This window comes from Nicotiana tabacum, chromosome 21, assembly GCF_000715075.1.
Source record: "Nicotiana tabacum cultivar K326 chromosome 21, ASM71507v2, whole genome shotgun sequence".
NCBI lineage: Eukaryota > Viridiplantae > Streptophyta > Magnoliopsida > Solanales > Solanaceae > Nicotiana > Nicotiana tabacum.
The window spans coordinates 99,273,928-99,418,106 of record NC_134100.1 but is presented as its reverse complement, the minus strand read 5'-3'; the positions used below and the strand labels follow the sequence as shown (position 1 = coordinate 99,418,106).

The 144,179-nt window shown below is 38.0% G+C and overlaps 3 protein-coding genes, 2 long non-coding RNA genes, 1 other non-coding gene and 2 pseudogenes across 8 annotated transcripts; 6 read left to right on the top strand and 2 right to left on the bottom strand.

Annotated features, from left to right (window-relative positions):
• Window positions 1–5,144: 5,144 nt before the first annotated feature.
• Window positions 5,145–6,797, bottom strand: LOC107809336 (uncharacterized). The gene has a single exon (XM_016633942.2). It carries the CDS (start codon window positions 6,795–6,797, stop codon window positions 5,145–5,147), a length of 1,653 nt encoding a protein of 550 aa, XP_016489428.2.
• Window positions 6,798–33,927: 27,130 nt separating this feature from the next.
• Window positions 33,928–48,283, top strand: LOC107809337 (uncharacterized). The gene is made up of 2 exons (XR_001653386.2): window positions 33,928–47,040; window positions 47,725–48,283. It is a non-coding gene; the product is annotated as an uncharacterized LOC107809337 (long non-coding RNA).
• Window positions 48,284–50,676: 2,393 nt separating this feature from the next.
• On the top strand, window positions 50,677–70,094 carry LOC142175540 (uncharacterized). Of its 3 annotated transcripts, none has more exons than XR_012704663.1 (2): window positions 50,677–69,410; window positions 69,654–70,094. It is a non-coding gene; the product is annotated as an uncharacterized LOC142175540 (long non-coding RNA). The 3 variants fall into 3 exon arrangements; XR_012704662.1 differs by having other exon boundaries at window positions 69,647–70,094; XR_012704661.1 differs by having other exon boundaries at window positions 69,619–70,094.
• Window positions 70,095–72,637: 2,543 nt separating this feature from the next.
• Window positions 72,638–75,646, top strand: LOC107809341 (temperature-induced lipocalin-1). The gene is made up of 2 exons (XM_016633944.2): window positions 72,638–73,170; window positions 75,283–75,646. Exons 1-2 carry the CDS (start codon window positions 72,799–72,801, stop codon window positions 75,466–75,468), a joined length of 558 nt encoding a protein of 185 aa, XP_016489430.1. The 5' UTR covers window positions 72,638–72,798; the 3' UTR covers window positions 75,469–75,646.
• Window positions 75,647–91,002: 15,356 nt separating this feature from the next.
• Window positions 91,003–91,198, top strand: LOC142175560 (U2 spliceosomal RNA). Its single transcript, XR_012704670.1, has one exon. It is a non-coding gene; the product is annotated as a U2 spliceosomal RNA (small nuclear RNA).
• Window positions 91,199–91,635: 437 nt separating this feature from the next.
• On the top strand, window positions 91,636–91,772 carry LOC142175622 (U2 spliceosomal RNA; annotated as a pseudogene).
• Window positions 91,773–92,639: 867 nt separating this feature from the next.
• On the top strand, window positions 92,640–92,823 carry LOC142175582 (U2 spliceosomal RNA; annotated as a pseudogene).
• A 583-nt stretch (window positions 92,824–93,406) lies between these two features.
• On the bottom strand, window positions 93,407–98,616 carry LOC107809339 (two-component response regulator ORR24). The gene is made up of 6 exons (XM_016633943.2): window positions 97,870–98,616; window positions 96,950–97,102; window positions 96,228–96,620; window positions 96,055–96,131; window positions 94,462–95,724; window positions 93,407–93,743 (listed from the first exon to the last, which is right to left on the bottom strand). Exons 1-6 carry the CDS (start codon window positions 97,991–97,993, stop codon window positions 93,669–93,671), a joined length of 2,085 nt encoding a protein of 694 aa, XP_016489429.1. The 5' UTR covers window positions 97,994–98,616; the 3' UTR covers window positions 93,407–93,668.
• Between the last annotated feature and the right edge of the window lie 45,563 nt (window positions 98,617–144,179).

Genomic DNA, 144,179 nt, shown 5'->3' with positions numbered 1-144,179 from the left:
TTCACCAATTGACCTCTCTCATTTGCCTTTCTCTCAACTCACAATTGCCTTATAGTGCCCGTGAAGGTTTTCACTAATAAGACTCTCTCATTTATTTTTTCTCTCTTCAATGGCTGAAGCATTACCCGTAGTATACTGACTTAGCATTTTCGAAAGTTGATCAGAAGGTCTTAGTAGGGAAAGGTAAAAAGAATTATTTAACTGAATTACAACTTTTGGAACTATTTTGATGGAACAACCATTGAAAATAAAATAAAATCATGCCCCAGTTTCTTTGAATACTGAAAAAATATGGATTTTTATTTTGGTGTGACCGAACCCCAGAGTGAGGCTGCCTACGTATCCTTTCGGAATCAGGTCGAACGTAGTTCAATTAACATGAACTTGTTTTAATGATTTTTTATTTTTATTTTTATTTTTATTTATTAAAAAAAAGTACATTAGTTCCAAAAGAGGAAAAAACAAAGAAATATAAACAAGGCTTCAAAGGGATAACTAGGGTTGACCAGTGTTTGGGTAGTGAGAATGATAGCCTTTCGTCATCCCAACTTAAAAATGCTAAATATAAGAATGCCCCAACATAGCCATGTCATACATAGTATCTCTTGACCGCATCTGCGTTAACGGATATATCAATCACGTTTCCTTCTATATCTGCCAAGTGTAGAGCTCCTTTTGACAATACTTTCTTGACGAGGTAAGGACCTTGCCAATTTGGGGCGAACTTTCCTTTTGCTTCTTCCTGGTGCGGAAAGATATGTTTCAAAACAAGTTGTCCTACCTCAAATTGTCTTGGGCGCACTTTCTTATTGTAAGCGCATGCCATTCTTTGTTGGTATAACTGACCAAAACAAACTGCCGCCAAACGCTTTTCATCAATCAAATTCAACTGTTCCAAACAGGACTTCACCTATTCAGTGTCCTCAATCCCTACTTCAACAATGATTCAGAGAGAGGGAATCTCAATTTCAGCAGGTATGACCGCTTCAGTTCCATAATCCAATAAGTAGGGCGTTGCGCCAACTGATGTACGGACAGTTGTCCGGTATCCCAAAAGAGCAAAAGGCAGTTTCTCGTGCCATTGTCTAGACCTTTGGATCGTCTTCCTAAGAATCTTCTTGATGTTCTTATTCGCAGCTTCAACAGCTCCATTAGCTTTGGGACGGTAAGGAGTAGAATTGCGATGCTCAATTTTAAATTGTTCACATACCTCCTTCATCAGATGACTATTCAAATTAGCAGCATTATCTGTAATAATGGTTTTTGGAATACCGAAACGACAGATAATGTTGGAGTGAACAAAGTCTACTACTGCTTTCTTAGTAACTGCTTTCAATGTAATAGCTTCCACCTATTTGGTGAAATAATCAATTGCAACCAAGATGAATTTGTGCCCATTTGAAGCTTTTGGCTCGATTGGGCCAATGACGTCCATTCCCCAAGCAACAAAAGGCCAAAGAGCCGACATAGGATACAACTCTGAAGGTGGTGAATGAATCAAATCACTGTGAATCTGACACTGGTGGCACTTGCGAACAAAACGAAAGCAATCTCGTTCCATAGTAAGCCAATAATATCCTGCCCGAAGGATTTTCTTTGCTAGAACATATCCATTCATGTGCAGACCACAAACTCCCGAATGCACCTCATTCATAATCATTTTAGCTTCTTTGGCATCCACACATCTCAACAAATTCAAATCCAGAGTTCTTTTGTATAGGATTTCCCCACTCAAAAAGAAACCATTAGATAGTCGCCTAATAGTTCTCTTTTGATCCCTATTAGCATGTTCCGGATATTCTCTTGTTTTCAGAAACTGTTTAATATCACGATACCATGGTTCACCATCTGGTTCTGCTTCAATTGTATTGCAATAACCATGTTGATACCGAATTTGAATTTTTAATGGGTCAATGTGAGCATTACCCGGATATGGAAGCATTGAGGCTAGGGTGGCCAAGGCATCAGCTAATTCATTGTGAAACTTGGGAATGTACCTCAATTCGATGGACTTGAACCTTTTTCTAAGATCCTCCACACATTGTCTATATGGAATGAGCTTGATGTCTCGAGTCTCCCAATCACCTTGAGTCTGCCGAATAAGCAAATCTGAATCTCCCATCACCAACAGTTCATGCATATTTAGATTTATTGCCATGTTCAGTCCCATGATGCAAGCTTCATATTCTGCTGTGTTGTTTGTACAGAAAAAATAAAGTCGCGCCGTATCAGGGTAGTGTTGCCCAGTAGGTGATACCAGAATTGTCCCAATCCCTATGCCTTTGATGTTGACAGCCCCATCAAAGTATAGTTTCCAAATTTGACCGTCATCTTGGACTACTTCTTCAACTAAATTAACCTCTTCATCTAGGAAATATGTGTTCAAAGATTCATATTCATCATCAACCGGGTTTTCTGCCAGATGATCAGCCAAAGCTTGTGCCTTCATGACAGTGCAAGTGACATAAACAATATCAAACTCTGTGAGCAAGATTTGCCACTTTGTCAATTTGCCTGTTGGCATTGGCTTCTGAAAGATGTACTTCAGGGGATCCATTCGGGATATGAGGTAAGTTGTATAGGCCAAAAGATAATGCCTAAGCTTCTGGGCGACCCAGGTTAAGGCGCAATATGTCCTTTCCAAAATAGTGTATTTGGCCTCATAAATGGTGAACTTTTTGCTCAAATAATATATTGCTTGTTCCCTTTTGCCTGTGGCATCATGTTGACCCAGAACACAACCAAAGGAATATCCATTACTGACAGATATAAAAATAGAGGCCTATCAGGATCCGGCGGGACCAAAACAGGGGGATTTGATAAATACTCCTTGATCTTATCAAAAGCTTCTTGGCACTCATCTGTCCACTTGATAGCGACGTTCTTTTTCAACAACTTAAAAATAGGCTCACATGTGGTTGTAAGCTGCGAGATGAACCTGCTAATATAATTCAACCTCCCGAGTAGACTCATGACTTCTGTTTTGTTCTTCGGGGGAGACAGCTCTCGAATGGTCTTTATCTTGGAGGGATCTAACTCAATGCCTCTTCGACTAACTATAAAACCCAAAAGCTTCCCAGAAGGAACTCCAAATGCACATTTGGCTGGATTGAGTTTGAGATTGTACCTTCGTAGCCTTTCAAAGAACTTTTTCAAGTCTTGCACATGGTAAGCTTGTGTTCTCGACTTAATGATCACATCATCAACGTACACTTCAATTTCTTTATGCATCATGTCATGGAATATGGTAGTCATGGCTCTCATGTAAGTTGCCCCTGCATTCTTCAAACCGAATGGCATGACCCTATAACAATAAGTTCCCCATGGAGTTGTGAAGGCGATCTTTTCTGCATCTTCTTTATCCATCAGAATTTGGTAATATCCGGCATAACAATCCACAAAAGATTGGATTTCATGTTTAGCACAATTATCAACAAGGATATGAATGTTGGGTAAGGGAAAGTTGTCCTTTGGACTTGCTTTGTTTAAATCCCTATAGTCAACACAAACTCTGATTTTTCCATCCTTCTTTGGCACTGGCATGACATTTGCTAACCATGTAGTGTATCGGACTACCCTGATCACATTTGCACTTAGTTGCTTCGTGATTTCTTCTTTAATCTTATCACTCATGTCTGTCTTAAACTTCCTTTATTTTTGCTGGATTGGTGGAAAATTAGGATGTGTGGGAAGCTTATGGACCACTAGATCGGCACTCAAACCCGACATGTCATCATACGACCAAGCAAATACATCTCTGTACTCGAACAAAACTTGAATTATGGCATCTCTCGTCTTTTGTTCAGTATGAATGCTTATTTTTGTTTCTCTGGTTTCTTCAGGACTTCCCAGGTTAATTGCCTTAGTTTCATTTAAGTTAGGCTTAGGCTTATTCTCAAATTTATCCAATTCCCTTTTTATTTCTCTAAAAGCCTCATCTTCGTCATACTCAACTTCTTGATTCATTATTTCGAGATTAGACATCTTTTTAAGATCTGGGCATGAATTTCGCGTGCATGTCATGTTTTTAAAGCCAGCATTATCGAAACTGAAAATGATAAGAAATTAACAAAAATTAGGGAAATAAAAAGATAGAATTTTACTACGAAAATGGAACTTCATTTCATTGAATTTGAAAGGGTAGAAGGGTTAACATCACAGCAAAGCAATTAAACTAAAATATCTGGATTACAACCCTTAAAATAATCCAAATACAGAAAAAACAACAAAACATGCTACCAAGACTCCTTCCTGATGGGAAGAGGAGTTGCTTCCCAGTTGCTGAGCGAGGTATCTGGACCAATCAGTTGAACACTTGCACGGCTAGGGCCCTCCCCAACTTGAACCATATTGATCTCATAGAACATCTCTTTGAGACCCTGGCAAACTCCGTCAATGTCATCCTGAGTAGAAGGATTTTGGACTTCTTCAAATTGTGGCTTGACAAAAGAGTAGGCAATGTGAGGGATTGGTTTGGACAGATTCCAACCATTCTTTTTACGGGCCTTGGCTCTGTCTATGTCAACTGATGTTGGTTTAAAGCCCAAGCCAAAGGTATTTTTCTTCGAAAATTGAGCAATGGGGTTCACAATTCCTTGCAGAGAGGATCCCAATCCTTTTCCTGGTTCATAGCCGTTCCTCAACATCAGCGAAGCTACCATCATAGATGTGGCTGAAAGACGGGGATGCAGAATTGGTTTTCCTTCTTCCACTTGGTCCACCTCAATCACCTCAAATGCTTGATATATGATGGATTCACATCCTTTATTGGCCTCGATATATGGAATGGACGGGTCTTTATAGATGGATGAGTCGTCCTCCCCATGAACAATAATTTCTTGCCCGTCACACTCGAATTTGACCATTTGATGCAGGGTGGATGGTACAGCTCTGGCCATATGGATCCACGGCCTTCCCAAAAGAAAATTATAGGAAGTTTCCATATCTAACACTTGAAAGTCAATGTTAAAATCAACCGGGCCGATTGTCATGGTGAGTTCGATTTCCCCAATAGTGTCTCTTTTTGAACCATCAAAAGCTCTGATGCTGACATTACTGGTTCGAATTCTGTTAGTGTCGATGTTCAGCTGTTGTAGAGTAGAAAAAGGACACACATCTACACTTGAGCCTCCGTCAATCATGACTCATTTTACGTAATGCCCTTCACATTTGACCGTAAGATGCAAAGCTCTAGTGTGGCCAGCCCCTTCCTCAGGCAAATCATCATCGCTGAAAGTAATTTTGTTTACTTCAAAGAATCTTTCAGCCATTTTTTTTAGTTGATTCACCGTTGTCTTTTCTGAGACATATGCCTCGTTCAAAGTTTTGATCAACACACGACGATGCTCTTCTGAATGCAAAAGCAGAGATAACAAAGATATCTGAGCAGGAGTTTTCCTTAGTTGGTCAATGATTGAGTAGTCTTGCAATTTCATCTTCTTAAGGAATTCCTCCGCTTCTTTTTCTGTAACGGGTTCTTTCACTGGCAAGTGACTTTCCCTGGCTTGCTTAGCTTTTCTCAATTCCTCTGGTGAATAACACCTTCCAGAGCGGGTCAAGCCCCCCATTTCACATGGTTCTTCAACTATCTCTTTTCCTTTGTATGTCATGACAGTCTTGTTATAATTCCAGGGAATAGCTTTTGTGTTTGTCACTAGGAGTTGGGCAACAGGTCGGATCACGACTGGCTCTGTTATATTCCTCAAACTATTATTCGGAATGATCTTTTGAATGCCCCCGGGGATGTAAAGTTTTGTCCCACCCAATTGGACCTCAACCTTTTTTGTGCTTCTAGGAACATAGAGAATCGTCTTTTCAGAACCTGCCAAGTTCAAACTAGAACTCGCACCTTTCACAATCAACGGTGCTAATTGCGGCGGGCTCACTATCACTTTTGGTTCTGGCCCTATGGTTTTAACAACCATCTCTGTCTTGCCAGGCTTCTTATAATCCTGATCATCACAAATCATCCCAATAAAATGTGTATTATCATGAGTTGGGAGCGGATTGTTTGTGATATCAGGAGTATCCTCATTGTTTGTTACCACAATTGCCTTTGCTTCAATCAAATTTTCAATGGCTTTCTTTAATGTCCAACAATTTTCAGTACTATGCCCTTGGGTGTTAGAGTGATACTCACATCTTGCATTTAAGTCAAAACCTTTTGAATTTGGATTCACATAACGCGGCATAATAGGTTCAATCAACTTCAACTGCATCAACTTTCGAAATAGGCTTGTATACGATTTTCCAATTGGGGTGAACTCTTTCTTTGTCTCTTGTTCTCTCACATATTCTTGTCGTGGATGAGGATTATATGGTGCCTGAAAATTCGGCCGGAGTTGACGGGAGCCTTGTGGAATCAGTGACCTCCATTGTTGGTGATTGGGAGGCCTAGCGTAAGCCTGAGCATTAAACACTTTGTATCGTTGCAGGGGAATTGAGTATTGGGGACCTTGAGGCAGATAATAATGTTGAGGAGAATTGGATTTTCCTTGTTGGAATTGCACGTAAGAAGGAGCTATTCCTCTTTGAACTCCCCCGAACCCAGATGCCATCATGGATCCTTCCTCCTTCTTTTTTCGATTTCCAAAACTGCCTGACCCGCTTTGAATTGCTTGTGTGGTCGCCTTAAGGGCTGCCTGACTCACAATTTTGCCTGACTTTATGCCATTCTCAACTATTTCACTAATCTTAATCGCCTCAGCGAAAGGTTTACCAATGGCGGCCAACATGTAATAGAGGTAATCAGGATCCTGAGCTTGGAGAAAATACTCAATCATTTGTGCCTCTTTCATTGGTGGTTTGACCCTAGCAGCCTGCTCTCTCTCCACTTGATTGCATATTCTCTGAAGCTTTCTGTTGGTTTCTTCTTTATGTTGACGAGAGAGGAGCGGTCTGGCACTATATCAATATTTTACTGAAACTGTTGGACGAAATCTTGAGCCATGTCATTCCAAACGTGCCAGTGAGAGATGTCTTGATCTATGAACCACTCTGAAGCAATTCTTGTCAAACTTTCCCCAAAATAATCCATGAGCAATTCTTCTTTGCCTCCCGCTCCCCTTAATTGGTTACAATACCTCTTCAAATGGGCCACGGGATCACCATGCCCATCATACTTATCAAACTTGGGGGTCTTGAAGCCGGGTGGCAAATGAACATGGGGAAACATGCATAGATCGTTAAACGAAACACTCTTGTGGCCCCCCAACCCCTATATGTTTCTCATTGTTTGTTCCAAGCTCTTCATTTTTTTGGTCATTTCCTCTTGTTCCATATTCTTTTCGGGCTTTTCGATCTCAATTGGGAACATGTTATGAGGAGTATGCTTGTATGAATCTGGAACCTTGAAAGTCAATTCTGGAGAGTAATGTTGGGCATCATGAGCATCCAGTTGTGGATCATTATTGGACTTTTGAGCAAGATCCAGTTGAGGGACAGTGAAAGTATAAACAATGGGTATAATAGGTGGGTCATTTCTGAGGGGTGCGATTGGAGGACGTGGAATGGAGGTACTGGGGATAGTGGAAAGGTTAATGCTCGGACTGAATCCAAGTTGGTACAATGGGTTACTTGTTATGGAGATAGGCACTTGAGTGGCAACTGACACATTACAAAGATTATCCGAAGGCCCTATGGGTAGTAAGGGCGGTGCTTGTCCATTCACCCAGGCTTGGTACATCTTTGCCAATTGTTGCTTCAACACTCTTACTTCTTCAACCAGTCCTGAACCTTATTCAACCAATTGTCCATGGACATCATCATTATCTGACTCATTCTCACTGTTGTTTGCCATTCTACTTTTTCCTTTTGATCTCGTGTTGTAAGGGTGAGTCGCCAGTTTAAACCACAAACCAACCACCTCTGTTTTACTTTATCTTTTAAAATGACAAACAACAAACGTGTTAGAGTTAGGCATTTTGCAGATATTAATCACACATTATATGTCATGCACCTAATGCCATTTTCATTTCTAAAATGATCTTGGAAGGCTTTATGCTTCATCCCGACTTATTGATTTATTGGTTTATTTTCATCTTGAATTTAACGCCTTTTTTCATCATTTTTTTAGATTAATTATGGTTATGATCGCATCCGATGAGGATTGCCTACGTATCATGACGCCGCATGAATCAGACCATTACGTAATTCAGGGGAAAACAATATTTTTTTTTACAAAACGAAATAATATAATAACAGAAAGGACATTACATTGAAAATGACTTACCAGACTCTGACAAGACTAAAAGACAACAATTTTAAAGATTCAACAATGACTCAAACTAAAACATAACTACTACATGAAAAGTTCTAACAACTACGACTATAATTCAACTCCACAATCTTCTGGATTTCAAACACTGGAACATCTGCTCATGGTGGGGCTTGCCCTGGTTGACCCCCTAATGTACGGTACATCCTTTCCAACTCTGCTGCAAGATGACGGGCAAAAGTAGGTGCATGCTCCAAAAATTTCTCATAATTCATCCCTTGGCAGTTCACATAACTTTGAGTGGTATAAACAGCCAAATTATGGACTTGCTCTTTGAAGTACTGAAAATTCTGGTCTCGATCTTGTAACTGCTGCTGGCGAGTGGTGGCTATCTCCCTTATGTGGCCCTCACGATCTAAGGCCGACTCCAACTGAGCCCTAAGTCTAGCCTGCTCGAGTCTCGCCTGAGCCATCTCCCTATCAAAATCTGCATGTTGGTATTCTCTATTGTACCTTCTCATTTCTTCCAACTGTGCATGGAGCTGAGTTTCTGAACGTACCCAATGGGCCTTCTCTCTCTCGAATTGAGCCCTCTCTTCTTCAAATTTTGTTACTTGGCGATCCTTACTTGATTCGGCCTTCTCATTTAGCTGTATGATCTTTTCATTGGCTTTGTCCAACGACTTTTCAGTCTTTGCCAAGAGGGAATCATAATCTTGCACTTTTTCCATCAGATTGGCAATGGTTCTCTGGTCTTTCCAACTTCTCACTGGCACTTCAAAGGCTTTCTTCATCTGTTGAAGTTGAGCACGAAGGGCTTCATTTTTGCGGATCAGACTCTTTTTTTCCCCTTCGGCTTCTTGTTCTTGCAAGTCTTTCTCAAAATTGAGGTTTCTCAGCCTTTCTTCTAAGGCATGAATAGTTGTTTTGTATCCCTTTTCCCGTTCACCCCAGGCCAACCGTTCTTGGATTTTATCATCAAAGGCTTGAACATGCGGCCTTTTTGTGGGCCTTTTGGGCTCTGACACATCATCCATGCGAGACCTCTTCCCAAACCATATAGCATAACCCGGATCTACCTCACATCTCGCAGGATCTGGCACCTGAGTATCATCTTTCAAGTAGCAACAACTATTCCAAATTTGCTGGATTAAAGCTTCGGGGAGTGGGGCTTTGGGGTGTGGGGCTTACCCTGGCTATGCGGGTAGACCCTGGCTATGCGGGTATCAATTGTCCGCTCCTCGTTTGGGAAGACCATAATTCCCAGAAATGCCATTATGAAGGCGAAGCGACGATGAATCTGCCATGTGTCTTTGTTCTGCTTGTTGTTAAGGCCCTTTTCATGCATTTCAAACCCATTTGGCTGCCCGAACCTAGAGTACAGGAAGTAGAAAGAACAACACCCTTCGACTACGTTGGCCTTTCTAATTTGCTTACTGATGTTCAGAAGATCGAAGAATCGGTGTAGAGAAAGAGCCCTCGGGAATATGAGCTCCTGGTTTCTCAAATCCCTGCCAAACCCGAAATATCCAGCTATCTCTTCTAAAGTGGGAGTTAGCTCAAAATCGGAGAAGCGAAAAACATTGTGAACAAGGTCCCAAAAAGTCACTAGTGCCTCAATCAAATCGTCTCGTGGTTTAATTTTCATAATATCTGTGAGGGCTCCCAGGTGCTTGGTGACCCATTTCTGACCATCTTCTCCTAAATCATACCACCACATCTGAAGCTGAAGTGGAGCCTCGTCTACAACTGTGAACGGTGTGTTCTGGACAGTGCTCATTTTATACCTGTGGGTGGTTAAGGTTAGGGTTAACACTAGTCTCAAGAGACAGAACCAATGCACTCATTTTGCAAAATCTTTTGTAAATAACTCAATTTTAAGAAAAATCAACGAAAAGGGGGGCTATTTTTGCAATTGTGACCGAAAAGGGTGGCTATTTTTGCAACTATGGCCCCTTCTTACTTTCAAGGATAGCTTTAGGGCCGGGGGAAGGGCATTATAGTAAAAGTGATTCCCAATTGACAGACACATCCGTTCTTGCGAGAACAGCCCTTCAACAATCTTGAAGATGTTCTAAGGCTATTCCGACAGGAACGATTTGGGATTAACCGAAGTTGAGTCTGCTTATTTATTTTTTTTATTAAAATAAAATAAAATAGACACATTTCTTTTTTTTATAGTTATTTTATAAAAATGGGGCTGAACCCTATGAAGGTTGCCTACGTATCTCACATCCGGTGAGAATCAGACCCGCGTAGTTCGTAAATATTTCAGGAATAGGATGACACTTTTTTTGAAAAATTCAGGCTTATATTTTTTTGGGGTAAATACTGAGATTTTCGAAAATCGGGTAAATTTTCTCCCTCATATTTTCTTCTTTCTGGTTTTCCCTCAATATTTTTATATATTTTTTTTAGAAACCGGTCAACATGCACAAACCAAATCAAACATAATACACAAGTAGCACATAAGATGCATCAAGATGGTCTTGTAATTTCGGGTACACCTGTCCTAGACGGACCCAACCCCTGTGTTGAGTCCCCAAAGTCAAATGCACGTGATGCAAACAAACGTACCTACTAGGGATCCGGCATGAGGCTATGTTATTCTAGGTTTAAACCTGGGGGTGTGTTCTAGACATGGCTTACCCAAGCGGACAATTCGAGCCGAGGTGGGAGCAATGTACCGGGAGCATGAAAGTCTACCCGGCCTAGTTACTGACCTAGCCTCGTTCTAATTGGTATGACTTCCAACAGAAAAGTGAGCCACGCATACGTGTGCACCATAAATTCAGAAGACTCGGAAGGGAGGCGTGAGAAGACAATTTAATACAGTTCAAATAATATCAAAGCGGTAATTAGCACATTAGGCCCAAAAACACAATAATAACATCAAACCAATAAAGCCAAGTATATATCACATTACAAGCTCGAATTCTGAACACTGAACCAGAGATTATGGGTTCTGTTCCCCAGCAGAGTCGCCAGAGCTGTCACACCTCCCCTTTTTCCCTAGGGGATAGGAAGTTTTTCCAATTTAAGTGACATTAATCGAAATGAGATTTATTATATTTTAAAGAGTCGCCACTTGGGATAAAATTTGGTGTCCCAAGTCACCGGTTTATTTTAAACCCCAAATCGAGGAAATTTGACTCTGTTTTACGGTCCGCAAACACAGAAGACCGGGTAAGGAATTCTGTTAACCCGAGAGAAGGTGTGAGGCACTCTCGAATTTCGTGATTTTAGCACGGTCGCTTTAATCATACATGGCTTAATTATATTATTTAATTATTCATTTTAGAATCTATGTACATTTACCTTTTTTACCATTTTAATTGCTTGATTATTCGTAATTATGAAATTATATTGAAACGAATCACGCGTACGTGTATTCGTTTTTTTTTTTGGTGTGTCAAGAATCATGTCACGCGTACGTATACATAATTAATAACACTTTATTATTATTAAGATTGCTCGGTCAAAGTCGCGCGAACGCGTACCTTGGTTTTAATTTTGGAAATCGTAATTATGTCACGCGAACGTATACATAACTATGATTATTTGATCAATTAAGAACATGCCTAAAGCATCATAGTGCATTTATGAATTAGAATATTAATCACAGATGGATTCGTTTGACTCATATCTTACTATCATTAAACTCAAATCACTATCACGTCTTATTAGTATAACAAGCTATAATTTTTAAGGCAACTTCTATATCACAGTATGGTTTTAATAAATTAATTTATTCTCTTATATTAACAAACTATAGTCTCCAAACATGTATCCTTCTATTACTACTCATTATCTTTACATTTCATCTAACAAACAAAAGTAAAGCAAAATATACTAAGCTGGAAATTAATTACACCTATTCAAGATAAACCCATTCACGTTAAGAACAAAATGTATTTGAATATAAAATCTAATTCAATGACCAACCAGGAAAATTCGAATAGGCCATTTAAGTACTTAACGTCAATAATACCAATAACACCATAATAGAGGTAAACAAATCAATTCACATGTAAAAACAAAAGGGTGGAAAAATATTGGCAAAGAAGCAATGAATCAGTCAAAAGTATTCATCAAACTGGCAACTTTGTCGAAACCGAATGAAATCTAAAACAAGAAATGGAACCTTTAAGAGATTGTTTAGCCGGAGTCTGCTCCAATACTTGATTCAATACAAAACCTCCAAAGTGAACTGTGCAATAACAGAGAATAGGGTCGATATTGAACCAATGACGGGAAACGAACAAATGCTCGAACCCGACCTCGACTTTTAACCAACAAAAAACTTGACTTCAACCAAAATTTTAGCTATTGGGCTGTTTTGTGGTGGTTTGGTGCTGATTTTGTGGCTGCCCAATGGTGGTTTGGTGCTGATTTTGTGGTTGCCCAGTGTTGGTTTTGGGTGAGATTTTAATTTGCTTTCTTTATCCCTTCCGTTCTCACTTTTCACGTTATTTCTTCTTATTCAAAGATCTCCTCCTAAAAATATTGGAACCCCCTTCCCCATGAAAGGAGATTATGCATTTATATATATGGATATTGGTGAGATCGTGTGCATGTGATGCTGTGCGTGGGGTAAGAGATGTGAAAGTTAGGGAGTGTGAGGGTAAGGGACGTGAGGCTGGTGGGATGTTTGGGAGGTTAGAGATGTGGGATTAGTGATTAAATTAGGATCTTTTATTCTCCATTTCTTTTCTTTTTTTGTTAAGAGAAATAATAGAAAATATAAAGATAAGAATATAATTATCTATTTTAGACCAATACAAATATATACTTGGACTATGATTTAAATGACACTAAAAATAAATTAAAAGTTACTAGTCTACTTATTAAGTTTTTAATTAAAAAAAATGTTTTTCTACTATTGAAATATAGGAACAAAATATATACTCTAAGAATATGCAAAACAATTTTTGTAGCTTTTTAATTTTTCTCCAATAAAACCCATGAAAAATGAGATAAAAAATTAAAATATCAAGATTAGACCTAAAAGAAATATTTACACTAAAATAAAATAGAATTTGGGGTGTGGTCAAAATTTAGGTGTTCACAACATGCCCCTTTTTGCTTGGAAACATGAAGAGTTTTCAGGCAAAGAAAATGATCAAGGTCACTGATTTTTTACCTCACTATTATTTAAAATAAAAAATAAGATAAAAGAAAGGTATGTGACCGAGCCTTGATTTTAGGCAGCCTACATATCCCGGGTTATAAGGGAATCAGGTCACGTGTAGTTCAAGTGGAAGAAGTGTGATGGAGTATGCTTAGAGGGGGAGTCGAGTGAAGTTCCGTCGAGGTTCCGATCCGCGGTTCCTACTATTACATCAAAATGAAAAGAAAATTACATATTCTTGAAATCTAAAAGTTACAAAATTCCTATCTAAATGCCATCTGGAATCTTGTCTTGATTCTTGACTTGCTTCCCCATTGACTTTAGACTGAAACTTGAAGCTCTCGGTGTAACAGACTATGAAATATTCTCATAGGCTTGTTTCTTGATCAACTGATGAGAAGATAGATCTTGAGACCCTATGTCTCTGCATGCATTACGCCAAAGCTGGTTGTGGCTGGTTTTGAGATCAAATGCTCCACTTTCTCTGGCAAGAGATGGAATCTTATTTTTGCACATCCAATCTGTGCTTTGCAGAAAAACTTACAAGTCATCACAAAAAAACTTTTCTGCCCCAGTTTGCACTGTAAAATTTTTGTGAGTTATTGAAAATATATAAAACTATCTTTGCTATTGTACAATAAAGGATTGAAAAAGACACGAGTTTCTTCCTTTTTTTTTAAGAATATGGGATGTCATACCCTATGTTAACACGAAGGAAGGCAACCAGGGGATGTAGTACCCTATGTTGACAATAAGAAGAGGCTCGTGGCGCTCTGAGATGCTACTAGGGAATGTCGTACCCTATGTTGGCAGAAAGTAAGGCAGCCAGGGGATGTAGTACCCTGTATTGGCAATAAGGTGAGGCTCTTGGCACTCTGGGATGCTACTACGGAATGTCGTACCCTATGTTGGCAGAAAGTAATGCAGATAGGGGATGTATTACCCTGTGTTGGAAATAAGATGAGGCTCGTGGCGTTCTGAGATGCTATTAGGTAATGTCGTACCCTGTGTTGGCAATAAAAATGAGGCTCGTGGCACTCTGGGATGCTACTAGGGAATGTCGTACCCTATGTTGGCAGAAAGTAAGGCAGTCAGGGGATGTAGTACCCTGTATTGGCAATAAGGTGAGGCTCTTGGCACTCTGGGATGCTACTAGGGAATATCGTACCCTATGTTGGCAGAAAGTTGAGGCTCATGGCATTCTAAGATTCTACTAGGGAATGTCGTACCCTATGTTGGCAATAAAAATGAGGCTCGTGGCATTTTGAGATGCTACTAGGGAATGTCGTACCCTATGATAGCAATAAAAAATGCAACCAGGAGATGTAGTGCCCTGAGGTGAAGATAGGGTATTGATTCCCTATAATGAAACTAAAAATAACATGATTACATGTATATTGGAAGGAAATCAAGTATTTGAGAACTTCACTTGGTGGTGTTTGTCTTTTCACGAACTGTTTCCTAAAATTGTTATGTTCCTGTTTTGAACAAAGAAAGATTCGTTAGTTTTAAAATGGTGGTCAATTTGTGGCCTTGATTTCTTGGGTGACTTGACCTCGAGTCCATTACACTTGTTAGAAAAGTTGACTCTGTCGATGGTTGTACAAATCGCCGGGAGATTCTGTCTTTACTTTCTGGAGATCTTCTTTCTCAACATCAAAACCAGACTATTTTGCGCCTATCACCACTTGTGTTTATGATGCAAACAACCTTGCTCCCAAAACAACTTTTAACTGAGTAATTTTTGTTGAACCTTGAAGCATTGTTCAGTCCTTCAAGCCTTTTGTTCGTCAGAAAAAATCACAGATGGCTTTATGCCTTTGCCCATACGGTTTATGCCCAGTAATCTTTGCTTTATATAATGGGGAAACTGTAACCAGTTTTGCGGCCTTTTCTTTGCTTTGCTTTGACAAAATTAGACTGAAAGAGACTCAAAAAAGTAATGCGAAAGAAAATAAGAAGGTGAACTAATAGGTATTACAAATTAATCAAGAAGTGTCCCTTTCAGAGGAAAGAATAATAAAGGACTTATCTGGAGGAAATATGCTGACTTCAATGAACATGACATGCACTTTGGATTGGATGCCCGATCCGTTTGAACCGTCTAATTCTCGAAATCTGTTGTAAACTTCACTTTGAAACTGAGTTCTTTGTCTTAACCATGCTTGTGTCAACTAGCTAATGAATACCACTACCTAACAACCACCTCAACCCATAAGAGAACTAAATTGCCTATGTACGTCAAATGGAACCCTCCACCATATGGAATTTTTAGGTTAAACACAAATAGGGCAGTCAACAAAACAAAACCATACGCTAGCTTTGGTGGCGTATTCAGAGATAACAAACAAAATTGGGTAATGAGATATGCAGGACACACCTAATAACCAATATTATCGATATCAAACTTTTGGCATTGTTACGTGGATTGCAAATTGCAGTCACGCACAACCTAACTCCACTGAAAATCTACATGGATGCACAAGAGGTAATAAAAATTCTTCGCAACCCTCTCATAATATACTCACCCTTATTAACTAATTTCAGATTTCTGATCCAGAGACTGAGTAATCCACCAGTACTGCACACATACATGGAGCAAAATATGGTAGTGGATCAATTAGCACATTTTGGAATGGAACTGACGAGAAACACCATCACCTTTTTGGCAAATCCTCCACATTTCATTTGGTAGCAACTCATGGAAGACAAGCAGGGCCATACGACACTTAGGATGGCTAGTATAAACAATCCTACAATGCATGGATCACCACAAACTTTTTGTACACTGTTGGACGTGCCTTCCACAAGCACAGGCCCCATCACAATCCTAGTTAATGAGCCCGTCAGAAATATTAGCTATAGTACTTATCATCGTCTACCAAGGCACACTAGTGTCGATAGTAGATTTATTAGGACCTTTTGTACCAGGCGCAAACGCTCCCAGTAATGCATGTTTAGTTAATATAAAGTATCTCTTTAAACCCAAAAAACAGTTTCAATAAAAGAAAATGTCCATAGTGTTATAAAACAATAAAAGAAGAAGAAGAATATTGCAGAGAAAAATAAGGAGAGAGAATTCTTATTGATTTGGGATGATTTATAATGGAATAAAACTCCTCTATTTATAGGGAAAAAGTGACTTAGCCACTAATTAACAAACCCTAAAATCTCTATAAAATATAGACATTCACCTTAAATACAATTCTATTTATAACACCCCCCCTTGAATTTCAACAGATAATGTGTCTCGTTAAAATCTTAACTAAAATAAAACCTAGTGGGAAAAACTTCTAGTGAAGGAAAAAAAGTACACATATCTAACAATACGCCTTTTGGTTGTCTCGTTAAAAACCTTGCAAGGAAAATCCAGTGGGACAAAACCCTATAAGGAAAAAAGAGTACAACACGTATTAATTCCTCCCTGATGAGATCAATTCACATTCTTGAGCCTTCGCATTCCAAACTTGTGCACTAGCTTCTTGAAGGTTGGCGTCGGCAGAGATTTGATGAATAAATCAACCATATTAACTCTAATGAATATGTTGCACCTTGAAAATCATCGCTATCACATTATCATGCTTATAGTTATAGCAAAATACATATGTGCACAAATTGCACTTAGGATTGTATATGCTTTAAGCGATTTGAATCCTTCAGGGATTGTCATATAAGTTAAGTCATATAAGTCATTTAAATAGACTTTAGATGCATATCAAGTTTTCATGTCATGCTAGACATCTAAGATAGATAAAAGTGATTGCACACACCATTGACTTTATACTTTCAAGTCTTTGAACTACACGTCCAAAACTATATGTCTTTCATATGAAACAAATTCTATTCGAATTTTGTCTCTTTCATTTGGCCAATATTTTTGTGTCCATATTCAACAGACTTAAGATCCCCATCTATACTTAGCGCTATCATAGATGTCATCGACGAACATTTTATATCGGTTTCAACATTTTTTCATAAAGACATAACATAGAGACCTCTTTATTCATATTTTTAGGTACCTGAACCTCTCTTAAAATTTTATAAAATGTTATGTCATGTGATATTCTAGATCACTTGCCTCCTTATTATGATCATTTGCTCATCTTCTTTATCAAAAATGTTATTTGAAACCGATTTGTCTATACGCTTAAAGCGTACCATAGACTTTATCATTTTAGAACTTATTCTAATGGTAGCATTTGTAGTGAGAATATAGTTACTTTCTTTGGGTCAGCAAATGCGTCTGCCATACTTTGCAACATATTGCATATGAATCATCTTTTTATGAACTTCAAATTTATATTATCTTATTCGAGGATCTAGATGTACAAACGATAATTCATTCCGTAATTTTTTATCAATTGTTTATCATGTCTTCCCTCATGTTAGAAAAAACTAACTTGCTTCATCAATTTTTTGCGTTATGGTATTAACCAAAATATACACCGCACATCAATAACTATAAGATGGAATTATTTGGTTCATGACCTTGAACCATTTGTGAGGGGAGAATATAATATACTTTCGTATATAATGTTTATCAAACTCATACAGATAACTTTGTACTCATGAGTAGTAGTTTAGCTATTAAGTGGAGGCACTCAATAAATTATTTTGCTAAATTAACTGTGATATAAACCAACTTATCAAGATGAACTGTCTTGAATAGAAAATCTGAAAATTATGTTCTAAATTAAATTATTGAGCAAGTTAACTCGCACATGTGGGTTAATAATAAGAGCACATGTAACCATCTCATAGATGCATCTTATGTGATATACATGGCAGGTGAATAGGCCCATATTCACCTTTGATATTTCCAGCATTCATGGGATTCAATCCCAATTTTAGTTGGTCTATTAATTAATGAGAACAAACAACATAAGAGAATTCGTAAAGAACTTTTTAATTCTTTAATATTTACCCATGTGAATTCTCTTTTATTTTTGCACATCATACTTAAATTAACATGGCTAAATTAATTATGCCAACTGGATAAATTATCAATTGATAAACTTCAGGTTTACACCATGACGTGTGCAATTATCAATAAACTTCAAGTTTATTATGATATGGGTTTTTATATAAATAAACTTCCACTTTATTGTGGCATTCTTTTATGTGTGTAGTATAAATTGAAGAATAAAATGGGTAACTTTTTACCTAAATTTTACCCCGCTACAAATTGCAGTAATAGAACATATTAAATCTTTCTTTTATTTATAGTCTCAATATGACCAACCGCTTTCGCAAATATTTTAGAAACTCAATAAATTTATTTGAGACTAAGTACGACATAATGCCTTATTGATAATCAATTTTATTCCTCCAAAATATTAATAATTAGCTCTTCCAGAGTGATGTCACCCAAATTCACACCACTAATTGGGATTGTGAAGCGATCGATGCAATTATAATTACCTACCGTGAGTCGGGGTCGATTCCACAAAGAGCTTATATTGGATTAGGTATATATCTAGACTATGTGTATGACGTGCCCAAATTGCACTTCTACATAATTGGTTGTTTCTTCCTACTTCTAAAAAGTATACTATTGTTTGTAAATGAAAAGCTAAGGAATGATATTTTTGGTATTGTTGTTTTTCAAGTTGATAAAAGATTTAGGGTCGTGACTTCCACCTAGGTGGTTATCTAACGGATTGTGGGCTTCGGTGCAGGTTTGATGATCGGGGTGTAATATAGCAATCACACGTAATTACCCACTCTATACCTCTCGGTAGTTTGAGTGATTTTGTCCAATTTGACTTTCTCAAGTCCAAATGGGTAATTCACAAAACTAATGATAGATGCTCAAGTCGGGTCTTACTATCTCTAGATTTGACCCTTTAATCATTATTCAGGCACTCTTTTACCATGGTATGGTACCTCTCCCAAATCTCGTGCAAAGGCTCATTGGGTTCTTGCTTGAATGCTAGAATCTTATCCCGAAGAGTAGCCATATGCCCGGGAGAAAAGAACTTGGCATTGAATTTTTCCGCCAATTCATCCCATGTATGGATGAAATGGTTTGGCAATCTTTCTAACAAATCCAAGGCCTTTCCACGTAGAGAAAAGGGAAATAGCCTCAACCTTAAAGCATCATTGGAGACGTTGGTCTGTTTACTCCCCCAACAAGTATCCACAAACTCTTTTAGGTGCTTGTATGCATTTTGACTCGGAGCCCCGGTGAAGAATCCCCGTTGCTCTAGCAATGTAAGCATGACATTGGTGATTTGGAAGTTGCCCGCCCTAATGCGGGGTGGGACTATTGCACTTGTATATCTTTCGTTCGGCAACACCCGGTATGGAGCCGCTCTTGGTGGAGGTGGGGGAGGGACAAAAATATTATCATGAGGCGATCGTTCTTGTCTATTTGTTTGAGGTTCAAGAGTAACCACATCACCTTGGTCATCGTTCACTTCCTCCCCCAAAGGCAAATTTCCTAGATGATCATTGTTGAGAGCCATTTTTGTACCTATAATCAATTCACAAAAAAGTTAGTAACCCGAAAGGAAAAGAAGACAAGTCACACACAAAACCAAATATATAGCTAAATCCGTTTTTAGCTCCCCGGCGACGACGCCAAAAATTGATGTCGCCCAAATTCACACCACTAATTGGGGTTGTGAAGCGGTCGATGCAATTATAATTACCCACGTGAGTCGGGTCGTTTCCACAGATAGCTTATATTGGATTAGGTATATATCTAGACTAGGTGTATGACGTGCCCAAATTGCACTTCCAACTAATTGGTTGTTTCTTCCTACTTTTAAAAAGTATACTATTGTTTGTAAATGAAAAGCTAAGGAATGATATTTTTGGTATTATTGTTTTTCAAGTTGATAAAAGATCTAGGGTCGTGACTTCCACCTAAGTGGTTACCTAACGGATTGTGGGCTTTATGGCAGGTTTGATTGATCGGGGTGTAATATAGCAATCACACGCGATTACCTACTCTATACCTCTCGGTAGTTTAAGTGGTTTTGCCCAATTTGTATTTCTCAAGTCCAAATGGATAATTCACAAAACTAATGATAGATGCTCAAGTCAGGTCTTACTATCTCTAGATTTGACCCTTTAATTGGGGCTTTTTTGAGTTCACCTCAATTCCTTGTTAGCCAAGTTTTCATAGACTTAGTCTCTCTTTCTCAAGTATAAACTAGGTCAATTAGACCTGAATCAATGCTTGCAACCATTAATTCTTAAATTCAAGTAAGAGATATGCTAAATATCATACACCCAATCACAAACAAGTTCCAAATTTAACACTCATTAGGCACCCACACTAGGGTTGGGTCACAATCCTAGCTAAGAATTTAGCTACTCATAGGCAAAATTGAAGAAACTAAAGAAGAAACTAAGATTAAGCTCATAATAGATGGTTAAAGGAAGAAAATCTAATGTTAAAATGATAAACTATTACAAAGTTATCCAAAACAGTAAGGAAAAAACGGCTATCTACTTTCAGGTGTTCAAACTTGACCTAAATTTGACAAAAAGATCTATTTATACCCAACTGAAATTATCGGACAAAATTGCCCAATGCGGAGGTTGTGCGGCCGCACAAATTTGTGTGCGGTCCGCACTTTGAAGCTGGCTTGACAGGATGGACTTTTGCGTCCGTACTTCTTCAGATTTTGCGGACCACACATTTATGAGTGTGGCCGCACTCTTGGACTTGAGCTGGACATCAGAGATTTCTGCGGACCGCACATTTATGAGTGCGGCCGCATTTTTGCATTCTGCGGCCGCACAATAATAGTGCGGTCCGCACTTCTTCATGGACCCAAAACACTATCTCTCTGAACCTCGTCTTTTGCGGCCGCACAATAATTGTGCGGTCCGCACTTTGCGAAGGGAATTTGTTAGTGGTTCTTCATAGTCTGCGGCCGCACATAGTATTGTGCGGTCCGCACTTTGATCTTTTTTGCTTTGTTTTGGTCCTTGTCCAATTTTACTCCTTCTTGAGTTGATTTTCATCTCTTTGGCTCATTTACCAATATCCCTGCAATAAAGCACATTTCATTAGTTCTCGGGAATACCTTTAAGCATTTTTGAGCTAAAACGAAAGTAAAAGAGTGCAAATAAATGGTAAAAATCCCTACTTATCACAGAGCTCTCAATTACTTTTGTACTACCACATATTCATCAATATTCATATGGTGAATATCTCTTTCAAGGAGATAGTTATATCATTATGGTCATGGTCAAAATTATTATAGGCAAGATATGTTGCTTCCATTACTTATGTCCTGTAATAATCACATTGCCATAATAGGTACGTGATCTAGGATAATCACAATAGGTACGTGATCAATGACCATTAATGCCATAATAATGAAATTATTTTCTTATTTCATCTCAAACTTCCTTCTAGAGGTGAGTGTGAGTATATTCACTACCACTAGCACGTTCATATTCTTCCAAAAATGAATATGTATTCACAAATCACATGTTGTCACATTCACATAATGAATGGACCATAATCATCTATATATGTGCTTTACAAAATCTCATGTCAAATCAATGACAAATATTACTTTCACTGAGTGAAGGATTATTTTGAGAACCCTTATTGTTCTCATTACCACAATGATAACGATTATAATTTCGTCTATTGCCACGTCCACACATTGATACCTTTATGGAAATAATTTTATATTTTTCATACTTATCACGTACTGCTACCACATTCTTTTAAGGGAATGGGAATGAAGCAAAAAATTCAAAGGGACGGATTTTCACTTCTTGTACCCACAATTATACATGAATTTGATCATGGTAAGACATATAAATTTTACCACTTCGGATGATTATAATTTCTTCCAAACTCTACTAGAGTTATAAGCAAAATTTATTGTCTTTGCTTGTATTTAAAATCAAGAATTTAAAAGAGAAAAATAAGGCAAAATACTTACCTTAAGTCCAGAATTAATTCCTGAAGGAAGTTCATGAAACAATTGACAATCATTATGCTAAATATTATGTACATGTTGAGCACCATGCATGTATTCCAAAGTTTGATGACCGAAGCATATTTATAGTATAAGAATATCAATGTATTCACCCAAGAGTCTCACGCAAATTCCTATATCTTCTCTCCACGGGGGTTTAATTTCTCAAACGCTAGACAACTAATTAATAGTACATCTACAAATTAAACAACCCCTCTACTCAATTGGTTTGAGTCTCGTACTGATTACGTGTTATAAAATAATAAAAGAAGAAGAAATTTGAGTCTCGTACTGATTACGTGTTATAAAATAATAAAAGAAGAAGAAGAACATTGCAGAGAAAAGTAGGGAGAGATAATTCTTATTGATTTATGATGATTTACAATGGAATATAACCCCTCTATATATAGAAAAAAAGTGACTTAGCTATCAGGTAACAAACCCTAAAATCTCTCTAAAATATAGACATTCATCTTAAATACAATTCTATTTATAACACATAAAAAATATTACTATACTATTATGTACATAGCTTATGTGTTATTTTCCACCTATTTCTATAGAAAAGACCGTACTCCTTCCGATCCACTTCAATTGATTTTATGACCTTTTTTTTATGGTTCACAATATTTAATTTTCAGATATTTTTTCAAAGTTGTTATTGGAGTAAAGACTCTCGGAATATTTATTATATTTTCAATGAATAAATTAAAGAGATCATGAAAGTCAGTATGGTCAATTTTTATTGTTAATTATTGCCAAGGATATGTTCTTTAATATGTGTGAAAACAACTAAAAATTATATTAAAGTGGATCGAAGATATTGTATAACTAAAAGGCAAAATAGCCTTAGGGCCACTTAACGTTGCACCCATTATTCAACCCGGTAAATGAGCTTACGCGTTTCCTATTTAAACACCTAAAGATGATAAAAGTACAAAAAATAAGTACCTCAAATTGAGTGTATGCCTCAATCGCTTTGACATAATTGACACATCACATTGTTCACCTATTATTGTTTGACACGTATAATTTGTGGGTCTCAATCTTTATTTAACCATTTTATCAAAAAAATTATGTTTCTTCTTCATCGGGTGGCCACCAATACCTTCCACCATGAACACATGCTTCCTCCACTCTACCCCCTCCCAAATCAATTAAAAATATTAGTGAAAATTCATTAACAAGATTGACTGAAGGCCTTGCATGAGTATTCCCATCAACTCCCACCATTCTTCTTCAGTTTTATCATCGTCGATGTCACTATTCCGGTTAGTATCTCGTCAAAAATTTCTACAAAGTGTTGTCAACTCTTTGGTTCCTTCTCATTTAGCAAAAACTTATTTTTTTGTTGTTATATTCCCTTTAGAGATTAATCCCAAATCCCTTGAAATTGTATTAGCCTATGTATAATGTTTTGTCGGCACCAACAAGCTCGCCAGAGTAGTTTGTGGGCTTGAGCAAATTTTAAACCATCTCTACCCATCAAAAAAGAAAAGAAAAAATCCCTAGGATGGCTATTCCGACCAACCCCTTATATTTCTTTCTTCAATTTCGAATTTGCTAGCATCCTTATTCCGCTCATCTGTTCCGACGATCTATTTGTATCTTATAGCAAAAGTGTGCTCTAGATGCTAATGGTTGAAAATGAAGCTGGGACTCCCAATGATAAAAGTGGTGATGATGATGAATTTGAAGGTGGTTTTCTAGGAAGAGGAAGGGGGGAGAGGAACAATTCGGAGAAGAGAAATTGGAGAAGATGAAGAAATGGGGGTGGGGATGGCGGCGGAAGAAAGAGAGCCCGGGAGAGAAAGGGATGAGGGAGGGCCCCAAAGTATCTGGAAAGGAGTTTTTTCCTTCTTTTGTTATTTTTATTTTTTGCTTTTTCTTTATTTATTTATTATTTATAATCTTAGTAATTTTTTCTTTCATATGCATTGTATACACATGCTTCAGTGGCGTGATTAGCACCCATTTTTGCCACGTTATTTATATTGTTGCCACATAAGCATAATCAATTGTCAAAAATATTTAAAATTATGTAAATGTATAAGTCAAGATGTTCAAATAAAAATGAGTAACTTTATTTATCGGATTGAAAAACGGGGCAAATTTAAGTGGCCCAACGCTATTTTGCCCAACTAAAATAACACTCGAAATGAATTACACAATACGAGATAAAAAAGATTCCACTGAACCAAACTTAGGATTTGATTATCTCATGTTCTCCTACTTATTTAGACCAAAATGCCCTTCCATTTCGACATGTACGAGGCTAAACTTATCCCAATAGCAAGCAGTAAATAAGCACTCAACAGAGGGCAAAAGTAAAAACGTTGCTGCTTTACAAGACTGATTTCGAGACAAACAATAAGCAGACACAAAAGCTCTGAGCTCGAGTGTGTTGTTCTGAGGCTGTAACCTGTGAGTGATGATATTTCTTCTCTTATTTTTGTGAGAATCAATTTGCATTTTCTTGTCTTATTTTCAGATCTGAGACTCAATTTTACTCTTAATTGCTTGTATTTTATTGTTATTGTTAAAAGGGTGTCTTTGGTATATGATGAAAAATATTTTGCATGATGAAATCAGTAATTGGTTACTAATTTATCCTCTAAGAAGAAGAAAGCTGGGAACTTTTTAGGTGAAAACCAAGGATTTTGCAGAAAAAACTGTTTGTGCTACTGATTTTCTGTAGCTACTAAACCAACAGCCCTTGTTCATGAAATACTCATAAACAGAAGCTATGAACTATAGACTCACTGTGTGTGTGTGTGTGGAGACTTTTTAGCTGAAAGGCCTGTGTAAGTCTTGATTTAAGAAACTAGTGTGTGTGTGTGGAGACTTTTTAGCTTGTGTAAGTCTTGATTTAAGAAACTAGTGCATGTGTGGAGTTTTTTTTTAGCTGAAAGGCTTGTGTAAGTCTTGATTAAGAAATGTGTGTGTGTGGAGATTTTTTAGCTGAATGGCTTGTGTAAGTCTTGATTTATGAAACTAGTGTGTGTGTGTGTGTGTGTAGATTTTTTAGCCGAAATGCCTGAGTAAGTCTTGATTTATGAAACTACTGTGTGTGTTTATTTTTTCCTGATTTTGAGTAATTTTGCAAAAGAGGCAGTGATGATAATGGGGCTTTCATGATGATTTTTAGAGAAAATGGAATTGGGTATTATAGTTACAGACTTGTATGTTGGGAAACCTAAATATGTCTAAAAAATGGCATAAAAAATGTGGTATCTGCATTAAAAATTGGATCTTTATATATACCCACATTGTTTTTGTTGCTATGGTATCTTCTGTTTCTCTTCTTGCTGCTGATGTGCTGTTTTATGAACCTAACAGCAAGAAATTACTGTAAAAAATGGCATAGAAATGTGGTATATGTGTTGAAAATTGGGTATTTTTAATTTACCCATGTTGTATTTGCTGCTGCCGCATCTTCTGCTTCTTTTTTTTTTGCTGCTGTTGTGCTGTTTTATGAACCAAACAGCAAGAAATCATTGTCAAAAATGTGGTATATGCGCTAAAAAATGAATTTTTTTAATATACCCTTGTTGTTTTTGTTGCTATTGTATCTTCTGTTTCTCCTCTTGCTGCTGTTGTGCTGTTTTATTAACCAAACATCAAGAAATCTTTATAAAAATGGCATAAAAATGCAGTATATGCGTTAAAAAATGGATCTTATTTTTGTATGAAACAGGGTGAATTATGGTGGCTGTGAAGGTAAAGATTTTCTAGAGCAATTTGAGTTAGGCATTGAGATGATAAGAGCTGTATCTTGGCGGGGTAACCCGAAGAGGTTGCAGCCATGGCAGTTTCTGATAAAACCCAATGCCCAATTAAATTGAAATCTGAGCCTCCTTATGTACATGATGCGACATGGGGAAACTACACAAATTACCCCCAAACTTGTCCCGAAAAGTCATTTACTTAACTTCGTGAGAAAAATCTCAAAATTGTCCCTTATCGAGACGGTGATGATCTTTCGATCTATCATCCTTAGCTAGTCATTGAGCATAGAGAGTACCCGACCCGAATCTTGGCGGGGCAATGCCACGGATGCTTGTAATTTTACTGCATGCAACTCGAGGTATTTGCAGCCATGGCGGGGCTGGACTTTCTTTGCCTAAGCATAAATACAGATCTAAGCCTCAATTCTCTCCCATAATCTTACTTTTGGTTTACCTGACGTGGAGGAAACTGTTTCAGTCAATCTAAGGCTGCTGGATTCAGAGAGTTTTGGGAGTTCTTTGAGTGGTTTCCCCTCTGGCATTCTGAGCAGCCAATGATCACTCAAAATTTTCCCTTTCTTGAACGACTCTTTAGCAAATAAGTTCAAATGAGGCAGTGAAGATTTCATTCTTTACTCATCAGATGGTTGAGCTTTGCTGTGTCTTGGCATGGCAGCTTAAGGCTTCTTAAGCTTGCAGCCATGGCAGGACTTGGCTTATGTTTGAGAAAAGACTAATCTGAGCCTCCAGTGACTTCTCATATGAAAATAAAGAGACTCAAACAGCCCTTTAAATGTTGGTATCTTTACACAAATAGCCGGCCATATTCAATATTTACTTTTTTCAAGCAGTAATTATATTGACTTCTCTGTAACAACCATCCTCTATAACAACACTTCACTATAACGGCCGAGTTTTCTTTGGAACCAATTTTTCATGTGTTATAATATATGTTCTCTATAACAGCATTTCGCTATAGCAGCCAAAAAATGTCCGGAACAGGCGAGGCTGTTAAAAAATCTCAGAGAAAAGAGAGGAGGAATTTTTCAAAGGGTGGTTTCCCTCTCTGCAACTCCAGTGACTTTTCAACCCCCCAAAAAGAAGCAAAGAACAAAACAGCCCTTTAAATCTCAGGGGAAAATTATTCATTCACACCCTGTTGAAGGTTTTTGCCTCAAGTGGTCCTTTATGTTAAGGAGTTGAGCTGTTAAGCAGAAGTTAGAGAATTCTGAGGCTGTGATGATAATGTCTTCTCTTCTTTCTTTGAGCAAATCAATGGGGCAAGAAAATTAAAAGTGACCTGTATCTTGGTGGGGCAACCCGGATGGCAAGTGATCTTTCTGTCATGCAACCGGTGTTTGCAGCCATGGCAATGTCTTCATTCTCTTGTCTTATCAACAGATCTGAGCCTCTAACCTTACTCTTATAGTTTGTTTGGATGGTTGTTATCCATTGTATTGTTATTTTAAAAGGCCGTCTTTGGTATGATGGGAAACATATTTTTCATGTTGAGATCAGTCTTTGGTTACTAATTATAACTCTGAGAACAAGAAAGTTGCAACTTTTCAGGTGAGAGCCAAGAATTTTCCTAAAAAGAGTGCCCAGAAAGAGAAATGAGGCCAACAGAGGGAAGGGATTTTCTGTTGAGGGTGGTTGCCCCTCTCTGTTGTGCCAGTGATTTTCTGTAGCTACTAAACCAACAACCTCGTTCATGAAATGCTGAGAAACAACATATGCTTCTTCAGTCTACCGCTTTAGCGACGAACCTCTGTGTATCTCTGTGTGCGTGTGTTTCCTTTTCCTCCTTTGGAATAATTTTACAAAAAGAGGCAGTGATGATAATAATGTTTCACTTTCTGGGCTAACAAAATTGGGCATTGTGGACAAGCCGACCCGTATCTTGGCCTGGCAAATCCCTTGTTGTGCATGCAACTGGTGATTTTGCAGCCACGGCGTAGTTGCCTTCACTTTATCCAAGCAAAATGCAGTATCTGAGCCTCAAATTTCTGAAATCAAACTCAGGATATCTGGTGCTCTGAAAAATGTGGTATGCGTGTAAAAATGATCTTTTCTATGTACCTATGTTGTTTTTTGTTGCTGTTGCATCTTATGTTTCTCTTCTTGCTACTGTCGTGCTACTTTATGAACCACCACCACCACCACCAACAACAAAAGATCCAGTATAATCCCACAAGTGGGGTATGTACGTAGACCTTAACCCTCCCTTGAAGGTAGAGAGGTTGTTTCCGATAGACTCTCATTTGCTTTATGAACCAAATTACCAAACAACAAAAAATAAGAACAGGGAGAATCATGTTGGCCGTGAAGACAAAGCTTTTCTTGAGCAATTTGAGTTGGGCATTGAAATTATAAGAACTGTATCTTGGCGGTGTAACCTGGAGAAGTTGCAGCCATTGCAGTTTCTGATAAAACCTGGAGAAGTTGCAGCCATTGCAGTATCTGATAAAACCCGATGCCTTACTAAATTGAAATCTGAACCTGTTATGTCCATTGATGCGACATAGGAAAAATACAAAATTATCCCCAAACTTGTCCCGAAAAGTCATTTACATACTACTTTATTACAAAAAGTGCAAAATAGTTCCTTATCAAGGCGGTGATGATCTTTCAATCTATCATCCTGAGCTAGTCATTGAGCATAAAGAGTACCCAACCCATATCTTGGCGGGGCAATGACCTGGATGCTTGTGATTTTGTTGCGTGCAACTGGCGGTATTGCCGCCGTGACGTCGCTGTACTTTCTTTGCCCAAGTATAAATACAGATCTGAGCCTCAATTCTCTCTCATAATCTTACCTGATATGGAGGAAACTGTAGTCTGCTGAATTCAGAGAGTTTTCGGGAGTTCTTTGAGTGGTTGCTCCTCTCTGGCATTCTCAGTAGCCAATGAGCACTCAAAATTTCCCTTTTTTCAAACCATTCTTTAGCGAATGAGTTCAAATGAGGCAGTGAAGATATTCATTCTTTACTCATCAGATGGTTGAGCTTTGCTGTATCGTGGCGTGGCAGCTTAAGGCTTCTTAAGTTTGCAGCCATGGCGGGGTTTAGCTTATGTTTGAGAAAGGCTAATCTGAGCCTCCAGTGACTTCACATAGGAAAAAAAAGAAGAATCAAACAGCCTTTTAAATGTTTTGCTGCTTTAAAAGACTAACTTTTAGATGAGCAATAAGCAGACACAAAACCTCAGGGAGAAGAGAGGAGGCTTGCAGAGAGGAGGGATTTTACAAGTTGCCCCTCTCTGCAACTCCAGTGACCTCCTAGAAAAATGAATCAAACAGCCCCATGAATTTCAAACAACCTTTGCTTCCAACTGCAAAGTAAAGAGAAACTCTAGCATTCAAATTGAAGCAAAGGTTCAATTTTTTGACTCAAATGGTCCTTTATGTTAAAACTCATGTCTACAACTCCTCACAAAGAAGAGAGAGAGAGAGAGAGAGAGAGAGAGAGAGAGAGAGAGAGAGAGAGAGAGAGAGAGAGAGATGATACTTTCTTCTCTTCTTTCTCTGAGCAAATCAATGGGGCAAGAGAAATAAAGGGACCCGTATCTTGGCGGGGCAACCCGGATGGCTACTGGTGTTTGCAGCCATGCCGATGTCTTCATTCTCTTGTCTTATCAACAAATATGAGCCTCGATTTTACTCTTATAGCTTGTTTGGATGGTTGTTACCTATTGTATTGTATTGTTGTTTAAAAGGGTGTCTTTGGTATGATGGAAACTATTTTTCATGATGAAATCAGTGTTTGGTTACTAATGTATTCATATGAGAAAAGATAAATTGGGAAATTTTCCAATAAGTCTTCCCAGAAAGAGAAATGAGGTTAATAGAGGGAAGGGATTCTCTTCTAACAGTGGTTGCCCCTCTCTTTTGTGCCAATGATTTTCTTTAGCTGCTAAACCAAATCCCTTGTTCATGAAATACACAGAAACAGCAGCTATAATCATTGAAGCATATGCATGGATTTTCTTCAATCTACTGCTTCAATCATAGATCTCAGTCTGTGTTTTCGGGGGAATTTGCACAAACAGCCTTTCGTGAGGCAGTGATGATAATATGCACTGTGTGGGCTAACAAAATCGGGCATCGAGGACAATCCGACCCGCATCTTGGCCTGGCAAATCCATGGATGGCCTGCAATTGAGGCTCTCTCTTTTGCATGCAACCGGTGATTTTGCAGCCATGGCGTGGCGGCCTTATCTTTGTCCAAGCAAAATGCAATATCTGAGCCTCAGATTTCTGGGTATCGAACTTGGGACCTCTTGAGCTTTGAAATCTGTAAGGTTTGCTCCAAATTCTAACTCTAGCTAAAGATCAAACAAATGAGTTATCACATAAAGATGGGTACGTTTTCTTCTCAGAGATTACAGTCCAAAAGCACTTTGCTATGTCAGTGAAGGTGGTTGAAAGATATAGATATATAAATAGAAAGTTGCTGCTTTTTCTGCAAACCCAAATCTAAAGGAAAGTGAAAGACATAAAGATGTTGGACTTGAATTTAGTGGCTTAAGCCTGTTTTAAGTTCACATTGGCTTCTCGTTTAACCTCTCCATTGCTAGAAGGAAATAAAGGTTGCTCTAACTGGTTTTCTTGATTAGAAATTTGTGTGTTCTTTACATTGTCATTAGCATGAAAGGCCCAGAAAGGTATGCTTGAGAAATTAGCTGGACCTCCCAATGGTAAGATGTAAAATGGAGGTCAAATTGGGGTGTATATCATTGTTGCCGTCTTCTAATGCTTCTTAGTTGCTAACTCCACTACCACCTGTCAACATAGCGGGCTGACGAAAAATATCTTAAGTCAGGCTTGGGATCTAATGAAACTGTATCTTGGCTGGGCAATCTAGATGTTACTGGATTTGCAGCCACGACAGTGATTTCCTTCTTTCTCCAAATGAATCAAAAAAGAAAACAATGGACATATATCTTGGCGGGGCAACCCGAATGGCAAGTGATTTTTGTGTCATGCAACCGGTGTTTGCAGCCATGACAATGTCCTCATTCTATTATCTTATCTTCCTCAACAGATCTGAGCCTCAAATTTTCTCTTAGGGTGTCTTTGGCATACAACAACAACAACAACTGAGCCTCAATCCCAAGCAAATCGGGGTTGGATATTTTAATCCTCAATGTCCATGCCACTTCATCTAAGCTCATGTCAGTCTAATATAAAATGTTTGGGGCCCTAATGGATCGGGAATTTGAACCCAACATGAATCGAACACGCAACCTTCTGATCTGGAGTCAGACGCGCTATATTACACCATGACAAGTCAGCCTAGAGAGAGAATTGAGGCTAACAGAGGGAAGGGATTTTCTCCTAAGGGTGGGTGCCCCTCTCTGTTTGTGCCAATGATTTTCTTTAGCAGCTAAACCAACAGCCTTTGTTCATGAAATACTCAGAAAGACTCTGATCATGTAAGAACACGCGTTAATCTCCATATGTTGTCAATCCGCAGCTTCAGCCATAAACTTGTGTCTCTGTGTGTGTGTGTGTGTTTTGGCACATTTCTTTTTCCCCATTTTGAGTAATAGAGGCAATGATGATGTTCAATTGCTGGGCTGACAAAATCGGGCATTGAGGCAATCCAACCAGTATCTTGGCTTGGCAAATGGATGGGTTTTGCAACCATGGCGTGGTTGCCTTCTCTTTGCCTGATCAAAATGCAGATCTGAGCCTCAAATTTCTGGGAATCGAACCCGGGTCCTCTTGTTCTTTGAAATATATTAATGTTTCGTCCAAATTTTAGCTCAAGGTTCAGACCAAATGAATGAGGTGCCAGAGAAGATGGATACTTTTCTTCTCTGGTAAGCCCATGATTTCAAAAACCAAAAGCACTTCTCTTTCTCATTGACTGTGGTTGACAAATAGATATGTGGATTAGAAAATTTTTCTGGTTCCATGTAGACCCAAATCAATCTATCAACTATGCTCAATCCCTGGACATAAATGATTGGAAATGCCATAGGAAGGTATTGAACCTTAGACCTTGTGGATAATAGCCACGCGCTTTAACCAACTGAGCTACACCATGTGAACCCAAGTTGTGAAAATGATAAATAAATAAATAATCGATGGGGCTATGATGACATTCTTCTTAGAAAATGCAATGAAGCATTCAGATAATTTGCGCCGTAGCTTGGCAGGGCAACCTGGCTAATTTTAACATGCTAAAGGTTTGCAGCCATCACGGTGTTGAAAGACTGAATGAGACTTGAACAAGATCTGAGCCTAAAATGTGTGGAATATTTGGTATTTCTGCTTGCACTTAACCCTTTCTATTTCAAATCGTTTCCGTGAAATGGCGATAGTGACTTGTTGTCTTGCTTAAAAGATCTCATTTTTGGTATTTTTTGCTAGATTTTTTCTGCAGTTGACTTGCTGACTAGCTTTGATAATTGAGGATAGAGTGGAATAGCCATCTAATTTGGCAGTAAGGTAAATTGATATATTGATTAGATTTTCGTCCTTTCTAAATGAAGAATGTATCCCAGACAGGTTGACATGTTTGCCAAAACCAAAAGCAAGATATTTTAATTCCACTGATGGTACGTGAAAGAGACCCAATATATGATTTCTACCTTCCTTTTCATTTTCTAACTTCTCTGTAAGTTGTTCTCCATCAGCAAACTGGCTCTCTTTCTCACCTTCAATCAATATTTTGCATTTATATTGGTCTTTACATTTAAACGTCTGATCATTTTATGATCTGCTCCTCGCCCTTAGCATATGGTGTACTTAATGCATGCCATCATCGAACTTTGGTTTTTGGCTTCTCAAATGATGTAGCTTTATAGTTCCTCATTTCTTTTGCCTTATTCATCGTGTTGCTAGCGGAAATATTGGATGACAAGTTGCATAAGCAGACCTTTACTAAACTGTGAATTTGCATTGAAGAAGCCTGTATCTTGGCTGGGTGAGCCATATGTTACTGGAATTGCAGCCATGGCAGCTTCCTGAATCTCCTTTTGCCTGTTCCTATATTTATTTGAGCCGCGCTCGTCTTGTTAAATTCTTTGTCTGTTTACCAGCGCTCTTGAATTGAAAGGTTGTTGTTTTTGTAATCCAACTCTGGCTTGAAGTGATAACTATTCTATGCTTACGCTATTCCATTTCTTCTTTTCCTTCTCCTACTTACACTACTGCTGTATAAATCAAAGTTGTTGATGAATCTATTGCTACAGTTGCAGGATTGCACCCTAGCCGTTTCATTTTCTCTGTAATCTGAGAAACACAGATGACAATCATATGAAGTCTAATGCTATGATGAAAATAGATACTGTGCTTGATCTGAATGGAGAAATATATTTGAATTGAATCTAGATAATGAGGTAACAGGAAGCTTGATTTTATCAAAGGGCCCTGCTTCTTATGGTAAATATCTCTTTGCCTTCTGATTGAACAATATATTGCATTTCACAGTGAAGCTCACAGAATTATGCTTAAGGTTATTATAGTTGTCTCAAAGTCAAGAGGTTTTTGTTTCTGCGTATGCATCAAATTTTCCGTTTGAAGTTGCAGCATTCAAAATGCTTACTATGTGTGTGTTTATTTATTTGTGTAGTACCAGAGCAAGGACGCAATCCAACTTCTATCTTGACTAAGTATATCCCACCAATGTTGCAGCCAAATGGTGTCACATTGCCACTCTGCTCCAAAGCAGAGATCTAAGCCATAGTTCTTACAATGTTTGTGCGTTTTCTGTCATTCAAAATGCTTACTATGTGTGTGTTTATTTATTTGTGTAGTACGAGAGCATGGACGCAATCCAACTTCTATCTTGACCAAGTATATCCCACCAATGTTGCAGCCAAATGGTGTCACATTGCCACTCTGCTCCAAAGCAGAGATCTAAGCCATAGTTCTTACAATGTTTGTGCGTTTTCTGTCATTCTATTCATGTTCTTTCTTCTGCTTTTGCTTATATACCAATTTCAAAAGAAAATCTTTACGTAATGGAATGGATTTTGAGGATTCATATACTGTCTTTAACAAGTTTGGTATAGCGGCAAGTTGTTGCTGTATTTATCTATACAATTTTCAAACTTTCATGCTTTTTTTCAATCTTGAGAGTTCCAAATTTCATAGGCAGTGAAGATTCTTCATAAAGAAAATGAAAAGTGAAAAAGATTTAGAGTTGATTTATTACCTGGCTTGACATTCCAGTCGGAAGGTCTGTGAAGGAGGATGATAAAGAAAATGGTATTCTTATCATTTCTTAGAAGGCAACCGGCATTGCAGCAATGGCAGTGTAAACTCTGCTCTTTCATTTGATTAAATAGGCGAAAATCTGAGCCTCATCTTTAACTTGTTTTTTTTTTTACATTTTTTTGACAAGCCTTTCTGGAGATTGATTTAGGCTAGAGATATTTGAAATAGGCTGAACACGTGTAATTAGAATGATTTGGAGCTTGATATTAACAGAGAATTGGAGTAATTGCTTCCCCTCAATTGCATTCAATTCCATGCCATACAAACAGTCCCAAACTATGCAATTACACCCAATTACAAGGTGGCTTTCCAAACGGGCTCTACGTATGAACATAGAGGGTTTAGCAGATCCTAATAGTTTAGCCCAGAAAGGAAGAATGAGACATCAGAGAGATGGGATTTTCGGTAAGGAGTGGTGCCACTCTCTGCTATGTTTATGATTTTTCCATTCATAAAACCAACAGCCCTTTGAGTAGAAAAGGAAACCAGGAAATAGCCAGTTTCTCTGCTTCTGCTGATTTGCACAAATAGCGGCTTTTTATGTCCTTGTATTTACAAGGTAGAGTAGAAATGGCACAAGATAGCCACTTTCAATGGTGCTGAGGCCGTACTGATGTTGATGGATCCTCGCAGATCACCTGAAATGGGCTGTGATGATGATTGCTTCTTACTGGGCTATCTAGTCTACTGATTTGAGTAAATCCGACCCGTATCTTGGCGGGGCGACCCGATATGCCATCATTCCACAAAATTGCATAAATATGACACTTTTTGGAGTGATCTTTAACTTTTGACCCCCGCTTGCCCCATGGGCAGAACTTCCATTTCAAAAGTTAAAAGCCTTGCCCATGGGGCAAGTGAGAGGCGACACTTATTAAACTTGAAGTTGTGCCCATGGGGCAAGCGGGGGCAAAAATTCAAGACAGTCCACTTTGAGGGCTATTTTTGTACTTCACCCTTTGCAAACCGGTGTCTGCAGCCATGGCGTTGTTGCTTTCTCTTTGCAGGTTCATATACTGCAAAATCTGAGCCCTAAAAGTCTATGGCAACCATATCTTGAATGGATGGCCGTTCTTGGGGACCGAAACCCAATTGGGTTCTTCAGCTTTTCTTGAACACCCATTTGCAGTTGTCTGTCTATTAAATTTTTAGCTCAAAGAATGAGGCAATCAGAGAAAAATGGAGACCTGTCAGGGTAGTTGGCCATCTCCAGCATGCCAATGATTTATATTTTGCTCCAAACAAACAGCCCTTCCTGTGTATGTATGCTTTTTTTTTGTGTGTGTATATATATTGTGTCTGTTTCTGTCCGTCTATCAATTTTACATGGTCTTTCTGTTAAATTCTCTCTTATAAATCAGTGTTTCACTACACAAAATGGAGGTTCAGCCTAGTATCAAGAATGAGGCCAACACAGAGAATAGGGAATTTGTGGAGGGTGGTTGCCCCTCTGTTTGGCCTATGATTTCTTCATCAACAAAACCAACAACCCTCTTCTTTTTTTTCAATTTTTCACATTGGTGACTGGTATATTTGTGAAAATCACCAAAAAAGAAGGCAAATATCTATTGCCATTGATGTGATGCTGATAGCATTAGTACTCCCTCTGTTCCAATTATGTGTCTTGGAACTGTCCAAATTTCTAGGGAAGAGTTCCCATTTTCCGCGAGGCAGTGATGATATTGATTAATCTGGGTTGTTATACGGTGCATGGAGAAGACCCGACTCGTATCTTGGCGGGGCAAACCTAGATCATTCAATTGGTTCATTTTGCAGCCATGGCGTTGTCGTCTTCTCTTTGCCCCATTTTATACAGATCTGAGCCTTAACTTCCAGTGAGTCAGTGTGGACTTTCCGACCCAGAGCTTCAGATGAAAATCCAGTTCATTTTAGCTCAAAGAATGAGGGAATCGGAGAAAAATGGGGATTGTTTTAGGGCGGTTGACCATCTACGGCATGCCTCTGATTTCTTCTGCTGCCACAACAGCTGATCTGCACAAATAGCTGATTTTATGACCCCTTGTATTTAGAACAAGGTAGAAATGACACACAAGGTAGCCACTTTAAGTTCTGCTAATAGTGGGCTATGATGATTTGCTTCTTTCTTTTTGGTCTATCCTTCACTAGCTTTGAGGAAATCTGTCCCGTATCTTGGCGGGGCGACCCGGTATGGCATCATCTGCAAACCGCTTTTGCAGCCACGGCGTGGTCGGGGTCTCTTTGCATTTTCATAAAAAAGCAAAATCTGAGCCCTAAAAGTTTTACGACAACCATTTGATGGTCTTGAATGATGGTCGATCTCTGGAACTGGAAATCCAATTGGGTTCTTCAGTTTTTTCTTGAACACCAATTATCAGCTGCAGTTCTCCATCAAAATTTTAGCTAGAAAATGAGGAAATCGGAGAAAAAATGGGGATTTCAGGGTGGTTGACCATCTCCGGCATGCCAAGGATTTCTATGTTGCTCCAAACGAATAGCCCTTTCTGAGTATGCATGCATCTATGTCTCTATTTGTTAATACCTGTTAATACTGTGCTCCTGCGTGGCTGCGTTTTCAGGCAAAGCAGCAACAAAAGCATAGAAAATGAGGGTTATTTCTTGAGTAGTGCAGACTTACGGGGTCTCTTCCGTTAAATACTCTCTTATAAAGTAGAGTGTTTTACTACACAAAAATGGAGGTTCACCCCAGTAAGAAGAATGATGCCAACAGAGAGAAAAGGGAATTCTTGGAGGGTGGTTGCCCCCTGTTTGGCCTATGATCTCTTCATCAATAAAACCAATAACTCTTCAGAAATATTTGTACATTTTTCTGACCTCTCTGAGCTTAAGCCAGACATCCTGTAATATTGGTGTTTGTTTGTCAAAAATTGCTTGAAATTGTTGAAACGCCTACAATTGAAAAGTTCCCGTCTTTCCAGAGAGGCAGTGATGATATTGCTAATCTTGGCTGATAAATCGGGGCATGAAGACAATCCGATCCGTATCTTGGCAGGGCAAATCCGGGTGGTTTGTGATTGGGGCCTTCTTTTTCACATGCAACCGGTTCTATTGCAGCCATGGCGTGTTGTTGTCTTCTCGTTGCCCCATTTTACGCAGATCTGAGTCTCAATTTCCAACTAGTACATCTGGACTTCTCGGGACTCGAACCCAAGATCTTGACTTTTCGGGATTCGAACCCAGAATCTCTCGTTTGGGTAAACCCATTTGGGTTATTCAGTTTTTCTTGAAACCTTGTTGCTGTTTCCATCAAACTTTTAGCTAAAAGAACGAGGCAATTTGGGGGGGGGGATCATGTAGGGTGGTTGACCATCTCCGACATGCCTATGATTTCTAGTTTAATTTAGTTCTAACAAACAGCTCTCATTGTGTGTGTTTGTTTCACCAAACCCCATACATTGAGGACCATTCTGATCATTTTATCTTTGTTTTCTGTTTTTGTTATACTGTGTTCCTCAGAGGCTGCGTTTCTGTGGGTAAGCAACAGCAGAAACATACAACACTTAAATTGAAAAGGAAAATGATGGGGCTATGATGATTGATTGTTATTGAGCATATAGAACCTGCCATTGTAGTTTCAGGCCTGTATCTTGGCGGGGCGACCAATATTATAGGGTTTGCAGCCATGGCAGTGTCAAAGAACTTTTGCCTGAGATCAACTACTCATCTGAGCCTCAAGAAATGGCTGAATACATCGACAGCCCCTCAAACTTGTCAATTTTTTTCATTTGGACACCTGAACTAATGGTGGTTCTATTCATCACCTGAACTCGAGTCAAACTATGTCTATTAGACATAGACACACGTTGCTGAAGTTGTCCAACCGGGCTCTTATGGAAAAGTTAACACTTTCCAACTTTTCCATAGGAGGCGGTGATGATATTGCTAATCAGGTCTGGAATTTGAGGCATGGAGAAAATCCAACCCGTATCTAGGCATGGCAAACCCGGATGGTTTGTGATTGGGGCTTCTCTTTCACATACAACCGGTTCTTTTGCAGCCACGGCATTGTTGCCTTCTCTTTGCCCCATTTTAGGCATATCTGAGCCTCAACTTCCAATTACTCTTTAAAATAGGGTCCTAAAAACGGCTATTTGTTCACTTCCCCCATTTTACGGCATTGAGAAAATCCGATCCGTTTCTAGGGCGACCTGGTATGACATCATTTGCAAACCGGTGTCTGCAGTCATGGGATGTGTCACTTTCACTTTGCATAGTTCGTAGAACAACCATTTGATGGTCTTGAATGGATGGTCGTTCTCTGGAACCGGAACACACTGTTGGGTTCTTCATTTTTTTCTTGAACATCCCATTTTCAGATGCTGTTTTCCATCAAGTTGGTTGCTAAAAAATGAGGCAATTGGAGACAGAATGGAGATTTTTCAGGGTGGTTGACCATCTCCGTCATGCCGGTGATTTATTTTTTGCTCTAAATCAACAACCCCTTTTGCATATATGATTGTGTGCATATGTGTATGTATGTATGTATCTATCTATCTATTATATGGAAGAATTATTTAACTGCCAGTACCACGTTGGGCTGTTTTATGAACCAAACAGCAAGAGATCAGTGTAAGAACAGGGAGAATTATTTAACTGCCAGTACCCCGTGTGATAGGATGGAGTGTATGCAGACCTTACCCTTACCTTGTGTGAGGTAGAGAGACTGTTTTTAAGCATTTTCAAAACAGGCTTGAAAAATACAAGAGTAAAAAGCTAAGGATGAAAATACTGAAGAAAAGAGAAGTATTGACAGCAAAATAGTAGAGATAACTAACGTAAAAGAAACAACAGTCGTAATAAAATTAACTAATAAGATAATAATAGAAAAATGATAATAATATTGATAAGGAGAAGAGAGGATAAGCACTGTTTTCTGATATACTCACAAAAAGCCTCGATTGAAACATACATGGCAGGGTAACCTGGAGAGGTTGTAGTGTATGATGCGCATGTATATTATCTGAATACTAGGGGTATCGATGGTTCGGTTCGGCCAATTATTTTACAATGAGGCCCATATTTTTTGGAGGTCCAAAAGCATTAGGGAACTGTAACCTGAAGCGGACGGGGAAACAAAAATGATAAAAAGCTAATTAGTTTAAGTCTGAGGCTGCTGGATTCAGAGAGTTGTGGGGAGTTCTTTGAGTGGTTGCCCCTCTCTACCATTCTTAGCGATCACTCAAAGTTTTCCTATATCAAACCACTCATTAGCAAAATAAATTCAATGAGGCAATGAAGTTGTTCACTCTTTACTCATCAGCTGGTTAAGCTTTGCTATATCTTGGCGTGGCAGCTTTTGGGAGGTCTTGTGTGACATTGCAGCTATTTTGGTTTCTGTGTCTCGCAAAGGCTCCTTAAGCTTGCAGCCATGGCGGGTTTAGCTTATGCCTGAGAAAAGGTGAATCTGAGCCTCCCGGGTATCTTTTTGCGTTCAAAGAATGAGGCTTTTTATGGAACTCGAGAAAGGTTGAGATTTTCTAAGGGTGGTTATTCTCTTTCTTGGAAGTGCAATTTAGCCAATAAATTTTCCTATGTCTTTGTTGCAAACAGAAATATTAACAGCCCTTTCATCAGCAAAAAGCCAATTATGGTGTTGAGGATAATGATGAATTGATGATAGCCATGGTTGTGGTAGTAATAAAGAAAAGGCCAAATACATAGATAGCCCCTTAAAGGTGGCACGATTTGTCAGTTAGTTTGCCCCTAAACTTGTCTAGACTCTAGAGAAATCTTTTTGTACTTGGATCCCAGACCCTAGACTTTGTGAATGAGGCTATGATTATATTTTCCAGGAAGCTTGAAAGTAGTCAGATTGTTGAGCTGATTCGCATCTTGGCTAGGCAAACACGGGGGAGTTTGTGAGGTGGGTTCTTATTTGCTCTCTCACAAAGGTGTCTGCTTCTTGCAGCCATGGCGGATTAACCATTTTTCTGATAGATTTATGGCGAATCTGAGCCTCTTTTCTGTGTAAAGTGAGCTTTTTCTTTCTGCGGATCTTTACCCAAATAGTCAGTCGGATTCATACATGGTTATACACATCTTACACATGGATTATACATCCACCAGCTATTCTTAGTTTAAGCGGTTGGATGTGCGGCTATTTAGGTTAATTCTTCTTCTTTCTGGGCTATATCTGCTTTAAATGCATTGAGAAAATCCAACCCGTATCTTGGCGGGACATCTGTGTATGTCAATCATCTGCAAACCGGTGTCTGCAGCCGTGGCGTGTGTCCCTTTCTCTTTGCATTTTTCAAAAAACAGCTGATGTTTATATGTGTGTTTGTTTAATCAAACCCCATACATTTAGGACCATTTTGTTCATTTTCTCTCGGTTTTCTGTTACTGTTACGCTATGTTCCTCACAGTTTGCATTCTATGGCAAAGCAACAGCAGTAACATACAACAATGAAATTGAAAAGGAAAATGCTGGGGCTGTGATGATTGATTTTTATTAAGCATACGGAACCTGGCATTTTAGTTTTAGGCCTGTATCTTGGCAGGGCGACCTGTATTTTAGGGGTTGCAGCCATGGTAGTGTCAAAGAACTCATTGCCTAAGATCAATACTTATCTGAGCTTCAAGTCTTTCTGAAATGGCTGAATACATCAATGGCCCCTCAAACTTGTCAATTTTTTTCATTTGGACAGCTGAACTAATGGTGGTTCTATTGACTACCTGAACTCGAGTCAAACTGTGTCTATTAGACACACGTTTCCGAAGTTGTCCAAACGGGCTCTTATGGAAAAGTTAACATTTTCCAGAAGAGGCAGTGATGATATTGCTAATCTGAGCATAATAACCGAGAAAATCCAACCCGTGTATTGGCGGGGTAACCCGGTATGGCATCATTTGCAAACCGGTGTCTGCAGCCATGGCCTGTGATACTTTCTCTCTGCATAGTTCATAGAACAGCAAAATCTGAGCCCTAAAAGTTATACGGCAGCCATTTGATGGTCTTGAATGGATGTTCGTTCTCTGGAATAGGAAAAATGGAGATTCAGTCCAGTAGAAGAATGAGGCCAACAGAGAGAAAAAGGGAATTCTTGTGAGGGTGGTTGCCCCTGCTGCTTGGCCTATGATTTCTCCATCAACCAAACCAACAACCCTCTTCAGAAATCCTAGTACTGCTTTCTGATTTCTCTGAGCTTAAACTAAACATCCTTTGATCTCTGTTAGTTTGTCAAAAATTGTTTGAAATTGACTAAACAGGCTATATATGGAAAAGTTACCATTTCTCTAGAGGCAGTGATGATATTGCTAACCTGGGATAATATTCGGGGCGTGGAGACAATTCGACCCCTATCTTAGCACGGCAAGCCCGGATTGTTTGTGATCGAGGCTTCTCTCACATGCAACCGGTTCTTTTGCAGCCATGGCATTGTTGGATTCTCTTTGCCCCATTTTTTGTAGATCTGAGCCTCAATTTCCAACTAGTACATCTGGACTTTTCGGGACTCAAAACCATACATCTGGACTTTTCGGACTCAAACCAGGACGTCTCGTTTGGTATAACCCATTTGTGTTTTTCAGTTTTTCTTGTTTGTTGCAGTTCTCCATAAAAATTTTAGCTCAAAGAATGAGGCAATTGGAGAAAAAATGGATTTTCGAGGGTAGTTGAACGTCTACATCGTGCCTATGATTTCTATTTCCTTTTAGCTCTAACAAACTGCTTTTTTTCTTTATGTGTGGGTTTGTTTAACCAACCCCCATACATCAAGGACCATCTTGATCATTTCTCTCTGTTTTCTGTTACTGTTTTACTCTGTTCCTCAGAGGCTGCGTATCTATGGTAAAGCAACAGCAAAAGCATACAACAATGAAATGGAAAAGGAAAATGACGGGGCTGTGATGATTGATTGTTATTAAGCATATAGAACCTGGCATTTCAAACCTGTTTTGAAAAATGCTTTTCTTGAGCCAAGGGTCTACCGGAAACAACCTCTCTACCCCACAAAGTTACGGGTAAGTTAGGGGTAAGGTCTGCGTACACCCATCCTCCTTAGACCCCACATGTGGGATCACACGGGGTATGTTGTTGTTGTTGTAACCTGGCATTGTAGTTTCAGGCCTGTGTCTTGGCGGGGCGACCCATATTATAGGGTTTGCAGCCATGGCAGTGTCAGAACTCATTGCCTGAGATCAATTACTTTTATGAGCCTCAAGCCTTTTTGAAATGGTTGAATACATCCCCTCAAACTTCGCAAGTTTTTTCGTTGAGACACATGAACTAATGATGGTACCTCTTGAACACCTGAACTCGAAGAGGCAGTGATGATATTGTTAATCTGGGCTAACATTTGGGGCATGGATAAAATACAACCTGTATATTGGCATGGCAATCCCGGATGGTTGTGATTGGAGCTTCTCTTTCACATGCAGGCGGTTATTTGGCAGCCATGGCATTGTCACCTTCTCATTGCCCCATTGTAGGCAGATCTGAGCCTCAACTTCCATTAGTCTTTAAATAGGGGTCCTAAAAATGGCTATTTGTGCACTTCCCTCTCTTTATTGCATAGAGAAAATCCAACATGTATCTTTTTTTTTTGATAACCGTGGTGTCCAGGCCAGCTTGCGCGCACCTCGACTAATTCCACGGGATACCTGCAACCTCCCACTAGCAACAGGTACCAACAGCTATCAAGTAACTCTATCCACCAAGGCTTGGATAGATGGGAAGAAATTTGAACCTGAGACCTCATGGTTCTCACCCACTTCATTGACCACTAGGACACCCTTGGGTGCATCAGTGTATTGGTATTACTTACAAAATCCAACATGTATCTTGGCGGGGTGATCCGGTATGGCATCATTTGCAAACCGGTGTCTGCAGCGTTTGCCTGTGACACTTTCTCTTTGCATAGTTCATAGAACAGCAAAATCTGAGCCCTTAAAGTTTTTTGTTTTTTTCTTGAACACCTATTTCAGATCCTGTTCTCCATCAATTTTTTATCTAAAAAATGAGGCAGTTGGAGAAAAAATAGGGATTTTTCAGGGTGGTTGACCATCTCCGACATGCCAGTGATTTCTTTTTTGCTCTAATCAACAGCCCTTCCTGCATATGTATGAGTATGTGTATATAATAATATATATATGTATTTGTATGCCTATTTCGATCTCTATCTATGACTAATCTGTTTCTGCATGGCTGCGTTTTCAAGCAAAGCAGCAGCAAAAGCATAGAAAGGGGAGGTTTAGTTTCCTAAATGCAGACTTACGTGCTCTCTTCGGTTAAATTCTCTCTTATAAATCAGAGAGTGTTTTACTTCACAAAATTGGAGGTTCAGACCAGTATGAAGAATGAGGCCAACAGAGAAAAAGGGAATTCTTGTGAGGGTGGTTGCCCCCTCTACTTAACCTATGATTTCTCCATCAACCAAACCAACAACCCTCTTCAAAAAAGTACTACTACTACTACTATTGGTTTCTGATTTCTCTGAGCTAAAACCAAACATCCTCTGATCTTAGCGTTTCTTTATCAAAAATTCTTTGAATTGTCCAAACGTCTACTGTGTAAAAGTTTCTACTTTTCAAAAGAGGCAGTGATGATATTGCTAATACTGGGCTGATATTTGGGGCATGGAGACAATCTGACCCATACCTTGGCAGGGCAAACCCGAAGGTATGGGTGAGGCCTTCTCTGTCACATGCAACCGGTTCTTTTGCAGCCATGGCGTTGTCGCCTTCTCTTCGCCCCATTCTTTTGCAGATTTGAGCCTCAATCTTCAACTAGTCTTTGTGGACTTTTTGGACTTGAACCCAAGACCTCGTCATGTGGAAACCCATGTCATTTTTGAAATATGCATGTTGTCTTTGCTGTTGCTGCTGCATCTTCTTCTTTTTCTTTTGTTCTTGATGATGATTGATGTGTTATCAACCAAATAGCAAGAAATCAATGTAATAAGAGGGAGAATTTATGGCTACGAGGATAATTCTTTTTTTGAGCAATTTGAATTAGGCTTTGAAATGATAAAGCCTTACTTTGGCAGGGTAACCAAGAGAGGTAGCAGCCATGGCGGTTTTTGATAAACTCAATGCCTGATTAAATTGAAATCTGAGCCTAAGTTATGTACATGATGCACATGTACATTGTCTTTGTATTACGTACATAGTAACATACACAAACATATCATGAGAAAATGTCCAAAATGGTCCCTTATTGAGGCAGTATGATCTTTCAATCTATGCTCCTATGCTACTAATTGAGCATTGAGAGTACCCGCCCCATATCTTGGCAGGGCAATGACCCTGGTGCTTGTGAATTTTGTGAAAAATTGCATGCAACTGGGGGATATTTGCAGCCATGGCGTGTCAGGACTTACTTTGCCTGTGCATAAGTACAGATCTGAGCCTCAATTGTCACTTGTATCTTACTTTGGGTGTATTTGACCTGGAGGAAAATGTTTTAGTGAAGCAGCCCTAAAAGTGGCTACCTGATATAATTTCTGCAATTAAGACCTTCGTCATGAGGCCCATAATTTTGGGAGGTCCAAAAGGATTAGGGCACTATTAGATCAAGCATAAGGAAAAACAAAAATGGCAAAAATCTCATTCTTCAAGTCTGAGGCTGCTACCACTCTGTCATTCTCAGCAGAAGGTGAAACTAAAATGGTGAAAATCTTGGAGTTGTTGCTGCTCCCCTTTGTCTTTCTCAGCAACCAATGATCACTCAAATTTCCTATTTTCAAATCACTCTTTGGCAAATAAGTTCAATGAGGCAGTGGAGATTTTCATTCTTTACTCATCAGATGGTTGAGCTTGCTATATCTTGGCGTGGCATCTTTTGGGGGTTTTGTGAGTGGGAGCTATTTTGGTTTCCGTGTTTCACAAAGTCTTCTTAAGCTTGCAGCCATGGTGGGGTTTTACTTATGTCTGAGAAAAGGTGAATCTGAGCCTCGAGTATCTGTTTGCGTTCAAAGAATGAGGCTTTTTATGGAACTCGAGAAAGGTTGAGATTTTCTAAGGGTGGTTACTCTCTTTCTCCGAAGTTCTATTTGGCCAATGAATATTTCTTTACCTTTGTTACAAAGAGAAAGATTAACAGCCCTTTCATCAGCAAAATGCCAATTATGGTGATGATGATGATAGCCATGTTTATGGTAGTAATAAGGAAAAGGCCAAGTGCATAGATAGCCCCTTAAAGTTGGCATGATTTCCCAGTTATTTTGTCACTTAAACTTGTCCCGAGAAATCTTTTTGTACTTGGATCCTAAACCCTATATTTTGTGATGAGGCTATGATGATATTCTCCAGGAAGCTTGAAAGTCGGATCATTTAGCTGATTCGTATCTTGGCTAGGCAAAGGCAGGTTAATTTGTGAGGTGGATTGTTATGTGCTCTCACAAAGGTGTCTGCTTCTTGCAGCCACGGCGGATTAGCCACTGTTCTGATAGATTTTAAGGCAAATCTGAGCCTCTTTTCTGTGTTAAGTTTAATTCTACAAATTGTCTTTCACATTTACTACCAAAATTCCTAAACATTTCTTGTTAGCAAATGGTACCTTTCTAAGGATGAGTTTTCCTTGTATTGTTCTTCTTTATCATCGGTCCAACTGGTTGAGGACATACAAAAGCTTAATTGGCCTTCTAACGGTAAACCATGCAGTTGCAGGATCTATTGTTATTGCGATGGCTTGTTTCTTATTGGGGTTCGTAATTCTGATAAACACCGCATATGGACTCTTTGGCATTTGTACATGGAGCATTTCACTGTCTTGCTTTGTCACTGAATAATTTTGTGGTTTCATTTTGTATTGCAAAGCAGTACAGAGAGATATCGTTGCCAGAGAGGTGCTTGATTTTAAACGTGGCCGTACATAAAAAATGGAGTTTCAGTATTGGGAGGAATGCTTTGTGGTTATTCAACTTATACTCATCAGGGGAAGGACACTTTCAAGTTAGGAGTAATGAAAGACTATGGTTCAAGAAATCTTGGAATAATTTGTTTACATATACAAGGTACTGAGGAAATTGTTTCAGTGAAGCAGCCCTAAAAGTGGCTACCTGGTGTCATTTCTACAAATAAGACCTTTCACATGAGGCCCATAATTTTGGGGTGTCAAAAGATCAGGGCACTATAGTATGAAGCAGAAGGTGAAATGAAAACGGCAACAATCCCATTAGTTTAAGTTTGAGGTTGCTGGATTTAGAGAGCTGTGGCGAGTTGTTTGTGTGGTTGCCCCTCTTAGCAGCCAATGATCACCCAATGTTTACCAATTTCAAACTATTCTTTAGCAAATTAAGTTCACTGAGGCAGTGACGATTTTCATTCTTTACTCATCTTTTGGCTGATTTTTGCTGTATCTTAGCGTGGCAGCTTACAGCGACCTTGTGAGATATGGGATCTATTTAGGTTTCTGTGTCTCGTGAATGCTTCTTAAGCCTGCAGCCATGGCGGGGTTTAGTTTATGTATGAGAAAGGCAAATCTGAGCCTCCCACATAGCTGTTTGTGTTTAAAAAAATGAGGCTTCTTATGGAACTCGGAGAATGGTTGAGATTTTGTAAGGGTGGTTACTCCCTTTCTCTGAAATTCAATGTTGCCAATGAATTTTCCTGTACTTCTCTTACAAAGAGAAAGACTAACAGCCCTTTCATAAAAAAAATGCCAGATATGTTCTATAAGATGGGAAAATACATATTTTGCCCACCTAAACTAGCCCCAAAAAAAACCGAATCCTAAACCCTAAACATTGTGAATGAGGCTATGATGATATTCTCCAGGAAGCTTGCAAGTCAGATTTTTGAGCTGATTCTTATCTTGGCTAGGCAAAGGCAAGGGAATTTGTGAGGTTGGTTCTTATATACTCTCACAGAAAGGTTTCTGCTCTTTGCAGCCATGGCCCATGGTGGATTAGCCTTTTTTCTGATATTCAAATCTGAGCCTCTTTTCTTTGTTAAGTTTACTGCTACCATGGGTCTGTTTCTTTCGTTCTTTAATTATTTTTATGTTCTTGTTGTATAATATTGGTTTGTGATGAGTCTAAACGTAGTGACATGATCTAAATGTAGCAACATGATCAGCGGGAATTCATATAGTTGATCCTAGCTTGCTTGGGACTGATGCGTTGTTTTTTTTTTTTTTAATGTTCAAGTTATTCTTCTGCTTTGCATAATATCCAGTTTCAAAAGAAAACTGTCATGTTTTATATACACATTTTCCGAGAAGCAAGTTCAAATGGAAGTGAATATTGAGGATTTATATGTTGTCTTTGGCCTGGCTTGGCAAGACCAGTCCTGTGGTCTTTCTTATAAGGCAACTGATGGTTGCAACCACAGCAATGTTAACTCTGCTATTTTCTTTGATTAAATAAGCGAAAATCTGAGCCTTATCCTCAACTTGGTTTGTTTGCATCTTCTTTTTTTACAAGTCTTTCTGGAGATAGTTTTAGACAAGAAATATTTTCGTTGTTCTTTTTGGTCTATTATTTTATATTCAGGTTCTCCTTTATTTAGTGGTTACTGGTTTGTTACAGGTTGGAGGGAGTTATGGTGTCTCCAATTTCCCTGGATCATTTGTCTTTCTGCAGAGCCAAATTTCAAGTTGTTCAGGGGTTCTCTCTTTTCAAGTTTCATTTTCTTTTGGTATTTTTATCCCAGTTATAGCTGTAGTTTCTTGGAGCCTTGCTTTAACTTTGAAGACTATTCAACTCTTGGAGCTTGAGATTGTGTCAATACAAGTTTAACACTAATGCTTCTTTATTTCTCTTTCACTCTTAGATGAGAATGTGCACAGTTCAAGAAAGCCTGATAGCTCTAACACGCGCAGGGAATGAAGAAAACCGGTCAGTTTAAGAACTAAACTTATCCACCAGCTGGTTGTCCTGTCCAAAATTGAATTCTGACTCCATAGAGAAACTTCAAGCAGTTCTATGATATATATAGGAATTAAGATTCTGTTGGTGAATCTCTTGTGCATAACAGCATAGCATAGAACGGCCCTTTCTAAGATTCTTGAATTACTTTGTGATACACTTTGAGCATAAGATCGATGTTCATTAGAATTCTTAGAAGATCAAGAAATGCGCGCCTTTATATCTTGTCTTTTTTCTTTTTCTTTTTCTTTTTCTATTATGAATCAAGAAGGTGAGCCTTGGCGTAACGGATAAAGTTGTTGCCATGTGACCAGGAGGTCACTGGTTCAAGCCGTGGAAACAACCTCTTGCAGAAATGCAGGGTAAGGTTGCGTACAATAGATCCTTGTGGTCCGACCCTTCCCCGGACCCCGCGCATAGCGGGAGCTTAGTGCATCGGGCTGCCCTTTTTTATATTATGAATCAAGACAATGTACTTGTTTAAGTTTGTTTCATTGTTACTGTGATTTTGTGAAATTGCATTCTCATTCCCCCCCTCCCCCCCCCCCCTGCATGTTTAACTAGCAGCTGGTATTTTTTTTGCCTCTTGTGATGATGCACAGGTACAGAGTCCTTTTTCCCCGAAAACTTTCCTAGTGAAACCATAAGAAATGTTGAGTTGATAGGATACAGTTCAATGAACAAGCATCACCCTTCAGTTTTTTTGGGTCTGGAAACCAAAATCAGTTTCGTTAGCCCTTTTATAAATATTTGTCTGCTATATTTAATCTATACATTACCTGCATATATGTGATTTTTTGTTTGATGACTTTGGCTTGGAAATTTTCTTGTGGAAATATATGAAATATACAACAATATGCCTAGTGTATTCCCACAAGTCTTAAATAACGAAATATGGTTTTGACTTTTAGTTCTAAATTCTAAATAATACTCCTACTCTTATATGATTCTCAAGGTGAATTAAACATATATCAGGTTAATAGAGGTGAAATCCCAGTGATGATTGGACAAGATAAATTAGGCACTCTCATCGCCAAATAATTTCCAGCAGTCAACTAGAACTCAATTTAATAGCATGATGCAAGTCTTTCGCTATATTTCATGCAAAATGTTGAGGTTTGATATTTATTGTTATTTCGTTTTTCATTTGGTGTTCATTACCCATATTAGGGCCCGATTCATAGCGGCAAATCTCATATAAGGGGTAAAATGGTAAAAATAGCACGGGCTAGCCAGTTTTCATACTGGTAATTAAAAAATAGCCGGTGTTTGCAAAAGTCATTGAAAAATAGTCACTATTTATTGCAATACGGAAAGTTCTCCGGCACATGGAAAGCTCCGCATAATATACTGGAGATTAGAGCACCTGTGTATGAACTTTCAGTATATTATGCTGGAATTTTAGTATGCTATGCTGGAAGTTTACATGTAAAAAAATTCTAACTCCAGGAATATTTTTCGGATTTTGAACAGTGTTTTTGTTCAGATTTATCTTTATATGAAAAGTTCTAAATTTCGATTATTTTTTAAATTGTGACTATTTTTAAATTAACGCTTGTAAAATCGGTTTTTTGAATTTCACATGGTAAAATGCTCGTTAATGAATGTTACTTTATTCTCAAAAAGAAAAAAAGAGTAAGACTATCACGCAAATCTTCTTTTTATTAGTGTCACAAGTGATATAGTTATGATCACAAGAAAGTAATAAATTTTGTTTTTTCATATAAGCTTTGTACAACAACAAATAACATTTTATAACTGACAACTTAGAAATTATACTAATGGTGTAAATTTTTAAAATTACTTATATAGCTAAAATCTAAATAAAAATACTGTATTAGTTGTTTTAAATTTTACTTACTCCTTTTGTTTCAATTTAGATGACATATTTAGCTAATCGAGAGTCAATTTGACTAAAATTTGAAGTTAAATTCGATTAATTCAACTCAATATTTTAAAATTATAATTTAGATATTCAAAAATCATACGAAAAATACTATAAATTATAAAATTTCTCAAATACATTTTAAAGTGCCGGTCAAATTTCACTTTGTATAACTCTCCATAAACTAATAGTGGAGTAATACTTTAACAAAGGACTATAGACTATACTCCTTCCGTCCATTTTAATTGATTTTTCATTATTTTTTGTGGTTCACAATATTTAATTTTTTCAGATATCAAGAAAGAACTATGTAACTTCTTTTTTCCAAAGTTGCTCTTAAAATTAATTTTTTATTATTCTTTGTGGTTCACAATATTTAATTTTTTCGGATATCAAGAAGGAACTATGTAACTTTTTTTTTCCAAAGTTGCTGTTAAAATGAATTTTTTATTATTCTTTGTGGTTCACAATATTTATTTTTTTCGGATATCAAGAAGGAACTATGTAACTTTTTTTTTTTCAAAGTTGCTCTTAGAATAAAGAGCTTAGGAGTGCTTAAGAGTATTTGTTGTATTTTTAGTGATTAAATTACGGTTAATATAGTTATTATTTTATTAATTAATATTAAAAAGAGAATGTTTTAATATATATGAATATAAAAAAAGTTAATTAAAGTGAGCGGAGTAAGTAGTTTTTAAATATAAGCGTTAATGTTCATTAAAGAAGAATCTACTTTTTGCTTCACCAAATATGCCCTTGGTCGGCCATGCAAAAGAACTTGGATATTGGACATTGCGCTATTTATATAAACAGCCAAAACCCTCACAAATTTTTGCCCAGAAAGGAAGAATGAGAAAGCATCAGAGAAAAAATGGGATTTTCAGTAAAGGGTGGTTGCCCTCTCTCTGCTTTATGTCCATGATTTCTCCGTTCTTAAAAAACCAACAACCCTTTGAAAAAAAGAACAAGAAAAGGAAAATATTACAACAGCTGATTTGCAGTGCACAAATAGCCATTCTCGTCAACAGAAAAGTTTTCTCCGTCAATTTGGTTCTTGACTCTATATAAATATAAACAGCCAAAACCTCTTGAGTCTCTAGAAAAAAGGGGCTATTGTTATGCTCTTCCTTTTTCTGCTGCCGCTGCTGTTACAACAGCTGATTTTGCACAAGTAGCCACTTTTATGTCCCTTTGTATTTACAAGGTGACAACTGATTTGCGCAAATAGGATACTGAAATGGGCTGTGATGATGATTTGCTTCTTTCTTTCTGGGCAATATCTACTTTACATGCGTTGAGAAAAAACCGACCCGTATCTTGGCGGGGCGACCCGTGTATGGCAGTAATTTGCAAACCGGTGTCTTGCAGCCATGGCGTGTGTCTGCTTTCTCTTTGCATGTTCATAGAATATACAGCAAAATCTGAGCCCTAGATACCCATTTTGGGTTCTTTAGTTTTTTCTTGAAAACCCAATTTTCAGGTGTAGTTTCCCATCAATTTTTTAGCTCAAAAGTTGAGGCATTTGGAGAAAAAAGGGGATTTTTAGCTCAAAAAATGAGGCAATTGGAGAAAAATGAGATTTTTTAGCTCAAAAAATGAGGCAGTCGGAGAAAAATGAGATTTTTAGCTCAAAAATGAAGTAATTGGAGGGAGGAAAAAAGAAATTTTTTAAGCTTAGGAATGAGGTAATTGAAGAAAAAATGTGTGTGTGTATGGGGGGGGGGGGGGTTAGCTTAAAAAATGAGGGAATTGGGAAAAAATTGGGATTAATTGGGATTTTTTGAGGGTGGTTGACCATCTCCAGCATGCCCATGATTGCTAGTTTGCATCAGCTCTAACCGACAGCCCTTTTTGTATAGGAAAAAGGTCCAAATTTACCCCTAACTATCAAAATGTTCTCCAATTTTCTCTAATTGGAGAAAAATGGGGGGGGGGGGGTTAGCTTAAAAAATGAGGGAATTGGGAAAAAATTGGGATTTTTTAGCTAGACGATGAGGCGATTGGAGAAAAAATTGGGATTTTTTGAGGGTGGTTGACCATCTCCAGCATGCCTATGATTGCTAGTTTGCATCAGCTCTAACCAACAGCCCTTTTGTATAGGAAAAAGGTCCAAATTTACCCCTCAACTAGCAAAATTTTCTACTTTGAGAAAATACAACCGGTATCATGGCGGGGCAAACCGTGTGACCGGTGCCTGCAGCCATGGCGCGTGTCTACTTTTTCTTTGCATGTTCATAATATACAGCAAAATCTGAGCCGTAAATCTTTTAGCTCAAAGAATGAGGCAATCGAAGAACTTGACAATTTTCGTCATGCCTATGATTTCTAATTTGCTTTAATCAGCAGCAATTTTTGCATATGTATGAGTGTGTGTGTGTATGTATTGTCTCTTTTTGTCTCTCCGTCTGTGACTACTTTGCTCCTGCATTTTCAGGCAAAGCATAGATAAGAGAGGAACTTTCCAGGATTCGAACTCAGGATCTCTTGTTTGGTGAAACCCATGTCATTTTCTTCTTAGTATTAGCTCAAAGAATGAGGTATCAGAGAGAATTGTGGTATATGCATGTAAAAATTGGATCTTTTTCTATAGCCATGTTGTTGTTGTTGCTCCTGGAATTTCTTCTGTTTCTCCTGTTGTTGCTACTGTTGGGCTGTTTTATGAACCAAACAGCAACAGATCAATGTAATAACAGGGAGAATTTAAGGCTGTGATGATAACATCAGGAGGCTGTCTTCCCTTGTCCTAAGCACCGTTTTCTGATACACTCACGAAAATGCCTCGATTGAAACATACATGCCCTGGAGAGGTTGCAGCCATGGCGGGGTAACCTGGAGAGATGATGCGCATCTATACATATGTTTTTTGATGGAAAATTTCGAACCCGGGTCTGTACTGCGGCAGGGTACTATTCTTCCACTAGACCACTTGTCCTTCTTTACATGATGCACATGTATATTGTTTGGATACGAGTCGGTTTTCTCCGTGACACATTCGGCCATTTACTTTACAATGAGATTTATATGTTTGGGAGGTTCAAAAGGATTAGAGAACTATAACATGAAGCAGAAGGCCAAATGAAAATGGCAAAAATCTCATTAGTTCAAGTCTGAGGCTGCTGGATTCAGAGAGTTGTGGGGAGTTGTTTGAGTGGTTGCCAGCAGCCAATAATCACTCAATATTTCCCAATTTCGGACCACTCTTTAGCAAAATAAGTTCGACGAGGCAGTGAAGATTTTCACTCTTTACTCATCAGATGGTTGAGCTTTGCTATATCTTGGCGTGTCAGCTTTTGGTTGGTCTTATGAGATATGGCAGCTATTTGGTTTCCGTGTCTCACAAAGGCTTCTCATTCAGCTTGCAGCCATGGCAGAGTTTAGCTTATGCCTGAGAAGAGGCTAATCTGAGCCTCCCAAGTATCTGTATGCTTTCAAAGATGGAGTCTTTTTTATGGAAGTCGAGAAAGGTTGACATTTTCTAAGGGTGGTTAGTCTCTTTCTCTGAAGTTCAGTATAGCCAATGAATTTTCCAGTACTTTTGTTACAAAGATAAAGAGTAACAGCCCTTTCATCAACTAATGCCAATTATGTTCTTGATGATGATGACGGCGACGACGATAGCCATGGTTATGGCAAACAAACAACAACAAACCCAGTGTACGCATATCTTATCCCTTACCTGGTGAAGGTAGATAGGCATGGTTATGGCAATAAGAGAAAATACATATTCTGCCCCCTATTGTCCAGGAAAACCTGAATCCTTAACCCTGAACTTTGTGAATGAAGCTATGATGATATTCTCCCAGAAGCTTGAAAATCAGATTTTTGAGCTGATTCGTATCTTGGCTAGGCAAAGGCAGGGAATTTATGAGGTAAGTTCTTATGTGCTTCTCACAAAGGTATCTGCTTTTTGCAGCCCTGTCGGATTTGGCCTTCTTTTCTGATAGCAGTAGTAAATACACCCTCCGTTCCAATTTATGTGAACTGAAAATGTCCAAATTGCTATAGAAAAGTTTCCATCTTTCCAAAGAGGCAGTGATGATATTGCTATCCTGAGCTGAAATTGGAGGCATGGAGAAAACCGACTCGTATCTTGGCGGGGCAAACCAGGATCATGCAACTGATTCATTTTGCAGCCATGACATTGTCGTCTTCTCTTTGCCCCATTTTACACAGATCTGAGCCTCAACCCTTAGTAACTTTAGCCCAGAAAGGAAGAATGAGGCATCAAAGAGAGAAATGGGACTTTCAGTAAAGGGTGGTTACCCCCTCTCTGCCATGTCCCTGATTTCTCCATTCAATAAAGCAACAACCCTTTGAGAAAAAAAAGAAAAGAAAAGGAAAATGATTCTGCTGCTTCTGCTGCAATAGCTGATTGCACAAATAGTCAATTTTATGACCCCTTTATATTTCGAAGGTGACAACTGATTTGCACAAATAGGATACTGAAATGGGCTATGATGATCTTTTGTTTATTCCTAGGTTATCTACTTTTACATGTGTGGTGAAAGATCCGACCCGTATCTTGGCAGGGCAACCCGTGTATGGCAATCATATGCATACTGGTGTCTGCAGCCATAGTGTGGTCCCTTTCTCTTTGCATGTTCATAGAATTACAGCAAAATCTGAGCCCTAAAAACCCAATTGGGTTCTTCAGTTTTTTCTTGAACACCCGATTTCAGATGCAACAACAACCCAGTATAATCCCACTAGTGGGTCTGGGGAGAATAGTGTGTACGCAGACCTTACCCCTACCTTGAGACTGTTTCCGATAGACCCTCGGCTCTCTCCCTCCAAGAACTTTCCACCTTGCTCTCTGAGGTGACTCGAACTCATAACCTCTTGGTTGGAAGTGGAAGGTGCTCACCATTAGAGATGCAGTTCAAAAAATGAGGCAACTGGAGAAAAATGGGTATTTTTTGAGGGTGATTGACCATCTCCATCAAGCCTATGATTTCTTTTTTACTTTTAGCCTGTGTATGTTTCTTTTTTCCTGATTTTGAGTAATTTTACAAAAGAGGCAGTGATGATAATATTGTCTCACTTTCTGGGCTAACACAATCGGACATTGAGACAATCGACCCGTATCTTGGCCTGGCAAATCCCCTCTTGTGCATGCAACTGGTGATTTTGCAGCCATGGTGTGGTTGCCTTCTCTTTGCCTGATATAAATGCAGATCTGAGCCTCAAATTCTGGGATTTGAAATCAGGTACTCTTGTTCTTTGGAATCTATTAGCGTTTGGCCCATATTTTAGCCCAGAAAGGAAGAATGAGACAACAAAGAGTTGGGATTTTGGGATTTTCAGTAATGGGTGGTTGCCCCTCTCTGCTACGTCCATGAGTTCTCCATTCATGAAACCAACAACCCTTTGAGAAAAAAAAAGCGACAAACCATACAATCCAAACAGCATCTGTTGAGTATCTACTTCTGTGAAAGGGGCTATGCTCTTCCTTTCTCTGCTTTTGCTTCTGCTACTACAACAACTGATTTAAACAAATAGCCGTTTTTATTGCTCTGCATTTGAAAGGCCTTAACTGATGTTGATCTTCAGGGGTCACCTGAAATGGGTTATGATGATGATTGCTTCTTTCTGGGCTATCCACTCAAGGCAGTGAGAAAATCCAACCCGTATCTTGGCGGGATGACCTGGTATGGCATCATATGCAAACCGGTGTCTGTTGGGGTAGAGAGGCTGTTTCCGATAGACCCTCGGTTCTCTCCCTCCAAGAACTTCCCACCTTGCTCTTGGGGTGACTCGAACTCACAACCTCTTGGTTGGAAGTGGAGGGTGCTCACCACTAGAGATGCAGTTCAAAAAATGAGGCAATTGGAGAAAAATGGGGATTTTTTGAGGGTGATTGACCATCTCATCAAGCCTATGATTTCTTTTTTACTTTTAGCCTGTGTATGTTTCTTTTTTCCTGATTTTGAGTAATTTTACAAATGAGGCAGTGATGATAATAATGTCTCACTTTCTGGGCTAACAAAATCGGGCATTGAGACAATCGACCCGTATCTTGGCCCGGCAAATCCCCTCTTGTGCATGCAACTGGTGATTTTGCAGCCATGGTGTGGTTGCCTTCTCTTTGCCTGATATAAATGCAGATCTGAGCCTCAAATTCTGGGATTTGAAATCAGGTACTCTTGTTCTTTGGAATCTATTTGCGTTTGGCCCATATTTTGGCCCAGAAAGGAAGAATGAGACAACAAAGAGTTGGGATTTTGGGATTTTCAGTAATGGGTGGTTGCCCCTCTCTGCTACGTCCATGAGTTCTCCATTCATGAAATCAACAACCCTTTGAGAAAAAAAAAAGCGACAAACCATACAATCCAAACATCTGTTGAGTATCTACTTCTGTGAAAGGGGCTATGCTCTTCCTTTCTCTGCTTTTGCTTCTGCTACTACAACAACTGAATTAAACAAATAGCCGCTTTTATTGCCCTGCATTTGAAAGGCCTTAACTGATGTTGATCTTCAGGGGTCACCTGAAATGGGCTATGATGATGATTGCTTCTTTCTGGGCTATCCACTCAAGGCAGTGAGAAAATCCTACCCGTATCTTGGCGGGGTGACCTGGTATGGCATCATATGCAAACCGGTGTCGGTAGCCATGGCGTTGTTGCTTTCTCTTTGCATGTTCATATATACAGCAAAATCTGAGCCCTAAAAATTTTTTGTTGAACACCCAATTTCAGATACAGTTCTCCATCAAATTTTTAGCTCAAAAAATGAGGCAATTTGGAGAAAAGATTGGTTTGTTTAGGGTGGTTGACCATCTCCACATGCCAATGATTTCTTTTTCCTTTTAGCTCTAATCAACAGCCGTTATTGTATAGGAAAAAGGTCCAAATTTACCCCTTTACTATGCTAAAAAGCCTTGTTTTGCACTTAGTACCTTTTGTGTTCAGGTAACATGACTTCAAACCAAAAGCACTTTGCTTTCCCAGTGAATGCAGTTGAGAAAATCCTACCCGGTTCTTGGCGGGGTGACCCGGTATGGCATCATTGTAAACCGGTGTCTGCAGCCAAGGCGTGTGTCGCTTTCTCTTTGCATGGTTCATATATACAGCAAAATCTGAGCCCTGAAGTCTACAACCGTTTGATGGTCTTCTTAAGCTTACGGCCATGTCGGGGTTTAGCTTATGTCTCAGAAAAGGTGAATCTGAGCCTCCCAAGTATCTGTTTGTTTTCAAAGAACGAGGCTTTTTGTGGAACTCGAGAAAGGTTGAGATTTTCTTAAGGTGGTTACTCTCTTTCTCTGCAGTTCAATTTAGCTAATGAATTTTCCTGTACCTTTGTTGGAACGAGAAAGCTTAACAGCCCTTTCATCAGCAAAATGCCAATTAATGGGATGTCGAGGTTAAGCTATTGCAATAATAAGCAGTAAATAAGTATTCAACTAGAGGGCAAAAGTAGAAAATGCTGTTTTAAGGGACAAGACTTTGAGACAATCAGCAGTCACAGAGCTCAGAGAGAAGAGAGGAGGCTTGCAGAGAGGAGGAATTCTACAAGGGTTCTTGCCCCTCTGCTACTCCAGTGACTTCTATTTGAAAAAAAATAAAATAAAATCAAACAGCCCTTTAAAATCGAAGAATTAACCTAAATAGCTACCCAACCAATGGTACTCTGGTTCTTGTTTTAATTTTTTTTTTTTGACTCAGAATGATCCTTATGTTTCGGTGTTGTACTAAATTCATCTCTGCAACTCCTCTCCCTGCCCCACCCTAAAAAAAAAAAGAAAACTGACGCTGTGATGACACTTTCTTCTCTTCTTTCTATGAGCAAATGAATGAGCGAGAGAAATAAAGGGACTCAGTATCTTGGCTGGGCAACCTGGATGGCAAGTGAGTTTTGTGCATGCAACCAATGTTTGCAGCCATGACAATGTCTTCATTCTCTTGTCTTATCGACAGTTCTGAGCCTCTATTTACTTTTTAATAGCTTGTTTGGAAGGTTGTTACCCAGTGTATTGTGTTGTTATTTAGGGTGTCTTTGGTATGAAGGAAAATGTTATCATGATGCAATCAGTTTTTGGTTACCAATGTATCCCTATGAGAAGAAGAAAATTGGGAACTATCAGTTTACAAAAGAGGCAGTGATGATAATAATGTTTCACTTACTGGGCTAGCAAAAATCGGGCATTGAGGCAATCTAACCCGTATCTTGGCCTGGCAAATTCCCTCTTATGCATGCAACTGGTGATTTTGCAGCCGTGGCGTGGTTGCTTCTCTTTGCCTGATCAAAATGCAAAATCTGAGCCTCAAATTTATATATCACTAGACCATAACATCCTTCCATTTTAAGCTAAGCAGTAAATAAGTATTCATCAGAGGCAAAAACTAGAAAGGTTGGTGCTCTAAAATACTTGGCTTTGAAACATGCAAATGATAAATAAAGAAGAATGAGGCTTGCAGAGAGGAGTCTTACACGGGTGGTTGCTCCTTTCTGCAACTCCAGTGACTTTTCATATGGAAGAAAAATATCAAACAGCCCTTTAAATCTCAGGGAAATTGTATTAATTCCCTGTTGAAATTTTTGTCCTAACATTAAACGCTCGGCCATTGGTATTCTGGTTCTTGTTGTAAGGTTTTTGACTCAAATGGTCCTTATGTTTAGGAGTTGTACTAAATTCATCTCTTCAACTCCTCACCCAAAAACAAAAAGAAACTGAGGCTGTGATGATACTTTCTTCTCTTCTTTCTCTGAGCAAAACAATGGGGAAAGAGAAATAAACAGACCTGTATCTTGGCGGGGGAACCTGGATAGCTAGTGATTTTATGTCATGCAACCGGTTTGCAGCCATGTGATGTCTTCATTCTCTTGTCTTATCAACAGATCTGAGGCTCACTTTACTGTTTGTCTTTGCCATACTGGATATATTTATCATGATGAAATTAGTATTTTTCCTTGAGCCGAGGGCCTATCGGAAACAGTCTCTCTACCTATATAAGGTAGGGGTAAAGTCTGCATACACACTACTACCCTCCCCAGACCCCACCTGTGAGATTACACTGATTTTTTTTTGTTGTTGAAGTCAGTATTTGGTTACCGATGTATCCATATGTGAAGAGAAAAGTTGGGAAATTTTCAGGAGAGAGCCAAGTGTTTTCGTTAAAGAAAGTTAGCCTAGAAAGAGAATTGACCCTAACAGAGGGAAGGGATTTTCTGTTAAGGGTGGTTGCCCCTCTCTGTTGGCCTAATGATTTCTATTTTAGCAACTAAACCAACAGCCCTTGTTGATGAAATAGTCAGAGGAACAGAAACTATGAACAATTCAAAATATGCATGGATTTTCTTCAATCTACAGCTTCAGCCTAAGATCTCAGTGTGTGTTTCATTTTCCTCCTTTCAAGTAATTGTACAAAAGAGGCAGTGATGATAATAATGTTTCATGGGCAAGCAAAATCGGGCATTGAGGACTAGCCGACCGGTATCTTGGCCTGGCAAATCCCTGGATCGCCTGCATTTGAGGCTCTCTCTTTTGCATGCACCTGGCTATTTTGCAGCCATGGCGTGGTTGCCTTCTCTTTGTTAGTGAAAAATGCCGTATCTAAGCCTCAGATTTCTGGGAATCGAACTTGGGACCTCTTGTGCTTTGAAAACATTTGCTCCAGGTTTTACAAAAGAATGAGGTATCTCGGAAGGGTACTTTTTCTTCTCATGTAAGCCCATGATTTCAATCCAAAAGCACTTTGCTTTCTCAATGTAGTTGATAGATGGATATATAGATAGAAAATATGAGCTGTGATGATAATCATATTCTTTTTCCTTCTTTCTCTGTGCAACTCAATCCAGCAAGAAAATGAAGGGACCCGTATCTTGGCGGGGCAACAAGGTTGGCGGTTTCCTGTCATGCAACCGGTGCTTACAGCCATGGCGATGTCTTCATTCTCTTGTCATATTTTCAATTCAATATATCTGAGCCTCATTTTTTCTCTTATGGTGTCTTCGGTATGATGGAAAATCTTTATCATGATGAAATCAGTATTTGGTACCAATGTATCCCTATGAGAAGAGAAAGGTGGGAAATATTCTGGACAGAGCCAAGAAATTTCCTAAAAAAAGGTCAGCCCAGAAAGAGAAATGAGGCTAACAGGGAAGGATTTTCTGTGAAGGGTGGTTTCCCCTCTCTGTTGTGCCCCATTGATTTTCTTAGCTACTAAACCAACAACCCTTGTTCATGAAATACAAACAGCTTTTCAGTTGCAGCTTCAGCCATGTGTTTGTTTTTCCTGCTCTTGAGCGATTGTACAGATTACGGAAGAGGCAGTGATGATGAAGTTTCACTTTCTGGGCTAGCTGAATCGGGGACTTGGACAACTTGACCCGTATCTTGGCCTGGAAAATCACTGGATGGTCTGCATTTGAGGTTCCCTCTTTTGCATGCAACCAGTGATTTTGCAGCCATGGCGTGGTTGACTTCTCTTTGCCTGATAAATGCAGATCTGAGCCTCAAATTCTGGGAATCGAAATAGGCACTCTTGTTCTTTAGAATCCATTAGAACTCAAGGATATAGTGGTACGAGCCCATAGAACTGACCCTGTTCAATTAAGGTCGTCGTTTTTTTTAGATGGAAAAGTGATGGACCTATAGATCGTGGTATAAATGAAGGTCGTCATTGAAATCCATTAATGTCTGCCTCTAAATTTTAACTCAAGCTCCAGATCATAAGAATGAGGTATCAGAAAGATAAAACATCGAGGGTGTGGCAGAACACTTATTATAAGTTTATCCCAGAAAGGAAGAATGTGATATCAGAGAGAGATGGGATTTTCTGTAAAGGGTGGTTGTCCCTCTCTGCTATGTCCATGATTTTTCCATTCATGAAACCAACAACCCTTGAAGTAAAAAAGGAAACAGGGAAATAGCCACTTCCTCTGCTTCTGCTGCGACCACTGCTGATTTACACAGATAGCCGCTCTTATGGCCTTGTATTTAGAAGGCCACAGCTGATTTGCACAAATAGGATACTCATATGGGCTGTGATGATTGCTTCTTTCTGGGCTACCGACTCACGGCATTGAGAAAATCCGACCTGTATCTTGGCGGGGCAACCCAGTATGACATCATTTGCAAACTGGTGTCTGCAGTCATATCATGTGTCGCTTTCTCTAGGCATGTTCATATACAAAAAAATCTTGAGTCCCAAAATCTACGTCAACCTTTGATGGTCTTAAATGGATGGTCGTTTTCGGGAACTGGAAACCCACTTGGGTTCTTCAGTTTTTCTTTAACAAACCCCATTTCAGATGCAGTTCTCTATCAATCTTTTAGCTCAAAGAATGAGGTAGTCAGAAAAAACGGGATTTTTCAGGGTGGTTGACCGTCTCCGGCATGCCTGTGATTTCTATTTTCTTTTAGCTCTAGCCAAGAGCTCTTTTTGTTTATGCATGTGTTTGTGTAACCAACCCACATATATTAAGGATCATTTTCTCCTGTTTTCTGTTACTGTTACAGTTTGTTCCTCAGAGGCTGCGGCTGCGTTTCCATGGCAAAACAACAGCAAAAGCATACAACTTGAAATGGAAAAGGGAAAATAATGGGGCTGTGATGATAATTTTACTAAGCAAATGGCATCGGGCATTGTTATTTCAGGCCCGTATCTTGGCGGGGCAATCCATATTATAAGGTTTGCAGCCATGGCAGTGTCAAATATCTCAGTGCCCGAGTTAAATTACAGATCTGAGCCTCAAATCTTCCATCCAAATCATCTCTAATGAGCAAAATGAGATGAGAGTTACCCCAGAAAGAAGAATGAGGCCAACAGAGAAGGATTTCTTGGAGGGTGGTTGCTCTCTCTGTTTGGCCTATGAATTTCTGCATAAACCAAAGCAACAACCCTCTTCTTTTCTCTTTTTTTTTTTTTTTTTCAATTGGTATATTTAGGGGTGTTCATGGTTCGGTTTAGTTGACCAAAAGAGAAGGAAAATATCAGTTTCCATTGATGTGATGTTGATAGCAGTAGTACTCTCTCCGTTCATTTATGTGTCCTGAAACTGTCCACAAATTGCTATGCCAAGTTTTCATCTTTCCAAAGAGGCAGTGATGAGATTGCTATGCTGGGTTATTATTTGGGAGATGGAGAAAACCCGAATCTTGGCGGGGCAAACTCGGATCATGCAACTGGTTCATTTTGCAGCCATGGCGTTGTCGTCTTCTCTTTCCCCCATTTTACACATATCTGAGCCTCAATTTCCTGTCTTTAAATAGGGGTCCTGAAAACGGCTATATGTGCACTTCCCCCACTTTACTGTGTTGAGAAAATCTGACTCGTATCTTGGCAGGGCGACGTGGTATGGCATCATTTGCAAACCGGTGTCTGCAGCCATGACGTGTGTTGCTTTCTCTTTGCTTGTTCTTAAAAAAGCAAAATCTGGGTCCTAAAACTTTTAGGGCAACCATTTGATGATCTTGAATTGGACGGTCGTTCTCTGGAACCGAACACCAAATTGGTTCTTCAGTTCTTCATGAACACCCCATTTCAGATGCAGTTCTCCATCAAAATTTTAGCTAAAAAATGAGGCAATCTGAGAAAAAATGGGATTTTTTCAGGGTGGTTGTCCATCTCCAGCATGCCTATGATTTCTTTTTTTTTTTGGTTCTAATCAACAACCCTTTTTGCATATCTATGATGTGTGTGTATGTGTGTATGTATTGTATGTCTCTTTCTGTCTCTCTATCTATCTGCGACTACTCTGCTCTTGTGTGGCTGCGTTCTTAAGGCAAATCAGCACAAAAACATAAACAAAGGGTCTACAACAACATATCCAGTAATATCCTACACCATGGGGTCTGTAATCACACCTTTCTTTCTCGACGATCAAAGAGTCAAAACTAGCTTTCGAGCTAACCAACCATGGAGCTACCAGCCAACAAGCAAAACGAGTTCTCAGTCACCGATAACTAAGCTTTGACAAGGGAAAGGGGGACCAAACCATTAGGAGGAAGAAGCAGATGGAAGACAGGGTCACTTGTGAAAGAACTAGCTGAAGGGGACCATCACAGTTAGGGCGGTGGATTACAGGCTAGCTCACCAAGAACATAAGGAGAGGTTGGGGAAGACTTGGCTGCGGCAAGTCAAGGAGAGGTTAGGTCAAGGGATTTCAGACAGAAGTCTTGCCTGCTAGGCAAGAGGATAGCAAGTTCCAAATTCTGTCTCGGTAGGACATGTATTTTTATTACTATGCAATTCATAAATGGAGTAGTTAATGGTAGGGTTACCATTATCCTTTTTGTAGTGACGAATCTTGTATGTGTTCCTAAGAAAAGGTAGGAGGAATCAATGAGAGGACATCGGATTTTCGAATTGAGAGAGATCAAGAATTCTCACCATTTCTTAGATTCATGGACCCAATTCAATTCAGTGGGATCTTTCATTAACATTTGTTTCCACCAAGAACGTTTTCTAAAACTCTTTGACCCCCGAATTTGGAGTATCCTACTTTCACGCAATTCACAGGGTTCAACAAGCAATCGATATTTCACGATCAAGGGTGTAATACTCTTTGTAGTAGCGGTCCATATATATCGTATTAACAATCGAAATATGATCGAAAGAAAAAATCTCTATTTGATAGGGCTTCTTCCTATACCTATGAATTCCATTGGACCCAGAAATAATACATTGGAAGAATCCGTTGGGTCTTTCAATATCGATAGGTTGATTGTTTTGCTCCTGTATCTTCCCAAAGGAATGTGTGTGTGTGTGTATGTATTGTATGTCTCTTTCTGTCTCTCTATCTATCTGCGACTACTCTGCTCTTGTGTGGCTGCGTTCTTAAGGCAAATCAGCACAAAAGCATAAAAAAAGGGTCTACAACAACAACAGCAACAACATACCCAGTAATATCCCACACCGTGAGGTCTGGGGAGGGTAGTGTATACGCAGACCTTACCCTTACCTTGTGAGGATAGAGAGGCTGTTTCCAATAGACCCTCGTCTTAGGAAAGCATAAGCACCACATTAATGAAAATATAGCAATAAAAAAAGGGTCTCTTCGTGTTAAATTGTCTTTTATAGATCAGAGTGTTTTTACTATACAAAAGTGGAGGTCCAGACCCTGGTATGAACTATGATGAATGAGGCCAACATAGAGAAAAGGGAATTCTTGTAGGATGGTTGCCCTCTCTGCTTGGCCGATGATTCTCCATCAACTAAACAACCAGCCTCTGCAGAAATACATACTAGTACTGATTTCTGATTTCTCTGAGCTTAAACCAAACATCTCTGATCCTAGCTTTTGGTTGTCAAATATTATCCGAATGGGCTCTATGGAAAGGTTGTCATTTTTCGAAAGAGGCGGTGATGATATTGCTAAACGTGGGCTGATATTCAAGGGCGTAGAAACTGTCTGACCCGTATCTTGGCAGGGCAAACCCGAATGGTTTGTGATTGAGGCTTCTCTGTCACATGCAACTAGTTCTTTTGCAGCCATGGTGTAGTCGCCTTCTCTTTGCCCCATTTTAAGCAGATCTGAGCCTCAGTTGTCTCCCATGTCTTACTTTGGGTGTATTTGATTTGGCGAAGCCCTCGTAGATTTTAGCTCAGAAAGGAAGGAGGAGGAATCAGAGAGAGATGGGATTTTCTTAAAAGGGTGGTTGCCCCTCTCTGCTATGTCCCGTGATTTCTCCATTCCTAAAACCAACAGCCCTTTTAGGAAAAAAAACAAGAAAAGGAATATGATAAACCATTCCAACAACACCCCTTTAGTATGTGCTTCTCTAAAAAGGGCTTTGCTCTTCTTTTCTCTGCTTCTCCTGATTTTCACAAATATCCACTTTTATGGATTTGTATTTGGAATCCACGACTGATGCTGATCTTCATAGATCCAGAAAATTTCACCGGATGCCCCTTTTGAGAGAAGGTGTTTAATAATGATCCTATATGTGCAAATCTCCCTCACAGATCACCTGAAGTGGGCTATGATGATTGATTCTTTCTGGGGGGTCTTTTGCACAGCAGTGAGAATTGGCCCAGAAGGAAGAATGAGGCCAACAGAGAGAAAATGGATTTCTTCGAGGGTGGTTGCCCTCTCTGGCTGGCCTATGATTTCCCCACCAGCCAAACCAACAACCCTCTTCCTTTTGTTTTTCCAGTTGGTATATTTGTGAAATTACATAGCTTTTTAAGCAAAAGAGAGAATTCTGAGGCTGTGATGATACTGTCTTCTCTTCTTTCATGAGCTAATCATTTGGTCAGGAGAAGTAAAGGGAGTCTTCTCTTCTTTCATGAGCTAATCATTTGGTCAGGAGAAGTAAAGGGACCCGTATCTTGGCGGGACAACCCGGATGGCAAGTGATCTTTGTGGCATGCAACCGGTGTTTGCAGTCATGGCGATGTCTTCATTCTCTTGTCTTATCAACAGATCTGAGCCTCCATTTTACTCTTATAGCTTGTTTGGATGGTTGTTACCCAGTGTATTGTATAGTTATTTTAAAAGGGCGTCTTTGGTATGATGGAAAACATCAGTAATTGGTTACTAATGTACAACTCTGAGAAGAAGAAAGTTCAGAATCAGGTGAGAGCCGAGAATTTTCCTAAAAAAAAGTTGGCCCGGAAAGAGAAATGAGGTTAAGAGAGTGAAGGGATTTTCTGTTAAGGGTGGTTGCCCTTCTCTGTTGTGCCAATGATTTTCTGTAGCTACTAAACCAACAGCCCTTGTTCATGAAATGCAGAGAAACATCATATGCTTTTTCAATCTACAGCTTAAGCCATGGATCTTTGTGTATATGTGTTTCTTTTTCCTCCTTTGGAATAATTTTACAAAAGAGGCAGTGATGATAATATTCTTTCACTTTCTGTGCTAAACAAATTGGACATTGTGGACAATCCGTATCTTGGCCTGGCAAATCCCTTGTTGTGCATGCAACTGGTGATTTTGCAGCCATGGCATAGTTGCCTTCACTTTGTCCGAGCAAAATGCAGTATCTGAGCCTCAAATTTCTGGAAATCGAACTCGGGACGTCTGGTGCTTTGAAAAATGTGGTATGCGTGTGAAAGATAGATCTTTTGTATATACCCTTGTTGTTTTTGTTGCTGTTGCTTTGAGCCGATGGTCTATCGGAAACAGCCTTTCTACCTCCACGAGGTAGGGTAAGGTCTGTGTACACACTATCCTCCCCAAACTCCACTTGTGGGATTACACTGGATTTGTTATTGTTGTTGTTGTTGTTATATTTGTGAAATTTTCCCATAAAAGAAGGCAAATATCTGTGCCATTGATGCAATGCTGATAGCAGCAGTAGTAGTACTCCCTTCGTCCAATTTATGTGCCTTGAAACTGTCCAAATTGCTATGGAAAAGTTTCCGTCTTTCCAGAGACGCAGTTTTGATATTTGCTAATCTGGGCTGAAATTTGGGGCATGGAGAAAAACAGACTTGTATATTGGCGGGGCAAACCCGATCAGGCAACTGGTTTTGCAGCCATGGCATTGTCATCTTCTCTTTGCCCCCATTTTACACATATCTGAGCCTGAACTGCCGTTGTTGCCAAATGGAACCCATTTCATTTTATCTCAAAAAAATGAGGCAACGGAGAAAAATGGGGATTTGTTTAAGGGTGGTTGACCATCTTCCGATATGCCAATGATTTCTCGTTTGCTCTAACCAACAGCCCTTTAGAGTATGTATGTCGGCGAAGTGCACATATAACCGTTTTTAGGACTCCTATTTGAAGAATAGCTGAAATTTTATAAAAGTGATAGCATCTTACAGTCTACAGATTAAAGAGGCTCAGCCCAGTTTGTAGAATTAGGCCAACAGGGAGAAAAGGGAATTCTTTGGAGGGTGGTTGCCCCCCCGGTTTGGCCTATGATTTCTCCATCAACCAAACCAACAACCCTCTGCAAATGTGATGCTGACAACAGTAGTACTATTCAATGTTCTGATATTTCTGGGCTAGCTTAGACCAAATGTTTTTGGTCCAAAACATCCACAGATCTGAAAATTCCACTTGTTTTAAGTAATTTTTTGAAGTTCTCCAAACAGACTCTTATTGAAAAGTTCCCGTTTTTGGAAAGAGGCAGTGATGATATTGATAGTCTGGGCTTATATTCGGCGCATATCGATAATACAGCCTGTATCTTGGCATGGAAAACCTGGATGGTTTGTGATTAAGTCTTTTCTTTTAGGTGCATCTGGTTCTTTTGCAGCCATGACATTGTCGTCTTCTGTTTGCCCCATTTTTTTGCTGATCTGAGCCTCAATTTCCAACTAGTCCTTTCCAGGACGCAAATTCCGGACCTCTTTGGTGGAAACCCATGTCATTTTGTTCTTAATATCGTCTCAAGGAATGAGGCAAGTTGTTGTTGAGGCTGCAGCCGTGGCGGTTTCTGATGAACTTAATGCCTGATAAATTGAAATTTGAGCCTTGTTATATTGAGAAAACAATCTGAGTGGTCCTTAATGTATCGGGATCTGACTATTTTGGTCCTTGATATATACTCCTTAACAGAAATGGTCCTTTATGTTTGAAAAAGGTGAACAGCTTTTAGTCCAAAACCCTTACACTTAAAAGAAGACATCAAAGCTCCAGTTAAGTTTAACAGATCTTTTCTCCTATTCTTGCTGCCATTGGGCTGTTTTATGAACCAAACAGCAAGAGATCAACGTAAGGACAGGGAGAATTAATGCTGTGATTGTAATGCCTTTTTCTTTTTTGAGCAATTTGGTTTAGGCGTTGAGATGATAACAGCCATATCTTGGCGGGGTAACGTGAGAAGGTTGCAGCAATTACAGTTTCTGAGTTAAACCCAATGCCTGATTCAATTGAAATCTGAGCCTCTTATGTACATGATGCTCATGTATATTATATGTATACTACATACCTATATACATACATGCATGATGCATGCATTCATATCATGAGAAAATGTCCAAAATGGTCCCTTATCGAGGCAATGATGATATTTAAATCTATCCTTCTGAGCTAGTAATTGAGCATCGAGAGTAACCGGCATGTATCTTGGCCGGGCAATGACCCGGATGCATGTGATTTTCTTACATGCAACTGGGGGTATTGCAACCACGGCGTGGCTGGACTTTGCCTGAACATGAATAAGATCTGAGCCTCCATTGTCCCTTATATTTTACTCTGGCTGTATTTGACATGGAAAAAACGGTTTCAGCAAATAGATGAAGCAAAAGGTGAAACAAAAATGGCAAAAGTCTCATTAGTTTAAGTCTGAGGCTGCTGGATTGACAGAGTTGTGTGAGTGGTTGCCCCTCTCTGTCATTCTTAGCAGCCAATGATCCACTCAAAGTTTCCCAATTTCAAACCACTCTTTAGCAAAATAAGTTCACTTAGGCAGTAAATATTTTCATTCTTTACTCATCAGATGGTTGAGCTGAGCTTTGCTATATCTTGGCGTGGCATCTTTTTGGTGGTCTTGTGGATATTGGAGCTATTTTTTGTTCCTGTGTCTTGCAAAGGCTTCTTAAGCTTGCAGCCATGGCGGGGTTCAGCTTATGTCTGAGAAAAGGCAAATCTGAGCCTCCCAAATATCTTTTTATGTTCAAAGCACAAGGCTTTTTATGGAACTCAGAGGAAGGTTGAGACTTTTTAGGGGTGGTTTCTCTCGTTCTCTGAAGTTCAATTTAGCCAAAGAATTTTCCTGTACTTTTGTTATAAAGAGAAAGTTTAACAGCCCTTCAAGAGAAAATACATATTTTGCCCTAAACTTGTCCGGAAAAACACGAATCCTAAACCCTAAAGTTTGTTAATGAGGCTGGGATGATATTCTCCAGGAAGCTTTAAAACCAGATTGGCTGAGCCTTTTTCTTTCGTTCTTTGTACGCTCATGTTCTTTCTTCTGCATAATATCAGGAAGAATCCTCATTTCAAAAGATATGAAAAAAGTCCAAAGAGAAACGAAGTGAATATTGAGGATTCATATACTGTCTTTAATCAGTTTGATATTGAAGCTAGTTGTTGCTGCAGTTATCTACACAATATTCAAACTTTCATGCCTTTGTTTCAATCTTGAACACTCGAAGTTTCAGAGGCAGTGAAGATTATATACAATGAAAATGAAAAGTGAAGAAGATTAGAGTTGATTCACGGCCTGGCTTGGTGAGTCCAATCGGAAGGTCTTTCTTATAAGGCAGCCGTAGATTGTGCAGCCATGGCAGTGTTAACTCTTCTCTTTTTTCCTTTTCTTTTTTTGATTAAATAGGCGAAAATCTGAGCCTCATTTTAACGTAGTTTATGTACACTTTTTTACTAGTCTTTCTGGAAATAGATTTTGATTACCTTCATTATTGTGGAACCATTGAAGTCAACAGCTCCGGATTCCAACTCTAAATCCTGAAGAGAAATGGGGTTTCTGGGTTGAGTACAAGCATTTGTTATATTGCCAGTTCGAGTGACTTTCAATCTGGATGAGGAGCTTGACTTTTCTCCTTCGGACTTAAAATTCGGTCTTGATTGGGTTGATGGAAATTGGATCCGCCTGCATGAAAAGGTAATAAATTTTACCTTCTCCAATTTGCTTGTGTTTATTTAAGGTCAATTTTGGCTAACTTTGAACTGCATCTTGGAATATCCTCAAACTGAATAATGATCGCAGTACTACTTTATGATTAATACGTTTATGTTGTGCTTAAATTTTTGTTACGTCTTCTATAATTGAACTGCTATCGCAAAGCATGTTACAGAGTAAATTTGTGCAGCTATCAATATCGTTAATCAGTACTGCAGTTTATAGGCATTCAGAAATACAAGAAGGAAAAACCAGCTTATGTCGCATTGCCTCAGGCGGCCCTCAGATTGACTATTTCATGAGGCCTCAAAAGTGCAATTCTCTGATTCTTGGCTACTGAAGTTCAGAGCTATTGCTTTGTTTTTGAATGTTATTTGCTATCAATTGCACCATGATCTTTCTTTTTCTCACCCAATAGTGTTGATTTATATGAATGATATATCTGTTGACAAATTTTTGTGCTGAATATTTTGCAATTGCAGCATCCACTGGGTGATGATCATGAGATCAATCATGTCATTTGAATTAGTTGAGATACGGAATGTATTTTACAGCAAACTTTATTTGCATCCACTGATAAATTGTATGAATAAATTTGGAGCTCAAAACTTTATTAGTTCTCATGTCTTCATAGTACAATCTAAGTTTGTTTTGTGCTAGCCTAAATATTTGACTGCTGTAAGTTAAATGGTTATCATCTGTGTTAAGTTAATAATAATCTTTTTACCGATGATTGCAGCCATGGCAGTGTTGATTCTGCTGCTGCGTTTTTTAATTAAATAGGCGAAAATCTGAGCCTCATCTTTAACTTGGTTTATTTACTTTTCTTTGCCAAGTCTTTCTGGAAATAATTTTAGATTAAAAAATAACTTGGGAAGAACTTTCTTCATTTCTTTTTTCAGGCTCTCTTCTTATACTTCTCGTTCTTTATTTGAGGATTTCACTTCTAAAGATGTGGACTCTATTGGTCAATAAAACTGGGATATCATAAGCCAAAAGAATAAATGGAGTAATTTATCAGTCTAAGCCTCTAAGGGTGTGTTTGGTATGAAGAAAAATGGGTGGTTTTATCACTTATTTTCTCTTGTTTGATTGGTGAGTGAAAGATATTATTTTCTAGTATTTGGTTAGAGTATTTCCTAGTACCATGACCAAAATGAACTCCTGCCTCCATCATCTCTTCCAAATTTATGTTCCAATATCTTCTTGTCATTTCTCTCCAAACCCCCCCCTTTTTTTTTTATTCTTTTTCAAAAAAAAAAAAAGAGACGAGGAACCCTGAAATGAAATAAATAATTTTTACGATGGAACCTTCTCTTCTACCGTAGAATTTACATAAAACCAAAGGAACTAATGTGCTACTTTAGTTTTTCACACAAGAACAACGTTGAAACTTGAGCTCGATAAGATAACTAACACGAAAATATTTTATTTTGTTGAAAAAGAAAATATTCTTTCTATAACGTGAAAAGAAATTATATTTTATTGAATAAAAGAACATATTTTTTCTACTATCATGAAAAGAAAATATTCAATTTGTTGAAATGAAATAAAGTATTTTTTCTACACCATAAAAAGAAAGTACTCGTCTTGTTTGGGGAAAAAAATACTTTTTCTATTTCAGAAAAAAAATACTTAGTTTGTTGAACTGAAAAAAAATAATTTTTTTATATCATGAGAAAAAAATACTCATTTTGTTGAAATGAAAAAAAATATTTTTATACATCGTAAAAGAAAGTACTCGTTGGAAAAAAGTACTTTTTCTATTTCAGGAAAAGAAAATACTTAATTTGTTGAAATGAAAAGAAAATATTTTTTACACATGAAAAAAAAGTAATCGTTTTGTTGAAATGAAATAAAATACTTTTACTACATCATGAAAAGAATATACTTATTTTGTTGGAAAAAAGTACTCTATCTACAACATGAAAAGAATGTACTCTTAATAATAGTTTTATTTAGGGTGGGTGGTGGGCGAGGTTGGCGTGGGTGGGTGGGGTGGGTGTGGTGGAGGGTAGGGATGGTTTGGGGTGGGGTGGTGGGGATGAGAATAGGGTGGAGAGGGTTGAAAAATATTTTTCCTTGTTTTGATAGGGAAAACATTTTCCTCCAATTGGAGAAAAATGAGTTCGCGAGGAAAATGTTTTCCAAAATATTTAAGCCAACCAAACATGAGAAAACTAGAAAATATTTTACTTCGTACCAAATACACCCTAATTAAGTCTTATTGGACAAAGTTGTCTAGTGGGGGTAGGGGTGTTCGTCGGTCGGTACAGTACGGTATTTAGACATTTCGGTTCGGTATTTTCGATATTCGGTTTCTTAAAATGCTATACCAATATCGTACCTAATTAAATTCGGCATGGTTAGATTTTTCTCCTTTCAGTTTCGATTTATTCGGTTCGATAACTTCGGTTTATTCGATTTGAATATTAATTAGTGCATAGAGTGAGAGACTCTAATATTCTTAATTAAAGTACTCAAAAGTACAAAACTAAAAATATTTATTGACAAAAGTTTTTTCCAAAACCAACAAATATCAACCGAGAGAGATAAAATTGTACATAAATGAATAAATTTGATCAATATAAATGTTTGTTACTTGCTTATAGTTAATTGATGAACTTGGAGAATAAAGGAAAGTAAAATTTTAGATTTTTTATATTTATATTATAATTAATAATATGTGAATTATGTAATATAATATATATTTCGGTACGGTATCGGTATTTCGATATTTCATTTTAAAATACCAAATACCATACCTAATGCCAATTTTTTTTAAAACTTAAATCAAATACCATATCGAATATCAAATACCAAAATTCTTAGTTTCGGTACGGTAATTTGATATTTATCAAATTATGCACGACAGTCGATAGCTACGAGTTTAGGAGCAACTGAAGGAACGAGCAATTTTAAAAGAAAATGAATAATTAAAATGTGAACTAATTGCAGCTAAATATCTTAAAATATTAACCAGCAATTTAACCTATATTGTAAGTAACATACTACACATGTTAAAAATTCGTTGAATAAAATAAAATAATCTTTATATTAATAGTATATATAAAACTTAAATCATTACATGTGGAATGAGTAAATATCTTTTAAACTAAACTTAAAAAGAAAAGAAAAGAAATCTGCTACTAGATGTTATGATAATATATTTTGTTTTAAAATGTAAGGTCCTTAAATATCCACGGTCTGTCCCATAATATGAATTTCACCCTTCTCCTTTATACAGATTAACAGACCCTCTATCAAGAAACCAAATCCTTAAGCAAAGCAAAATCCTCGCTACAGAAAGATCCCAAACCCGATTTTCTTTCTCCAAACCCAAAATTTTGAAAATCCCATTTGTTAAAAAATGGCCACAAAAGTAATGGAGGTTGTGAAAAAACTTGATGTAGAAAAGTACATGGGAAGATGGTATGAAATTGCTTCATTCCCATCAAGATTTCAGCCCAAAAATGGTGTAAACACAAGGGCTACTTACACTCTGAACCCAGATGGTACAGTGCATGTGCTAAATGAGACATGGTCTGATGGTAAAAGAGGTTATATTGAAGGCACTGCTTATAAATCTGATCCTAAAAGTGATGAGGCTAAATTAAAAGTCAAGTTTTATGTTCCACCTTTCTTGCCTATTATTCCTGTTACTGGGGATTATTGGGTTCTTCACATTGATGAGAATTACAATTATGCTTTGATTGGTCAGCCTAGTAGGAATTATCTTTGGGTAAGTGCGCTATCAACCTTTAATATTTAAAGTTTTTGTCTTTGCTCTTTGATATAAAAATTGGTTGAGTTTTTATTAAGTAGAAGTGAAATAAACGTAAATCTGCCTAACCTTTGATGGGCAGAGTTACTCGGTTACTGTGTTGGTGGGAGGTAGCGGGACCGCTCCGAACTTGAACATCGAGGATCTAATATTCAATGTTATTGTCTTTGTCATTTGATATGAAAATTGGTTGAGTTTTTATTAAGTAGATGTGAAACTTAAATCTGCCTAATCCTTGATGGGCAGAGTTATTCAGTGCATGAGTTGGTGGGAAGTAGCAGGTAACCGGTAGAATAGTCGAGGTGTTGGCAAGTTGCATCGAACATGAATATCGAGGATTTAATATTCAAAGTTATTGTCTTTGTCAATTGTCATTTGAAAATTGATATGAAAATTGGATGAGATTTTACTATGTAGATTGATATTATGTTAAAAGGGGGCGTAGTTGACTTAAAATCGCGTGGAAAAAATTGTCTTGAGAGATCTATAATCTCTTGGAATTTATGCAGACCTAGCGAAAAATAGGGTACAAGTGAAGAGAAAAATCTATATCGGTAATAACAATTAGTTAAGTTTTAGTCACGTTAATATGTTTATTATAGGTCCGGTATTTTGTAGGAGTTTTTAGTCTTGTAAGAGATTGATATGCCGGTAAAAAATGTGGAAAACTTATACAATACTTTTATTGTTTAGTCCTATTAACCTTTGATATTCAAAGTTATTATCTTTGCCATTTGATGTACAAATTGTTTTGAGTTTTGAATACTGAATTGTTTGTGTGATTCAGAAAGTGAGTCTTGTTTTGTGTTGTTTTTCCTTCCGTTTCAAAATCCTGGTAAATGTATGAAAAAGTGATAATATATGTCTATATCTCTTTTGTATAAGATGATAAGGGTAGAATTTCAGAGGCTGAAATAGAAATTTGGGGGAAACCATTTGACTTTAACCATCCTTCTCCTAAAACAAAGAAGATTGATCATTTGTTATCTGTTGGTATCAGTTGAAATTAACAGAAATTGTCACATTTTGCTTAGATACAAGTATCTTCTTTGAAATTCAGAGGTTGAAGCAAAGCTGAGAAAATCCCTTCGAAATTTAACCCTCCCTCCCTCTCCCTCACCCCCCACCAGAATAAAAAAATGACCGGAGAAAATCCTTCCTTATAGATATTTGTATGTTCTATGCAATAGTGAATGCATAGTGAGATGAACAAATTGCTAAAGAAGTAGTGCTCTAGGTCTATAACTTGAGAAGGCTCTTAGTAGCTATGTTGCGCGGACTCTCCAAAATGATGTCGCACCCATGTCGGATCCTCCTAAAATACACTACTTTTGGAGGATCCAACACGCACCCAGCTACATTTTCGTAGAGTCCGAGCAACATAGCGGAGTAGTAGTATTTCATTTGTTATTTGTCGATCATTGAAACTAGCATTCAATGACCGAGTCTATGAACATTTTGTCTTTTCTTTTCATAGTTATGTTGATCTGCTTGCAGTTGTAATTTTCTTGAAGAGTTATATCAAGTCTGTGATACCTTTAGTTCTTCCGAGTCTGATACCTTAGTTGCATGAAGCAATAAAGGTATAGAACTTGGATTATAATTTGCGGCATCTCAATTTTGCAGTTAAAATTTTGTGAATGCTCTTTCTGTTCAGCATGCTCATCCCATTTGATCTCATTTGAGCTTCCCCTTTCATAAGATCTTGGACGTGCCATCGACATTATATGCTCCATTGATCTATTTCTCAGAAAACCAGCTATATTGGACTACCTCGCTTGACTAGAAAAGCATAACGAGGAATGTATCTCTATTTAATATGCTAATTCTTTTCTGCCTTTTTCTCTTCCTATTGAAACGAATATCGTTTACTAAGAGAACATTAGGCATCATTCTCCCATATCCAATTCCTAAACTTTTGTTCCATGAAAGTATATTCAGTTACACATAGAGCATTCTTGTATTTCAATCCTTCTGTTTGTTAGGTTACGAAATGTGCATATTTTTTTTTTTTTTATGGATTCTTGTTTTCTGGCTTAACAAAATGTATCTGGCGTCGCTTGTGAGCAGATATTATGTAGGCAAAATTCTCTTGATGATGAGATATACAACCAGCTTGTTGAGAAGGCTAAAGAAGAAGGCTATGATGTGAGCAAGCTACACAAGACACAACACACTAATCCCCCACCAGAGAATGATGATGCCCCCAAAGACACTAAAGGAATTTGGTGGATCAAATCAATCCTTGGAAAGTAGGCAAATGCAGTACAATGGTGAAAAAAGAACTACCTAAAGACCAGTAAAATGAGTGTTTAAAAACAGTCTTTTGCGATATGCTAAATGTTTAAGCTTATGTTTTTGGAAGTCTTTTGCCTCTGGAACTTTATAAAGTTGATAGTATCAATAGTATGTGATAAGCATTTGAATTCTGTGTGAATTGTTTTGTTTTGTTTTGGGTTCACCCATCCGACGTGCGGAACTCAAATCCAAATCGGGTGGATCTTTATCCGGAGTAGAGCATAAACCTAAAAAGATGAAACAGACCCACCGACTAATCGGGATTCACATTGTAAAAAGCCTACTGTGGGGGAGTATAAGCTCACCCGTTGAGGTCCGGCTAATTGGATCGCATTGTAGAAAGCCCCATTGTGGGGAGTTTTAGCGCTCCCTATCAAAGGGGATTATTCTCAGGTCGGACCCGTTACCTTTGGTCTAAGGTTGAAAGAATCTCTATCCTTGGTCGCCTGTGTGAAATGTTGATTCTTTACGTATTCTTTGACAATGAAGGTTCTTGGATACAAGCAAAGTGGGATTTCATGTCAATATTTGGTATTGGTAACTTAGTGTTGAAGCATTAAAGCAAAGGGACCATATGTTTGTTGGATTAGACATTTGGTGCAGGTGCACTCACTGTATTCTGCTTGAAAGTTAATCTATAATGTAATTGAAACTTAAAATGTGTATACTCGTATCATGTCATTGTCACAAAGAAATAGTAGATGCAACAATATCAGTAACACTTTTGAAGATCTTTTGAAATTTAGGTACAACTATTATAATTTATGAGCTTAGCATAATTGTCATAATTACTCCTATTTATTACTTTCATTTTCACTTATTGTTCTAGCATTGACGACGATAACAATAACAATATACTCAGTATAATCTCACAAGTGAGGTCTGGGGAGGGTAGTGTGTACGCAGATCTTACCCCTACCTGGGGAGGTAGAGAGGTTGTTTCCGACTAGCATTGATGATGATATTTATCATATATAGGAGCACTGACTTTTAGACCAGTGTCGTAAGACAAGTCGTTGTTCAGGCTGGGACCATGGGTGGAGCTAGTTGGGCGGAAGGAGGTTCAGTCAACCCTGTTTGAAAAAAAATGATGTTGCGCAGGCCAATTATTTTTTCTATGTATATATATTACATGTCGAATTCCCATAACTTTTAAACGTGTTTTTTTAATTTTATTTTGAATCTCCTAGTGAACGAGAAACAATCATGGAGAGTAAGGCCTATTGTTCATTAGGTCGTTTCTGATGGGCCCACAAAATTTTAGGCTACTCTGGGCCGGTCGCATAACACAAACATTTGGGAATCGTCCTAAATTCCTGTTTTATGGCCATAAAACGCCAAAAAAATGAGGAACGGTCATGACTAAGCGACGACTATTGTTCATTAGGTCGCTTTTGATGGGCCCAAAAAATATTAGGAGATGTGTGGCCGGTCACCCGAATTCATGCAGATGGTGTGGCATACGAAAATATGAAAATCGTCCTGAATTCCTATTTTATGGCCCTAAAACGCCAGAAAACGATAAATGTTAGCGCAAAGCGAAAACTATTGTTCATTAGGTCATTTTTTATGTGCCTGCAAAATTTTAGAAGATTCGGGGTCCGTCACCCGAATTCAGATGGCGTGGACTGTAGCACACGTAGATCTAAGAATCGTCTTGAATTCCTGTTTTATGACCCTAAAACGCCAAAAACCGAGGAACAGTCATGATTAAGCGATGACTATTGTTCATTAGGTCGCTTTTGATGGGTCCGAAAAATATTAGGAGACATGGCCGGTCACCCGAATACATACATATGGCATGGACTATAGCATACGAAAATATGAAAATCGTCCTGAATTCCTATTGTCCAAAAATATAAAAAATGGGGAACGATCATGGCAAAACGATTATTACTGTTCATTAGGTCATTTTTTATGGGCCCACAAAATTTTAGAAGATACGAGGCCGGTCACCCAAATTCATGCAAATGACGTGGACTATAACATACGAAAATATGGGAACCGTTCTGAATTCCTAATTTATGGCCCTAAAATACCAAAATTGAGGAACGGTCATGGCGAAACAATGACTATTGTTCATTAGGTCATTTTTGATGGGCTCGCAAAATATTAGAGATTCAGGGGCGGTCGCCCGAATTCATGCAAATGGCGGGGGCTGTAGCACACGAAAATATGAGAATCGTGTGAATTCATTTTTTATAGCCCTAAAATGAAAAACTAGGAATGGTCATGGCGAGGCGATGACTATTATTTCTTAGGTCATTTTTTATTGGCCGATAAAATTTTAGGCGATCCGAGTCCCGTTGTCCGAACCCATGCAAAAGGCGTAGGCTATCACATACGAAAATTTGAGAATCGGGCATAATTCCAGTTTTATGGCCCTAAAATACCAAAAAATGAGGAACGGTCATGGCGAGACAATGACTGTTGTTCCTTAGGTCCTTTTTGGTGGTCCTGTAAAATTTTAGCCGATCCGGGTCCGGTTATCCGAACACATACAGATAGTGTGGGCTATAGCACACAAACTTCTAGAAATCAGGTAGAATTCCAGTTTTATGGCCCTAAAACACCAAAAAATGAGGAACGATCATGGCGATGCGATGACTATTATTTCTTAGGTTGTTTGTGATGGGCTAGTAAAATTTTAGGCGATGCGGGTCCGATCGCCCTGACCCATGTAGATGGCGTGGGCTATAACATACGAAAATCTGGGAATCAGACGAAATTTTAGTTTTATGGCCCTAAAACGCAAAACAAAAACGAGGAACGATTATGGCGAGGCTATGACTATTGTTCCTTAGGTCATTTTTCATGGGCCGGCAAAGTTTTTAAGTGATCCGGGTCTGATCGCCTGTACCCATTCAGATGGTGTAGGCTATAGAAAAAGAAAATCTAGGAGTCGGACGAAATTTCAGTTTTATGGCCCTAAATGCCAAAAAATGAGGAACGGTTATGATGAGGCGATGACTATCTCTCCTTAGGTCATTTTTTATGGGCAAGCAAAATTTTAGGCGATCGGTGTCCGACGGCCGGGCCCATGCAGGTGGCGTGGGCTATAATAGCACACCAAAATCTTGGAATCGGGAATAATTCTAGTTTTATGGCCCTAAAACACCAAAACACGAGGAACAATCATGGTGAGGCGATGACTATTGTTTCTTAGGTCATTTTTGATAGGCTGACAAAATTTTAGACAATCATGGTCCGGGAGATCAGACTTATGCAGATGGCGTGAGCTATAACACATAGAAATCTGGGAATCGGGCGGAATTTCTATTTTATGGTGCTAAAATGTGAAAAAATTAGGAACGGTTATGGCGAGGTGATAACTATTATTTCTTAGGTTGTATTTTATTGGGTGGTAAAATTTTAGGCTATCCAAGTCCGATCGCCCGGACCTATTAAGATAGCGTGGGCTATAACACTCGAAAATTTGAAAATCGGGCGAAATTCCAATTTATGGCCCTAAAACACCAAAAAAAGAGGAACGACCATGGCTAGGTGATGACTATTCTTTCGTAGGTCATTTTTGATGGTCCGTCAAAATTTTAGGCGATCCGGGTCCATTCGCCCGGACCTATGAAGATGGCGTGAGTTATAGCACACGAAAATTTGGGAATCGAACGGAATTCTAGTTTTGTGGCGCTAAAACGCCAAAAAAATGAGGAACGGTCATGGAGAGACGATGACTATTGTTAATTCATTTTTTATAGACCGACAAACTTTTAGACGAACTGGGTCCAGTTGCCTGGATCTATGCAGATGGCGTGGGCTATACACATAAAAATTTAGGAATCGAGCAGAATTCAAGTTTTTTGGCCCTAAAATGCCAATAAATAAGGAACGGTCATGGCAAGGCAATGACTATTGTTCCTTAGGTCATTTTTTATGGGGCGACAAAATTTTAGGCGATCCGGGTCCGATCGTCCTGACCCATGCACGTGGCGTGGGCTATAGCACATAAAAATCTAAGAATCGGGAGAAATTTCAGTTTTATGGCCCTAAAACGCCAAAAATCATGGACGGTCATGGCGAAGTGATAACTATTATTCTTTAGGTCATTTTTTATGGGTCGCTAAAATTTTAGGTTATTCGGGTTCGGTCATCGGATGCATGCAAATAGCGTAGGCTATGAAAATCGGGCGGATTTTCAGTTTTATGACCCTAAAATACCAAAAATCGAGAAACGTTCATGGATAAGCGATAATTATTATTTCTTAGGTCATTTTTGATGGGGAGGCAAAATTTTAAGCGATTCGGGTCCTGTCGCCCAGATGCATACAGATGGCGTGGGCTATAGCATACGAAAATCTGAGAATCGGCCAAAATTCAAGTTTTATGGACCTAAAATGCCAAAAAATAAGGAACGGTCATGGCAAAGCGATGGCTATTATTTCTTAGGTCATTTTTGATAGGCCGGCAAAATTTTAGGCGATTCGGGTCTTGTCACCCGGATGCATGCAGATGGCATAGCCTATAGCATACGAAAATCTGTGAATCGGGCAGATTTTTAGTTTTATGGACCTAAAATGCCAAAAAATGAGTAACGCTCATGGGGAAGCGATGATTATTGTTTCTTACGTTATTTTTTATAGTCCGACAATATTTTAGGCGATTTGGGTCCAGTTGCCCGAATGCATACAAATGGCGTGGACTATAGCACACGAAAATATGAGAATCGAGCAAAATTCCAATTCTATGGCCCTAAAACGCCAAAAAATGGGGAACGACCACGGTGAAGCGATGACTATTGTTCCTTAAGTTATTTTTTATGGACCGGCAAAATGTTAGGCGATCCGGGTACCTATACAAATGGCATGGATTATAACACACGAAAATCTGAGAATCGTGCAAAATTCCTATTTTATGGCCCTAAAATGCCATAAAATGAGGAACGGTCATGGCGAGGCGATGGCTATTGATCCTTAGGTCACTTTTGATGGGCATGCAAAATTTTAGGCAATCAGAGTCTAGTCGTCCAGACCCATACAAAATTTGGGAATCAAGCGAAATTCCAGTTTTATAGCCCTAAAATGCTAAAAAATGAGGAAGGGGGATGGCGAGGCAACGACTATTGTTCCTTAGGTCATTTTTATGGGCGGACAAAATTTTAGGTAATCCGGGTCCTGTCGCCCGGACCCATGCAGATGGAGTGGGCTATAACACTCGAAAATCTAAGAGTCGGGCGAAATTCCAAATTTATGGCCCTAAATGCCAAAAAATAAGAAACAGTTATGGTGACATGATTACTATTGTTCCTTAGATATTTTTTGATGGGTCGGCAAAATTTTAGGTGATCCGGGTCTGGTAACGTGGACCCATGCAGCTAGTGTGGGCTATAGCATACGAAAATATGGGATTTGGGCGAAATTCCAGTTTTATGGCCTTAAAACGCCAAAAAATGAGGATCGTTCATGACGAGGCTATGACTATTTTTTCTTAGGTTGCATTTGATAGGACAGCAAAATTTTAGTTGATTTCGGTCTGGTCGCCCGGATTCATGCTGATGGTGTGAGCTATAGCTCATGAAAATCTAGGAATCAGGCAGAATTCTAATTTTATGGCCCTAAAACTCCAAAAAATGAGGAACGGTCATGGCGAGGTGATGACTATTGTTCCTTAGGTTGTTTTTGATGGGCCGGCAAAATTTTAGGCGATTCGGGCCCGGTCGTCTGGAACCATGCCGACTATAGCACACGAATTAGAAAATTTAGGAATCGGGCGAAATTCTAGTTTTATGGCCCTAAAATGCCGAAAAATAAGGAACAATCATGGGGAGATGATGACTATTGTTCCTTAAGTCGTTTTTGATGGGCCGGAAAAATTTTAGGCTATCTAGTTCCGGTCGCTCGGACTCTTACAGATGGCGTGGGCTATAACATTCGAAAATATAGGAATCAAGCAAAATTTCAATTTTATGACCCTAAAATGCCAAAAAATGAGGATCGATCATGCCGAGGCGATGACTATTCTTCCTTAGGTTGCTTTTGATCGGTCACCCAGACTCGTGCACATGGCGTGGGCTATATAGCATACGAAAATATTAAAATCGGGCGGAATTCCTGCTTAATGGCCATAAAAGCCACAAAACGAGAAACGATCATGGCGAGGCGATGACCGTTGTTACTAGGTAATTTTAGATGGGCCGGCAAAATTTTAGGCGATTCGGTCCGGTCGCTCAAACCCATGCAGATGGCGTGGGCTATTGCACACAAAAATCTAGTAATCGGGCGAAATTCTAATTTTTTTTGCCCTAAAATGCCAAAAATGAGGAACTCATGGTGAGGCGATGGCTATTGTCCCTTAGGTCATTTTCAATGGGCCGGAAAAATTTTAGACGATCCGGATCTGGTCGCCCGGTCCCATGTAGATGGCGTGGGCTATAGCACACAAAAATCATGAAAACAGGCGCAATTCCAATTTAATGGCCTTAAAATGCTAAAACACGAGGATCGGTCATGGCGAGGATATGACTATTCTTCCTTAGGTCATTTCTGATTGACCCACACAGATGGCGTGGGCTATAGCACACGAAAATCTGAGAATCGGACAGAATTCTAGTTTTTTGGCCCTAAAATACGGTCGCCCAGACCCATGCAGATGGCATGGGCTATAGCACATGAAAATATAGAAATCATGTGAAATTCTAGTTTTATGGCCCTAAAACGCCAAAAATGAGGATCGGTCATGACGAGGAGATAACTATTCTTCATTATGTCATATTTGATAGGTCGACAAAATTTAAGGCAATCTAGGTCCGGTCGCCCAAACCCATGTTGATTGCGTGGGTTATAGCACATAAAAATGTGGGAATCAGGCAGAATTCTAGATATATGGCCCTAAAACGTCACAAAACGAGGAACAATCATGATGAGACGATGACTATTGTTCTTTAGGTTATTTTTTATGGGCCGGCAAAATTTTAGCCTATCTGGGTCCGGTCGACCGGACCCATGCAGAGAGCTTGGGCTATAACATTCAAAAATTTAGGAATCGGGCGAAATTCAAGTTTTATGGCCCTAAAAAGTCAAAAAAAGGAACGGTCATGGCGAGACGATGACTATTGTTGCTTAGGGTCATTTTTTATCGGCCGGCAAAATATTAGGCTATCTGGGCCTGGGCGACAGTTGGCGTGGGTTATGGCATTTGAAAATCTGGGAATCATTGAAATTCCAGTTTTATGGCCCTAAAGCGTCAAAAAACGAAGAACGGTCATGGCGAGGCGATGACTATTGTTCCTTAAGTCGTTTTTATGGGCCGACAAAATTTTAAGCAATCCGGTCTAGTTGTCCGGAGCCATGCATATGGCGTGGGCTATAGCACACGAAAATCTGGGAATCGGATGAAATTCCAATTTTATGGCCCTAAAACACCAAAAAATGAGGAACGATCATCGCAAGGCAATGACTATTGTTCCTTAGGTCGTTTTTGATGGGTCGACAAAATTTTAGGCGATTCGGGTCGTGTCGCCTGGACCTATGCAGATAGCATGGTCTATAGCAAACGAAAATCTGGGAATCGGGCGGAATTCCAGTTATATGGCCCTAAAACGCCAATAACTGAGTAACGGTCATGGCGAGAAGATGATTATTGTTCCTTAGGCCGTTTTTATGGGCCGACAAAATTTTAGGTGGTGCGTGTCCGGTCGCTCGGACCCATGCAGATGACGTGGGCTATAGCACACAAAAATTTGAAAATCAGACGAAATTCCAGTTTTATGTCCCTAAATTCCAAAAAAGAGGAACGATGATGGTGTGGGCTATAACACAAGAAAATCTAAGAATCAGGAGGAATTCCTGGTTTATGGCCCTAAAAGGTCAAAATATGAGGAACAGCTATGGCGAGGCAATGACCTTGATTCCTTAAGTCATTTTTATTGGGCCGGCAAAATTTTAAAGCGATCTGTGTCTAGTTCCCTCGACCCATGCAGATGGCGTGGAGTATAACACATGAAAATCTAGGAATCATGCAGAATTCTAGTTTTATGGCTTTAAAATACCAAAAATGAGGATCGGTCATGGCGAGGCGATGACTATTATTTTTGAGGTCATTTTTGATAGGGCGACAAAATATTAGGCGATCCAGGTCCATTCGCCTGGACCAATGCAGATGGCGTGGGCTATAGCACACAAAAATCTGAGAATCAGACGGAATTCCAGTTTTTTGGCCCTAAAACGCCAGAGAATGAGGAACGATCATGGCGATGCGATAACTATTGTACCTTAGGTCATTTTTGATAGGCCTAAAAATTTTTAAGCGATCCGGGTCTGGTTGCCCGGACCGATGTAGATGGCGTGGACTATAGCACACGAAAATCTGTGAATCGGGCGAAATTCTAGTTTTATGGTCCTAAATGCCAAAAAATGAAGAACGGTCATGGTGATGCAATGACTATTTTTTCTTAGGTTGTATTTGATAGGCCAGTAAAATTTTAGGCAATCCGGGTCCGGTTTACTAGACCCATCAGATAGCGTGGCGAAAATCTAGAAATCGAAATTTTGATAGGCCATGGCGAGGCGATGACTATTCTTCCTTAGGTAGTTTTTGATAGGCCACCAAAATTTTAGGCGATCGGGGTACGGTCACCCAGAGCCATGCAGATGGCGTGGGCTATAGCACATGAAAATTTGAGAATCGGGCGGAATTCCTACTTTATGGCCCTAAAATGCCATATAACGAGGAACGATCATGACGAGACGATGACTATTGTTTCTTATGTCATTTGTGATAGGCCGGCAAAATTTTAGGCTATCCGCTCGGACCTATGCAAATGGCGTGGGCTATAGCACACGAAAATCTGGGAATCAAGCGAAATTCTAGTCTTATGGCCCTAAAACGCTAAAAACGAGGAACAGTCATGGCGAGGCAATGACTATTGTTCCTTAGGTCATTTTTTATGGGCCGAAATATTTTTAGGCGATCCAAGTCCGGGCGTCCGGACCCATGCAGATGATGTGGGTTATAGCACACAAATATTTGGGAATCGGGCGGAATTCCAACTTTATGGTCCTAAAAAGCCAAATAATGAGGAACGATCATGGAGAGGCGATGACTATTGTTCCTTATGTCATTTTTTATAGGTATAAAATTTTTTGGGTGATCCGGGTCGGTCGCCCGGAACCATGCAGATGGCGTGGGGTATAGCACACGAAAAAACTGGGAATCAGGCAGAATTCTAGTTTTATGGATCTAAAATGCCAAAAAATAAGGAATGGTCTTGGCTAGGTGATGACTATTATTCCTTAGGTCATTTTTGATGGACCGACAAAATATTAGGAGATCCGGGTCCGGTCGCACGTACCCATGCAGATGGCGTGGGCTACAGCACATGAAAATCTAGAAATCGGGCGAAATTCCAATTTTATGGTCCTAAAACGCCAAATAATGAGGAACAGTCATGGAGAAGCGATGACTATTATTCCTTAGGTTCTTTTGATGGGCCAATAAAATTTTAGGAGATTCGGGTTCGGTCGCCCGCCCCATGCAGATGGCGTGGGCTATAGCACACGAAAATCTAGGAATCATGTAGAATTAGAGTTTTATAGCCCTAAAATACCAAAAACTAACGGTCATGGAACAACGATGACTATTGTTCCTTAGGTCATTTTTTGATGGGCCGGCAAAATTTTAGGCGATTCGGGTCCGGTCGCCCAGATGCATGCAGATGACATGGACTATAGCACAACAAAATATGAATCAGACGGAATTCTAGTTTTATAGCCCTAAAACGCCAAAAAACTAGGAACGGTCATGGAGAAGCAATGACTATTGATCCTTAAGTCATTTTTTATGGGCCGTCAGAATTTTAGGTATTACGGGTCCGATCGGCCGGATGCATCGAGGTGGAAATTCCAGTTTTATGGTCCTAAAATGACAAAAATGAATAATGGTAATGTTGAAGCGATGACTATTGTTCCTTAAGTCAATTTTTATGAGCCGACAACATTTTAGGAGATTTGGGTATGGTTGTCCAGATGCATACAAATGGTGTGGGTTATAGCACAAGAAAATCTGGGAATCGGGTGGAATTCAAGTTTTATGACCCTAAAATGCCAAAACACGAGAAACACTCATGGCAGAGCGATGACTGTTGTTCCTTAGGTCATTTTTTATGGACTGGAAAATTTTTAGGCGATTCGTTTAGTCTCCTAGATTCATGTCGATGGCATGGGCTATATAAGCACTCGAAAATCTGAGAATCTGGCGGAATTTCAGTTTTATGGCGCTAATACGCCAAAAAATGAGAATCAGTCATGGCGAGGCGATGACTATTCTCCCTTAGTTAGTTTTTGATAGACTATCAAAATTTTAGACGATCCCGGTCACCCAGAGACATGCAGGTGGCGTGGGCTATAGCATATGAAAATTTGAGAATCAGACGGAATTTCTTTTTTATGGCCCTAAAATGTCATAAAACGAGGAACGATCATGACGAGACGATGACTATTATTCCTTAGGTCATTTGTGATAGGCCGGCAAAATTTTAGGCTGTCCGGGTCTAGTCATCCGGACCCATGCAAATGGCGTGGGCTATAGCATACGAAAATCTAGGAATCAAGCAGAATTCTAGTTTTATGACCCTAAATCGCTAAAAACGAGGAACGATCATGGCGAGGCGATGACAATTGTTCCTTAGGTCATTTTTGTAGGCCTAAATAGTTTTAGGCGATCCAGGTCCGGGCACGCGGACTCATGTAGATGATGTGGGCTATAGCACACGAATATCTGAGAATCGGGCAGAATTCCAATTTTATGGCCCTAAAACGCCAAAAATGAGGGACGATCATGGAGAGGCGATGACTATTATTCCTTATGTTATTTTTTATAGGTCGGCAAAATTTTGGGTGATCCGTGTTCGATCGCCCGGACTTATTCAGATGGCGTGGGCTATAGCACACGAAAAACTAGAAATCAGGCGGAATTCTAGTTTTATGGCCCTAAAATGCCAAAAAATAAGGAACGGTCTTGGTCAGGCGATGAATATTGTTCCTTAGGTCATTTTTGATGGACCGATAAAATATTAGGAGATCCGGGTCCGGTCGCACGTACCCATGCTAATGGTGTGGGCTACAACACACGAAAATCTAGAAATCGAGTGAAATTCCAGTTTTATAGCCCTAAAACGCCAAATAACAAGGAACAATCATAGCTAAGCAAAAACAATTGTTCCTTAGGTTATTTTTGATGGGCCGATAAAATTTTAGGAGATTCGGGTCCGGTCGCCCGACCCATGCAGATGGTGTGGGCTATAGCACACGAAAATCTATAAATCATGTAGAATTAGATTTTTATAGCCCTAAAATACCAAAAACTGAGGAACGGTCATAGCGCAGCGATGACTATTATTCCTTAGGTCATTTTTGATGGGCCGACAAAAATTTAGGCGATTCGGGTCCGGTTGCCCGGATGCATGCAGATGGCATGGACTATAGCACAACAAAATATGAATCGGGCAGAATTCTAGTTTTATAGCCCTAAATGTCAAAAAACTAGAAAAGATCATGGCGAAACAATGACTATTGATCCTTAGGTCATTTTTTATGGGCAGTTAAAATTTTAGGTGTTACGGGTCCGATCGGTCGGATGCATCCAGGTGAAAATTTCAGTTTTATGGTCCTAAAATGACAAAAAATGAGTTAATGTTGAAGTGATGACTATTATTTCTTAAGTCATTTTTTTTATGGGCCGACAATATTTTAGGAGATTTGAGTATGGTTGTCCGGATGCATACAGATGGTGTGGGTTATAACACACGAAAATCTGAGAATCGGGCGAAATTCAAGTTTTATGACCCTAAAACGCCAAAACATGAGCAACACTCATGGAAAAGCGATGACCATTGTTCCTTAAGTTATTTTTTATGGACTGAAATTTTTTAGGCGATTCGTCTAGTCTCCTAGATGCATGTCGATGGCGTGGGCTATATAAGCACATGAAAATCTGAGAATCGGGCGGAATTCCAGTTTTATGGCCCTAATGTGCCAAAAAATGAGGAACGATCATGGCGAAGCGATGACTATTGTTCCTTAGGTCAATTTTTATGGTCCGACAAAATTTTAGGCGAATCAGGTCTGGTCGACCTGATGCATGTAGATACCATACGAAAATCTAGGAATCGAGCGAAATTCCAGTTTTATGGCCCTAAAATGCCGAAAATTGAGGAATGGTTATGGCGAAGCGGTGTTTATTGTTCCTTAAGTAATTTTTGATGGGCCGACAAAATTTTAGGCGATTTGGGTTTAGTCACCCGTATGCATGTAGATGTTATGGGCTATAACACACGAAAATCTCGAAATTCCAATTTATGGCTCTAAAACGCTAAATAACGAGAAATGGTAATGGTGAATCGATGACTATTGTTCCTTGGGTCAATTTTAATGGGCCGATAAAATTTTAGGAGTTTCGGGTCTGGTCGCCTGGATACATGCAATTGGCGTGGGCTATAGCATATGAAATTAGAGAATGAGGCGGAATTTCACTTTTATGACCCTAAAATGCCAAAAATGAGGAACAGTCAAGGCGAAGCGATGACAATTATTTCTTAAGGTTATTTTTTATGGGCCGGCAAAATTTTAGGCGATTCGGGTCCGGTCGTGCGGATGCATGCAAATGGCGTGGTCTATTATAGCACACAAAAATCTAGGAATCGGGCAAAATTTTAGTTTTATGGCTCTAAAACGCCAAAAAATGAGGAACGGTCATGGCGATGTGATGACTATTATTTCTTAGGCCGTTTTTATGGGCCAGCAAAAATTTAGGCGATTCGGGTCCGGTCATCCGGGTGCATGCAAATGGCATAGACTATAGCATACGAAAATCTAGAAATCAAGCAGAATTCCAGTTTTATGTCCTTAAGATGCCAAAAAAGAGGAACGGTCATGGCGAAGCGATGACTATTGTTCCTTAGGTTATTTTTAATGGGCCGGAATAATTTTAGGCGATTTGGGTCTGACCACCCGGATGCATGTAGATGGCGTGAGCTATATCACACGAAAATCTGCGAATCGGGCGGAATTCAAATTTTATGGCCCTAAAACGCCAAAACGAGGAATTGTCATGACGAAGCGATGACTATTATTCCTTAGATCATTTTTGATGGGCTGTCAAAATTTTAGGCTATTCGTGTCCGATCACTCGGATGCATACAGATGATGTGGGCTATAGCACACGAAAATCTAGGTATCGGGTAGAATTTGAGTTTTATGGCCATAAAATATAAAATATCGAGGAACGGACATGGAGAAGCGATGACTATTGTTCATTAGGCCATTTTTTATGGGCCAGCAAAATTCTAGGCGATTCGGGTCCGGTCCCCCAGATGCATGCAGATGGCGTCGATTATAGCACACGAAAATCTGGGAATCAGGCGAAATTTCAGTTTTATGGCCCTAAAATGCCAAAAACGAGAAACGGTCATGGCGAAGCGATGACTATTGTTCCTTTAGTTTTTTTTATGGTCCGACAAAATTTTAGGCGATTCAAGTTCGATAGCCCGGATGCATGCAGATAGCATAGGCTATAACACACAAAAATCTGGAAACCGGGCAAAATTCCAGTTTTATGGCCGTAAAACGCCAAAAATTAAGGAACGGTCATGGCGATGCGATGATTATTATTTATTAGATCAGTTTTCATGGACCCGTAAAATTTTAAGAGATTCGAAGTCGGTCGCCCGAATTAATGTAGATGGTCTGGACTATAGCACAAGAAAATCTAAGAATCGTCATGAATTCTTGTACTAATGAGTATTTGTCACTAGGTCATTTCCTATTGACCTAAAAAATTTCAGGCTAATCGGAGTCCGTAAAAAAATTACAAAATCAGCATGTAGTAATGCACACAAAAAATTTAATATAATCATAAATGTATGTTGCGTGACCCTGAAACGCCAAAAAATAAGCTCAAAAGTCATGGCAAAGTGATAAGTATTATTCACTAGGCCGTTTCCTATGGACCTATGAAATTTCAGGCAATCAGAGTCTGTCAGAAAATTTTTACAAAATTAGCATATACTAATACACATGAAATTTCATGAATTCGTATTGCATGACCTTGCAAACGCCATAAATTGAACCCGAAAGTCATGGAGAAGCAATGAGTATTGGTCACTATTTGTTTCCTACGGACTTACGAAATTTCAGGCCAATCGAAGTTCATCAAAAAGAATTACAAAATCAACATATACTAATACATACGAAAAAGTGGATATAATCATAAATTTCTATTGCATGGCACTGAAACATAAAAAAATATACCCCGAACGTCATGGCGAAGCGATACGTATTGGTCACTAGGATGTTTTCTATTGACCTACGAAATTTCAAGTCAACCGGAGTTCGTCAAAAAGATTCTACAAAATCATCATGTACTAATACACAGAAAAAATAAATATACTCACAAATTCGTGTTTCATGATCCCCAAACGTCATAAAAATAACCCAAAGTCATGTAGAAGCAATGAGTATTGGACACTATGCAGTTGCCTATGGACCTACGAAATTCCAGGCAAATCGGAATCCGTTAAATTTTTTTACAATGTACTATACACAAAAAAAATAGTTATAATCATAAATTTATGTTGTATGACTTTGAAACACCAAAAAATGAACCCGAAAGTCATGGTGAAGCGATGAGTATTGGTCACTATGTCTTTTCCTATGGACCTACGAAATTTCAAGTCAATCACAGTCCGTAAAAAAATTAGAAAATTAGCATGTACTAAAACAGACGAAAAAATGAATATAATTATAAATTCGTATTGCATGTTCCCGAAATGCCATAAAATGAACTTGAATGTCATGGCGAAGCGATGAATATTAATCACCAGGCCTTTCCTATGGACCTACGAAATTTCAGGTCAACTGGAATCGGTCAAAAAAATTCTAGTCGAGTGCATTTTTGGTCCACCGCGGTAGCTTGGTGTCGGGACTTTCTAGTGTCACCTTGGTGTTGCACTATTACCTTGGTCAGGCGCACCCCACCAAATGTAATTCAAAGTTTTTTTTTGCCCAAATACATGCGATGAATGCTGTACTGCCTTTCTAAGAGAATGCAAAATTTCCTTTGTTCATTGTTTTTCTTAAATGGTTACCTTAGCTTAAGAAGCAGATGCTAAATTTAATTGATAAGCAAGAAATGTGCTCTGCTGAGAAACAGTATACAAAAATAAAAACTGAGTTGCACTATATATATGAAAGAGTATAAATTAATAGTGCATTTGGCAAATCAAAACGTTCTGATTAGATGATAATACTAGCATTAATTGGAAATTTTGTGATGGATTCATGAGACAAGTTCCACTAATTAAAACCTTTGGTTTAGGCAAAAGAGTTTATTCTTTTACTTTTTTTACTTTTGGTTTATGATAATTTTATTCATCTAGGTACAATGCTAGCAGTTTCCATTGTGTAGCGTCCCGCACTGGAAGTAGAATAAAGCAGAACAAAAGGGAACTAGTATAAAACAAATGGGCCTTGCACTTTAAAAAGCATACCTTTCTCGGCCTTTTGGCTAAGATCAAGTGTAGTATCTGTTCTTATCAGTTTAATATCTGATATGTGAGTTATCGACTCACATGATATTAATTCAATTTTTAAGGGAGGAAAGTTAACTATGGTAGCTTGCTATTGGGACTTTCAAGTGTCGCCTTGGTGTTGCACTATAGCCTTGGCCTGGCATGCCCCTCCAATTGTAGTCTAAAAGTGTTTTGGTCTAAATACAGCTATGATTTTCATTTCTACAACAGCTAATTGGATTTTCAAGAGCTATTGTTATGAGTATTTTTGGCTCTTTAATCTTCTAATTGGACAGCTTTGACTTGAACAAGAATCCTAAATTAAAATGAAGCATTTCTGCATTCCTTGCCTCATTTTTAAGGAAAAAGTAAAGGAAACTTAGATGATTTCAAACAAAATATTTCCAGCAAGTTGGTGCTCAAAGATTTTAACCATAGAGCGATGATAAAGTTGTCTCCGTATGACCTATAGGTCACGGGTTCGAGCCGTAAAAACAGTCACTAATGATCTAAATCACACCCCTTGGGTGCAGCCCTTCCGCCGGACTCCGCAGTACTTTATGCATCGGGCTGCCCCTTACTTTAGCATTCACATGTTGAGGTCTTGAATAGTTGATCATCCCGTGTCATAACTCCGATATTAACTCAATTTTCTTAGGGAGAAAGTACACCACGGTAGCTTGCTATGGGGGCTTTCAAGTGTCGCCTTGGTGTTGCAATACTGCCTTGGCCTGGCACACCCCTTCAATTGTAGTCCAGAGTGTTTTAAATACATGCAATCGATGTTGTTCTCATGCCTAAGCTTTCAAATGGAAAAAAATTAAAGGACACAGAAATCAGTCAGATGATTTCAAACAAATATTTCCAGCATCTTGGTGCTCAAAATTTAGCTTCTCAGTAAAACTTTAAGAATTCACAATGAGTAGCTTTTCTCTCGTGTTACTTCACTGTGCCATCTTTTGATGATAAAAGCCAAAATGTTTACATGTCCGGCTTATAGTTCTAATTTGGTTAAAAATGAGAACGCCTATGAATTATTAGGATGGCCCAAGATTGATTTGGTCTTTGGACGACAAGAGAACTAGACATCGTGGACGAGAGGTTTGCGAGGAAGAGTCATTGGCTAATGATTCTACAACCACAATTACAGCACTCATTCCAGTTTAAGGTATTAGTCAATCAAATAATAGATAGTAAATGGATCGGGTTGATGAAAATTTTCTTTCCTTTAGGCACCGCTAATTAACCTAAGTTTAAGATAAATGCGAGTTTGATCTAGATTTGCTTGCATTTTTGTATCATAGAGTGTGGATCTATTTCATTTCTTATCTACTCTTTTCTTTCCGGTATCCTGATTATAATATTTCTAATATTCTATTTTACACGCCACAACAGTTAGGAACTGAGAATTTATATCTTTAGATCAAAAAAGAGTGTAGGCTTTCTTCTATTTTGCTTCTAGGGAAGCATTCAAGTTGAATAAAAGAAGAAACATTGATTGAGCCAGAAAAGAGTTTAATCTTTCCCTTTTGTCCTTTTGAATTGTGATTTTTCTGTTTAGAAGAATTCTTAGAACTAGTATAAAACAGATGGACCTTGCACTTTGAAAAGCATACATTTCTCGGCCTTTTGGCTAAGATATATGTTCTTATCAGTTTAATATCTGACATGTGAGTTATCGACTTTCACGATATTAACTCAATTTTTTAGGAAAAGTTTACTACGGTAACATGCTATCGGGACTTTCAAGTGTTGCCTTGGTGTAAGCACTATAGCCTTGGCCTGGCACACCCCACCAATTCTATTTAAATTTTTTGGAAAACTTAAAACAATGATAATTAGTTGTGGTAAACTATATACTGCTATTCATTTGTTTAACTTGGAACATTATAGTTGGATTTTAATACAGATAAATGTTTAGTTACTTCAAATTTGAAGCCAAGGTTCTTCTTTGTTTTGTACTTGCATTAGGTAAATATGAGTATCTCCACTAGTACACAAACATCATGATTCATGGGTATGCTAAAATGCCTGATTTTCACTTGCTTGTCCTGAATTCCTGAAAGTTGTAGAGAAGTCAACTGAAACAAATTTTAAGATCATACTAAAATAGTTTTAAACAGAAGGATCAGAGACAGTTTATTGCTTCGTTAAGCCAAAGAAGAGTCTTAATCTATCATGAGCTAAGCAGTTTTTGGTGAGATGTGTGTAGTACTTCTAGTGTCAGGACTCTGATCTCTCATAACATTAGTGTGTCACTGATACATGAATCTGCAAACGTGATCGACTCGCCTATATAGCCCCTCTTGAGGGGCATCAGGATCCAGAGTCAATGAGTTCAACATGAGTGTAACCTTATTATATGTATAAACTTTAAACTTTTTCCGCATATAATTAGATAGTTTGAAATGAAAGCAATCGGTTCAGTTGAACTACCAGAACCGGCCCTTCAGAAGCAACAAGTAATTAGCATTTGAGTGTTTTCTACGATCAATAACAAAATTCCGCTTTCGAAAGGAACACTGGAAAAGAAGGCTGGGGTGCAGTAGCAGTACTTGTAGACATTGTTAGACTCCTAAATGAGCAAATAAATCTTGCTACAGTCCTAAAATTCTCTTCTTAATATGATGGTTAAAAAACCTCATAAACCTGACCCAAAAGAATAAGCATCAAATCCAAATTCTCCCCCTTCTAACATGGCTCCATCTTGTTGCTCCTGCATCACACAAATAAAATCCTTTAATATGAATTTATGTCATGCAATATGAGATATCAATAAAGAGTGCATTATTTCCTCCTGCTAAAGTACTACGGTTATAATGACTGATAATCTGATCTTTGAGGAGAAATAAGAAATATTAGGATCATATCTTCCTATTAGGATACATTAATTTGCATCCATGACATAAAATTCCTGGAGTCAGGGCAGATGCATCTAAGTAGTACCGGATTCATCTGAACCCAGTACTTCCGAAGCAGAGTATAAATTTGTGTATAAAAATCCACTAAAATTGTAATAAATAGTAAATATGAACTCATAACTTAAAAAATATAATGGTTCAAATGCTAACTATCTAAAAGGTTTAACCCATAGATCTATTTCATGAGTTGGAGACATGGTTACCAAGGTATAACTTATATCATTCTCAATTCATATAAAAAGAATTATATACTCTGATCAAGGACACCAATTTAAGAGTCATTTCCTCCAGAAAAGCTTGATCAGTCACACACTTGAGACTGAGGATTGAGGTCAAGTAATGATATTCATCTTTATTTCAAAATCAATAGCACATGCAACTAACATATGTATGTGGTGTTCTAGATTGTCGTTCAGGCTTCAGAATCAATGACTAGTTAACAATAGAACTATAGAAATAAAATTTTGAAAGCTTCAAAAATAAGAAAGACAAGTCCAAAAAAAGTTATCTTACCGGTTTCATTGCACTCATTAGATCATCAAGGGAGCCATAGCCCTGAGGAAGAAAACCAACTTGTTGCTTTGTTGTCTCGAAGAGATAGTCTTCACTTGTCCTCGTCCTCGAGTTGGGTCTATGTTGTATGAGTGCTGAAGAACCTCCATTTGATCTGCCAATCAAAGAGACGTCCACCCCTCTGTAGACCACTTCATTGTTTTGGTCCATGCTCTGGGGTAAAGACGCCACACCACCATTGCTGGAAAGTTGAGAGCTCATGTTGCCAAAAATATGGTTTGAGTTCTGGGAATAATGTTGGTTCTGATCCGGCCACGGTTGGCAGTGTGCTTGGTTCATAATCTGAACACCACCCCCTAAACTTTCCAGGCATTGTGTTTCTCCTCTTGAAGGTTCAAAAGGTAGGGATACTATGGTCGAGGAAGAAAAATCAACGGTGCTGTTCTGCAAATGAGGGCCAGCTGAAGTGCTATTCTCTCTTACCCTATCTTGAGGCAAATGGCTGTTACTAAAAGGTTCAGTCGAAGGAAAAGAACTTGACTGGAACTTCACAGGCTGGATAGAGTTTTGGCAATTCTCATTATATCTACTATGGTCCAGAAAATTGGAAGAACCACTTACTCCAGTATTAAAGGCGTCAGAGCTAAAAGAAGCGACGTTGAGAGAAGGTTGATTTCCAAATCCTCCCCCTGTCCGTGGTTGCTGGGAGCTCACTTGAAGCAATATAGGATTATTTAAGACATTGGACAACGAGCTGTTTGAGTTACCAACCACAGATCTAGAGTCCATGAATGTACTACTGGCCGCTGTGAGCAGTCCGTGCTCATCCAAAGGATTCAGTTCTCCCATGTGTATGGCACGCTTACTCTGCTGCAATTGATCAAGCTCCAACGATGCAGGAATTCCATGGAATAAACTAGCATTCTGGCTTACAGGTGGAACATTTGGATTCAACTTCGTAAAAGAATTCATGGAGTTGCTTAAACTTTGACCATGATTAGGTTGGAGCAGCGGCGATGATGCCAGACTGCGAAGGCTTACACCGGCAGGACTATTTAGCCTGCCGAGCATACCTCCTGATGCATATGATGATGATAAGCTGGCCTGACCATACCTTCCGGATCCAGCCAATGTTCGAAAACCACCAAGCCCGTCAAGTGAACCCATTCGCATGTACGCAGAATCTTTTCCACCTAATGCGGCAACCATGTTGGCTTGCTGGGTTGCTTCTGAGCTGATCCTTTTCAAGTAGAGCCTATACTTCTGTGACACAAAAAGAAAAGCCTTATTAAAACTTTTCAAACTATATACCTCTGTGCTTCTCTTAAGAAAAGGAAATTACGCACAGGACAACTCATAGAACACCATTGTGATTGTTATAGAGAATTACTGCATTGCTTCCCTTCATTATATTTCAAATGCTTATTTAAAAATAAAATGCAGACATTAGCTAACTAACATTTGTGAAAATGTAGCAAGAAAATTTCTATATGATCTTTCCCATTCTTAAGTTCAACAGCCAGCTAAACTCGTAAAGAAACGGGACTCAATCGCAATATATAGAATTATAAAAGAACAAAGAGAGGTTAATGCCTGAAGATGGCTAGCCACATTCTCTCTTGTAAGTCCATCAACATTCATCATGTCGAGAATCCTCTTAGGAACAGCTTCTGCGTCACAAACAGGATGAGTAACCAGTCTGCTAATATGGAAACATCCATAATAAAGATAGAAAAACACTACCATATTAATGCTAAAGAACTCACTTTCAAGGCCTAGCTGATTAACAGCTGCAACAAACTTCCTATGAAGCTCTATAGACCAAACAACACGAGGTTTCTTCTGAGTTGTTGGATCGTCATCGTCATTTCCATTTTCATCGCTTTCATATTCTTCATCTTTCCTTTTCTTGTTAAGCTTCCCGTTTTGATCTGCGTTACCTGAAAGCTGTCGTCCTTTGCCACCTTCTCCACCTCCCTGATTTGCCTTGTCTTGATCATCAGACTTGATGTGGTTCTTAGGTTCAACTTTCTTTTTCCTTATTACATGTTGCCATATATTCTTCAGCTCCTCAAGCCGGACAGGTTTCACCAAATAGTCACAAGCACCATGAGTTATTCCTTTCATTACAAGTCTGCTATCACTGTTTGCTGACAACACTGGACAAAATAGCTCAATATAAGTAAAGGGAAGGATATTCAAAGCTTGATGCAAGAATATTTTATCTAACGGAAGCCAAGGGGTAAAGAACATCAAGGATAGATCTACAATTAAGATAAATGAAGGCAACATCCCTATATATCGGTCATTCACTATAAAAACCATGTTTCTCGTAACCAATTTTTTATGTTATATTTTACCTCTCTATAATAATCAAATAATATTTAAACGTCAAATGTTGTTATAGATGTGTAACAGTCTTTCACTATAAAAGCCAAGAAAACGTCAGAACAAACAAGCTGTTATAGGGAGATTTGATTGCACTTACTTATGACGGGAAGATCCATCTCAAGACCGACAAGCTCCAGAAGTTTAAAGCCATCCATATCAGGCATGTGGACATCACTGATTACCAGGTCAAATCTATCTCGATTTTCCCTTAACATCTTCAATGCTGTTCTTGCCTGACTTGTCGTAGTTACTGTGACACAACAGATCATATTCAGAAATTTGCAATGCAATTAAAGATTTTCTTGGGGGGAAAGAAGAACTCAAAATAAATGAACAACAAAATCAGTTCTAGGAAGATTCAAACGACAGAGAGCAAATAATTCAAATCTCCCAACAAATTTATAGTGGTATATGAGCTTAGTTGAACTCCAATGAACATCTGAGAGAAAACTAGGCTTCAAACCAGACTATCCATAGGACAAACTGAAAGATCAGATACTCATATGTTCTTAGGAACCATATTGATAACTTTAACTCAGAATGAGAGAGTACAAAATGGAGAATTTGGACTTTGTTATTAACAGTTACATAGTAAAAACTAAAAAGAAAGGCCTAAAATCAAATCAAAAGAAGTCCAAAGTTACTTGAAAAAGGAATTATACAAAAGAAAAAAAAAAAAGGAATGACTAACAGCGATCGAAAAACATGAAAAAGTCTTGGAACTATGCAAAAAAAATTGAAAACCTTTTTTCTGGAAGTTGAGATCCAATCTGCTCCTTTTACAGCTCAAAAAAAAATAATCTAAACTGTTCCTTTTGAAAGTCTAAATCAGAACACAGTTATAAAAAAAAAAAAAAAAAAAAGGAACAGAAAACAACTTCTCAAACAGCAGAAATTGCAATTAGCCTCAAATTACAAACCAATTCAGAAAACTTTACAACAACTCCAAATTAATACCCCAAAATGAAATTTTTAAGACACCAAAAGAATTTAGCAAAAACCATAGAAGCAACATACCCTGATATTGGCATTTCCTAAGCAATCCATCCAATAACTTCAAACAAATTGGGTCATCATCAACAGCGAGAACTCTCATACCAATAGGAAAATTATCAAAATTCTCCCTTTCCTCCACAGTCATCTTTAAAACCACAAATTGAAAAATACCCAAAAGCTAAAAAAGATCACTTAAACTGAATCTTGAGAAAAGGATTAAAACTTTAGCATATAACCATAAAAAGATTAAAACTTTAGCATATTTCCTCTAATTTCCTCCACAGTTATCACTAAACCACAAATTGAAAAACACCCAAAAGCTAAAAGAGATCACTTAAACTGAATCTTGAGAAAAAGATTAAAACTTTAGCATAAAACCAAAAAAAAAAGTCACTTTCTTAAATCTTTCTTGAAAACCCAAATAAGCTAACGGCTTGACTAAATCCAATAATGAAGAAAAAGATCAATTAAAGTGACAAAGATTGAAACTTTTGGAGTTGTAATAAGTAAAGCTGTAAAATAAATCGATAGTGATGGCCTAAACGTACTGAATTTTTTCAACTTAACAAATACAATACACCAAATAATACACACACATAAAACCAATCAAGACTTTAACTTTTTCTTCTTCTTATTCTCTCTCTTCCCTGTGTTTGTCTTTTGCTTTTTCTCCTCACAAAAAGACATTGGTAGTAATAAAATAATGATTTTTTGCTACGTTTATATGTGGACATAAAGCTATATTGTTTTATGTAGTTTGCCAGTTGAGTGAATATATATAGTATAGTTTTGTTTATAGTCTTCTGTGTAGCTTTTTTTCAACTTTACTGAACAAGAAGCATGCTTATTTGGAACTGAGCTGGTAGACTTTTAAGGAAATGATCACATGTAACTCATATCTATGTACACCATTTACAACCAAAAATTCTTGGCCTTCCATTTTGGATAGTAAGGGCCCGTTTGGCCATAAAAAAGAAATTCACTTTTTTTCAGAAAATTTTTACTTTTTCGGAATCAGTGTTTGGCTATAAAATTTTTAAATTTCACTTCAAGTTAAATTTTCAAAAATTTTGGAAATTCGAAAAACTCTAAGGACCCGTTTGGCCATAGATTTTGCCAAAATAAACTTGGGTTTTATTTGGCAAACACATGTTTGGCTATAGATTTTGCCTACATTTTGGCCAAATCCCAAAACCAGCTCAATAGCTGATTTTGGGCCAAAATATCACTATTATATTTTTTAAAAATTATCTCAAACTTTTGTATTTTATAAAAGAACCCACCATTTATTATTTTGTAACGATATTGTTTCGTCTTCTCGGTCATCTGATAGTGTATCATGTAGTTCATTATAAAAATGATAATTTTGTATCAAATTTATTTATGTTCAGGACTATGGTTTGCGATAATATAATGAATGTTATTGATAATGATATTGTTGGGTATTTGTGATAGTTTTTAGAACTTGTGGGTATAAGTCATGTTTCATGTTTCTCCAAACCAAACTTCACCCAAAACAGATGTCCTTTTCATCTTCAAACCGAACTTCACCCTAATCAGATTTTTCAGAATAAATTTGGGAATCTTTATAGACCCCTATTTGTACATTAGAGGAAATTCTTTGTAAGTCAGCAAAGTAACATATTAATAATAATAATAATAATAATAATAATAATAATAATAATAAATGATATATACAACAATAGTTCCCCGCTTAAATCCTTTTTCATATTCCAGTTGTATCATATATATCGTTCGTCAACTATTAAATGGTTTGGTTAGATAATTCAAAACTATAAAGAAAATGGAAGTATTTCATCGATTTAGGAAAGTGTTAAAGTCATAAACGTTCGAAATATTTTTTTCCCATAATACTATCCTAATTTATTATACTAAATCTTGAAGAATGGCGTACTCCACCGAAGTTTGATCAGTTTAACATACCGTGGTGTACTCATACTACACTTCTGCACATTATTGTGCAGAGCCAGGTATTGGAGACATCGGACTTGAGAAGAGTTAAAGTGGGATCGTAAGGATTCAAGGTAGAACTGCTTGGTCGTCGCAGTCCCTTGGAGTCTTTTCATTTCATCGTACTGTTAATTTTAATAAAACAGTGTTGTATATTCGGTCCTCGTGATCATTTCATGTATTTAGTTAGAGTTCCATGCATCGAAAGTTAAGTCAAACCGGAATCAAAAGGCTAGATCCGCCTTTACTATATATATACACACACACATTTAGTGAGTATCATTTTATCTAGGCTATCGAAATTCATGGCCTTTTCAGCCAACTATGAAGTGATGAAAGCACCCCCAACCCGTATTTTCTACAAAACTAACCAAACTATCGTTTGGTTATAGATTCTCAAATTTGTTTTGAAAAATCTGATTTGGGTGAAGTTTGGTTTGAAGATGAAAAAATGCCTCATGAATGGGCTAATTAGTCATTTCATACACTAATTAATGGGAAGTCTTTTCCTTAAAAGTTGAAAATAAAACATTAAATCACGCAATCAAAGAAAGTAATAGCTGAAATGAATGTTTGTAAATCATTTCTACAAAAGGAAAAACATCATTAGCATTTAAGTTCTAAATCATCATTAATTAGACAAGATTCTTCACGGATTTTCCATTCTACTCATCCACTTCATTTCTAATAATTTTACACTTTTAGATTAAAAAAAACAGTACTACGAATAAAAAATAAAACACTTTATTGTATAATATAAATCATACTAAAAGGCTACATCATAATTCCCAGGTAAATCATCTGACTTTCTTCAACAAACATATTTCAAGGAAAATAAAAATAAAAAACTCGTTTATTTAATGTGTGCCTATTGTAGTTAGAAAAAAATTAAGACGTTACAGTTCGAACCTTAGTGTTCTAAGTTCTAATTTCAGTAACCTCCCAAGGACATGTTTGGCCATAGATTTTGCCAAAATAAACTTGAGTTTTATTTGGCAAACACATATTTTGCCATAGATTTTGCCTACATTTTGGCCAAATTTCAAATCCCAAAACCAGCTCAATAACTGGTTTTGGGCCAAAATATCAATATTATATTTTTTAAAAATTGACCCAAATTCTTGTATTTTATAAAAGAGCCCACCATTTAAACCAAAGTTCACCCAAAACAGATGTCCAAACACATTTTCATATTCAAAATAAAGTTCACCCAAATTAGATTTTTCAGAATAAATTTGAAAATCTATGGCCAAAGGTTAGCTAAGACTTAACAATTGTTGTCTAATAAGTCTCTTTTTCCCTTTATTAACAAAATGTAAAAAGAACTGCTTTTACCTTTCATTGGCAATGTTTCTAAATTAGGTAAATCCAAGTAACATTCAAGAAAACATCAGCTGTTAAGTATATATGATTAATTAAATAAAAGTCAAGTAATTTTGACTTAGTGGAAGTTTGGACAAAAGATTGTGAAATTCCGAAAAAAATAAAAGAAAATTTCAAGTGAAAATAATATTTGAAAATTAGAGTTGTGTTAGTAAATGCTTTTGAATTTTTGTGAGTGATTTGAAATGAAAGTTTTAAAAAATAGCTTTTAGCTAGCGTTTGGCCATAGATTCCCAAATTTATTCTGAAAAATCTGATTTGGGTGAAGTTCGGTTTGAAGATGAAAAGGACATCTGTTTTGGGTGAAGTTTGGTTTTAAAAAAAGATAAATTCTTAAAAATAATGATCGTTGATCCTATTTAGCTAACTCAATAAAGAAAACTATTATGCCGCATAGAAGTACTCAATTACCTCAGTCAATATATTCAAATAAAAATTTACTCCACTTATATAATTTTATTCGATTTCACAAGTTATCATATTTTTATTATAATACTTCCTTCTTAGTTTTTAGGCATGTATTTTGTACATGTACCATATATCAATGAACACATAATTTTTAAAAATTATTAAATAATGCATTTGGATAACAAAATAAAATTTAAAAGTATAGATTTCTGAAAATAATGAAAGTTAATTCTATTTAGCTAGCTTAATAAAGGAAGAAATATATTTCATTATGAATTTTGGCGTTCTCTCTAATTATCGCAGTTATCTTATTTTTCTTTTATACTCTTAATCATTTTTTGTTATTAATTGTTGAGTGTAGTTTTCAAATTCTATACATAAAAAAATCCGTTGAAGAGAAGACTATTTTTTTGTGTATGATACAAAAATTGTACAAATATAATATCTACTGAATTATAGTCATGTTATATTATTCAAAATTCTTAGCTTTGTAAAATTTTAAATATCAAGATTTCTAGCATAGTTCGGATAAGATAGGATTTAATAAATAAGTTTTTAGTTTTTATTTTTACTTTTGGATATGAAATCAATTTTGTTTCAAAACCACGTACCTTTCAACTTCTTGATATTGATGTCCAAAATATTAGGAGTTTCGAATAGTTCAATACAAAAGATTTAATAAGCAATAACTTTTATTGATATTGTCCCTCAATTATAAATATAATTAAATAATATTTTAATCAACGTGGGGAAAGACGATCAATAAATAGATATAGATAAATCAATATTAATCAACATGGTTGCAACATAAATTGCATTACTACATATACATTTTGTGTCGTGAGAATTATCCTTCCCGAAACGTTTACAATTACAGAAAAGCATATGATGAAGTTATTGTGATTTTCGATATTGTTTGAGCTAAGTGTAAAATAAACGTGCAATAGGTCTTTAATTTTTTTTTATTTTGTTTATCTGATTAAAAAGGTGATGCCTGGAGGCAAAAGGTGTGTCGGTTCCCTACATTATGGCGATTAAGGACATGTATGATGGGGCTAAGACTCGGGTTTGGACAGTAGGAGGCGACTCTGAGCATTTTTCTGTTGTAATGGGGCTACACCAAGGTTCTGCGCTCAGTCCGTTCTTATTCGCCCTAGTGATGGACGCGTTAACACACCATATTCAAGGGGATGTGCCATGGTGCATGCTATTCGCCGATGACATAGTTCTGATTGATGAGTCGCGAGCCGGTGTTAACGAGAGGCTGGAGGTTTGGAGACAGGCTCTTGAGTCTAAGGGTTTCAAGCTGAGCAGGACGAAGACAGAATACCTGGAGTGCAAGTTCAGCGCTGAGCCAGGGGAAGTTGGCGTGGATATGAGGCTTGATTCGCAGGTCATCCCGAGTAGAGGCAGCTTCAAGTACCTTGGTTCGGTTATCCAGGGGGAGGGGAGATCGACGAGGATGTCACACACTATATTGGGGTAGGATGGATGAAGTGGAGGTTAGCATCTGGAGTCCTGTGTGACAAAAGAGTGCCACCGATACTCAAAGGTAAGTTTTATAAAGCGGTGGTTAGACCGGCCATGATGTATGGGGCTGAGTGTTGGCCCGTTAAGAACTCACATATCCAGAAGATGAAAGTAGCAGAAATGAGGATGTTGCGGTGGATGTGCGGGCACACTAAGATAGATAAGATTAGGAATAATGATATTCGGGAGAAGGTGCATGTGGCTCTCATTGATGACAAGATGCGGGAAGCGAGGCTTAGATGGTTCGGACATGTTCAGAGGAGTAGCCCAGATGCTCCGGTACGGAGGTGTGAGCAGCTGGTTGTGGAGGGCACGAGAAGAGGTAGAGGGCGGCCTAAGAAGTATTGGGGAGAGGTGATCAGGCAGGATATGGCGAGGCTCCAGATTTTCGAGGACATGACACTTGATAGGAAGATGTGGAGGTCGAGTATTAGGGTTGTAGGTTAGGAGGTAGTTGAGTCGTGCCTTACTTCGTAACATGGTGGGACTAGCCATATAGTTTTTTTTTTTTTTTTTTAAGATAACTAGTGGGAATGTTATGGCTTACTATTTCTCTTTTCAGTGCAGGTCCTATTTACTAGCTATTGCTTTTACTTTACATCTTTCTTCTAGATTTCATGAGGTTCCTATTTTACTTATGACTGTTGTTGTGATACTAATATTTACTAATATTGTCTCCCTTTACTTTGCATCTTTCTTCTGGATTTCATGGTGTTCCTATTTATCCTATGATTGTTGTTGTGATACTAATATTGTCTCCCTTTTTGTCCCTTTTGTCTTTTTTTTTGAGCCGAGGGTCTTTCGGAAACAGCCTCTCTACTCCTTCGGGGTAGGGGTAAGGTCTGCGTACACACTACCCTCCCCAGACCCCATTAGTGGGATTTTACTAGGTTGTTGTTGTTGTTATTTATCTGATTAAAAATTTAAAAAATCCTATCTCTTCTTTCACTCTGTTATATCGCATGTTATTTCTGAATGATTGAGTTGATAGCATATTTGAATAAAATATTTAATAGTATATCCACGTATATTTGTTTAGCAAAGATGGTGAAGTTTGACTTCGAAACTAATACATATTGATTAGTTAGTTCCAATATTAAGTATACAATTATCTTTAAACTTTTAAAAAAGTGTGAATATATATTTGTAAGTAACTTGTTTTTGCAATGAATTAAAACTAATTTAAGCTAATTTCAATCTCCTAAAGAGTCATAAAATTAACGTGAAAGATATTAATTATACTTATGTTAGTACTTCAAACAAGGAAATAATTTATACAATGTAAAACTTAATATATTATAAATTTCTAAATATTAGGAGTTTCTACCAAGTTCAAATAAGGAAGGATTTAAGGTCCAAAATTTTAGGTGATTTAAATTCCTAATTATGGAAAAATAATGAAATGACTATTTTATCTAGTGTGAAATTAATTTTTAAAGGGTAAAAAAGGCGAACGATATTTTAGTAAGGGTCTTTGTGCTTTTAATATAGTATTAGTCTCTATGTCCGTGCGATGCACGAAATATCTTGTGTTAAAAATTAAAAAAACATGTATCAAAAGTAATAAACTTTCACTTGCATATATATTCTAAAACTACTTGTTACTAAATATGTGTGAATTTCGTAATCGATTAAAATAAAAAATAAAAAATATATAAAAGTTATTCAATATTTGAATTAGAAAGGATACATCTTTGGGGAGGATACGTCTTTGGGGGAAAAGGGAACTAATGGCCTAATCATAATAATTTACTCATATTTTTGTTTAATCCTACATAATTTTATAGACTATTTTGGTATAAACAATAGAAAATAAAATTATAATTTAAGACTACCTCTTGATTTTGAAGCCATACGTCTTTGGGGGGAAATGGCCTAATCATAATAATTTACTCATATTTTTGTTTTATCCTACATAAATTTATAGATTATTTTTGTATAAACAAGAAAATAGAATTATAATTAAAGACTACCTCTTGATTTTGAAGCCGAAAAAATAGGCTGCTAATTATGTATTATCCACACTTACTCTAATTTGTTTTTTTTTTTTTATATTGTTAGGATGGCATTGGAATATTACGTTATATTATGGCTTAAGAAATTCTTTTTTTTTTCAATGATATTTAAGAAGTTCTATTATTAGTTGGTAACAAACTCCCATATTTTAGGCACTGCAACTTAATTCACGTTATTTTATATTTTAAAACCTTTTTAGTATTAGTTGGTTTCAAACTCCTATATTTTAGGCACTAGATGCTACTGTTTTATCCCATATTCTTTTTTTTAAGAAGAAGAAATAATTCAATTGTGAAAGGTATAAAAGTCAGTCAATATTTTGAGGATATTTTTGTCGTTCAACATTTAGCGTTCCAACATTCGTGCTTTTATAATAATAATATAGATAGATAGATATAATAAAGCCGGATCTAGCCTTTTGGTTTCGGTTTGACTTAATTTTTGACATATAATATGAATTTATATGTAAAAACTTACTAAACTCTTAACAAATATTATGTTTGAACTCGTAATTTTAACAACACAATTATTTCAATGCTAAAAATTTTAATAGTTGACCCATTATATTAGATCTTGAATCCGCCCCAGTTAATATAGAGAGAGAGAGAGATACATGAGCAACACCAAAAAGCTGTTAAAGATGTTCAAATTTTAGTATATAAATATACAAAATACGTAATATTTAATCTAAATACATAATACTATAAATTTTTGGCAAATTATGTTCAACTGATCAGTCTTCGGTGGAGTACGTCATTTCGCCAATGTGATTGTGTTTTTATTCTTCAAGATTTAGTATAATAAATTAGGATAGTATTATGGGAAAAAAATATTTCGAACGTTTATGACTTTAACACCTTTCATAAAGAAAATGAAGTACTTCCATTTTCTTTATAGTTTTGAATTATCTAACCAAACCCTTTGATAGTTGACTAAAGATATATATGATACAACTGGAATATGAAAAAGGATTTAAGCAGGGGAACTATTGTTGTATATATTATTATTTTTTTTTTATTATTATTATTATTATTATTATTATTATTATTATTATTATCTCTCTTTCTCTCTTTCTTTCGATATCTCTTAGCTTATTTTTTCTTGTTCTATATTGTTACTTTGAGTAATATTTATAATAACAGTGATTATGTTTTATAAAAGTGACATTATTATGTCAATTTGTTTTGTCATTCTAGACTCCACTGATTAAAGTCAGGTTAACACACATATAACCCAAGTACTCTTACCTTTTTCAATACATTATTGGCACAATGATCATATCCCCCATCTAGAATGGATAATTGGAGAATACAACAGTAACGAGGGTAATACAAAAGTGTGTAAACTTTAAACTATAAAAACGAGTTAAAATATATTGTCCCGCGATAACTCTGTTGTGCAATAAATTTATTTACCCGAAAAATGAATGAAGTTGAATTTATACATAGTTCTAAGGATACGTGGTACAACTTGGTACAAATCGAAAAGTAAATAGAAATATATTGGGTATTGATTATACGAAGAATGAAATACCAACCAAATTGAAATAGAAAGCTATTTTATGAGCAAGCAAGATGAATCAATGTATATAGCTCACAAGAGGATAATCTCAATATAAATATCAGTATGGTTTTCTCTGTGAATATCAATAATATGAAAGTGTATCAATGCCTTAATGTTCGATCCTCTAAAGAAATAATAACTATCCCTCTTATAGTAGAGGGATCTTACTTTAGATATAATTAAAAATATATAGTGGGGATCCCATGATAGATTAACTTTTCCCTAATTCCCTCTGAGATTCTCTCCCTTAGTGCGATTGTAACGGCTATTGTCTCTTGCCTCGATCTTGATCGGACTTGGTGTTGGTCAATTTCCAGGTTTATAGCTCGATATTGGCTCGAGCTCGATATTGGCTCGGGGCCCGGTATTGATTTTGGTTCGGTATTGGTCGGTCTCTAGTTCTTAAGCTCGATAACACCACCTCACATCATAGTTCGATTTGGAATCGAGCTCGGTATTGACTTCGAGCTCGGTACTTAATTGGTCCCCGAAACTTGAGCTTGGTAACCCGGCTTCACATCTCATTTCGATATTATGAAGACGACCTTCGGTCCATTACGTTCCAATCTTGACTAATCATTCGAAGGTCGAAAATCAATTTTGTATACAGATAGTCCCATCATTTCTCGGAAAGAATGTGGCGAGAAACAACACGATTTTCCAACGACATGACTAGATATATATTGACGTTTGCATCGAACTCGACCATGATGTACGTGATAGCTGTACCATCGGTCCAGTTACCAAAATTAAATGTGTGTCAGAAGATGGTCGGTCGCTGCTAATATTGAACCGTCATTACCAATTGTATAAATAGCTCCTTTATTCACCATTTTTTACTTTCAGATCCCCAATCACCAAATCTACTAAGTTCTTATTGTATCTTCTGAGTTCTTCATCTGTAAAATTTGTGATTTTCACTGCAAAATCCCTCTTTAGAACACCAAATCTTGTCATCTTCCTCTATCTTCAATCTTCAAATCGCAATGGCGAAAACATCAAAAAACGTTCCTCAAAAAGAAAAAGCTTCTTCTTCGCGGCCCGCCGGCGAGAAAACACCACGACCTAAGGAGTGTGTTCCCGGGGGGGAGGGGGTGTCCTTACCTCCGATTTTAAGATCGACAAAGTTTCGCCGGTTCCCGGTCGATGCGAGCCAGTATCGAGGTATATGTTCTCGATAACCGAGGGCCATCTTAAACATTTAAGGAAAGATTGCAATTGGGAGGACAAAGAAGTGATAATCCCGGCTCCCGAAGAAGATATTACTACCCATGTGAAAGGGGTTTTAAGTGTGTATACTTACCCTTTCACATTGGGCCCCCTCGACCCAATTGTCATCGATTTTTGCTGCCAATACCAAGTAACCATGGGCCTAATCCATCCTTCTTCTTTTTGGCGTATAGTTATTTTGATCCGCTTCATCGTGAACAAAGTCAAGGGGATTCCTTTCACCCTCGACCACCTCATTAGGTTGTACGGCCCCCGCCTCTATCGAGGTGGGTTAATAAAACTCCAGCGCCGGACTACCAAAGTGATGTTCTCGAGCATATATGAGGACAAGGACTGGGGATGGATGGGCAGGTTCGTTCGAGTGAAGACTTCGGACCTAATCCCGGCCGAGAAGATGCCATTTCCAGAGGAATGGAACATGAAGCGTAAGTATAATTCTACTGTTAGCTCCTATTGTTGTGCTCCTTTGTTTCTTATCGATATCCTTTTCTGTGATGTAGCGGTTACTTTGATGCCCGGTGTTATTCCTAACCTTAAGAGCTGGGTACGGGACCTGGCTTCGACCTCCACATATGCCGAGCGCTCGTGGCGCGACTTGTCAAAGGGCCGATGGGAGGCTAAAAATCATGGTAAGCCTCTTTCCCATGCCTTCGATGATTTGAACGAAATGACTTTCTTATACTTAACTAATTCTCTTGTGTGTAGGCCTGGGCAAAGATGCGGTCATGAGGACCTCGTCTGACGAGGAAGAGACTTCGGCCCCAGTTCCAAAACCGGTGAAGGATAACAAAAGAAAAAGTGCCTCTACCTCCGAGGACCCAACACTTAAGACAAAGATGACTCGTAAGCCGAGGAAGAATACCATCCCTTTGACCGAAGAGTCAGTTCGGCGTCTGAGGGATGAAGACAAAGAGGAAGAAGAAAATGATGGGTCCATACTGGTGGCCCGAGTGAAGAAAAGCACCGAGGCTCCAAAGGCTACTGAATCGATGAAGGCCGCAAAGATTCTATTTTGTGATGAAGGAGTCTCGGGAAGAGAATTGGTCGAAGTCCCCGAGTCATCGAGGATCGAGGTTACCTCCCACCATAATGAACCAATGGAGGGTACGGCTGCGGGGGCTGGTCTCGAGGCCCCTCGAGATGGAGAGAACGCCCCAAGTGATTCACTTGGGGCAATAGAAATTGGAAGCTCCCCGCTGCTCCCCTTGTTTTTCGATGAAATGATTCGAGAGGCTCGGGCCTTGAAGACCCTTTCTGTCGAAGAAGGCCACGGAAGGGAAGATCCCTTTCATGATTATTTTACTGGGGTCAAAGATTCTATCGGCCTGAGCGATTTGGAAGTTTCCAGGAAGGACTTGGGTGAGGCATCAGGCCTTTTTAACGAAGTGCAGCGAGATCTGAATCGGGAAAGCCTTAACTCTCTCGGTTGGTATTATCTGTGTTTGTTTTCCTCTTCTAACTTCTTTTCTATCTGCGTAGGCCTCAGTGCTTCATCGGGAAGCATGTTCTCGATTTCGAGTTGAGCTGAGTCGGTACGAGAACGACCTCCGAATACTCACGAGGGAGAGAAATGCCCTCAAGACTTCTTTGTGAGCAAAGAGAAGAGGAGACCAAGGACCTCCGAGCCGAGTTGACCAAGGCTCACCAAGATCAGACCAATATGACCGAGCAGGTAATGAAAATTTTAAAAACCCATGGGTTCGATTCGGGATCGGAGGCTAATATTTTGATCTCATAGCTGCAGCAGAAGTTCGAGATGATCGGGCAGCTCCGTAAGGAGGTCAATATAATAAAGGAGGAGACCTTGGGGTGGAAAAAAGGTATGAACCGCCTTGCTACAGAGAAAGAGGCTGCTCGAGCCCAATTATCATCGGCCGAAAGTCAACTTCAAGGCATGAAGTAGAGGAACTCAGTTCAAGCAAGAAAAATAGAGGAGCTCGAGGCTCGGTTGGCTTCCGAACTTGCCAAGGCCAAATCTGAAGTTGAAAAATCAAAGGTCGAGGCGGATGCATTCGTTGTCGTCTATCGGGCCGATGCCGAAGCCGCTCAAGTACAAGCGAGAGGGGCAGCCGAGACCGCTCAAACTCGAGCATATTGGGTTGCTGAACTCACCAAATGCCAATCTCGTAGGGAAACCCTCGAGGAAATCCATGCTCTAGGTTTCGATCTTACTAAAGAGATAAAAAAGGCTAAAAAGCTTGAAGTTGATGTTAGAGCCCTGGCTTCCGATGATGATGATAATGACGAGAGCAAGAGCGGGTCTGAGAGTGGGGAGGAGCTCGATGGAGAAAAGACTGCTCCCGGAGATAATCATGAACCTTAGGGTTTTCTTATTTTTGATCTTTTTTGTGTAGGGTCTCGATCGAACCTTGTAAATACTTATATATATGAAGATCTTTTCCTTTCCCCGACTTGTCTTTGTTTTATTTTCTGCCTTGTGAATATTTTGCTTCATTCATGCCTTATGAAAGTTTTCATAAGTTTGAGGCCTTAGGCAATTTGATCGAAGTCAGACTTTATAGTCTTTTTAATCGAGTGAGTGTTTGCTCGAACTTGAAGCAAGAGTAGCCCTTAGGCTTAGTAGTCGAGTGAGTGAAATTGAAGTGATGTAGCCTTTAGGTTTAGTAGTCGAGAGAGTGTTTGTTCGAACTCGAAGTAATGCAGCCCGTAGGCTTTATGGTCGAGTGAGAGCTTGCTCAAACTCGAAGTAATAGTAGCCCTTAGGCTTAATAGTCGAGTGAGTGTTTGCTCGAACTCGAAGTAATGTAGCCTGTAGGCTTAGTAGTCGAGTGAGTGCTTGCTCGAACTCGAAGTAAGAGTAGCCCTTAGGCTTATTAGTCGAGTGAGTGTTTGCTCGAACTCGAAGTAATGTAGCCCATAGTCTTAGTAGTCGAGTGAGTACTTGCTCGAACTCGAAGTAAGAGTAGCCCTTAGGCTTAATAGTCGAGTGAGTGTTTGCTCGAACTCGAAGTAATGTAGCCCGTAGGCTTTTATGGTCGAGTGAGTGATTGCTCGAACTCGAAGTAATGTAGCCCGTAGGCTTTATGGCCGAGTGAGAGCTTGCTCGAACTCGAAGTAAGAGTAGCACTTAGGTTTAATAGTCGAGTGAGTGATTGCTCGAACTAGAAGTGATGTAGCCCGTAGGCTTTATGGTCGAGTGAGAGCTTGCTCGAACTCGAAGTAAGAGTAGCCCTTACGCTTTAATAGTCGAGTGAGTGTTTGCTAAAACTCGAAGTAAGAGTAGCCCGTAGGCTTAATAGTCGAGTGAGTGATTGCTCAAACTCGAAGTAAGAGTAGCCTATAGGCTTAATATTCGAGTGAGTGATTGCTCAAACTCGAAGTAATGTAGCCCGTAGGCTTAGTAGTCGAGTGAGTGCTTGCTCGAACTCGAAGTAAGAGTAGCCCTTAGGCTTAATAGTAGAGTGAGTATTTGCTCAAACTCGAAGTTATGTAGCCCGTAGGCTTAGTAGTCGAGTGAGTGCTTGCTCGAACTCTAAGTAAGAGTAGCCCTTAGGCTTAATAGTCGAGTGAGTGATTGCTCGAACTCGAAGTAATGTAGCCCGTAGGCTTTATAGTCGAGTGAGTGATTGTTCGAACTCAAAGTAAGGTAGCCCGTAGGCTTTATAGTCGAGCGAGTGCTTTGCTCGAACTAGAAGTAAGGTAGCCCGTAGGCTTTATAGTCGAGCAAGTGCTTTGCTCGAACTCGAATTAAGGTAGAATGTAGGCTTTATAGTTGAGTGAGTGCTTTGCTCGAACGCAAATTAAGGTAGCATGTAGGCTTTATAGTTGAGTGAGTGCTTTGCTCGAACTCGAAGAAAGGTAGCCCTTAGGCTTATGTGGGGCTTGATCTCGTTGATTTTTCGGTTGGCAATCCCCGATTTATGGGGTAATGATTGGCCCTTAAGCCTGTTTGCATAATAGATCACGAAGTAGAGGATGGATTCTGAGATATGAGATATCGGTAAAGAAGAAATTTCTCTTTATCATTATACATGTGTTCATGTTTTGTACCAGGGATCGAGAAAACTATACGGGCATGGTTCATTTTGACCATTTGGCTTTTATAATTTTTCATATCGAAATCTTTTTGTCATGTAGTAACTTCCTTGCATCGAACTTGATGATCGAACTTGATATATTCGAGGGTAATGCCCCCCAGTATCCGAGGTTGATTATAAAGAGGCCTCAGATACTGTTGAATTGTTCTAAGTTAGCACGGTCAATGGTTTTCTCATTAAAAACCTTACCGAAAAACTCATTTGGGACAAAACTGGTCTAAGGGAAAAAAACTGCAACTCGTGCTTTCAGGCCTAAAGGTTTCAAGTTGGATAATCCATCCCTGTTTCTGATCGAACACCTGCAAGGGTTAATTTCGAAATATAAATGAACATAGAAGGGTCGTACCTTAATAGTAGTATCGTTTTAGGTGCGACACGTTCCAATTACTTGGTAGTTGTTTGCTGTTTATTACACCGAGCTTGTAGGATCCTTTTCCGATGATTTCGAGAACCTGATACGGTCCTTCCCAGTTCGGACTCAGTTTTCCCTCATTTGGATTTCGGGTATTGAGGGTGACTTTCCTTAGCACTAAGTCCCCGATTTTAAAATATCGAAGATTGGTTCTTCGATTATAATACCTTTCGATCCGCTGTTTTTGGGCGGCTAATCGGACAAGAGCTGTTTCTCGTTTGTCGTCCAATAATTCTAGGCTCATGCTCATTGTCTCGTTATTCGACTCATTAGTTGCATATCAAAACCTGATGCTAGGTTCTCCGACCTATACCGGGATAAGAGCCTCTGTGCCGTAAACCAATAAGAACGGTGTTGCTCCGGTACTAGATTTTGATGTTGTGCGGTATGCCCATAGGACTTCGGGTAATATTTCTCTCCATTTTCCTTTAGCGTTGGTTAATCTTTTCTTAAGATTTTGGATGATGGTTTTGTTGGTCGATTCGGCCCGTCCGTTCCCACTGGGAATTGGGATGATAAGGTGTTGATAGAATCCTTTTGATTTTATGGTCTTCGAGAAATTTAGTTACTTTGCTGCCGATGAATTGCTTTTAATTGTCACATACAATCTCTGATGGCATCCCGAACCGACATATGATGTGGTCCCAAATGAAGTTTATTACTTCATTTTCTCTCACTTTCTCGAAAGCCTGTGCTTCAACCCATTTACAGAAATAATCAGTCATAAACAAAATAAACTAAGCCTTACCTGGGGCCGGTGGGAGGGGGCCGACGATGTCCATTCCCCATTTCATGAAAGGCCATGGAGACAAGACCGAGTGGAGGAGTTCCCCGGGTTGATGAATCATGAGCGCATATCTTTGACATTTGTCGCATTTTTGAACGAACTCCCTTGCATCTTTGTTCATATCGATCCAATAATATCCTGCTCTGATTATTTTGTGGACTAATGAATTGGCACCGGAATGATTCCCACAAGCGCCCTCATGAATCTCATGTAGGATGTAGTCGGTATCTCCCGGTCCCAAACATATTGCCAGTGGACCATCGAAGGTCCTTCTAAACAGTATTCCATCATTGAATAAGGTGAACCGTGCAGCTTTTGTGCGTAGAGCTCTCGATTCCTTTGGATACGATGGAAGTTTCCCATTCTTGAAGTACTCTATATATTTGTTTCTCTGATCCCAGGTTAGATTTGTGGAGTTTATCTCGACATGACCTTCTTCGATTACATTTCATGAGTTGCACGACAGTCCCCGATTTGAGTTCGTCATCCTAGACCGATGAACCTAAGTTCACAAGAGCACCGGCCTCGCTGTTCTGCTCTCAAAGTATATGTTGCAAAGTCCATTCTTTGAATCGATGTAGAGTCACTTGTAATTTATCCATGTACCTCTGCATTCAATCTTCTCAAACTTCAAAAGTCCAATTGACTTGATTTACCACGAGGAGGGAATCACATTTAGCCTCCACGACCTCGACTCCCAAACTTCTAGCTAGTTCGAGACCTGCAATCTTGGCCTTATATTCGGCTTCACTGTTAGTCAATTTTGTAGTTTTGATAGACTGTCCAACTACATTACATGTGGGTGATTTTAGTACGATGCCCAGTCCGGACCCCTTTGCGTTCGAGGCACCGTCCATAAGGAGGGTCCAGACTCCCGAAGAGGTACCCGATTTTATTAGTAATTCTTTTTCAATCTCGGGTATAAAGGCCGGCTTAAAGTTAGCCACGAAGTCCGCTAAGATTTGATATTTGATAGTAGTTCGAGGTCGATACTCGATGTCATACCCGCCGATCTCTATGGCCCATTTGGCCAATCGACCTGAAAGCTCAGGTTTGTGTAAAATATTTCGTAGAGGATAAGTTGTTATAACATGTATCGGATGACACTGGAAATATGATTTTAGTTTCCTAGATGCACTTATTAAAGCAAGCGCTAATTTTTTTAAGTGTGGATATCTAGTTTCGGCCTCACCTAAAGTTCGACTTACATAATAAATAGGGAATTGCGTACCTCGTTCTTCTTGAATTAGGACTCCACTTACTGTTATCTCCGAGACAGCTAGATACAGATAAAGTTGTTCGTCTGCCTTCGGGGTATGAAGCAATGAAGGGCTCGATAAATACCGTTTTAGCTCTTCCAAAGCTTGCTGACATTCCGGAGTCCATGCAAAATTGTTTTTCTTTTTAAGCATAGAGAAAAATCGATGGCTTCTATCCGAGGATCTCGAAATAAATCGTTCCAGGGCGGATATCCGTCATGTTAGACTTTGCACGACCTTTACATTATCTACTATTGTGATATCCTCGATTGCTTTGATTTTATCGGGGTTAATCTCGATTCCTCAATTGGACACCATGAATCCGAGAAACTTGCCCGAGCCAACCCCGAAAGCACTTTTTTGGGATTGAGTTTCATGGTGTACTCCCTTAGTATGTCGAAAGTTTCCTGCAAATACTTTAAATGGTCCTCTGCTCGTAGGGATTTAACTAACATGTCATCAACATAAACCTCCATTGATTTTTCAATTTGCTTTTCGAACATTCTGTTTATTAGGCGTTAGTAAGTTACACCAGTATTTTGTAGGCCAAATGGCATTACATTATAACAGTAGGTCCCGTACTTAGTGATAAATGAGGTCTTTTCCTGATCTTCTAGGTTCATCTGTATTTGGTTGTACCCGGAATAGGCATCGAGAAAACTGAGAGTCTCGTGGCCGGCCGTGGCATCAATTATACGATCAATATTAGGCAAAGGCAAAGAGTCCTAAGGGCATGCTTTATTTAGGTCTTTATAATCTATACACATTCTAAGTTTGTTCCCCTTTTTATGGACTACCACCACATTTTCTAGCCACTCACGGTATTTTACTTCCCGAATGGACCCTATTTTAAGAAGTTTGATTACCTCGTCTTTGATGAAGGCGTGTTTGACCTCAGACTGGGCCTTCTTTTTTGTTTTACCGGGTGGAATTTTGGGTCCAAGCTTAGCTTATGAGTGGTGATTCCCGGTGGGATCCCTGTCATGTCTAGATAGGACTAAGCGAAACAGTCTATTTTAGCTATAAGAAATTGAATAAGCTTTCTCCTGAGCTCAGGATCTAACCTCGTGCCCAGGTATACCTTTCATTCGGGAAGATATTCGATTAGTATGACTTGCTCCAGTTCTTCGATTGTTGATTGGGTGGCGTCAGAATCATCGGGAACCACGAAAGATTGAGGGATCCTATGTTCATCATCTTCGTTAGTCTTCTGATTCTCTAATTGGGTCGAAGCTGGCGTTTGTAATTGCTATTTGGTATTCCGTTCCTCCTTCGAATTTGGTCCTTTTGCTGATGATAATGATGACATCGGAATCACTTCATTGACAGCAAACATTTCTTTTGCAGTCGGTTGCTCCCCATAGACCGTTTTGATTCCCTCTGATGTTGGGAACTTCAAAACATGGTGGAGGGTCGAGGGTACAACCCTCATATTGTGGATCCACGACCTTCCGAATAGGGCGTTGTATCTCATATCACCTTCAATCACGTGGAACTTTATTTCTTGGGTGGTTCCGGCCATGTTAACTAGCAAGATTATTTCGTCCTTAGTAGTTTCACATGCCATATTGAATCTGTTTAGTACTAAGGTTGTGGGCATGACCTGGTCCTGTAGACCGAGTTGCTCTACGACCCTCGATCGAATGATGTTGGCCGAACTACCTGGATCAATTAACACACGTTTAACTTGAGTTTTATTCATAAGTACAGATATTACCAGTGCATCGTTATGTGGTTGCATGATTCCTTCCACGTCTTCATTATTAAAGGACAAGGTTACTTCAGGGGGTGTAATCCTGAGTTTGGGATCAATTTTCTCTTACAACCGACATCTTAGTATATTTAAGAACCGGCCCCTGAGGGGTATCGATCCCACAAATGATCATGTGGATGGTGTGTTGTGTCTCTTATTGTTTGTTTTGTCTATTAAAATTCCTATTTTTGAAATGGTTTTTGGCCCTGTCACTTAAAAATTCTCAAAGGTGCCCTTTGTTGAATAACCGAGCTACCTCCTCTCTTAGTTGTCTACAATCTTCCATTTTGTGGCCATGAGTACCATGATATACGCACATTTGACTGTGATTCCTTTGGGCAGGATCGGTCTGCATAGGTCGAGGCCATTTAGTATCTTTGATGCGTCCGATATCCGATACGATAGCGAATGCATCGATGCTGAAGTTATACTCTGATAACCGAGGTGCTTCCTTACGTCCGGTATGCATGTCGAACCCATTCATGTTCATCAGCCCAGAGACCCTTGACCTCGATCATTTCTCTTTTCACCTCATACGGGGTTACATAAAGGTTCGCTACCCCTACAATCTTTGTTATATGGTCGGTATCGATCCTTGTTTGACCTTGGTTCTCAGTCGATATCCCTTTTAATATCGGACCCAGAACCCAACTGGTCGTCTTCGACTCTTACTTTGGATTGATACTGATTGTGCACATCGACCCAAGTAATAGCTGGGTACTCGATCAGGTTATGCTTCAGCCGCCGTGAAGCCATCGAGCTTCATTCGTTTAGATCTTGAGTGAAAGCTTGAACAGCTCAATCATCTGTGACTGGTGGTAGATCCATTCGCTCCATTTGGAAATGAGATACGAATTCTCTTAGCATCTCGTTATCCTTTTGTCTTACCTTGAATAGGTCCGACTTCCTGGTCTCGACCTTTATGGCCCCAATATGTGCTTTTTGTGAAAGAATCTGCAAGCATAGCAAAAAAATCAATAGAGTTAGACGGTAAATTATGATACCATATCATTGCTCCCTTTGACATGGTTTCACCAAATTTTTTCCATAATATAGATTCGATCTCATCGTCCTCTAGATCGTTCCCTTTGATGGCACATGTGTAAGAGGTGACATGTTCACTGGGGTCGGTCGTTCCATTATATTTAGGAATCTCGGGCATACGAAACTTCTTTGGGATCGGTTTAGGAGCCACGCTTGGGGGGAAAGGCTTTTGTATGAATTTTTTGGAATCTAAGCCCTTCAATACCGGTGGCGCCCCCGGGATCTGATCAACCCTGGAGTTATATATTTCCATTTTTTGTCGTTTGCCTCGATCCTCCTTTCTCCTGACTCTATTCGTTTTGTCAGTTCTTCGAGTATCTTAACAATTTCGGGATTAGTCTCCGATTCTTGCTCATTTGACCTTACTATAGCTTGTCCCATTTTGTGGGTGACTTCTTGGGGTGGACTGGGCTCGAGTTTGGTCGGTGCTTGGGTTTGGCTCTGCAACGGGGCTATTGCTGCTTGTTGAGCTTGCAACATCTCGAAGATCATATACAAACTAATTCCGTTTTCCTCAGCGTTTTGGGTATTTCGAGCTGCAGACTGAGTTCCACCATGAATGTTATTTTTAGGGTCGGAATGTTAGTTCGCCTCCATGGACGCATGTGAATTGACGTCTATTGGCTCTTCGAACAGAGCTCCAATGGGATCGACGAATGGCCTTCCACCCCCGGGGGTTAAGTTGTTGTTCTTATCTTGAAGGCCAGCTTCGTTGTCGATATGTAGGGCCATTAATTGAGAATTCGTCGTTTTCAACCTGAAATTAAAGATACTTCTAAGAGCAAGTGTAAAATGGTGTGTTTCATAGAGATTCGTACCAAACAACCACTGTTATCCTTAGCCCCACGGTACGTGCTAAACTGTTTACCCGAAAAACGAATTGAGTTAAATTTATATGTAGTTCTAAGGATACGTGGTACAACTTGGCACAAATCGGAAAGTAAGTAGAAATATATTGGGTATTGACTCTATGAAGAATGAAATACCAACCAAATTGAAATAGAAAGCTATTTTATGAACAAGCAAGATGAATCAATGTATATAGCTCACAAGAGGATAATCTCAATATAAATATCAGTATGTTTTTCTCTATGAATATAAATAATATGAGAGTACCTTAATGCCTTAATGTTCGATCCTCTACAGAAATAATAACTATTCCTATTATAGTGGAGGGATCCTACTTTAGATATAATTAAAAATATATAGTGAGGATCCCATGATAGATTAGCTTTTCCCTAATTCCGGCCGAGATTCTCTCCCTTAGTGCGGCTGTAACGACTCTTGTCTCTTGGCTCGATCTTGATCGGACTTGGTGTTGGTCGATTTTCAGGTTTAGAGCTCGATATTGGTTCAGGGCCCGAAATTGATTTTCGCTCGGTATTGGTCGGTCTCTGGCTCTTAAGCTCGATAACACCGCCTCACATCATAGTTCGATTTGGAATCGAGCTCGGTATTGACTTCAAGCTCGGTACTTAATTAGTCCCCGAAACTTTAGCTTGGTAGCCTGGCTTCAGATCTCATTTCGATATTATGAAGACTACCTTCGGTCCATTACGTTCCAATCTTGACTAATCATTCGAAGGTCGAAAATCGGTTTTGACCGTATACAAAATTAATCAAAGGCGATCCTATTACAGAATTAGTTTTAAGAATACTTGTTACTATTTTTGTTTAGGAATTTTTTCACTTTTAGTTCGCGTCAGAAACTATTTACATTCAGTAGCCGAAAAAGTGTATAAAATTTGTATAATAACACCGCCTCACATCATAGTTCGATTTGGAATCGAGCTCGGTATTGACTTCAAGCTCGGTACTTAATTGGTCCCCGAAACTTGAGCTTGGTAACCTGGCTTCAGATCTCATTTCGATATTATGAAGACGACCTTCGGTCCATTACGTTCCAATCTTGACTAATCATTCGAAGGTCGAAAACCGGTTTTGACCGTATACAAAATTAATCAAAGGCTATCCTATTACAGAATTAGTTTTAAGAATACTTGTTACTATTTTTGTTTAGGGATTTTTTCACTTTTAGTTCGCGTCAGAAACTATTTACATTCGGTAGCCGAAAAAGTGTATAAAATTTGTATAATTTTTGTATATAACATATATATATATATATATATATATATATATATATATATATATATATATATATATATATATATATATATATATATATATATATGTCACCGGAGCCCGACAATATTCGGATTCACACTACGTAGAGCCCGATTCAGAAGAAAGCGCTCCATACCAAGGATTTTTCTACACCCTGAATTTGAACCCGAAACCTATAATTATGGGAAGAGTAGCCTCATCCGCTGCACCACATCCTTTGCTGGTACATGTGACTATTTTTACTACTCAATAACTAATTTCGTCCCGAGGACGATAAGAATTAACCTAGATATAGTATAAGTGATTGTTTGACACAATTAACGTACTTACCAAACTCCTTTCTATAATCAATTTTATACAAGGTGACATCTAATATCTAGATAATTATGTATCCATTAATTTGTGTTACTGCTTTCAACCAACCATATAATTGAAAAGATAATTAAGGTAAGCATGCAGTTTCTTCTTAGTAGCAGGGGCGGATGTACGTAATAGTTTTAGGTGCTCAAGCACCCATTGACCTTGACGTAAACTATGTATAGCTATAATAAAAATACAAGAAAGTCGATATAATGTTGTAGCGAGCACAAACTAAATGACTAACGGGTGTTGTGGTTCTGATGTAGAAGTTAATGCATAATTAAAGGCAAAGACCAAGGTTCGATTCCCCAGATTTAACACTGAAAAACAACCTCTATATTTTTAGTGGTGAGCTTTTGTTTTTTGTGGAAAAGTTTTACTTTTCTATTCCCTTTAGGTTTTAGTGTCAGCCGACTTTTTAACCTTTCTCCGTTTTTCAACTAAATTTTCCTTTTCTGATTTTTGTTTTCTCCTTTTCCTACTTCCTTTCACCTTAATTAGATTTAGGAATAAAAAATGACATCTTCCAGAGAATTTTAAAAACTAAACCCTTCTTGTAATGATAATACTATTAGTAGTTCATTATGGCTTGTGACAAAGTATTTTTTGGTAATGATAATACTATTAGTAGTTTTCACATTAACTCTTTTTGCTCTTGCATTCGAATAGTTATGCACTAATACTATGCGATTAATAACAACTTTATATTAAAGAAAGTGAGCACCCACGACCTTAAAATCCTGAATCCGCCACTGCTTAGTAGATATATATTCTTGTGGATTCATAGGCCATGATTTGCCCTAAGAATAATAATAGACCACCAAACCCTAGTTTTTTAAAAGGCAAGGGCCAAATATACCCCTCTACTTTCGAAAATGGTCTAAGAATACCCCTCGTTATACTATTGGGTTATCTATATCCCTGCAGTCATACTTTGGGTTCAAATATACCCCTCATTTAAACGGAGGGACACGTGTCATCGTCCTGTTGGTCAATTTTAAATATCTCCTAATTAATTAAAAAGACCCATTACCCATACCCGATTTTTTTTTTTTGGGTAAAAACTGGAAAAAACTAAAAACAAATTTACTAAAAACTGAAAAAAAAACTTTTAAAAAATTGAAAACTATTTTCTAAAATAATATTTTTGTAAAAACTAGAAAAAAAAATTGAAAAATAATTTTCTAAAACAATTAAAAACTGGAAAAAACTGAAATATTTTTTACTGAAAACTGAAAAAAAAGAAAGAAAATATTTGCTTTTTCAGTTTTTACAAAAATATTGCTTTAGAAAATTATTTTTTTAGTTTTTTTTTCCAGTTTTTACAAAAATATTGTTTTAGAAAATATTTTTCAGCTTTTTTTAAAGCAGTTTTTTTGTAAAAACTGAAAAAAAAAATATTTTCAGTTTTTTCAGTTTTTAGTAAAAATAAATTCATTTTTTCAGTTTTTAGTAAAAAAATTAGTTTTTTTCCAGTTTTTACAAAAAAAATTGCTTTAGAAAATTAATTTTCAGCTTTTTTTTCCAGTTTTTATAAAAATATTGTTTTAGAAAATATTTTTCAGTTTTTTCTAAAGCAGTTTTTTTTTTTTTTTTGTAAAAAGTGGAAAAAAAAAATTCATTTTTTCAGTTTTTAGTAAAAATAATTTCAGTTTTTTTCAGTTTTTATAAAAAAATTATTATTTTTCGGGTATGTGTAATGTATCTTTTTAATTAATTAGGAGATATTTAGAATTGACCAACATGACGACGTGTCCTTCCGTTTAAATGAGGGGTATATTTAAACCCAAAGTATGACTGCAGGGGTATAAATAACTCAATAGTATAACGAGAGGTATTCTTAGACCATTTTCGAGAGTAGATGGTATATTTGGCCTTTGCCGTTTTTTAAATGTTTTCTCAATTGGAAGCTAGCACCACTTCGCATTAAAAAGAATACGAATAAAGAAATCTACTTTTGAGATTTTAAAATAAAGGATAGTGGGTTTTCCTTCAGTCAAATCAATGAAAAATGTATAACTCCCTGTTTGGCAGATGTGAAAATAATGGGAAGGAAAGCATCCCACAACTTCATTTACTGCCAAACAGTTCTAAAATACCATATCCTTCAAAGCAATTAACGGATTGTTGCCTGTTGTAATTGGAATTATCCCTTGAGATCACGATTTGAGGAATTAAACATGATTACATTACTGACCTAACTAATTATCTCATAATTTGAATTAAACATGATAAGCATATATTGATCTAATAAACCATGACGTGAGCGATCAATTATTTTGTAGAAATGACACAAGGTAAACACTCTAAAGGGCTGGTATTTAGAAATTAGTCATTGCGTCATGAATTTTAATTTTTTAATTTAATTTTTAGGACAAAAATATCATGAATATCATGAATTATCCTGAAGTTATAATTTTTAATTTAAAATTTCAAAATAAAAATAAATATTAGTTAATCTCTAAATAACATATCTGAGAATGACTATCTATACACTTGCCCCAATTATTTTGGTTCATCTTTCGTAAATTCTTTTTGGGCTGACAGATAGGAAAATACTTATTCAATGAATATGGTTCTTCACTCTTCACATATACCGTTATCATAAATCATAGTTAATGAATGTATATATATGCTAATCTTAATTTAATATATTTCATATAAATAATTACTATACTATGACCCTTGATAGAAGGGTGTGAAAGGTCGAAAATTAGGGAGATTAGAAAGTAGCCGAGCGTACTTCATTTCCATACCTGCAATTTTATTATTACTCGCATATTTTCTTATTCTTAGACTTCTATTATTAGTGGCATATTTCCTATACAATGTCTTTCTTTTGTTTTGATTTTTCTACTATCTTGCTGTTGTTATTGTTTTTTCTACTTTGCTTTTCCACTATCATATTTCTTTTAACACTATTGTGACTATTTTGCCCTTGAGCCGAGAATCTATCGGAAATAACTTTTTTACCTTCACAAGATAGGGATAAGGTTTGCGTATACATTACTCTTCTCAGACTTTACATGAGAGATTTTACTGAATTTATTTTTGTTATAGTTGTTGTACCCTGTAGGCATGGTCATCATTAAATATTACGAATCCGGAACCAAAATATGGTTATTTTGGACTCAAACGACTAAAATGTGTGGAAAAAAATATAGTAACCAAAATATGTACAACGCCCTTTTAAAGGGCGCTATACCTTAACGACCGTTTGCCGTTAAGGTATATCGCCCTTTAAAAGGATGTTATACTTGAATTTGAAAAGATGGGCAAGTATATCACCATTTATTAAGGCACTATACATATTTTGTGGGCCCACAAATAATTTTTCTGGGCTTAACTGACATAACAATAATTCAACTGGGTATAGCGCCCTTATTTAAGGCGTTATACCTAAAAAAATTGTACCCCAGACTGGTTTTTTGCCCTATTTAAGGAGGTTAAGATTTTTTTTTAAAAATCCATTCATAAATATTCTCAAGTCTTTTGAAATATTTCTTCGTTAAGTTGTTTTGCATTTTGTCATAATATCCGAGGAGCAAAAAGTAAGGGTTTCATTATATTGTAGGGAGGGGATGCGGTTGTGGTGGCGAATAACTCAGTAACCTATAGTTTATCTCCATAGTGTCATGTTAAGTTGCCACTTACAATGGAGTACGATAAATTGGTATCGTTGTTATGTAGCAAAATGAGTGTGAGCAAACGTTCGGTGAACCTTAAAGTAACCGGAAGATATCCGTATTCTGTCACTCCGCAAGGGGTTGCTTGTTATGCTGAGTTTAACATCGAGGACGATGAAACTCTGAGAGATTTTTTGAGGACTCCGGATGAATATCGAAAATTTCTTGTGATAAAAATGTTGGAAATGTACGTCAAGGTAGAAGACGTTCGCAATAATGAGGTTGTGCAAAGCAGGGATATCCCTCAGCCATCGGGTGGTTATTTTGGAGCAGTTTTAGCCGAACAGGTTCCGGCTAAAAGAGTTTGGCATGATCTAAACTTATCTCCACGGGCGAATGAGGAGCGAGGAAATAATTTCTCTCCTAGTTTACATAATCCACAAGATGAGTGGTAAACTTTAATTTTTCTTTGTGTTACGATGTTTATTTTTGCTGTATTGAATTTGTATTAACACTCATATATTCCACAGGGGGTACCGGCCAGATATGAATTTTACAAGTTATGAACCAACGCCCAGATAGAATATGCCTAGTTCTGGTGTGTTGGATCATGGTGGTCTATCCGGGAGTCATCACCAACAAGATAATGTCCATCATGGAATGTCAACACATTACGATTTATAAGTGAAGTGATATAGCTATATGTAAAGTATTTATCAATTTGAGTAACTCATTATTTTGTTGGTTGTGCAGTGAAAACGAGCATCCTGAAGGTCCTGTCCTTACTCAATTGCCCGAAGATGACATATTTAATCGGGATCTGGCAGATGCACAGAGTCAGAAAGTGAATAGTGATTATGACAACAATGTCGATGAGTTTGGAGATTATACACCCTTCCCTGATGAGGGTGATGATGAGGAGGAAGAGAATGTTGGACCTGATTTGACGAGGAAGCATGCTCCACTCCCCGTTAGACCAAGAGTGTACTAGTTTCACGTGTTGTTTCATTCTAGGGAGATTCCCTACCTTGATCATTTGCCAAGTATGCCGAATGTGGATGCCCTCACAAGGGATATTGACGAAATTCGGACAGCAATATGGGATGAATCTAGAGCAACGATGCTGTCAAAAGGCATGCTTTTCCCCAATAAAACGCGCCTAACCAGGGCGGTGCTAATGTATAGCGTAAAAGAATGTCGTGAGATCACGGTACGCGAGTCATCTCAAGATGTATACAAGGTAGTCTGTCGTAGATAGTTTACGGGTTGTAATTGGATGCTGCGTGCGAGGAAGAAGAAAACAAATATGTGATTTGTGGGTAAATACATTGACACCCATAATTATGAAATAGACACATTCAGTGGGAATCATTTTAACTTGAATGTTGACTTGATTTCTCTTGTCTTGATTCCACACATTGAAGCATCCATAAGGTACAACAAGATCAAAGAGTGTATAACATCCGTCCACCAGGAATATGGGTGCACCATTACCAAAAGAAGGGCATTTCTCGGGCGCAAACGTGCGTTTGAAATTATTTATGGTAATTGGGATAAGTCCTTTGCATCTCTACCCCAGGTATATGGCTGCATTGCAACACTTTAACCTCGGGACTGTTGTTAAATGGAAGCTTGAGCGGAGTCCGAAAATACTAGAACATATATTCAAATGTGTGTTCTGGGCATTTAAACGAGCAATTGATGTTTTTTGCATTGTCGGCCGGTAATATCCATAGACGGTACTCATGTCTATGGAAAGTATAATAATAAACCGTTGATCGCCGTTGCAGTAGATGCTAATGGAAGTATATTTCCCTTAGCTTTTTCTATTTGTGCCAATGAAAGCCAAGAGACATGGACACTATTTTTGAACTACTTGAAAGAGCACATTATCAAACAACGTTCAGGTATTTATCTAATATCTGATTAGCATGGTAGTATTTTAAGTTCTGTACAAAATTTGCGTGTATGGTAGGAACCGTATGCCTACCACCGTTACTGTGTGAGGCACCTGAAGGCCAATCTCAAGCTGACTAAGTTCCTTGAAGTGTTCGGGAACAAAACCTCTCCAAATATAAGGAGCAGCAGCAACCTCGTGTACCGGTGAATATGAAGCTCCGATGTATCATCTGTGATGTCAATGTGCAATGCCTCTAAATGCTACCGGACGGGCGTCAACTGCAGACGACTAGACCCAACCAGTGCAGTCTCATCCGGTGGCTGAAAACCGGTGAGCCGTTGCAGCATCTCCATGTAATGCAAACGTGTATACTCTCTAATGGTATTCGGCAAAGCAACATAGTGTCCATCAATGGGCAGCCCATACAGGACCTCCACGTCCTGAAGCGTGATAGTGGCCTCGCCAATGGGAAAATGGAATGTGTGCGTCTACGGTCGCCACCGCTCTATCAGGGCCGTGATCAATGACCAATCCAGCTGCAGCCGACCGATCTCCACAATCCTATAAAAGCCCGTATCCTGGAGGCGTCTGACTATACGAGGATGGAGAGGGTGGTTCCGAGAAAGCCCCACATATCGTCTATTCTCCTGGCACGGAACGTCTGGTCCAGTAACTATCCCTCCCATATGTGCGACGACCTATGATCGCCCTGTAACAACAGTAGCTCTAGACTGGCATGTACGGGATGCAAAGGCAGAACCTCCATGTCGTCTACTGTAAATTAAACAATATTAATTATATTATTTTACTTTAATATGTTAGTTTTATTATTTTACATGTTAGTTTTATTATTTTATATGTTTGTTTATAAATTAAATAATTAATTTTTATAATTATACAAGATTTAATTATTAAATATTTACATATGGGTTCCGGGCTCGATATTTGAGGCCTAATAGCACCAAGATATCCTGAATTCTTGTGTTCATGATGAGAAAATTGTCTCGATTTATCACTCAACACGTCTGTTATTTTAAGTGTTAGTTTGTTATTTATATGTTAGTTTAATATTGTATATGTTAGTTTTATTAATTTATATGTTAGTTTTATTATTTTATATGTTAGTTTTATTATTATATATTTTTGTTTATGACTCACTTATTTTTTACTATAATAAAATTAAATAATTAATTTTTATAATTATACAAGATTTAATTATTAAATATTCACATATGGGTTCCGGGCTCGATATTTGAGGCCCAGTAGCACCAAGGTATCCTGAAAATATTATTGTTTTCTCATACTTAGTCGAGGAAATATTGTTGTTTTCTCATGTTATTTTCTTACGATTGTTGACTAGAATTGGAAAGAGTTTGTGTCTGAACTATCAGCTTTTTTGACGTATTTTTGGGTATAATAGATACTTAAATGATTAATTTTAATAACTACAAGGATACTACGCTAAAGGGCACTACATTTTACTACGCTAAAAGGGCAGTACATTACAAATACAAGCACTACATTAGGCCACAAGATACCACTGGAGGGAACTAAAGTAACGATTTATCTATTTTACTAGTCTTTAAGCAAATAAATAATCTAAACCAGATAAAAATAACAAATAAATTTAATCACAAAACATTCACGAAAATACATATACCACATTAAAAAGTAACTAATTAATATTTTTTTTAACAACTAATAATAATTTTTCTATTTTTACTATTTTTTTAGCACACTAATATCATATTCCGGATAAAAATAACAAATTAATTAAATCACAAAACAATCACAAAACAACATAGAACACATTAAAATAGCTAATATGCATTTTTTATACGAGTTTAACAAAAACTAAGTTGGAATACCTCGATTTAAGATTTTTGAAAAGTTAAAGATTTGGTGATTTGGAGCCGAAACGAGCAACCCACAACGAGATAACGCCTTAGCAAGGATGTGGGATCGAGAATCTTTACTTTTTGTGGGGCGGGTGGGCTCCACTCAAATATTTTTGGTCGTTAATGGGGGACCGCTGGTTTTTTAAGTTTTAATTTGGGGGGGGGGGAGGGGGGGGGTAAGTTCTGGTTTGGTGGGGAAGGGAAGGAGACAGTTTTTCGAGCAAACAACCGTTAAGGTATAGCGCCTTTAAAAGGGCGTTATACATATTTTGGTTACTATATTTTTTTCACACATTTCGATCGTTTGAGTTCAAAAAACCACATTTTTATTCCGTACTCTAAATATTACTCGGCTCTAGTATTCAAAGATACTTTTATGGAGCCGCCTCAAAAATTTCTTCTTTTAGCTAAAAATAATATTCATAGAAAGACGAGGATAAGTATTCTATAATCATTTCATTTGTTTCCACAAGCTTCAAGGCATATAATCATTCCCTTATTTAGAATATAATTTCTGCCTTACGTACATATATAGATGCACTAAACATATTCTCACTAGGCTAAATCAACTAGATTACTTATTACTTTTCTTTGTTGTCACCAAAAAAGTTGATCATATCCCGAAAATATTAAGGGAATGCTTATCCAAAATTTCACCTCAAGTAAAAGTTGCTGAAAGGGTTTAGCACTAGACGATGTAATGCATTTTGTTTTGATCGAACTTTTACTATAATAACAGATCTAGTATAATTTTTAAAGTGAGATATTGAAAATATAATGTATACGCAAATCATCATTATCTTATAAAGTTAGAGATGTTATTTTTATAAAATTTCGGCGTAATAAAACATGATCACAATTTTGTTGAAAAAAAATATAATAATAAAAAAACAGTAATAACAAAAAGATAATAAGACAAATCATAAAAACAACGGATAATATTAGAAATATGTGTACATTTTTGATGAACTTTTATTTAATTAATAATTGTACGTTGGTCAACCATGTGCCATGCACCAAGATTCAGAATCAAATTCCTGATCATCATTCACTTAATCTATCCCCATTATGTCATTATAGAAAAGATTTAAATCTATTTATATATGGTGGATGACAGTGTGAAGCCAATTGTTATAATTAATACTTATCAATTTTATATATGGTCCCTAAATTTCACAAAACTATAATAATAATGTCATAAAACTATTTTTTATCACATTAAAATAACTAACTTTTATTAACTATATATATATCATAGTAAATCAAGTCATAAAATTTAAATCATGAAAGTTTGCAACTATATTTTCTCATTCCTTCTTTTTAAAGTATTTTTTTTTTTTTTTACTTTGCATTTAAGAATCGTAATACATCACCATATACACAGTTTTGATTGCAAATTTTAATGGCTGTCCACGGGAGACATTATAAGCTCCTCGCTGGAATAAGTTGTTTAATTTTTCTTGAAATCTTATACTAGCTCTAATAGAATTCTAAATTATCATGATAATATGCAATAAAGTTGGGTAAATTTCACAAATAGTCATATAATTATGATTTTTTTTTTTACCAAAGTCATATAACTATGTTTTTTCACACCAAAATCATTAAACTTTCACTAACTCACACAAAAATTATAGTGATCGGAAGACACAATTTGTCACTAGTATTTTCTTATTCCATATTATTATTATTATTATTTTAGTCTAATAAATAATAACCCTATTAAAATAGGAATGACCCAACCCGACTCGACTCAGCCGACCCAAAATTCATATATATAAGTTAAACTAATACTAAAAGTGAATCTTTCAAAATACTATACTTCTATCTTTTATTTTCTTTTCAAGATTTTAATTCTAATTGATATTATTTTTGTTTCAAATGCTCTCAAATTATACCTTTTATTTCTTATTTTTTTGGTCAGACTCTCATGCATTCCAAACTAAGTTTTTTTGTGGGGGAAGGATTCACTTTTAGTATTATTTTAATTTATATATATAGATATTGGGTAAGTTGGGTTGGGTCATTCCTATTTTAAGAGAAAAATATAAAATTAACGGGGTTCAAAATTAATTACATTCTTTAGCAAAAAAATAAATATAATACACACACACACGCGCGCACACACACACAAATATATATTTTTATATTTGCTATTATATTTGGGAGCGTAAAAATATGTATTTCTCCTATTTTAATTGGTTATTATTTATTAGACTAAAAATAAAAAATAAAAAGCGTGGAATAGGAAAATACTATCGAAAAATTATGTTTTTCGGTCACTATGATTTTTGTGTGAGTTAGTGATAATTTTATAATTTTTGTGTGAGAAAATAAAGTTATATGACTTTGATGAAAAAAAGTCATAGATATATAATCATTTGTGAAATTTACCCCAACAAAGTGTATAACATGACAGTTGAAAGTTCTATTATGGACATGTGACAACTGATGGATAAATTTTTTATATTATATCGAAGAATCATTTTCAATTGAAAATAACAATACAAAGTTGAAATAATTTTCGACTGATATACCAGAAACAATCCATTTGGACATAAGAATTTTTTCGCTTTTTTTTCCGAAAAAAAATCACTTTTTTCAAAATTAGTATTTGGCTTGAAGTTGAATTCTGGAATTTTTCGAAAATTTTAAAAACTCCAAAAAGTTATTTTTTAAAATTTTCACTCAGATCACTCACAAAATTTCAAAAAATAACCCAAAATTATATTCTTATCCAAACATAATTCTAATTTTGGAATACCATTTTTACTTGAATTTTTTTTTCACTTTTTTTTTTTTTTTGCATTTTACAATTCTTATGTCCGAACGCCCACTAAGTTTGAATGCGAGATGTTAAAGAGAATTCCCAGGGATGTCAATTGATACCTTTCTCGCCGAAAAATTAGTATACTGTTTCGACCAGTTTCTTCTACTCTTTGACTTGGCTCTTAGTGTTAAAAAGATAAATATATGTACCAAAAAATAATAGTTACAGAGAAAGCATCATACTTACATTTTCGAAATAATTAATCTAGAGTATGATTGAATCACATCAAAAGTTAAACTGTTGTTATGACGAATTTTTACACGTCCATTCTAGTTTATAATATGGCAAGTTAATTACCTTCTTTTCCAACTTACAAACTCACTTTTATGATACACCAATATTTATTTTTTAATTTTACACTATCAATATGAGACAATCAAGGGATAAATTCGCATTTATATTACTACAGAGTAAAGAACCAAAAATCTAAAATATTTAAATCAAGATTCCTAGTAAATCGTTGTGACTTGTGTCTATTCTAGATTTGCCATTTATGCTAAGCGCGCGCAAAAAGAAAACAAAGAAAAAAAACTAGAAGGTAGTTTTAACTACATAAACATTGAGAATAGTCGGGATCAGGGAGTAAAGATCGAATCATAAGTAACGATTAGGGTGTACATATAAAACCGATAAAATGCACTAACCCGATAATTCGAATCAAATCGAGAAAAAATCCGATTATAATTTGGTTTGATTTGGTTTGGTGTTGAAAAAGAAATCCAACCATATTTGATTTGGTTTGGTTTGGTTTTAACTAAAAAAAGTCAAACCGAAACCAAACCAACCCGACATTATATGTATAGAAGTTTTAAATATATTTAATACATAAAAATATTTATTGTAGTATAATTTATAAATATTTCTTAAGCTTTTTCATAGTTTTATCTTTTAACGTATTATTTCAAGCTTGAGCTTATAATTTTTGGATGATCCAATAAGTTTTATAGTCCATAAATGTTAGTAACTCAAATAAATCCTAAACCAAAATCAAATCAATACTATTGCTAATAAAACATTCAAATAAAATAAAATGTATAACTTATTTTTCTTTTAGTGGTTAGTCATGTAAATAATAGTACTTACTAGTCGTAATTTTAAATTATATTTATTTTTATTATGGCTTATTAATAATATTTATTTTATACAATTTTATTATCTTTATTGTTGAATATTTTAGAACAATGACATGACTCATCTCATATTTATGTTATTTTATTGAAAAATACCTTATATAGTTCTGTCTTACTATGATTAAAAAAAATTTGGAGCACAAAAATCCGAAAACTCGAAAAATCCGAGAAAAAACGAAATTAAAAAACCTAACTTTTATTGATTTGGTATTTAGATTTAATAACTCGATACAATTAATTTAGTTTGATAATTAAAAAATTCGAACCAATCCGTCCTATTTACGTCCCTAGTCATAACCACCTAGTCATAACCATTATCTTTTCTTGGAAATACACACTGTCACTGCTACATTAATGAGAAAAGTCAAATGCCAGATCTAGATCTAATTATAACTAACTCGATCTCGTATTATTATATTAAGCTTAATTAGAAAACAGCAAACTAGCTACGTAGCCTAATCTCGATCAGTCATTTGCATTAGTGTTAAAAGAAGATCAGCAGTGCATAGTTGAGTATGTCAAATTGCTAAAATCCATCTGTTAACAACTAATTCCTGCGTAGCACTTATTTATACAATGAGAATAAAGCCATTTATAATTTTCCAAATCTAAAGCATTTGTTGTGCTTGATTTTGGATAGTTGGCGTTGATTTTTTTAAAATTAATGTAAGCACGTAATTTTTGACCCGACACGTTTTTGAGCTATTTTTAAGTGTTTAAAATATTTATTTAACTTAGCTTTAATTTTTATGGAGTTTTAGTCAATTTTTACTTCAAATTATAATTTAAAAACACAAAAAATATTTTCATCTTTAGTTTAAGGTCAATTAGTATATTTATATTTATAGTACTTTAATTTTTGCCATAACTTAAGCCATAAACTTTCAGACCTTAAAAGAAGCCCAATTTTAATGCCAATTTTGGACTAGCTCTATCCCCACCAAGCCCAATAGCAGCAAGCCCAATCTTCTTAGCCCAGACCCATTACCCCCACTTCCCTAAAAGAAAAGGATCAGCAAAAAAAAAAACCTAATTCGGACCCCCCACCAAAAAAAGAACGCAGCTGCTCCCTTCTTTCTCCATCTCCAACTCCACCAAGAGAATCAGCGGCGCACCCCCTCTTTCCCCTCTCTTCTCTACCTCGCCACATCTTTTAGAATTGCAGAGATCTCATTGATCTCAAAATATCATATGAGGCACGATTCGACCTCTGTACCCAAGGATCATGAAGATCCAGTGTTTGTTTAAACAAATTCATTCGAGGTCTAGAGAATAAAAGCACAAATGGACTTCAAAGACTAAAAAATAGTGGTGACTCAAGCGTTTCCACCAAGATTTGACATAGCTTCTATTCTCTCAAATCAGTCTCTTATAGTGTCCGAGTAACTCGTGTGCATTGGCTATGGAGCTTGAAGAGTTGTTTGTCGTTGTTGTTCCATAGTTTGGGTTTCAGTCTTGAACTTCAAACTTTCATGTGGTCGTTCTTATCTGATTTCTGTTACTAGGTATGTGGATATTCACTTATTCTCTCTCTTGGAGCTTATGAATAAAAATTCTGGTTGTTTGTGCTGTAATTATTTATGATTTTATAAATCTAGCATGTTTAGCCATAAAAATTGTTCAGAATCCTGTCTTTGTTGATCTGCGGCATTATTAGCTTTGTTTTAGTTACTTAGTTCATGTCATACTCATATTCAATGTTGTAGATTTAGTCGTTTAATTATCGAATTTATTTTAAGGTTCTTCAGTGTTAATTCACGGCATTATCAATCAGTTTCGGCTGAAATAAGAACTGAAAAGGAAGGTATGAGTTTTGTTTGGCTATTAGTAACGTGACTGTAATTGTAATGAATCAAGAGATTTATGGTTAGTAAGGATTCTGGCCATTTGATTTTAGGTGGCATGTCGATTTGTTGGCTAAGAATTAAAGGAGTTTTTTTTAGGCTTAAAATGTTCTTCATGCCTCATTTTTCTAATTAGTCACATTCATAAGTCTATGGAATAAATTATGGGATCACCACATTAACTTCAATTCTTTAGCAGATTTTTCTTATAATTTCGTGTTAATTAATTCACATCATCTCTTCCACAAAGAACTTTTCATACTTCTTATGGCCTCACAATAATCTCGAATTAGTTTAGGAAATAACTCATGAACATCGTAGCTTGCTTTAGGCGCGATTAATAATAAATCCTCATGACTATGGGTATGGTTCCCGTGGCATAGTCATGATACATAATTCCCCAATTCGAGTGTGCGTTTCACGTGACTCGACCACAACTTCAAACAATAATAAAAATAAGCATCTTGTAAATCGCGGGTGCATTTCATGTGGCGCGGTTTGCGGTATATGTCAAAACGACAAGTGTACGATATCGTGACTTGTTCCAGAAATAATTTTATAAATAATTAAAAGCGGTTAAAAAGCTAAAATGCACAATAGGTTATAAACATGTATTAATCAGATAATTAGGCCGATTATTGATAGCTGAGCGACCGTGCTAAAACTACGGAATTCGGGAGTGCCTCACACCTTCTCCCGGGTTAACAGAATTCCTTACCCGATCTTCTGTGTTCGCGGACCATTAATAGAGTCAAATTTCCTCGATTTGGGATTTAAAATAAACCGGTGACTTGGGACACCATAAATTATCCCAAGTGGCGACTCTGATTTAATAAATAATCCCATTTCGAATATTGTCACTTTAATTGGAAAAACTCTCTTATCCCCTAATACCTGCCTTTGGGAAAAAGGAGGTGTTGACACATATCCCCTTCGCAAGATTTCAATCCTATTCCCAACCGTTGTGTAATTATGGTCCGCGAACACAGAAGATCGGGTAAGGAATTTTGTTAACCCGGGAGAAGGTGTGAGGCACTCCCGAATTCCGTAGTTTTAGCACGGTCGCTCAACTATCAATAATCGGCCTAATTATCTGATTAATACATGTTTATAACCTATTGTGCATTTTAGCTTTTTAACCGCTTTTAATTATTTATAAAATTATTTCTGGAACAAGTCACGATATCGTACACTTGTCGTTTTGACATATACCGCAAACCGCGCCATATGAAATGCACCCTCGATTTACAAGATGCTTATTTTTATTATTGTTTGAAGTTGTGGTCGAGTCACGTGAAACGCACACTCGAATTGGGGAATTATGTATCATGACTATGCCACGGGAACCGTACCCATAGTCACGAGGATTTATTATTAATCGCGCCTAAAGCAAGCTACGATGTTCATGAGTTATTTCCTAAACTAATTCGAGATTATTGTGAGGCCATAAGAAGTATGAAAAGTTCTTTGTGGAAGAGGTGATGTGAATTAATTAACACGAAATTATAAGAAAAATCTGCTAAAGAATTGAAGTTAATGTGGTGATCCCATAATTTATTCCATAGACTTATGAATGTGACTAATTAGAAAAATGAGGCATGAAGAACATTTTAAGCCTAAAAAAAACTCCTTTAATTCTTAGCCAACAAATCGACATGCCACCTAAAATCAAATGGCCAGAATCCTTACTAACCATAAATCTCTTGATTCATTACAATTACAGTCACGTTACTAATAGCCAAACAAAACTCATACCTTCCTTTTCAGTTCTTATTTCAGCCGAAACTGATTGATAATGCCGTGAATTAACACTGAAGAACCTTAAAATAAATTCGATAATTAAACGACTAAATCTACAACATTGAATATGAGTATGACATGAACTAAGTAACTAAAACAAAGCTAATAATGCCGCAGATCAACAAAGACAGGATTCTGAACAATTTTTATGGCTAAACATGCTAGATTTATAAAATCATAAATAATTACAGTACAAACAACCAGAATTTTTATTCATAAGCTCCAAGAGAGAGAATAAGTGAATATCCACATACCTAGTAACAGAAATCAGATAAGAACGACCTCCTAAAAGTTTGAAGTTCAAGACTGAAACCCAAACTATGGAACAACAAGGACAAACAACTCTTCAAGCTCCATAGCCAATGCACACGAGTTACTCGGACACTATAAGAGACTGATTTGAGAGAATAGAAGCTATGTCAAATCTTGGTGGAAACGCTTGAGTCACCACTATTTTTTAGTCTTTGAAGTCCATTTGTGCTTTTATTCTCTAGACCTCGAATGAATTTGTTTAAACAAACACTGGATCTTCATGATCCTTGGGTACAGAGGTCGAATCGTGCCTCATATGATATTTTGAGATCAATGAGATCTCTGCAATTCTAAAAGATGTGGCGATGTAGAGAAGAGAGGGGAAAGAGGGGGTGCGCCGCTGATTCTCTTGGTGGAGTTGGAGATGGAGAAAGAAGGGAGCAGCTGCGTTCTTTTTTTGGTGGGGGGTCCGAATTAGGTTTTTTTTTTTTGCTGATCCTTTTCTTTTAGGGAAGTGGGGGTAATGGGTCTGGGCTAAGAAGATTGGGCTTGCTGCTATTGGGCTTGGTGGGGATAGAGCTAGTCCAAAATTGGCATTAAAATTGGGCTTCTTTTAAGGTCTGAAAGTTTATGGCTTAAGTCATGGCAAAAATTAAAGTACTATAAATATAAATATACTAACTGATCTTAAACTAAAGATGAAAATATTTTTTGTGTTTTTAAATTGTAATTTGAAGTAAAAATTGACTAAAACTCCATAAAAATTAAAGCTAAGTTAAATAAATATTTTAAACACTTAAAAATAGCTCAAAAACGTGTCGGGTCAAAAATTACGTGCTTACAGCTGCCCCTCTTTGCTTGGAAATACGAAGAGGTTTCGGAGCAAAGAATAATAAGCAACGTAATTGATTTATGACCCGACGCTTATTTAAAACGAAACAAAGACGGATAAAAGATTGTGATCGAGCCCTGGTATCTGAGCTACCTACATATCCTTGGCTTTAAAGGAATCAGGTCACGTGTAGTTCAGAGGTGAATGCAGTGCTGGAGTGTGTGGAGAGGATGACAGAGTCGAGTGAGGTGCCGTTCCGTCGAGGTTCCGGTCCGCGGCCTGTTATTACATCAAAATCAAAAAATAAAAAAGATTAACTAAGCCTGTCAGCTATGAGTTACAAGATTCCTATCTATAAGTCTTCTGAAGCTTGATCTTGAGGCTTGAATGGTTCTTCATGCAGACTTTTGATTTGAACCTTGCGGCTTGCTAACTGCAGGTGCTGATTCATTCTTCTACAGCTTCTTCGGATCAAGACCGGACCTGTAGTGCTCGTGTATTCAGCCATGTCTTGAGCAGTTCATGTCTTTCATCGGCTTCTGCATTTTGGATTCACTTTTTTTTTTCTTTTTTTTTTAGATTGAGACTTCTTCATTTGGTCATCTCGGATTGTCAGCTCGCATTCTTGAGGCGAGCTTCTGCTGCTTCTAACTTGAATTGAATTCTTAAATGACTTCCCTCGTTCTCCAGGTGGGCGCCTGATGACTTAAAACTCGAAATAAATTCCCTCATTCTCCAGGTGGGCGCCTGCTAACTTAAAAACTTGAAATAATTCCCTCATTCTCCAAGTGGGCGCCTGTGCTGACTTAAAATAGAAATGAATTCCCTCGTTTTCCAGGTGGGCGCCTGATGACTTAAAACTGAAATGAATTCCCTCGTTCTCCAGGTGGGCGCCTGATGACTTAAAACTTTAAATAAATTCCCTCGGTCTCCAGGTGGGCGCCTGCTGACTTAAAAACTTGAAATAAATTCCCTCATTCTCCAGGTGGGCGCCTGACTTAAAACAGAAATAAATTCCCTCATTCTCCAGGTGGGTGCCTGATGTTGACTTAAAACTTGAAATGAATTCCCTCATTCTCCAGGTGGGTGCTTGATGACTTAAAACTTGAAAGAAATTCCCTCATTCTCCAGGTGGGCGCCTGCTGACTTTAAAAACTTGAAATGAATTCCCTCGTTTTCCAGGTGGGTGCCTGATGTTGACTTAAAACTTGAAATAAATTCCCTCATTCTCCAGGTGGGCGCCTGCTGACTTAAAAACTTGAAATAAATTCCCTCATTCTCCAGGTGGGCGCCTGATGTTGACTTAAAACTTGAAATGAATTCCCTCGTTTTCCAGGTGGGCGCCTGCTGACTTAAAACTGAAATAAATTCCCTCGTTTTCTAGGTGGGCGCCTGATGACTTAAAACTGAAATGAATTCCCTCGTTTTCCAGGTGGGCGCCTGATGACTTAAAACTGAAATAAATTCCCTCGTTCTCCAGGTGGGCGCCTGATGACTTAAAACTTAAAATAAATTCCCTCGTTCTCCAGGTGGGCGCCTGATGCTGACTCAAAAACTTGAAATAAATTCCCTCATTCTCCAGGTGGGCGCCTGACTTAAAACAGAAATAAATTCCCTCATTCTCCAGGTGGGCGCCTGACTTAAAACAGAAATGAATTCCCTCATTCTCCAGGTGGGCGCCTGCTGTTGACTTAAAACTTGAAATGAATTCCCTCATTTTCCAGGTGGGCGCCTGCTGACTTTAAAAACTTGAAATGATTCCCTCGTTTTCCAGGTGGGCACCTGATGACTTAAAACTGAAATAAATTCCCTCGTTCTCCAGGTGGGCGCCTGATGACTTAAAACTTAAAATAAATTCCCTCGTTCTCCAGGTGGGCGCCTGATGACTTAAAACTTAAAATAAATTCCCTCGTTCTCCAGGTGGGCGCCTGATGCTGACTCAAAACTTGAAATAAATTCCCTCGTTTTTCAGGTGGGCGCCTGATGACTTAAAACTTGAAATAAATTCCCTCGTTCTCCAGGTGGGCGCCTGATGACTTAAAACAGAAACAAATTCCCTCGTTCTCTAGGTGGGCGCCTGATGACTTAAAACTCGAAATAAATTCCCTCATTCTCCAGGTGGGTGCTTGATGACTTAAAACTTGAAAGAAATTCCCTCATTCTCCAGGTGGGCGCCTGCTGACTTTAAAAACTTGAAATGAATTCCCTCGTTTTCCAGGTGGGTGCCTGATGTTGACTTAAAACTTGAAATAAATTCCCTCATTCTCCAGGTGGGCGCCTGCTGACTTAAAAACTTGAAATAAATTCCCTCATTCTCCAGGTGGGCGCCTGATGTTGACTTAAAACTTGAAATGAATTCTCTCGTTCTCCAGGTGGGCGCCTGCAACTACAACAAAACGGAGCCAACAAAAGAAACTTTTTCTGCCCCAGTTTACACTTTGTCGGCTCTTCTCTTTTCTTTTTTTTTTAGAAACCCAAATTCCTTGCACTGCTTTGTTCCTGTTTCAAACAAAGAAAATTTTGTCAGTTTTAAAAGTGGTGGTCGGTCTGTGGCCTTGAGTCTTGGGCAGCTTGGCTTTTGCTCAATAAGCTTGAGTCAGTTTCAAGAGACTTTTTGCTTTACATCAACCCTGATCGTTTCACACCCAGTACCATTTGTATTTGTGGCTCAGTCAGCCTTATCTCAAAAAAGAGATTTCTTTTCTTGGATAACCTTTCTGATGTCTTGAATGGCTTTGCTTTTGGAGCAATTTGTCTGTCAGAGAGAATCACAACTGGTAAGAGCCTTTTGCACGATGTGCACACTTCGTAGTCATTGTTCGGTACTTCAGAGAATCTCTGATTAACCTTGAGGTTATCTTTGCTTGCTTTACCCGAATAGGTTGACAAGAGTCTTTTGGAGGGGAAGCCTTTGCATGAATCCTCAATGCATGTTGTAACAACTGAGTGTGCTGGCCAAATTTACCTTGTGCAACTGAAAAGATGGTAGCAGATTTTGAAATCTTTTCTTGCTTGTTTTGACAAGGACTGACTCAGAGCGAATGACACAATGATGCGAAGAAACAATATTAACAAGAAATACCCCTGTCGGGAAGGAAATGAGGAAGATTTTTTTTTTGGGGGGGGGGGGAAGCTAGCCTTTATGATCATGACATGCATTTTGGACTTAGCGGCCTGATCTTTCAAACTGATCAAATCTTTCCTTTTACCATTCCTATGACATTTGAAGTTGGGCTTGTTTGCGCTAATTCTTTACATCAGCTTCATGACTCACTTTCGACTAGTGGTGCCCCGAGAGGTTTTCACCAACAAGTCTCTCTCATTTATTCATCTCTGCTTACCGTCGTCTTACAGTGCCCGTGAGAGTTTTCACTAGTAAGACTCTCTCATTTTTTCTTCTTTATTTTTCTTTTTTTTCTTTGTGTGAGCAACTCGACAGTGTTCTATGTCGTGTGACAACTGCTGCTCTTTGCATGCGTTTCTTGGCATTCTTGAAGGCATATCGGGAGGTCTTTATTTGGAAGGTTTTTGGATAGGGTTGGAAAGATGGGTCGGCATGGAGGCTCTAAGTAGACTCAATATGATGGGTTGTACACTTTACAACTCTTGGAATCGACTCTTTCAAAAGTGAAATAAAATCTTTGCCCCAGTTTCAGATATTGGGAATTTTTGGATTTTTTTCTTCTTTTTTTTTTGAATCCTTATTTGGTTGGACCGAACCGTGTAAGGCTGCCTACGTATCCCTTTTTTAAAGGAATCAGGTCTAACGTAGTTCAAACATCTGACCTAACTATTATTTTTTCATCTTCCTTTTTTTTCTCTTTTTTTTTTCAAAACGAGTTGCCCAACTTCTATTTTCTGGGGCATGGACCTTTGACTATTCTTTTCTTCTTCTTCTTCTTTTTTTTTTACTTGTACTTTCTAAGAGTTGCCCCAGTTTGTACTCTTTGGGCATGGACTTTTTTTTTCATTTTTTTTTAACTTTTAACTCTAAACTTGATTCCAAAAGAGGGTGGTCGAAGAAAATAACACAGGCTCAAAGGGGTAACAAAGGGTATAAAGTGTTTAGGTAGCACAAAAAGGGCCTCCCAGCCTCGAGAACGCCAAACATATTATCTTTTGCGGTCACAACTTTGATGACCATGTTTGTCTTCTTGGTTTGTCGTGGTCGAAAGACACTTTCCATCCCTTAATGTCAAACTTTCCAACAAACTTCAATTGATTCTTTCCCAAACCCGATCTTCACAATGATTTGAAGGTAAAACTTACTCGAGCTTAATTCCAAAGTGTTTCGACTCTTTGTTCATCCTAAAAATATCTTCTTCTTTTTTCGGTTATCCGATTCAAGATTAAATCATTTTTCTAAGATCTGGCCAAAAGTTCCGCATGCATGTCATGTCACTAGAATTAGCGGCGAAAGAACTAAGCATAGAATGAAACAAGGACAAACTGTATTTCATTGAATAACGGATAGAAGGATTTGACAATAAGACAAACAAACTAAAATCCGAGTTACGACCCTAAAATAACCCGGCTAATGAAAATAGCAACAAAGCGGACAAACAAGACTCACACAAACAAAATAGAGGGATAGAAGGGTTTGACTCAATAAAACAAATAAAATCTGGATCACACCCTGGAATAACCCAGATAATAGAAAAAACATCAAAACAAACTACCAAGATTCCTTCCTAGTGAGGAGGGAATGACTTTTCAATTGCTAAGCTTGACATTTAGCCACAAATTTGCTCATCAGAATCACCATGGCCTTCTCCAATTTCAGTCGGCAAGTTCCCGAGAGGATTCTCATACTCCATATCACCACACATCATTCTCACAAAGTGTGCATCATCATGTGCATATAAAGGATTCTGCGTGATATTCCGGGTGTCATTATCTTGGATCGCTATCAGTTTTTCCTGGATCATCCTTTCTATTTCTCTTTTCAAATCCCGACAACTTTCAACATTATGCCCCTGGGCATTGGAATGGTATTCACACCTTTTAGAAGGGTCAAAGTTTCTTGCACGTGGGTCCACATGATTTGGAGGAATAGGTGCAATCATGTCATAATGCTTTAATTTCTCAAACACACTTGCATAGGACTCTCCTATTGGTGTAAAATTATCTTTCAACCTTTGTTCCCCTCTATACCCCTGGCTCCGTTGTGGGTTATAGGGTATTTGAAAATTTTGTGGAGACTGGTGGAGATTTTACGGTGCTGGTGCTCGCTTTCTGGGGTGTCTTGGTGGCTGGACAACATACTGAAATGGAGCAATAGAGTATTGTGGGTTCTGAGGTGGATAGTAGTGCTCAGGGGAATCATCGGAAACCTGATGAGGCTGCTCATACCTTCGAGATGTTCTCCTAGGACCTCTTCTCGACCTTATTGTCATCATAGTTTCTTCATCCTTCTCATTCGTGTCACTAAAATTATCAGATTCAATCTTTACAGCCTGAGTTGCAGCTTTGAGAACTGCTTGACTTATAATTTTGCCTGTCTTAAGGCCATTCTCAACCATTTCCCCAATTTTGATTGCTTCCAAGAAGGATTTGCCAACTGCGGACATCATGTTTTGAAAATAATCTGGCTCTTGAGCCTGAAGGAAGACAGTGATTAGCTCGTGGTCATCCATGGGTGGCATAACTCTAGCTGCTTGCTCTCTCCATTTAATGGCATATTCCCTGAAGCTTTCAGTCGATGTCTTCTTCAAGTTAGAAAGGGAATTGCGGTCTGGGGCGATGTCGATATTGTACTGGAATTATCTGACGAAGGCCCGGGCCATGTCATCCCAGACATGCCAGTGAGAGGTGTCTTGATCAATAAACCATTCAGAGGCCACCCCTGTCAAGCTTTCCCCAAAATAAGCCATTAGCAATTCTTCATTTCTTCCCGCACCTCTTAGCTGACTGCAATACCTTTTCAAGTGAGCTATGGGGTCGCCGTGTCCATCATACTTTTCAAATTTGGGGATCTGAAACCAAGTGGCAAACGAACATCGGGGAACATACATAGATCCTTGAAGGCAACACTCTTTTTACCTGCCAACCCTTGCATATTTTTCAACTGCTGTTCTAAGCTTTTCATTCTTTGGGTCATTTCTTCCTGTGCCATCTTACGGGCAGGATTCTCAATCTTTGCAGGAAGATCGAATAGGTACGAGTGGTACTCAGGAGAATGGTATTGTTCTTGTTGGGTAGCAAATTGTGACTCGTGAGTTTTCTTTTGCACCACCGTCGGTTGTGGGATGGTGAAGACGGGTATAACAGTAGTGGTTGTCTGATTGGTTGTCAATGGCACACTTTGGGAGCGCGCAACAGAAGTTTCAGTTGTAGTCATACAGTTGGGATAAAGACTGAACCCAGGTGGATAGGGTTGATCGGGCAATGAGACCGGAATGGTAGTAGTCGAAATGGATGTGAACTCTGGGAAACCATGAATAGAAAAAGGCGGTCCTTGGCCATTGGCCCATGCTTGACACATTTCAGTCATTTGCTGCTTCAGTACTCTATTTTCCTCAACCACAGTAGACTCTTGTAGAACCCTCTGACCCTAAGTCTCTTGAGCACTTGTAATAGCTTCGATGCCAGTTGTCAATGGCATTTTTCCCTTGGATATTGTGTTGCCAACTTATCACAAACCGACCACCTCAAACTTTTTCTATGATTCAAAACAAGAGACACGTTAGAATGGACTCAGTCGGTCCTTATTATCATCATCATTTTTATTTTATTTTTTTATTTATTTATTTTTTTGGTCGATCGAACCTAATGTGGGTTGCCTACGTATCATGTGGGAACATGAATCAGATCGTGCGTAGTTTGGGAGGATCAGAAATAAGGTAAATAAACTAACTCTTTTTGGATTTTGATTTTTTCTTTTTAATTTCCGAAAGAAAGACTTATAAAGAAGAAAGAAAATATTTTTGGAATTTGATTATTTTTTCTAATTTTTCCGATAGAAGGACTTCTATATAAGAAAGAAAAATATTTTTTGGCTTTTAATGTTTTTTTTTTGGATTTTTTGGGAGAAAGACTTTCTAAAAAAAAAGGTAGAAAATATTTTTTTTGGATTTTAATTTCATTTATTTTCTTTTTCTAATGAAAGACTCCTACAAATAAAATATTCTTTTTTTTGTTTAAAATTATTTTTTAATCTTTTATTTGTTTGGGATTTTCTTTTAAAAAAGACTCCTAAAAGAAGGAATTAAAGGAAATATTTTTGGATTTTTAAAAATGGGGTCTCAAAGAAAGACTTTCTAAAGAAGGAAATAAAGGAAAATATTTTTAGATTTTTGAAAATTGGGGTCTAAAAGAAAGACTTTCTAAAGAGGAGATAAAGAAAAATATTTTTGGATTTGTTTTTGAAAATTGTGGGCCGGAACCGATGAGGTTTGCCTACGTATCTCACATCCGGTGAGAATCAGACCCGCGTAGTTCTGCCATTTTGATGCACAGAAAAATATGATTTGTTTTGAAATGATTCTCTCTTTGTTTGTGAAATTTTGACAGAGTAACGGGATTTTTGAATACCGAAATTATCAAAACCAGGTGTTTTTCTGTCTTACCTCACTCTTGGTTTTTCTCTTCTTTTTTTTTTTTTGGATTTTTTTTTCCTTACTCACGAAGCCGGTCAACATACAAGCCAAGCAAATTAATGCACAAGTAGCACGTAAAGAATGCATCAGGATGGTCCTTTAATTTTTGGGCACACCTTGTCCTAGACGGACCCAACCCCTGTGTTGAGTCCCCTAAGTCAAATGCACGTGATGCAAGCAAACGTACCTACTAGGGATCCGGCATGAGGCTATGTTATTCTAGGCTTAAAACCCTAGGTGTATGGTTCTAGACCTGGCTTACCCGAGCGGACAACTCGAGCCGGGGGGGGACTCGAGCCGAGGGGGGGGGCAATGTACCGGTAACCAAAAGGCCATACGGCTTTGTAACTGATCCGATCCTCATTCTAAATTAGGATATGACACTAACAGAAAAGAAGTCACGCCAGCGTGCACTTCCCAGAAGATTTAGAAGACTTAGAGAGGAGAATGGTTTCGTAGCAATTTATATACAGTTCAAACAATATCAAAGCAGTAAAAATAGGCATTTAGCACATTAGGCTCAAACACGTAAAAAAATCAGATAATAAGTAAAAGCCAAGTATAACAGTCATCTAAGCTCGAATTCTGAACCCTGAACCAGATGTTCTGGGTAAATTCCCCAGCAGAGTCGCCAGAGCTGTCACACCTCCTTTTTCCCGAACAGGGATAAGGGAGTTTTTTCAATTAAAGTGACAATATTCGAAATGGGATTATTTATTAAAT

What these genes read in the sequence shown, in the direction of transcription:
- LOC107809339 (XM_016633943.2), bottom strand. Translation starts at nt 97,993, where the DNA reads ATGACTGTGGAGGAAAGGGAGAATTTTGATAATTTTCCTATTGGTATG. An exon ending in TAGGAAATGCCAATATCAGG is followed by an intron (nt 97,103 to 97,869) that starts GTATGTTGCTTC and finishes GTTGTGTCACAG; the next exon opens with TAACTACGACAAGTCAGGCA. An exon ending in TAATCAGCTAGGCCTTGAAA is followed by an intron (nt 96,132 to 96,227) that starts GTGAGTTCTTTA and finishes TTTGTGACGCAG; the next exon opens with AAGCTGTTCCTAAGAGGATT.
- LOC107809336 (XM_016633942.2), bottom strand. Translation starts at nt 6,797, where the DNA reads ATGAAAGAGGCACAAATGATTGAGTATTTTCTCCAAGCTCAGGATCCT.
- LOC107809341 (XM_016633944.2), top strand. Translation starts at nt 72,799, where the DNA reads ATGGCCACAAAAGTAATGGAGGTTGTGAAAAAACTTGATGTAGAAAAG. An exon ending in CTAGTAGGAATTATCTTTGG is followed by an intron (nt 73,171 to 75,282) that starts GTAAGTGCGCTA and finishes GCTTGTGAGCAG; the next exon opens with ATATTATGTAGGCAAAATTC.